The sequence below is a fragment of the Erpetoichthys calabaricus genome, chromosome 12 (genome assembly GCF_900747795.2).
Source record: "Erpetoichthys calabaricus chromosome 12, fErpCal1.3, whole genome shotgun sequence".
Classification (NCBI taxonomy): Eukaryota; Metazoa; Chordata; class Cladistia; order Polypteriformes; family Polypteridae; genus Erpetoichthys; species Erpetoichthys calabaricus.
This window is the reverse complement of record NC_041405.2, coordinates 36036204-36180382: the sequence shown is the minus strand read 5'-3', so window position 1 is coordinate 36180382 and position 144179 is coordinate 36036204. Positions and strand designations below refer to the sequence as shown.

The 144179-nt window shown below is 38.4% G+C and overlaps 2 protein-coding genes and 1 long non-coding RNA gene across 4 annotated transcripts; 1 reads left to right on the top strand and 2 right to left on the bottom strand.

The window, feature by feature from the left end:
- Positions 1 to 5503: 5503 nt before the first annotated feature.
- Positions 5504 to 18008, bottom strand: rps4x (ribosomal protein S4 X-linked). Its single transcript, XM_028815408.2, has 6 exons — positions 17843 to 18008; positions 15462 to 15642; positions 15253 to 15350; positions 14902 to 15073; positions 8481 to 8638; positions 5504 to 5667 (listed from the first exon to the last, which is right to left on the bottom strand). Exons 1-6 carry the CDS (start codon positions 17867 to 17869, stop codon positions 5566 to 5568), a joined length of 738 nt encoding a protein of 245 aa, XP_028671241.2. The 5' UTR covers positions 17870 to 18008; the 3' UTR covers positions 5504 to 5565.
- A 5379-nt stretch (positions 18009 to 23387) lies between these two features.
- On the top strand, positions 23388 to 32566 carry LOC127529747 (uncharacterized). The gene is made up of 2 exons (XR_007936338.1): positions 23388 to 23442; positions 32292 to 32566. It is a non-coding gene; the product is annotated as an uncharacterized LOC127529747 (long non-coding RNA).
- A 3480-nt stretch (positions 32567 to 36046) lies between these two features.
- zdhhc15b (zinc finger DHHC-type palmitoyltransferase 15b) lies at positions 36047 to 90760 on the bottom strand. 2 transcript variants are annotated; one of them, XM_028815406.2, is made up of 12 exons: positions 90602 to 90757; positions 87569 to 87595; positions 82638 to 82732; positions 72709 to 72829; positions 69086 to 69155; positions 65233 to 65265; positions 57496 to 57616; positions 51040 to 51172; positions 48812 to 48938; positions 45061 to 45170; positions 43242 to 43326; positions 36047 to 36300 (listed from the first exon to the last, which is right to left on the bottom strand). In XM_028815406.2, exons 1-11 carry the CDS (start codon positions 90717 to 90719, stop codon positions 43280 to 43282), a joined length of 1002 nt encoding a protein of 333 aa, XP_028671239.1. In that variant the 5' UTR covers positions 90720 to 90757; the 3' UTR covers positions 36047 to 36300; positions 43242 to 43279. The 2 variants fall into 2 exon arrangements, 1 of the variants encoding a protein (XP_028671239.1); XR_007936333.1 differs by lacking the exon at positions 36047 to 36300 and adding an exon at positions 47545 to 47578 and having other exon boundaries at positions 43288 to 43326; positions 90602 to 90760.
- Between the last annotated feature and the right edge of the window lie 53419 nt (positions 90761 to 144179).

The window sequence follows — 144179 nt, the reverse complement described above, 5'->3', positions numbered from 1 at the left end:
GACAAAATGTAGAACAGGACACCAACTCTTTGTATCTGCAAATGCAATCGAGTTATGGTTAGTTTGAAAGAAAATCCGATCTACCTGCACTACCTGGACTCTTGGAGGCCTGTGCGGCTCAAGGCATCTCCCCAATCAGTCCCCATGTTTGAGCAAAGTTATGCAAGGTTTCCTCTCAAGGTTTGGCAAAGGCCCTCTAAATGTGGAGTGCAATAAACTGGTACAAATGCCATGCATTACTTACACCACAGTTTAGCACATCAGGAAGCAGTCTTTGCTACTTGTCACAAATGTGAGATGGTTAGCGGACATTCATTACCTTCTGACACAATACAGAGGATTGAGGTGACTGAGGCAACACCCTAGCTAAAGCGAAATTTGAATGTTCACAACCATATCAAACATGTCCCAATTGTGTGCTTCCTTCAGTAATTTATTTACACATGTATACTTCAGAAAATGCATGTTACTATAATACTCATTTGACAGTGATATCAGATGGAAGTCCAGCTCTGGCTACTTTTGTTTTATTAATTTTAAAATATGTATTTTACAGTTACTGTAGTGATACTTTTGAGAGAACAGGCAGGTGACACATCACAGGGGTTGGGAGATGAGGGCAGATCTGTGTGCTGAAGGAGCTTAAAAATAAGTGCAATGAACAGGGCTGCAAGTTGGACCTGGCACAGAAAAGAAAGAAACTGGTGCCACATCAAGACCCGCGAGGACAGCAAACCCCCTTGAAGTGGAAGAACGTCATCTCCCAAGGCAGGAGCTGAAGACAATGAACAGTCCTTTCAAGGACCATTAAACAGCTGCTTGTGTCGGTTCTTCCTGTGCTATCCTCAGGGTGTTATATTTTGTATGATATATGACATCACAAATTTTTTTTATCGTCAAAACTGAAAAATATCAGTTCTTGAAGGTGCCAGTTAACATGATTTCTGCACAATGCTAACATATGCATTTTACAAATGTTAAATGACTGAGCAAAAAAATAATGCAGATACAAAAAAATTAAAACTACAAAACTAAATTACAATTCTGTTCTGCCAACATAAAATAAATTTGTGATGTAATTTAATGTTTTCATGCAAATATTTTCAATATCCCCTCCTCGACCCACCACCTTATCGTGGTGGAGGGGTTTGCATGTCCCAATGATCCTAGGAGCTCTGTTGTCCGGGGCTTTATGCCCCTGGTAGGGTCACCCAAGGCAGACTGGTCCTAGGTGAGGGAAGAGACAAAGAGCGGTTCAAAAGACCTTCTATGATGAATAAAACATTTGGATGGCGTTTTCCCTCGCCCGGACGCGGGTCACCGGGGTCCCCCTCTGGAGCTGGGGCTCGATGGCGAGCGCCTGGTGGCCGTGCTTGCACCCATGGGGCTCGGCCAGGCACAGCCCAAAAAGGCAGTGGCGGGCCGTCAGGGCCTGCAAGGCCTTCTCTGCTGGCCTAAAAAAATATCTGAATAACAAACTGATGTTAAATATATTTTGTCCACGAATACTTATTAAATAATTCCAAATAGTCTGTCCGCTTCCTTTCATAGCTTTTCCGATGGTTGTGCTGCTTCCAGACATGTATTTTCATATTAAAGCATTTAACCAATCACATTTCAGCCATCATTTGTTGCCAGGCAGGGTCAAAGTCAAAGAAGTCTGCCCGGAGGCCTTCACAATCCATTCTGCAGGTCCTCTAACACAAAATAAATGTCGATTAAACTGTTGCTTCAACCAGTCAGATTTTGAGTTGGTTTCACTAGGGCCCTCTAGCAGGCGTATGGCAGCGTCACCGTATTCAGAGCCGTTGATCGGATAGGATGGTGTAAAAGAAAAATCTGAATGAGCGCATCATGGGGCAGCTGTACACATTGGTATGTTTGGCGGTGGCCATTCCCGTGTCCACTGCTTCTGTTGAGCGGACATTTTCAGCCCTAAAGCGAATTAAAACTTATGCCAGAAATACGACAGGGCAGGTTCGACTTTCAGCATTAGCTTCGATGGCGATAGAAAGGGACTTCGTGATGGAACTGAAGCGCACGGATAATCTGTACGACAGAGTAATTGAACTGTTTTTGAGGAAAGAGAGGAGGATGGATTTTGTTTACAAATAATCCGAATTTTTGGTGAGTAAAATATTGCGATTTTCCTAAATAATATTGCAAGTTTATGAGTTATTATTGATGTTTTTTATGTGTGTCACGGGCTGTAGCTGCAGTAGAAAGGAACTTGATCACCCCTGGTTTGTCTATTCAATAAAGGCATTTATTGTGGCTACAGGAGTTATCTATCTGCGATGCAATGGCTCTTTATACTGTATTTCTGCATATTAAGATGGTTTTTATAACCATAAATTAGTTTTTGAGAGGCGGGTTGATTCAGACGGAGCACTACTGAAGGCCTAGGTGTGAAATGCACGGTCCGCCACTGTGAAAAGGCAACGTGGGTCCCCCTTCCCATGGGCTCACCACCTATGGGAGGGGCCAAGGAGGTCGGGTGCAGTATGAGTTGGGTGGTGGCCGAAAGCGGGGACCTCGGCGGTCTGATCCTTGGCTACAGAAGCTGGCTCTTGGGACGTGGAATGTCACCTCTCTGAAGGGGAATGAGCCTGAGCTTGTGTGCAAGGTTGAGAGGTTCCGGCTAGATACAGTCGGACTCACCTCGACGCACAGCTTGGACTCTGGAACCAATCTCCTTGAGAGGGGCTGGACTCTCTACCAATCTGGAGTTGCCCCCGGTGAGAGGCGCCGAGCGGGTGTGGGCATACTTATTGCCCCCCGACTTGGAGCCTGTACATTGGGGTTTACCCCGGTGGACGAGAGGGTAGCCTACCTCCGCCTTCGTATGGGGGGATGGGTCCTGTTGTTTGTGCGTATACGCCGAACAGCAGTTTGGAGTACCCACCCTTTTTGAATTCCCTGGAGGGGGTGCTAGAGGAGATACCTTCTGGGGACTCCCTCATACTGCTGGGAGACTTCAATGCTCACGTGGGCAATGACAGTGAGACCTGGAAGGGCGGTCTGGGAGGATGCCGGTCAGGCCTGGTAGGCCCAAACGTGTTAAGTGTCTGTTAGGAGTGTCTGGCAGAGCCCCCTGTCAGAAGTACCTTCAACTCCCACCTCCAGCAGAACTTCGACCATGTCCCGAGGGAGGTGGGGGACATCGAGTCCGAATGGGCCATATTCCGTGCCTCTATTGTTGAGGCGGCTGACCGGAGTTGTGGCCGTAAGGTGGTCGGTGCCTGTCGTGGCGGCAATCCCCGAACCCGTTGGTGGACACCGGCGGTGAGGGATGCTGTCAAGCTGAAGAAGGAGTCCTACCGGACCGTTTTGTCTTGTGGGACTCTGGAGGCAGCTAATAGGTACCAGCAGGCCAAGTGGAATGCAGCTTCGGTGGTTGCGGAGGCAAAAACTCTGGCGTGGGAGGAGTTTGGGGAGGCCATGGAGAACGACTTTCGGACGGCTTCAAAGAGATTCTGGTCCACCATCCGGCGTCTCAGGAGGGGGAAGCAGTGCAGTGTCAACACTGTATATGGTGCGCTGCTGACCTCGACTCGGGCTGTTGTGGGTCGGTGGGGGAAGTACTTCGAAGACCTCCTCAATCCCACTAACATGCCTTCCAATGAGGAAGCAGAGCCTGGGGACTCGGAGGTGGACTCCCCCATCTCTGGGACTGAGGTGGTCAAAAAACTCCTTGGTGGCAGGGCCCCGGGGGCGGATGAGATATGCCTGGAGTTCAAGGCTCTGGATGCTGTAGGACTGTCTTGGTTGACATGTCTCTGCAACATCGCATTAACATTAGGGACAGTGCCTCTGGATTGGCAGACCGGGGTGGTGGTCCCCCTCTTTAAGAAGGGAGACCGGAGGGTGTGTTCCAGCTACAGAGGAATCGCACTCCTCAGCCTCCCTGGAAAAGTCTATTTCAGGGGTTCTGGAGAGGAGGGTCCGTCGGATAGTTGAACCTCGGATTCAGGAAGAACAGTGTGGTTTTCGTCCTGGTCACAGAACAGTGGGCCAGCTCTACACCCTTAGCAGAGTCCTGGAGGGTGCATGGGATTTCACCCAATCAGTCTACATGTGTTTTGTGGACTTGGAAAAGGCGTTCAACCGTGTCCCTCTGGGAATCCTGTGGGGGGTGCTCTGGGAGTATGAGGTACCGGACCCCCTGATAAGGGCTGTTCGGTCCCTGTACAACCGGTGTCAGAGATTGGTCCGCATTGCTGGCAGTAAGTTGAACCCGTTTCCAGTGAGAGTTGGACTCCGCCAGGGCTGCCCTTTGTCACCAATTCTGTTCATAACTTTTATGGACAGAAGTTCTAGGTGCAGCCAGGGCGTTGAGGGGGTCCGGTTTGGTGGACTCAGGATTGGGTCACTGCTTTTTGCAGATGATGTTGTCCTGTTTGCTTCCTCAGGCCGTGATCTTCAGCTCTCTCTGGATCGGTTCGCAGCGGAGTGTGAAGTGGCTGGGATGGGAATCAGCACCTCCAAATCCATGACCATGGTCCTCAGCCGGAAAAGGGTGGAGTGCCCTCTCAGGGGCGGGAGCGAGATCCTGCCTCAAGTGGAGGAGTTCAAGTATCTCATGGTCTTGTTCATGAGTGAGGGATGAATGGAGCGTGAGATCGACAGGCGGATCGGTGCGGCGTCCGCAGTGATGTGGGCTCTGCATCGGTCTGTTGTGGTGAAAAAGGAGCCGAGCTGTAAGGCAAAGCTCTCAGTTTACCAGTTATTCTATGTTCCTACCCTCACCTATAGTCATGAGCTATGGGTAGTGACCGAAAGAACAAGATCGCAAATACAAGCTGCTGAAATGAGTTTCCTCCGCAGGGTGTCTGGGCTCTCCCTTAAAGATAGGGTGAGAAGCTCAGTCATCCAGGAGAGGCTCAGAGTAGAGCCGCTGCTCCTCCGCATCGAGAGGAGTCGGATGTGGTGGCTTGGGCATCTGATCAGGATGCCTCCTGGACGCTTGCCTGGTGAGGTGTTCCGGGCACGTCCAACCGGGAGGAGGCCCCGGGGAAGACCCAGGACACGCTGGAGGGACTATGTCTCCCGGCTGGCCTGGGAACGCCTCGGGATTCTCCCAGAAGAGCTAGAAGAAGTGGCCGGGGAGAGGGAAGTCTGGGCATCTCTGCTCAAGCTGCTGCCCCCGCGACCCGATCTCGGATAAGCGGAAGAGGATGGATATTCTCAATATTCTATGATAAGGATGCTACAGATTAACCATTGAGCAAAATAAGCACATGCTTAGGGAAAACAAGAGAAAAGTGGCACTAGAGCTTTTACAAAGGTAGGAGAATAAGTAAGCAAGCAACAAATAAGCATTATTTTTAAAACATGATCCATGTATATTGAAATGCTACACATTTTCAAGGTACAAATGCAAGATGTGTTGGTACAAATATCTCATTAGATTATCTTTAAAAAGATGATCTTCAATTTCCCCCCCAAAAATAATTTCTCATTGACATAATTCATTTAACAATGAAATGAAACTCAAACTCAATACAGGTAAACAATATTTTTTATTCTCTCTTAAATCATTGAACAATGTCTTTTGTGGACTAATTAGCTGCTGCTTTGTTTGGCCGCAAGCCTCTTGTCTCTTTCCTCTGCAATGGTGAGCCGGATACCCTTTCCACGAGGCAGGGAAACCCAACCCTTGTTACCCTGAAATAAAATTTCAACACACATTAGACACAGCTTTGATACCACTGGACATGAAAAGCTAAGATGAATCCAGGAACCAAATGAAAACAGCTATTAACTCAATTGCACTTAATCATTTAAAATGTCCACTGACAAATGTTAAGGAAATAGTTATATCCGTCTTTAAAAAATGGAAAACGATACCCAAGACTTTGCAATGTAACAAATTACATTTGCATTCATTCAGTTGAACCGCAATTAAACTTGAGCTTTATGAAATGTTGCAAATTTCACCCAAAGGTTGATAAATCCAAGTAGCTCACAGGCAAACTTAATATTAACATCCAACTATGTTTAAATTTTGTGTGTGTTTTTATATATATATATATATATATATATATATATATATATTATATATATACACATACACACATTATTACAAATAATCAACACTAGAGTTGCAAGTCTTAAATATAACTGATAACATTCACCAAGTTATTTACTGGCAATTTTTCCAAGCATCACTTGGAGAGGTAAAAACAAAAACACACAAAAAAAACAGTAAATCTACAACAAAGAAAATAAAACAACTTTACTAACTAGTCATTTTTAACTATGGCACAATAGCTTACAAAAAATATATATTTTCTGGAAATAGGCTAATTTCTGAACGGATGTGCTTAGTATTAAAAGGAATTAAAAAGAAAACAAAAAGAGCAGTTATCAGATAACCCCAAAAAGGACATGGATTTTTGGGTGGGCCTGCCATTAAGTAGATACCAGCTCTAGGTGTGACATGGACATCTTTTCATTAATGCTGTAAAAGTGCAAGAGAAAAATCTAGGAAAACCAGAACACAGCATTATTGTAATACAAGAAAAAATTTGCTGGTCATAGGCTTTTACTTCCCATACCTCTTTATATTGTTTTGAAGAAAAACAAAAGGCAAAGGGCTTTCAGGCCATAAAATTATGTGCGAGAGCAGTATTCTTAAAATAAAAACTCCCTTTAAAAACCAATTTCAGATCAAAGCCATGAACCACTATTATCCAAATTTCTACCAGATGCTGACAGGTCAAGAGAGGAATTTTAAGTAGAATATATTTTGCTGCAATAAGGCAAACTTAAATGATATTACTAAGGAGCCCACGATTTAGTCAAACCACTCTTTATCCTCAAAATTTGAAAATTAAACTATACACCTCCTCCTCTTTAGTAAGCAAGAAATGAAATCATACTACACATATAACTTTACTTTGAGGTATATACTTAATCACAAGCTTAGTAATGAATTAAAGATACTGCATGTTTCTATTTTCACATATAAACCATAAGCTAAGGAAACATCAGAGCAATGACTACACAATAAACACAAAGCAAGCTTGAGATATGGACCCAATTTCTGAACAAAAAAAAACCCACACAAAACAAAAAAACCCCCACATTTTTCCATGTATTGTCAAGACCTGATGACTGCTTGGCCCTTTTAATGGTATGCTTTACTTGCATTATAAACACAGTGATCCTTATTAAAGTGTATCCTGGAAAATACAGCTTTAATAATCAAAGGGGTGGAGAGGGAACTGAACAATTAAGATAAATCTGCACTTAAAACACTGTAGAAGGCAGTGGTCCTGTATGGAAACCAAAGCATCTAAAATCTGAGGCAGAAAAATATAACTTTATAATGTTTACTTAAGCACAAGGCACATTACATGACTTCGCGTGAGAGGGGGATGTCAAACTTAAAGTTGCTGACAATGTTGAAGTGTTGAAAATGTCAGATTACTATTCTTTGCAAGAAGTTTAATTTACTTGACTAACTACAGACTTTTCAGCTCAGTTTCACTTTTCCAGAATTTTTGAAGGTTGCCAACAGCCAATGGTGTGCTGCTGGTGCTTGTAGGAAGGGTTTCATGTTCATCAGCAATCTCTACCCAATAATGTGTCGTGGTACAACAAACCCAAGAGACCAGGACAGAGAAGCTGCTCTTCAGCTTGTGCAATACAAAAAAGTCTGTTCCTCCTTTCCTTGGGACGAAATTATATTCACTTTACTTCTGGGTGAGCACTCATCGGTTGTCAAGTCTTGCATACACAAGCCTGTTCCTACGGTTTAGATTCTGTTGAGATTCAAACCACCAGTCTGACTGCCGCTGGGAAAGGCAAACTACATGACTGATGGTGAATTGAGTGTGCCACAACCACTTGGACTTGCTGAAATTATGTACATGAAGACTGACTGACAAATCACTTAGAAATGTTGTGGAGGTGGTATAGAGCTACAAGTACTATGGGATTCACATTAATTACAAAATGGGCTAGTCTAACAACAATGAAATTATGTAAGAAAGGGTAGAGCAGACTTTTTTATCCTTTAGGAAACAGTGTTCCTTTAATGTGGATGGTAACATCATTTACATGTTCTACAACATCACAGCCAGGGTGATTTTTATATTTTATGGTGGTGCTGGGCCAGTAGCATGTCCAAAGATGTGCACCAAATCAACAAGCTAATTAGGGTAGCAGGCTCAGCTACATAGAGGGGAGAATAAAGACAAAACTGACAGGCATCACGTACAAATCTGTGCATCCTCTTTATGGCAATATCATCAAGTCCTTTCATGGAGGTGGTGGTGGTGGAGGGAGACTGGCACCCAACAGGTGACATTTATGCCATCTAACAGCAAACCACAGCAACATTTCATATGCTTTAATAGGTCAATTAGTTCAACAAATTAGCTAGTTTGCAGCTATTCCACTCACTAGTTCAGGTAGGCTTATGACTACTCACTCAATGAAATACAGAGAGAACCATTAAACTACCACCTCACCTTGCCAATAACAAAGATGTTGGAGAGTCTGGTAGCAAAGGTGTTGCCTGCAGAATCCTTCACATGGACCACATCAAAGGAACCAGGATGTCTCTCCCGGTTGGTGATGACACCAATACGACCCAAGTTGGCACCACCAATAACCATGCAAAGATTGCCTGTAATAAAAAAAAAAAATCGACCACTTAAACATTAATTCACAAACTCAAAGATCTCAAAACATGGTTCTACAGTAAAGACACTGCTATTATTGCTTCAGTGAATGGGGAGATTGTTATCAACGGAATTAAATTCATTAAAATGTACTGCATTAAATTGTATTACATTATAGGCAAGTGCGGAGATATATAGTCAGTTGAATTAAGGTCACTTACACTTTAACTAACTGGGACAAAGGGCATTATTTTCTCCAGAAAGACAAGGCACAAGTTTCTTTACTTTTACGAAGAGGATTTACCTTACATTTTTATATTGGAACTTGAGCTAAAATTAGTGCAAAACATTACATTTTAATCTATTAACTTGCATCTGTCTATATGAAGATATATGATATTATTTGATATTGTTTTGTTGCATTTCTGAAAATGTCCCCCCTCCCCACCCACAGTATTGTGTAAACAACAAAGAGAAACATTTACATCTGGAACTGTTAGAACACACTTTAGATACTATGTCAATGCTAATACTACTAAAATCATAAAAGCCAAACATGCCTTTCATTTATCAGGTAATCTCACTTATCCTATCACTGGAACCAGTTAAAAGGCTACAGAATCAGAAATATTATAACCAACTAAAAAGTTCCGTATTTTTAAAAATCGATCATTTTTCACAATTAAGGCATGCATTAATATGCCACTAATAATTTAATTCTTCTGAATGAGCATTTATTCAGCAAGTTTAATAAAATATGTTCCAGTCCACAGTAACTACTGTGCGGTCAAGTTTTCATATCCTCCTTTATAAAAGCACAAGTGTCTGTCCGTCAGTGTGTCAATCCAGATGCTATATTTCTGGCAAAGTACAAACATCAGCAATGCTTTTACAAATCCATCAAAAACATTATCACTACTTTTATGAATACTACTAGCAAAATACCCGCGCTTCGCAGCGGAGAAGTAGTGTGTTAAAGAGGTTATGTAAACATATATATACATAAACATATATACTTATATATACATACTAGCAAAATACCCGCGCTTCGCAGCGGAGAAGTAGTGTGTTAAAGAGGTTATGAAAAAAAAGGAAACATTTTAAAAATAACGTAACATGATTGTCAATGTAATCGTGTTGTCATTGTTATGAGTGTTGCTGTGTTTTATATATATAAAATACACACACACACACACATATATATTATATATATATATATATATATATATACATACACATCCACATAACATATATATATATACACATATATACACACACACACGCTTTATGGGTGATGATTGTTTTACTCTTTTTATGTTTATTTTATTTTATTGTAGAATCAACTCCTATCTGCACACAGCAGGGCAGCCGTGGGCGGATGCGTATGGTGTATTCACTCCATGTTATCGTGGATTGCGCTGTCAGTGGTATTTTGATAAAAGAATTTGAACAACATATAAGAAGCGTATAAATTATTAAACAGTAAAACATTAACATTTAAGAAGTAAAGTTACATTAAGTACTACTGCAGTGCCTTCGGGTATACCTCATTTTTTGTTTGCCCATTACATGCTTAAATGTATACATTTTTTGGTGCACCTACCCGAGAACACGCGACATATAACCGAGCGTGGGAGAAGCATGGATTTTAAACACGCATTGAGTTCATCTGCTGGTCTCCCTCGTGGAATAACTGGTAATGTTTGAGTAAAATGTACAGCGAGTAAAACGACATTACCTCCTATTTTTTTTTTTACGATCTCTGAGATCTTGCTTTTTTCGGTTCAAGGCTTCATAAGCTGTTTTATGTTGTATGATGTACTTATCCCAAACCATCATCTTTGAATGTTGCAAGACTTTCGCCTTGTATGTAGATCGGGGTAATTACATTCATTGCATTCCTAGTCTGAATCACAATCTGATTGTATGGGTGGTTACCTGGCACCGTAGGGTTGCCACCCGTCCTTTAAAATACGGAATCGTGGCGCGTTTGAGAATGAAATTGCGCGTCCCGTTTTGAATCAATACTGGACGGGATTTATCCCGTATTTTTTTTATCATTTTTTTTTTTAAAGCAGCGTCTCATGCAAATCATCCCACACGCATTTTATGAAGATGCCTCCTTTCCTACTTTTGATTGGGTAATACTTGATGTCATCGTTAGTTTGATTGGTGTTTTTAACTGTCCAGTGAGGAGGGCGTGTCTTTTAAGTACAGTCTGCAAAGTGTTGGCACTGAGATATGGCGTCAGCGCCATAGTTGAAGCCCCTAACGTTGCGGTCAGCAAGTCGGCTAACATCCGCCATGTGCCGTCTTTCAGTTGCGAGAAGCAGATCATAGAATGGTTGAAACTGTTGCCCCTAACGTTGCGCCACGGCGTGTGGTTCGTTTATACCTCGTGTCTTCTCATTAAACTTTTATCTCGCGAATATGTTATTGCAATCTGCAGCAGGAGCGTTTCTATAAACTTAATTTAAAGTTACGTTTTACACCGTGCTTTGTTTCCCTTATGAACATGCTTGTATGCTTAACTCGCTCCGTTCTCAATTGTTTAATTAATTTTTTGCTCTTCGCTGTTTGCGGCTGTTCCTCCATTTCCCCCTACTTCGTTGTTTTATCTCGCGAATATGTTATTGCAATCCTTAACGGGAGCGTTTCAATAAACTGATTGAAAATAGTTTTGCATTTACCTTTTTAGTAAAAGGCGAGCTTTTAAGCCTGAGAAATCACCGCGTAAATGCACACGTTTAATTGGACATGTGTTAATATGTATGGTTACACAGTATTAAAAGACAGTGAACAACGTCAGTTACCTTTGTTCCCGCGTTTGATAAAAGGTGAGCTTTTAAGCCTGAGAAATCACCCCGTAAATGCACACGTTTAATTGCACATGTGTTAATATGTATGCTTACACAGTATTAAAAGACAGTCAAAAATTAACGTCATTTACCTTCGTTCCCGCGTGTGACTCGTGCTGTAAATCTCTTCCTTGTTTTTAGTTCACGTGATTACGTAGGAGGCGTGATGACGCGATACGTGACTCCGCCTCCTCCATTACAGTGTATGGACAAAAAATATGTTCCAGTTATGACCATTACGCTTTGAATTTCAAAATGAAACCTGCCTAACTTTTGTAAGTAAGCTGTAAGGAATGAGCCTGCCAAATTTCAGCCTTCCACCTACACGGGAAGTTGGAGAATTAGTGATGAGTCAGTCAGTGAGTGAGTGAGTCAGTCAGTCAGTGAGGACTTTGCCTTTTATTATTATAGATACCAAAAAGTATGTGGCAGAGACATAGGAACTGGATGGATATACTGCACTACAAATATTAACATGGAGGTCTACATTGATTGCTTAGATTTAAACTCGTCTGTTAGACGGGTAGCACTGGCAGTAAATAAGTAAAATAACACCAAACTACAAACATCTGAAAGTGTTTACATTGACACTGGTCTTCTACTAAAATGGTTCAGTTCAAAAATGCTGGTATCTGTAATATAAAAATGGTTGAAAAAAAATGTATTCTCAGTTTCCAACTACCTTTATAGTACTCATTTCCTTCTTTTTGTCTCATTTGTACATTCTTGCTTACACTGTTGCATTATGCTCACACTGAGATTGAAGAAGGTGCTATTTAAGTCTAAGTACTGAAGCTTACTTGGAAGTATGTTTTTATTTCTAAAATTGAATGAGGTGTCAACAGGCAGAACAGGAGAAGAACCTAAATTAGGAACAAGCTAAAAGGTCAGGGTACCCTGTAGAAGTCAAAAGCCCAATGCACTTAAACAAGATTTCCAATATATCAACCAAAAATAAGATTTATTTTAAAAGTAAATTAAATGCATGGATAAAGTCCTTACCAAACAACTTCTAGACTGAGGTGCACGGTGACAGGCCGATCGAAAGGTTAAAAAAAAAAAAAAAAAAAAAATCTTTAAAACACCTTTCACCACATCTTACAGACTAGGCCACACACAGATATGAACAATACTTCATTTGAAAGTGATGGGGGTCTACTACACACACAGTGATCACAAGTATGCACAGTTGACTTAATCTGGCATGAAATCACACGTATGTCATCAAAAATTAAAATCAGTCCAGTAATTAATTCTACACAAGGAATACCCAAGTTTCATAAATCAATCGAAAGGTCTCCAGCAGTAGATTTCAATCAAAACGCAATGATTGTCCGATTTTTCCCCGTTTACACATAACTCCACAAAACAGCAGCATAAATATACAAAAACACACCATTACTTATATCAGGTTGTCGTAAGTAAAATGAGCCAATGCAGGTGTCACTCCATGGATGCAACACAGAGTAATCTGACACAAAGGCATGGCAGATGAGGGGGTTGTTCCTGCTCTGTCGATCATATCATTTCAAACTTCACACCACTGGATAGATGAGACTGTGACGTTTCTGACGACACCCAATATGGCGGTGTTATTTCAAAAGCTGCTGCCCTACCATACAAATCAACCTCAGATGCCAAGCCATTTGGCGGGCATTTCATGTTTTGTCACATATAACGTCACAAACCAACAGCGACTAGGGACATGTGCATCAAAATTTTCACCAGATTCTGCTCAATAAAACTAGCTCAAGCTTGTTATCATTGGATGATGTGTTATCAAGATATTCGTGGCTATGCTTGCCAGCTTAGCACTGGTGAGTGGGCACTTACAGTTTGGTCCCTCTGGTTCATGCCATTGTAAGCTTTATACCTTTGTATAGGTGTGACAGACATTTTCAACAATGTACAACATGTCCACGTTTGAAAAACAGGAATGTGGTAAAGGTGAACAAAATAAATTTTTTTTTTGGACATGTTGAGGCGGAGGTTTGTGTGCACATATGATGAATATGTGTGTGTACATATGGAAAACTGTTATATAAATGTTTTACACACATTATTTATATTTAAAGTTTGGGCATCCCTAACTGTAAACATTCTGGAGGTGGTTGGGTCCCCATGGTGCCAAAAGCTGCAACTATGTCTCTCTTTGTGTTATCAACAAAACTTTGAATAGAAATGACATTTCTGGGAACATCTCAAGGGTGAAAAAACTCACCTGACATTGTATTTTATAACAAAAATTTGGAAAATATCACAGTGTCTGCTTATGTTTGTTTTCTTTACTATTTTGGCCTTGGTTTTTGAGTAAAGGAATGTTTAAATGTGACACAAACAACTTCTATCACATTTGAGAAGTTATACGTCAAGTTTTTGTGGAAAAATCTTTACCAAAATGCTGCCGAACCAAAAAAAACATCAACACAAAATGCTGGTGCCCAATGTAAAACAAACATGGTGATGAAGTGAATACACCATACAGATATAAATACATATACTGAGGGATTCAAAAACTTTCCATATGTTTACAAAACCTGGGAATCCAAAACTCATTACTATAGTACAACAGCAAACTTAATTTAGAATGCCAGAACTTCACAATCTCAAAACATCCTCCCACCAAATGACATGAATTTGAAGCTTTACACACACTGTGTAATCTGTTCAGTTAGCCAATAAAATGTGTCATTTTGCTTTACTTCTCATTGCATCCATAACAGTTAATAGGGCACGACAACATACTATTAATAATCCATGAAAGCAAGTTTGAAGACCTTTGGTTTCATGCTTGGACCACTGTCCCTTGTACCACATTTTACACCTCACAGCCAGGTATACCCCCCCCCCCCCCCATATAAAAGCCCCTTCACTCAAGAATAAGCCAAATAAATGCTTACTAGGATTGTGAAAAACCCTTCGACTTGAGAAACTCAACCGCTAATTTATTCATGGACTGCATGGCGGCACTGTCGTTGCAGCTGCTGCCTTGGCATCAGTTGACTGGATCTAATTGCATGTGTGGTGCTGATATGTTTGCAACATCCGTTTTTCTTCTCCACTTTCCAATCCGTAACTTAAAAGATGCTGTAATTATCACACCCATAATAAAGTTATGCAACATTGTGTTCTACAATAGTTGTTTTGTGTTCAAGGTACAGCTACCAAAAAAGTGAACAAGATATAGTGAGGACTGACCACAGATACTCATTCATATGCTGTTTTGCACACAGATCCCACAGGCCATGATTCAGAACTGTGTTTACCTCCGCCCCACCACTGTTATACAACAATGGTCTGGAACTGTGCTGCTCAGGAATGAAGACTTGCCCAAATCAAATTTGTCTGTACTTGTGACTACTGCCTAAACAAAGCAATTTTCTAACAATATATTCAATAAGTTTACATACCTGTGTCAAACTTGATAAATTGTGTTATCTTTCCAGTCTCCAAGTCAATCTGCACTGTATCATTAACCTTGATGAGAGGATCTGGATAGCGGATTGTGCGGGCATCATGAGTTACAAGGTGAGGAATTCCCTTGGTGCCAACAAAGATTTTTCTTACTTTACAAAGCTTGTACTGAAAGAGAGAAAGAGAATTTGACTTAAAGTGGTGCACTGTTCAAATACCAATAGTAGGCCTTAAGTAAGAGAGGGGAAAAAAGTATAATTTTGGTAGACATTTGTACTAGCCACAGATCCTTAAACTACAAACCTAAAAAATTAAATTGGTCACAAGGGAATAAAGCATCTACTGACCTTTGCTTCCTCAGGAGTAATGCGATGCACTGTGAAGCGTCCTTTGATATCATAGATTAGTCGGAAATGCTCACCTGTCTTCTCAATGCTAATCACATCTAAGGAATATAAAGATTACAATCAAATTAATTATATTTTTTTTTAACATCTAATTACAAATGTGGTGTTCCAACCTTATAAAACAGATTAAACAATTCAAGACTACTTACCCATAAACCCAGCAGGATAGGTTATGTCGGTGCGTACTTTGCCATCAATCTTGATGAACCTTTGCATACAAATCTTTTTGACTTCATCTCCAGTTAGGGCATATTTCAGCCGATTCCTTAGGAAAATAATGAGTGGAAGGCATTCCCTTAGCTTGTGTGGACCAGTAGATGGACGAGGAGCCTGGAATATTACAGAAAAATTAAAAACCAAAAATTTGATCAAAACATTGGGCACATATGCAAGCAATTCCATGAATCAAATTTGGAAGTTACAACTTTTTTTTTTTTTTTTTTTTTTTTAATTGTGGGTAACAGTGAAGTTAATCCTGGTATCTAAACTATCTACTTAAATTACATATTTGCTGAATGAGTAACAACTTCTCGTAGTGATAAGCAGGAATGTTATGAAAAAAATGAGCTTGATTTAAACTTTATAGTTTGTGTTTCCAGTAAACAAAAGCACCAGGCATGCAAAACATAAAAAGGCATGTTAGACAATTCCTAAACGCAACTGGATAAAAGTTGCTTGCTGTACTGTGGGGAGAAGAGGTTAACTGTTAACTAACAGGAGTGGAAGTTTCTCAAAAGATATGAAAAAAAGCAGATATTCTGCATCAGGAGCTTATTTCAAGTCAGCTTAAAGCAAACAATTCTGAGTGGTCTCTATTACCATAGCTGAATAACATGGTATTTACATCAATGCCCAAAAGTGTGTATATGATGCCATTATATTCAGTCACAATGAGTACAACATAAAGAAAACTTTTGATTTAGTAACAATTGTTGCGATCCAACACAGAGTCCCGTTTGCTAAACCAAAGAGCTGGTGGTGGATTTTAGGAGGCCCAGACCCCTCATAGACCCAGTGATCATCAAAGGTGACTGTGTGCATATGGTGCAGACCTATAAATATCTGGGAGTGCAGCTGGATGATAAATTAGACTGGACTGCCAATACTGATGCGCTGTGCAAGAAAGGACAGAGCCGGTTATACTACCTTAGAAGGCTGGCGTCCTTCAACATCTGCAATAAGATGCTGCAGATGTTCTATCAGACAGTTGTGGCGAGCGCCCTCTTCTACGCAGTGGTGTGCTGGGGAGGCAGCATTAAGAGGAAAGACGCCTCACGTCTGGACAAACTGGTGAGGAAGGCAAGCTCTATTGTTGGCATGGAGCTGGACAGTTTAACATCTGTGGCAGAGCGAAGGGCGCTCAGCAGGCTCCTATCAATTATGGAGAATCCACTGCATCCACTTAATAGTATCATCTCCAGACAGAAGAGCAGCTTCAGCGACAGACTGCTGTCACTGTCCTGCTCCACTGACAGATTGAAGAGATCGTTTCTCCCCCAAACTATGCGACTCTTTAATTGCACCCAGAGGGGTAAACGTTAACATTCAACATTATACATAGTTATTGTCTGTTTTTCACCTGCATTTAATATTATTTATTGTATCAGTATGCTGCTGCTGAAGAATGTGAATTTCCCATTGGGATTAATAAAGTATCTATCTATCTAAATGGTTGGCTTTACTGGAAGGGGACTCTGTCTTCATTAAGCACTTCTATGCTGTTAATGGTCACCTAGTAAAATATTTCTTCACAGTAATGTCCCAAACTAGTACAAGTAATTCAACAACTGTTAACAAAATATTTCCAAAATGAAACCCGTAAACCTTTGAAGGCAGCATTTAAGTCATTTTCCACAGATTAATCTTCTATACAGACTTTGTTTGCAAACACAAATGCACCAAATTGTCAGCTTTCATAAAGCTATGACTCTACACATGTTCTAATGTCTTGGTTTTGACATTGTGTAAAATGCTGCATTTATAAATTACTACATACATATTAGAGCTAATATTACTGTCTTTTCAGTATTGCAGCTGAAATGCCACCGTTTCAGACTTTTAGCAGCCACTGTTTCCAAGGTCTTCATTAAATAAGTAGTTTTAGCTAGACTCCCGAATTATGAGAAAATGGCTCCAAATATACACAAGTAAAAAAAAAAACATTTATACACGCCGTGATTTATGCAGCCAAACGGTCATTTAAATACTTAAACTTCTGAAGTGCAAACGCTTTAACTTTTACCTATGAATTTGTTTACTCTAATAACATTATTTCTGGTTATATTTACTATATGGAATTGCAAACATTATCAATCCCTTAACACGATATCATAATTTCTGTTCTATCGAATTATAATCTCACAATACATGTCCAAAAAAACCCCCAAAACATTCTTGATGTACACATACATTTACACGAAGCAAAGTAATATCACGTAAAAAAGTTAAATCTAAAAAAATACATATATATATATATAGCAACGCGTGAAACAAATTTCAACATATGAAAAGAGAAACTTTATACACTTACAAACACTCCTGTCAATTTATCAAGCATCCAGTGCTTCGGCGCCGCTACGCGCTTCAGGTGCTTCTTCGGTCCTCTGGCCTGGTGGTAGAAGAAAAAAAAAAAATACTCGGTATAAAAAATCGTCTCACTTTAAAACCAAGCCCGCGGACATTTGTGTTTTCTATAATTGCAAAGCTCGGGTTGCCATTTAAAATCACGTTTCTTCCATACGCAGGTCTTCAAACCATTAATGTAAACCCATCCACATAATGGAGGCCGCCGAAGTGTAAAAAAACACGTATAACTGCATTTTCTTAAAGCAAACAAAACCTAAATGGTGCTAAGTAACACTACAATATTTAGAAAATCATGCTTATGCTTTAGTTTGAAAGGTAACAAATTGTTTTGTGCCACTATTGGCGATTCCCGTTCGATCCAGCCAGGATACTATCAATCGAATATTTTAAAATATATACAAGTCAAAAATGAAAGAAATAAGTATGAAAATAATCTTCACTGATTCAAGATTAAAATTCCGCTTTCAGAGCATGGCATAAGCAGAATTATGAAAAGGATGAATATAGATTATGTGATTGTAGTCAACATAAAGTATGCTCACCATGGCGGTGTCTAAAAGGAAAAGGACCTCCGCCTTCGTCAGAAGCGCAGATAACGAGACACAGCCGGGAGCGCACTAGATTGTCGCTCTCACTATCGTGGATTTTTTTTTTTAAACTGCTGACACCTGCTGGTTGGAGTAAGAACTGAGCATAAAGATAGAAAGCGAATTCTTATTTTTTTCCCAGCTTGCTAAAATCTCTTCTTTTTTCAGTAATATTGTCCCCAGTGCATACTGATACTTACGTTAATTCTTTTATTTTCCTAAACATTCGGTGTATATGTACTTTTCCAATCTGTTTTTATCTTTTTGCCGTTTTCGTTGTACCATATATACCAGTGATATTAGCACGCTGGGAAAAATACATTGAAGAATGTGTACTGGGACCAATGAAAAAATAATACTGAAAATCAAGGAAGGCCCGGACATGAAGAAATAAGACATGCTTTAAATAGAATAAAAAGATTTAAAAGCAATGGAGTGGATAGAGTTGCAGTGGAAATTACAGAGGCTATGGAAGAATATCAAACTAGTAAGTTGACAAAGTTAGCTAAAGATATACAGTATATAACACTTGGTGTATCGCAGATGACAAAAGCAAATCCATTTTTGCATATTGGAACAATTGCATGCACAAAATACAGAACGATTAGCTTATTGAGACATGTGACAAAAATAATTTTACATGTGTTATTATCTATCTATACGTATAAAAGTCAATGTATGTGTGTGTATGTGTGTGTGTATTGTATGTGTGTTCCAGCATCATTTCCGAACGGCTGGAGCGATTTTCATGAAACTTGGTACACATGTTTCTCAATGGTCGACTAAAAATACTGTATGGTGAAATCAACCCTAACCCACCCCCTTCTGGGTAGGGTGGGGGGTGATCTTGCGGTCTTGTATGCATGTTATCATCCAGTGGACACCCGGAACGACCACCAGAGGGCGAACTGGAGGTGACTGCCAGCATTCTTTATGTGTGCGCTCCACTGCACCCCTGTTGCTTTTCAAATTAAATAGAGCTGGCCTGTTCCGAGCATCAACTGGATAATAACATGCATACAAGACCGCAAGACAAGCACATTAGTGAGTCTTCATTGTTTGTTAATTTATTTTTAAAGTTGTGTTTTTGAAATTATATTTTTCTCAAACAATTACAAAAAAACACATTTTAACTTCCTCCTGGGCAACGCCGGGTATTTCAGCTATGTTAGCTAGTTTACAATAAGAATGAAAGTGAGGGGTAGAGTTAACAGAAGAACAGTATGGTTTTGTGGAAAGAAAATGCTATATTTGTATTTAGGATGCTGAGTGAACATTGAATAGAAATACAGAAGAACTTGTTTGTTTGCCATATCGACTATCAGAAAGCTGCTGACAATGGCAAACATAATGAGCATTTTGTAACGCTGAATGATTTGGACACTGATGGAGAATCTGTAATGGAAACAAACATCAGCAATCAAAACAGGTGAATCGAGATCCTTAAAAGAAATACAGAGATAAATGCTGTCACCAGAGTTGTTTAACAATTATACAGAAAAGATTTTTAATACATTTACAGAGCTGCTTGGCATTAAGGTAGGAGGATGAAATATCAAGAGTGTAAGATTTGCAGTTGATACCACATTGATTGAAGATACACAACGACTGCCTGAATGCATAGTGGAAGAGAGTCAAAGGGACTAAGGGACAACATCAAAACGTCATAGATAGATAGATAGATAGATAGATAGATAGATAGATAGATAGATAGATAGATAGATAGATAGATAGATAGATACTTTATTAATCCCAATGGGAAATTGTCATGGCAATAACAAAAAAATCATCAAGTCCCAAATACACCTGCCTCCGCATTTTATTTTTAATGTGGGCCTACATGCACAAATCACCTCAAAAGCATCCATCCATTTATTCAGTTTCAAACCTATATAATCCACTTCAGGATCACAAGACCAGAGCCATTATTCCTGACAGTACTGAGCATAAGGCAGGAAGCCAGCTCATCACACAGCAAACTCAGGCACATGAACACTAAATCAGAAAGAGACTTTCATTCTTGGTCTTGACTAACTTATCCAGTCTGCATATTTCTGGGATGTAAGATAAAACCCTTTAGAGAGAATGTGCCAGTTCCACCCAGACACTGGTGATTGAGCCAGTATTCAAAGCTGTAGCTGGAACAGTGTTAACCATTGTTTCACCAAAATCACCTTAACTGTCTCCTCTAAATCTGTAGCAACCATGGCACTGCTCTGAGGTCTTCCTTCATTGTCCTCGCTTTGTCTCCACTCCACAGCCCTGTAGATAACCTCCATCAACCTTTTATGCTGGATAGCTTATTGTTTTGGTCATTGGCTACAGCTCAGGATCACACTGTTGGATAGATAGATAGATAGATAGATAGATAGATAGATAGATAGATAGATAGATAGATAGATAGATAGATAGATAGACTAAAAAGAAAGAAAACTTCTGACTTGGCAGTTACAGTCACAGTGAGACACTATACTGGCATTTTGTCTTTGGTATAGAAGAGTCCGAGTAGTTTTTTGACACACTTCTGCTGAATAATTTGTTGGCTGAAAGTCCTCAGTGTTAGAGTGAGGATGTGCAGAATTGTTCATAATGGCACTCAGTTTTGGTTTCATTCTTTCTTTCACTACTACCTTTAGATGGTTAAGAGTGTGTCCCATAATTGAGCCTGTGTTTTTAGTCAGCTTGTAGATGTGATGGGTTTCTCTTGCACAGCCCAGCACAGCACAGCATATAAAATCACACCGCCATCACAGTTATAGTACAAGTGAAGGATATCACAGTAAAAGTGTGCAGTCGGCCAAGAAAAACAAAGCCTGCTTTGCCCTTTCTTATACAGTTCCTCTAAATTATGAGACCAGTCCAGCTTGTCATTGATGTGGACCCCCAAGTACTTGTAGCAATGCACCACTTTTGCATCCACTCCCTTTATAGTGATCAAGCATAGAGGCTCTTTGGAGTGGCAAAAGTCAATATTATCAGTTCCTCGGTTTTGCTGATGTTAACAGCAACACCATTTATTTCTATAGCACATTTGCATATAATGAAAAAGGCTCAAAGTGCTTTACAAGATGTCAAAGAAATATTTGTGAACAAAAAAAAAAGCAAATTAAAATTACATTAGAATATCAAAGAATAACATACATGAAAATAATACACACTACATAAGATAGATATTTAATTAACAGATAATTAGTGTTGGTATATATAATTGTATGCGGTGGGTTGGCACCCTGCCCAGGATTGGTTCCTGCCTTGTGCCCTGTGTTGGCTGGGATTGGCTCCGGCAGACCCCCGTGACCCTGTGTTCGGATTCAGCAGGTTGGATAATGGATGGATGGATATATAATTGTTTTTTAAATGTCTAATGATAAGTCCAATTATAAGGTCAAATGGCCACAAGGCCAGCAAAAACAAATAAAAAAAAAATACTCCAGTTAAATAGGAATAAAAAATAAAACCTGCACGGCTTCCAAGACCAAAAGATCACTTATCCCCCATTTGGGCATTCTGCCTAACATAAATGCTCTTAAGTAGCTCTTTTTTGGGTTTTTTTCAGGCTTCGTCTTTATTAATTTTGATATCACAGATTTTGAAATTTGATATCAGGTTTGTGAAATTTTATATCACACTTTTAAAATTTGATATCAAGCTTTTGAAATTTGACATTGTGCTTTTAAAATCTGATGTAAAGTTTAAGGATGTTGATATGAAATTTCAAAAGCTCAATATCAGATTTTAAAAGCGTGATATCAAATTGTGTAAGCTTGATTTCAAATTTCATAATCAAAATGACAAAATGTGATATGAGAGTTTAGAATCAGCATGAGTTCTCTTTTTTGATATCAAGTTTCAAAAAGCTGATATCAAAATTGGAAAGACGAATATCATATTTTAAATGAGTGATATCAAATTTCCAAGTGTTAATGTTAAATTTTTTAAAGTAGATGTCAGATATTTAACTCTTGATATCATATTTAAAACTGAAAATATCAGTTTTGTAACTGCTGATATCAAAGAAAATCGATGAAATGTTAAAACGGCCTGCCATACAGCTGCAGCTGTCTCAGTTTGCACAGCGCACACCCCTCTGGTGTTTATATCACCACTGAAAAACGCAGACTTCTGCACAAAGTTATCAGCCAAGCCACATGAATTCTTGGCAATCAATATTCTGTAGTGGACCTATCCTACATTTGGTTAGTTAAAGTTGTGATTTGTAACTTTACAATTGCATACTCTGCTGGTCTAGCACACGCACCAAGACAAAAAATACTGGACCTGGAGGCGTGACTTGTGCATGTTGAGCATCAGCACCAATCAGTGGTGAATCCAGATTGTAACGACCCAATTAGAATTAAATTCTATTCTTCTTCAAGAGCAGAGTTTGACATTCACAGAACACTTGAAAAATGCCACACAGTTGGTGCAAAGCCTAGTAAATTAAAATGAATAAAGCTATCTTCTGTCTCAAGTAGCTCTTCATCTTCAAGCAATGATGAACAAAAAATTCCATTAACTTAAAAGATATCAGTCTTTTCCAAGCAAAATTAATGATAATACGGATCTTATTGGTACGTTAAAAAATCAACTTTGATAATGTCAGTGACAGTTTTGCCAACAAAAGCAAGAAAAGTAGTATTGTAGATTTATCGTTCGAATATTTTGCCACACACGTGTGCATGAGAGAAGGTTGATAAGCTCAAATAATGGGGTTGTTCAACCAGACCAAATGTTAGCGCTGTTACCTAACCATCTCTCCTTTTGTCCCTATGCGGAAGAATCATCCAAACAGTGACATCACCATAAACCCACTCTCTGATGATGTTATTTCCGGCCTTTTCTGATAATGACTTCTCTTCAGAACCTACCTACCAAAGACGTCATTTCCTCTTCCAGCCACCCTGGACCATCCCCTTCTTACAAACCATGGTGGAAGATAACCACGCTGGTTATGCTGGTAAATAACATAAATCCTTGCAAGCCTGAGAATTAACTGTTTATTTTAGTTTACCACTAAGCTGTGTGTAATTTACATGACATGCTGTTGTTGTTTGAGAATCACACTGTTACAACTACAATTCTACCAACTCGGCATCACGTACTTTGTACTGGCTGAATGTATTTATTTTTTTGTTTGTGCCTGCAAAAGCATTAAGAAAGATTTACAGGCAGAAAGCTGTTTAAATATCTGGGCACTGGTGACAGCCACGGGTACCTTGCACAGGCTGTATGCCCTGTAGAAACCAAACTTGTTCACACTAGTGCTCCAATGACACAAAATCTGGCCAAGTGACTTGAATTTATCTCAGGTAAATTTGCAGCTTTTATCTATAGCATCATGTTTTAACAAGGAAACGTGAAAATGTCTTTAATGTAAGAAATTCAGGGGTATGCTGTTAAAAGAAAGTTAATTGTGTAAATACAGGGATGAATAAAAAAAGTACAAGGCAGGGCTAGTTTCTAGTGTGGACCTTGGAAAGGATGCAAAACACTTCTCAGAAAATTAACTAATTTTTTCTTGCTAACCAGACATGAAAATTAATGTTGAAAAACATTAAATGTAAGGTTTATTGTTAACCAAACCCAAATATACTGTATAATCTTCAAAAAAAAAGCGAGTTTTTTACAAGTTCAATCCTGAATTTCAAGTTTATATTTTTTGTGTAACACTTACTCCACACTTTGTAGTGATGGCCAGGAAAAATATTTAACCTCATGTTTTTGTGTAGAACAATGAAAACAAAGTTTTTGATAAAATAGTTGTCTATGGTGACCAACTATAGACAATAGTGAACAATATAAAAAAAGTTCATTAAAAATGTCATGTTACTCATGTTGCCTAATCCATATGTCAAGTCATCCGGTTGTGTGCTCCCAACGTACGAAACACATGCATTTTTACTAAAATATTGTTAAATAAACCACCTCTGGTGAATGATCTTATGAAGAAAAATAGGACATGCTCAAAAGCAATGGAGTATTTAAACTATAGAGCTGCCTCCTGTCATTACATTTATGTTCATAGTGGTGAAGCACAACCAGAGTACTTTGGGATTATTTAACTGCAGATGTTTTTGGTTGTTGAAGCATCTCAGATACACACATGTATGAGGCATACGCTCTCCCAGTTAATGATTTCACTCACTTCACTTTTATCTTTAGCCAGGAGGGGGAGTGTTGTGTGTCATACTATAACAACATTTATTACGGTACCTTAGAAAAATAAAGCTCTATCTATCTAACTATCTATCTATCTATCTATCTATCTATCTATCTATCTATCTATCTATCTATCTATCTATCTATCTATCTATCTATCTATCTATCTATCTATCTATAAGAAAAAAGCTCAAAAAGCAAGACTTCTGATAAAAATATGATTAATAAAAGCCTTGCTGAAAGTCAACATGTATAACATGCCTACAGTAAGTGACTGAGCGGTGCGGCATCTCATACACTGGGCCTATACATTGTGGTGGGCGGCCGGGTCCCATGCCCGACCGGGACGCCCCTTCTACATATGTTACAGGGGAGCACCCATAGGCGTCTCAGTACCTCCCCCGGGACACTTGGTGGCAGCCTCCCTGGCTGATGATGGTGCCTCAGTTTCCCGAAAAAAAGTGAAACTAATGAAATAGCAAAAATTCAAAGAAAAAAAAATCTTTTTTTTTTAAAAATTTTATTAATTTTATTGTAATCATTCCATACAAATAGATCAATTTATACAAAAAAGAATTGAAGACAAATCAAACCCCACCCTTGAGAAAGAGAGCATGGCCAAAGGAGAATTGCTTAGGGCTTTTTAATAGGGCAAAAATAAACAAAAGAAAGGAAAAAATATATATAGGTAAATAAAAAATGGAGAAGGGAAAGAAATGCGGAAATAATTATTTCTTCTTATTCTAAAATATTATTGATTAGATCCTGCCAGGTTTTGAAAAAATTTTGTACAGATCCTTTAACTGAGAATTTGATTTTTTCCAATTTCAAATAATATAAAACATTGGTTTCCCACTGACTTATCAGAGGAGAGTTAGGATTCTTCCAATTTAACAGAATAAGTCTGCGTGCCAAAAGTGTAGTGAATGCAATCACAGTTTGCTTGTCCTTCTCCACTTCAAGTCCATGTGGAAGAACACCGAACACAACTGTTAATGGGTTAGGAGGGATTGTGACACCAAGGCTGTCTGAAAGGCACTTAAAAATTTTGGTCCAAAATGATGTTAGTTTGGTGCAGGCCCAGAACATGTGACCCAGTGAGGCAGGAGCCTGGTTGCAATGTTTGCAGGTTGGATCTTGCCCTGGAAACATTTTGGACAGTTTTAAGCGAGACAGATGAGCTCGATATAAAATTTTTAGTTGAAAAATTCTATGCTTTGCGCATATGGAGCTCGAGTGAATTCTCTGCTTTGCTACCTTTCACTCCTTTTCTGATATATTGATTAAGAGATCTTTTTCCCAATGTCCTCTTGGATCTTTGAAAGGAAGGGACTCTAATAAGATATTATATAATGCGGAAATGGTGTCTAAGTCATCAAAATTGAGCAGTACTTTTTCCAGCATGGTAGAGGGTACGAGATGAGGAAAATCGCGCAGTTTCTGTTTAACAAAGTTTCTAATTTGAAGATAGCGAAAGAAATGTGTAGCTGGGAGGTTGAATTTGGAACATAATTGTTCAAAGGATGCAAAGATATTGTCTATATAAAGATCTCTGAGCAATTTAATCCCAAATCTTTTCCAGGTATTAAAAACTGGATATGTTTGCAAGGGTTGAAAGAGGTGGTTCTCTTGCAGAGGTGCCACAGATAAAAGATTTTCCATCTTAAAATGCTTTCTAATTTGGTTCCATATTCTGAGTGAGTAAAGCACAATTGGGTTATTAGTATATTTGCGATAACTTGCATTTATTGGAGCGCAGAGCAGGGAATATAAAGAAGTACTACAGGATTTTACTTCTATTGCGGACCAAGCCTGTGTATGTTCATTTTTTTGTGTCCAGGTTTTTATGGCTTGTAAGTTTGCTGCCCAGTAATAAAGCTGAAAATTAGGTAAAGGCTAATTGCTTAAAAAACGATTTATTGATATATATTGGAATGAATTGAAATAAAAAAAGAAGTTTAGGAAGGATATTCATCTTAACAACGTTAATTCTTCCGGCTAGGGTGAGATGAAGGGTTGACCATCTATGCAAGTCTTGCTTAATTTTTTCCATACAGACGGCAAAGTTTTGTTGATAAAGAGCTTTATGTTTACTTGTGATATTTACCCCTAGGTATTTAAACTGATCTGCTATGGTAAAAGGTAGGGTGTCCAATCTAATATTATATGCTTGTGAATTCACTGGATAGAGTATACTTTTATTCAGATTAATTCTAAGACCAGATATCTTTTGAAATTCTGTGAGTGCTGTTAAAACTGCAGGCACAGTATTTTCTGGGTCTGATATATATAAAACCATATCATCTGCATATAGAGAAATTTTCTGTTCCAGTCCTTCTCTGATAATCCCCTTTATCTGATAAGAATTTCAGCAGTGAACCGCCAGTGGTTCAATGGTGATTGCAAACAACAGTGGTGACAAGGGGCATCCTTGTCTGGTGCCACGTTCTAGCTTAAAGTAGTCTGAACAAATGTTGTTAATACAAACTGAAGCTTCTGGATTGGTATACAGTAGTTTGATCCATGCACAAATATTCGGTCCAAACCCAAATTTCTCCAATGCAGTGAAAAGGTAGTTCCATTCAATCATATCAAATGCTTTTTCTGTGTCTAATGATAGTAATTATCTCTGGGGTGTTTGATATTGCTGGTGAATATATAACATTAAACAAGCATCGGAGATTGGAAGATAGATGTCGGCCTTTAATAAATCCAGTATGATCCTGTGATATTACCGAAGGCAGCACTTTCTCAATCCTTCTAGCTAGAATTTTTGAGAGTATCTTAACATCATTATTCAGGAGTGAAATTGGTCTGTATGATGCACATTGTAACAAGTCTTTATTTTGTTTAGGAAAGACGGTGATTAATGCTTGACGAAATGTTTGAGGTAGTATTTGGTTGTCTCTAGCTTCTGTAAATGTTGCCAATAAGAGGGGAGCTAGCTGAGTGGAGAATTTCTTATAAAATTCTACGGGGTAACCATCAGGGCCTGCTGATTTCCCGCTTTGAAGTGACTTTATAGCATCTAGTAATCCTGATAAGGTCAGAGGTTTATCCAGTTCCTCAGCACTTAAAGCATCTATTTGTGGTGTCTGTAATGTATCCAGAAATGCATTAGATTGTGTGTTGTCTTCTTTGAACTCAGTAGAATATAAGGATTTATAATAATCTCTAAATGTGTGCATTATATTTTTATGGTCAATGATTTCTTCTCCATTCGTGTTGGTGATTACTGGGATTGCATTGCAAACTTTTTGTTTGTGAATTTGTTGAGCTAAAAGCTTATTAGCTTTCTCTCCATGTTCATAGTAATGATGTCTTGACTTATAAATAAGTTGTTCAGTTTCTTTAGTTGTCAAGATGTTGAGTTCTGTATGCAGCGCCTGCCTTTTCCTATGAAGAGCTTCACTTGCCTGGCTTGTTCTTCATCTATTCTAGTAATTTCGCTTCTTAGCTCTGACGCTTTCTTGGTTTCTAATTTATTTCTGTGGGAAAGATATGAAATAATCTGACCTCTTAAGAAGGCCTTTAGAGTATCCCAGAGTGTTCCTGCAGAAACCTCTGAGGGTGTGTTTGTCTCTAGGAAGAAGCTGATTTGTTTGGATATAAATTCTGTGCAGTTCTCGTCTGCCAATAGAAGAGGGTTAAGATGCCATCTGCGAGGTGAGTGTGAGGGGCTTAATGATTTTAGCTCCAAGACTAGAGGGGCATGGTCGGAGATAACAATTTTGTCGTATTTGCACGATTTAATCATAGGCAAGAAATTATTATCTATAAAAAAATAATCAATTCTTGAGTAGCTATGATGCACTGGTGAGTAGAACGAATATGTTCTTGAGTTTGGGTTAAGAAACCTCCAGGGGTCTGATAAATTGTGGTCAGTTACAAACTGTGTAATTGTCTTTGCAGTATTAGATGTCATCCCCCCTGTCACAGGAGTCCTATTTAAGAGTGGATTTAAAACACAATTAAAGTCCCCAGCCATTATAATTTTATGAGTGTTCACATTGGGAATGGATGTAGATAGATTTTGCATGAATTCCTTATCATCGACATTGGATGCATAAACATTTATCATAATCATTTTACTGTTAAGTAAGTTGCCCATGACCATCACATATCTCCCTTCAGGGTCCGATACTACATCTGATGCTACAAATGGAACTGTTCTGTGTATGAGAATTCCCACCCTTCTAGTTTTCTTTATAAAGCTAGAATGGAACATTTGGCCAGTCCAGTCTTTTTGTAGTCTGAACTGATCCTTGCTTAATAAGTGGGTCTCCTGTAAAAACACTATTTTAGCATTTAAGCCTGTTAGGTGAGAGCATACTTTCTTTCTCTTTAATTTGTGATTCAGGCCATTAACATTCCAGCTCACAAAGTTAACTGTCCCATCATGGAGACATTGATTCTGAGTTTTTAATGTCATTTTATAGTCTTAATTGGTAGTGAGGCAGTTTTAATCTTAATTTCAAAATTCCCCATGAGTTATTGCATTTTAGCCTATTGTTGCATTGATATTTATAGTTACAAGGATTAGAAGAATAGATTAGATATAGCCTGCTCTCCTTCTCTCCCCACCTTTATCCCCCCACCCCACCCCATTTTGCCTCCCCGCATGAGGCTTGATCCCACTTCGCAATGTCTCAGTCCTCTGACATACAAAGAGACAGAGCACGTCCAAAACACAACAAAACCCCTCCGCAGTGGCGTTAGAGAATTAAAACAAAGTAGAGATATCTATTGCAGCTGAAGTCTAAATACTATCTGTCAAAAATATAATCATTAACAGTCTTTAAGCTTAAAATTAAGATAATAAAATAATGAACCCTGGGAATGATTTTAAAAAGTGGTCTAGGATAAACATAGTAGATCCTAATGCAATAGTAGAAATAGCAATAAACCAAGGGTATGATATTAAACAGTCTACTTTCAGGTAGTAAAAAAAAAGCAAAAAAAACCAAACCCTAATTTAATTACTTCCACACTTCCACACACTCATGCCTATAACTGTAATTAAGACATAAACATATAGAGTCCAAGTAAAGAAAAGGATGTATAATTATAATACCAGTCTCTTTAAAAGTGGATCTGACAGCAGATGATAGGTCCTTCCCATGCCATGACAGAATACGGCTCCTTATTAACTTTCAAAAGAGTGTCGGAAACAGCTTCTTTAATTCCTTTTCAGCTTCCTCCTTGCTTGAAAATACATAATATTGGTCTTGAATTTCCACTTTCAGTTTTGTGGGATACAAGAGGCTGTATTTGATATCGGCTTTCTGTAGCAGCTTTTTAATATTAAAGTAGGCTGCGCGTTTTGCAGCTGTTAATGGTGAGAAGTTGGGGAAAATACGAATAAGATTATTTTCAAATATAATCTCCTGCTTGTGTCTGAGAAGTGCCATCACATCAAGCTTACATCGTAATCGCTCGAAGCGGACAATAAAAGACCTAGGTTTAAAGGTGCTTGATCTGAGTATGCAATAAGCTGCTGCTATCTCTGTATCTAATTTAAAGTCATCTCCAATTATTTTAGAGAGTAATTCTACTGCAAATTTCACTGGGTTTGAGCTTTCTCATTTCTCAGGTATACCTTCAATTCTTATATTATTTCTTCTGCACCCATCTTAGTCTGTCTCCGAGTTTTTTGCATTCAGAATTCGAAGCTGTAGCTTTTTCATCGGCTTTAGATGCCATTTGTTCTGCTGTTTCAACTTGAGCCGTGAATGCCTGCTTAACGTCCTCCAGCTGATCTTAAACGTCATTCATCTGGTCAGCAAGTTTTTTCAGTTTGGATCTATTTTCTTTAATGTGTTCCTCTAATTTCTCCAAGATGCCTTTAAAGGTCACGTCAAAACGTTTAAATAGACGCATTTCCCGGTCTTTGTTATCCTTCTTAAGCTCTTTCTTAAACTCACTTATGGCCGTAGCCGTGGCAGTGGCCAGTGTAGAGATCATCTATTTCATCATCTCTCTCAGTTCAGACAGTTCGCTTCGGCTGTCGTGCTCCGCGAGTGGGATTGCAGCTCCTGTTACAGCAGATGCTGCAGGCTCGCGATGAGTAGATGAGAGCACGTACTGCAGGACCTTTTCTAGTCTCAAATGATCCTCAGAAACCGGCGATCCATCATCACCTGTATCACTTGCACCTTCGCTCCCATTTTCACTCTCGACTGGAGATGATACAGTAGAGCGGGGTCCTAGGAAATCTGCGCATTCGTCTGCCTGTTCCAGGTCAGTCTCCAAGAGGCCATACCTCGCACTCGGGCCAGATGTCTGTCCAGACTTTGATGCAGCTTTAAGTTTCTTTCTGACTTCTCTTCTTGTTACTCATGCTTATATATTGTAGTGGAAGTTCCTTGGGTTGGGTTAAATACAGGATACCTCTAAATAATATGAAATACGTGGGAAAATAAAGCCACTGCTAGCGGAGCTCTGCTTCAGACGTCCATCTCCAGATAAAAAAAATCTTAAAAGTGTGTATCCGGAAAACCAAACACGGGGGTTGGTGAGCGAAGTGAGGAGGGGGCAAAGCCCCCTAATTTTTGATAAATTCCAGACAGTGTCTCACAATTTTCATCAATACTTATGTAGTGCTTGAGATGGACTCATTCATTTAAAAGATCATTATGATCAAGATCTTGGTGATATATATTAGTTTTTGTTCAGCTCATTCGAGTCAATTATTTTCAATTCACCAAAGAGGAAAAATCGATTTCCAATCAATGAATAAGCTTCTGCACATTTTATTAATTCAGAAATTAAAGAATCCAGAACAGGAAGAAATGTTTCTACCTTAAATTTTTGAAGAGTATCTCCTCTTCTGCTCCATCATATCTAGTAAGACGCACACTTTGCTTTTGTTCACGTTTTTTTATATAGCTATAATCTAAAGCTGGACACCTACTCCTGGTTTTTAATTCATAGTCCCTAAATTTATCGATAATTTCCTGAAGACAGATTTTGAGAGACTCTAAAAGATTCATGGCAGTAAGTATATTCACATTCTCAGACTGTACAACATTACTTCTTTTGTTAATTCTTTCAATAATGTCATTCCAAAAGATTGCCATATAGATCATTTCTAGGCTCTCCATTTTCTTGCTTAGTCCTTCTGCCTCTCCACTTGCATTCATTTCCTATTCAGTTTCAGCTGATATAGAAGCAAGTACATGCTTGTTGTGGTGTGAAATTTTGCATATAAGTTGATAAATATTTTGTATGTCTTTATAGGTAACTTGTAACACTAATGTCTATCACTGGTAAGAACAGCAATGGTTAGATGGTTAAGAACCCCTTCCCCCCTTTTAAGAACCAGTCCTTTGTAATTTTACGACAGGGTTGGGGGAAGTGCTTGAAACAAGTATGGCAAATGTCTCTCTGCAGGGTTCTCTCAGTCAACCCCCACAGGAAAGCCAGACTGCCCAGCTGGCAAGCGTCACCTTAACATATGGTTTGGAGGGCAGGTGTGAAGGTGTTCTCTGCCCCATTGGTCTGAAGTATGGTTGTGTGGAATTGGCTTGTATCAGAAGCCTTTAAGTACCATGACACCCTATTGGCTGTAGGGGTTGGACAGAAAACCTATAAAATTGCTTGCTTTACCCCTCCCTATCTCTCTTTCTCTTACAAACATCAATGAAGAAGCATCTCTCTGTCACACCATGAACTGAAAAGGACAACACAATGAAGAGCACAGCTTGGCAACCATATTGAGACAGGCATGCGGCCTGTTCTGAAGAAAGCTGACCACAAATGATGCCTTAACTAAGAGACATTTTAAGTAACTAACAAGTCTGTGTGCCACTTGAAACTACACATCAACATTTATCAGGTTGTATGGTTGCCAATATTCAAATGTACAATGCATATTGTTATTATTTATGAATATTATCAACAATACATTGTTTAAATTGTAACGCAACTCCTGCTTGTCTTTTACTACACCTAACTGCCTGAGGTTATAATTGTGGAAGGGAAGGTGGGGAGAAGTTATATGGTACAATACGTTACAAACAGTGGTAAGTCTGGGAGATTTGAGGCATTCTGACAAAGACTACATATTAATAATACAAAAGGGGAAAGTAGAGTACTCTACTAAGACAAAACAATGCTTAATTTTTTCAAACCCTACACATAGAGCATGAACAGCATCAAAATGTGATGACCATCTTGTGTGTGACAGGTTCTTGACCACCATATGTTTTCCTCAAGATGAAACTAGAATATTCCATCGATGTGTTGAAACAGAGAAAAAGGAATGCAGATGCGGAATGAAGTCAAAAAATTTCACAGATTGTAGAGGACTCTCTACTGCTTTCACTCCCACCAAGTTCAGACTGTGTCCCGCACAAGAGACATACTGTAAATAGCAAACTCATTCAGTTCTCGATTCTGTGCTTGCAATCCAGTCTAGTGTCCAGACATGTGAGATGCATTGTCATATGATTGACCATGGCAGTTTTAGAGGGGAATTGACAGTGTCTGCTAGAGTCTTTGCTCCATGAGAAAATATTGGTATAAATTTGGTATACACTGTATATTGGTATAAAACTTTCCACAGGCTCACATCCTTGAATATACTGAACAGTAAATGCTACATGTATATTGAGCAACAGAGGTGTCAGAATGCGCTATTCGAACACTCCGACAACACAGACCTCTAGTTAGTGGGACAACTTTGAGAACAAAGTTGTTGCTGACGAGAATTTTCGATTGTCAAGGACATCGCTGTTATCTTTATGTGAGTTCCTTTGCCCGCACATCGAAGGAAAGGCAACTGTAATGAAATCAACCTGTCAGTGTTGTCAAAAATGTTGTCTGCACACTCCACTATTTAGTAGATGAGAGTACGCAAGAGGGCAGTCATCTTTGGGTGGTCACGGCAGGTGGTTTCTAAAAGAGTAAGGCAAGTGTGTGCGAAGCAAGTGCAGTGCACTTGGGCCCTGTGTATATACAATTAAGTCACTGAGTCGAAAATAGAGGAATTGTAACAGGGTGTCACCGGGACTCATGTAGAAATAAAGCAGCCATCCACAAATTCCATGGATTATTTGAACAACGAGGGGAGGTTTTCTCTTAACATACAAGTCACCTGTGATTACAAGTGTTCATTTATTGACATTGTAGTGAAATAGCCCAGTAGCGTTCATGATGCCCATATTTTCATAAATTCCATGTTGAACACATATTTGAAAAAAATAAAGGGTGATTAACATTAATCTAATTGACATTCACTTTGTTATCTAGGTCTGTTTGATGCTCTTGATAGCAGATTTTTCATGTGGATGGAGATTTTGTTTTTTAAAAATGATGCATGTATGGATGGGATTTTGTTTTTAAATGAAGGAAGAAAACTCCCGTTTTAAAAAAATACCTGAATACATGTGAACGAAGGCTCAAATCTATGTGGTGGTGTCCTATTGCTTGATTCAAGTACCACCATGCTGGAATTGGACACCACAATGTAGAGTTTGCGAACTCTTAATCTATTTCTGCTGATTTATTTCTTGACTCTTTCTCTTCGCAGATGGTGCGTGGTTTGAATTCATATGTAATGCAAGATTATGATGGGATGGGCCCATGTGTGCTCCTGCATTAAGATGGCACTGCTGGAACCCCGACCAGGGATTGTTCCTGCTTCATGCCTGATGCTTGCTGGGGTGGGTGTGACCTTGGATGGATGGATGGAATAATTAAACATATATAACAGCTGTATCAAACCGTGCAATAAACGCCTTCATGAAAGTAAAATCTGCAATTACCTTGGACCACCAAGTGTTCAAAAAAATGTAAGGAATGTTGAAAAGTCTTCGTTAGGCAAACACTCATTTGATTATTCTTGTAATCATTATTAATTTAATGGTGAAGTTAGGCCTTTATGTTTGGGTACATGCTGGGCAGAAAGAAAGAAGGTAGGGGAGGAAGGCAGGCAGAGCAGAGCAGGAGAGAGAAAAGCAAGGAGAGCCGAGAAGGAGAAGATCCCAAAGAAACTGAGAAGAACCTCTGTGGACTGAACATGGATCTAAAGCAACTCTGCACCAGACATGAAAAGATTCCTCTTCCATCAACTTCATTTTTTGCCTAAGTGTTTTCAATAAGACGTTTTTTCAAATACATTTCTTAACCTTTAAAGTCTCTTTTCAAATACATTTCCACTTTTGCTCCCATAGATTTTACTGTATATTTACTAATGTTGCTTTATAATATTCATTTTATACTGTTTGACTGGGTTAAGGTACACAGGGGTTAGCAGTTGAGAAGAGACGAATTCAATAGAAAGCAGAGTGGTGAGTGGGCACCTGGCACAGGTGTAGCTCAGGTCTGAAGACAACCGTTTGGTCCGCTTGTGCAGAGCTTGCACGTGTCTTTGCTTGAAGCAGCTGCCCACGTGGGGTGCTATAAAGCAGGCATCTAACACTCCTATAAACAATATGGTTAACAGTAACTATAGCATAGGCAAATCAAAATAACGGAAACCTTTATGAAAATATATTCAAGGTATAGTGTTAAGAGCACCTGGTGTACAGGGGTTTGCAGCTGAGGAAAAGACGTTTTCCAACAGTGGCAGCATGGTGCGTGGACGCCTGCCTTGGTGGCTGGCACAGGTGTAGCTTATGCTTATGGAAGTCTCTTTGCTTAAAGCAGGTGTCCATGTGCAGATAAAACTGTACACAGGACTATATTAAGGTGAAATTCCATGATAATACAGTGGTGCCTAAGAATGTACATTATACAAAATAGAGTGCCAAGCCAGGAAGTGGAAGTGAAGTCATGATGGTATAGCAGACAAAGTTTTTACAAAATAGCTAGTCAACTCATCACACTAAAAGGCTTAGGAAACATTTGGCAGGCATTACTGGGGGGTTAGGCCATTGTGCTGCCAGACAGCACAGCTCTGATCCAAGTTCCAGAAGAAGACAAGTGCACACTGAGGACTTAGCAGTACACCGTGAAGTACTGGATGATTTTAGAAGCCTTAGACTTTGGGCAATAAGATCAGCAATGGCAGTTGTCAAACTTGACATCCCCTCCGTGTAGAAGTTGTGTAATGTGCCACTGGCTTTAGTTGAATCTCTCACTATATGAATCGTCCGTTTTGAAGATACTCATGAAAAATATACCATTAACCTTAATACTTATAACTATGGCTTCCTCAGTGAGCATAAAAACATTCTACCACATTTATGGGTAAAATGTAATGTTTTTATTTGAAGGTAAAGGCCTGATCACCATAGTGCAAAATAATGAATTCAATATTCAAACCCTTAATTTAGCATGAATAATTAGGATAGTTTGTAATATTTATTACTAGGTTTTTGATAATCAGTGTGCAATCAATGAAGAAAGAAGGAAGTCAACTAAATTGGCTGAAAGGAAAGAACAAAAGTAGAACAATATGATAAAATGGAGTCTTTATTGTAAACAAAAAGGTAACAAAGATAAAATACAAATAAAATACAATGGAGGACAAACCAATCATACAAGGGAAATTAGCAAATATAAAAACCCCAGAAAACAGGGGAAAAGAAAATGTAACCAGCTTCTTTTGGCTGCTTTCTATTTCTTGCTTCATTCACCCTCCAAAGTGAATCCTGCCTTCTTCACGTGGTCTTCCTCTTTTCTCCCACTTCAATACTCCAGGACTCTTTTCCTACAAATAAAACACCACCATGAGATTTACAGTTTAAAAATGACACAGGCCCATTTTCTGATTTCTATCCAAAGCACAGCTTAGTCACCTTCTTATCTAAAATTCTTCTTTAGAAATCTGTAGCCTTTAATTGTCTCTATTTGTATATAAACACTGAGTGCTCAACATTTTTGTTAACAGAACTCCTTTTGGCGTCTACATCGTCATGCAGCTCCCAGAACAAGTCAATTTCACTGACTGCAGGCCCATAATGCTAACACATATTCAAGTTCAAGTTCAAGTTCAAGTTCAAGTAGGCTTTATTGTCACTTCAACCATATACAGTTAGTACACAGTGAAACGAAACAACGTTCCTCCAGGACCAAGGTGCTACATGCAACATAAATTACAACATAAATTAACAGAAAAAACTAAACTAGCTAACTAAGAAATGTGCAAACAAAAGCAACAAAGTGACAGTGTGACAAAAACACAAACGTAACATAATAATAAGGTGTTGTGGTGATGAGTTGAGGTAGTGGAGAAACAGTAAACATTCCTTAGTGTAGCAGCCAAAATTAGGAAGTAAAGAAGTTAGTGCAAAAAGTTGTCCAGTAATGGATATTGTGCAAAAAAAGCATTGACAGGTTGGTGTATACGATAGTTTGGTAGTGTAGGTCAGTGTGTTTGCGCTTGTGTTGATTAGTCAGTCCAATCTCAATGTTTTGAGGTAGTTGAGTTAAGCTAAGTGATAATGTTTGTGTGTGTGTGTGTGTGCATGCGTGTGTGTGTGTTTATCAGTCCAGTCCCTTTTTGTTGAGGAGACGGATGGCTTGTGGAAAAAAGCTGTTGCACAGTCTGGATGTGTGTGCCCGAATGCTTCGGTACCTTTTTCCAGATGGCAGGAGGGTAAAGTGTGTGTGAGAGGGATGTGTCCGATCAGCCACAATGCTGGTGGCTTTGCGGATGCAGCGTGTGGTGTAGATGTCTTCAATAGAGGGGAGAGAGACCCCGATGATCTTCTCTGCTGTCCTCACTATCCGCTGTAGGGTCTTACGGTCCGATATGGCACAATTCCCAAACCAGACAGTGATGCAGCCGCTCAGGATGCTCTCGATAGTTCCTCTATAGAAGGTGGTCAGGATCGGTGGTGGGAGCTGGGCCTTTCTCAGTCTTCTCAGAAAGAAGAGACGCTGTTGGGCTTTCTTGTGTAGGGAGCTGGTGTTGAGGGACCAGCTGAGGTCCTTCTCCAGGTGGACGCCCAGGAATTTGGTGCTGTCGACGATCTCCACAGAGGAGCCGTTGATGCTCAGCGGAGAATGGTCGCCTCGTGTCCTCCTAAAGTCAACAATCATCTCCTTTGTCTTGTCAACATTCAGAGAGAGGTTGTTGTCTTTACACCAGTCCGTTAGCCCCTGCACTTCCTCTCTGTACGCTGACTCGTCGTTCTTGCTAATGAGACCCACCACGGTCGTGTCATCAGCGAACTTAATGATGTGATTTGAACTGTGTGTTGCTACACAGTCGTGAGTCAGCAGTGTGAACAGCAGGGGACTGAGCACACAGCCTTGTGGGGCACCTGTGCTCAGTGTGGTGGTGCTGGAGGTGCAGTTCCCGATCCGTACTGACTGAGGCCTTCCGGTCAGAAAGTCCAGGATCCAGTTGCAGAGGGAGGTGTTCAGGCCCAACAGGCTCAGCTTCCCGATCAGTTGTTGGGGGATGATCGTGTTGAATGCTGAGCTGAAATCTATGTACAGCATTCGAACGTATGTGTCCTTCTTGTCCAAGTGTGTGAGGGCAAGATGGAGTGCAGTGGAGATGGCGTCGTCCGTTGAGCGGTTAGGACGGTACGCAAATTGCAGTGGGTCCAGTGAGGGGGGCAGCAGGGTCTTGATGTGTCTCATGACGAGCCGCTCGAAGCACTTCATGATGGTGGGTGTAAGTGCAACAGGACGGTAGTCATTGAGACAGGACACAGAAGACTTCTTGGGCACGGGTACGATGGTGGTGGCCTTGAAGCACGTGGGAACGACGGCGCTGCTCAGAGAGATGTTGAAGATGTCGGTAAGAACATCTGCCAGCTGTTCTGCACATTCTCTGAGCACTCTGCCTGGGATGTTGTCTGGTCCAGCAGCTTTACGTGGGTTGACTCTGCGTAGAGTTTTCCTCACATCCGCTGTAGTGAGACACAGCACCTGGTCGTTCAGAGGAGGGGTGGTCTTCCTCGCCGCCACATCGTTCTGTCTGTCGAACCGAGCGTAGAAGTTGTTCAGCGCATCTGGGAGGGAGCCGTCACCGTCACAGGCAGGTGATGTCGTCCTGTAGTGTGTGATGGCTTGTAAGCCCTGCCACATGCGCCGTGTGTCGCCGCTGTCTATGAAGTGATTGTGGATTCTCTGGGCGTGTGCGCGCTTCGCCTCTCTGATGGCCTGAGAGAGTTTGGCCCTTGCTCTTCTAAGGGCAACTACAACTACAATGCATTAAAATTATACCTTTAAACTATACAGCATCTATATACAGTATGTAAGCCTATAAATTATGTTTAACACCCAGCAAAGCAATGAATCTGCATGATCAACATAAACAAATCATGACAATATAATGTTTCACTATCGTAAGAGATAAGGCAAGTGAACAACAGAAAAACTAAAAGAAACACATCATATAATACTTGTTAGTATCATATAATACTTGTTTGTCTCAATACTGATGCACTATTGGCACTCACACTGCCGCTACCAAACATAAACCAGTGCCCGAAATCAAGTTAGAAACACAGAATGCAATCCATTTAATTATGTGAATGCTGTTGAGTGTAATCTGGATTAAAATTCACTATCATACATACAGAAACTCATTTGGTTCACCAGGAGTACAATCTCTCTTGAGTGTTGCCATTGTTAAGTCAATGGTACTTATCTCTCTATTATATAAAGAAATCTTGCGAAGCGATGAGATTTTTTCAAGTCCCGGGAGACAAGACTTTGGCCAAGAGATTTTTTCAAGTCACGCCCTCCTCTCAACCATTTTCAATTACGCACACGGTAATCTCACCTCTCATTCGTGTAAATGCTTTTGACAGACACAGTTCCTGTGCTCTAAGCTCTTAAAGATTTTAACATTTTCCTCGCTTTAAGTTCCCAATTAAAGAAGACATATTATGTCCAAATCTTATTGAAGAATTTCATCACAAAGGGCTATCAACAGAAAAAATGACTGCACGGGCAATCCTAGCACCAAGAAACGATGAAGTTAAACAAGTTAACGGCAAAAATGGCAATCGTTTACACGGCAAATTGGTTAAATGCATATCAATAGACTATGTTGAAACAGTTGGTGGTGATCATGTGGAAGATGAAAACATCAACTTACAATATCACAAAGAATATCTTCCATCGCACGAATTACTGTGGACAGAAGGAAGTATCCAAGAAAGGTAATGTAATACATCTTCAGGGGATAACATTAGACAACAAAGGAGATCTTGATATGCCATTCGTATTAAAACGTTTACAGTTTCCGAATAACTCTAAAGCAACATGAAACATAATTTACTTTAAAATGATTACGTTTTACTCTTTTTTACAATGGTTAATTACTTGCTGTAATGTAAAATTGTTAGCTCTATTATGCATATGTAACAATTCCCATGAAAATAAAAATTTGTTTAAATTGTACATCCGCATCCACATATGTGAGAGACAGAACCGCAACGAAACTACTGCATAGTGCAGGCACGGGGATTGGCGAGTGAAGCGAGTCTCTCAGAAGTCAAATTGTAAGCTGTCTATATGTCTGTCTGTTTGTTTGTTCGCCAATTGCATAACAATGGCTGAATCGATTTTCATGAAATTTTGCATGTGTGTTGCTGAGGATTCAACTTGCGAAGACTACAGTTCCCACAAGGTATGTTGAAGATCATGGGAGAACATCATCATGGTATGAGGAGTATGCTGAGGAAGATTGAAGAACATGGCATCACATCAGTAAACACAGTTTCCTAATGGCCAAAGCAGGATTTTATCTAAGACCACATATATAGTGTTTTCTTGTTAACCAATTTTGTGTATCGGCTTCATTGCCTTGATAGATTACAGATTTTGTCTCATTTTCTTTTCTTCATTATGTAAAGCACTTTGAGCTACTTTTTGTATGAAAATGTGCTATATAAATAAATGTTGTTGTTGTTGTTGTTATTGTGGGTTGCGTTTAGCCATGTTGGGTTTTCAAAGGAGAGTTGTCCATGTTTCTTTTCACTTGTGTACTTTGGCTAATTTCTCAGAGGTTTCTGGAGCTCGTCCATGGTGTAATCCAACTTATACAGCCTCTGGTAAGATAAAGGTATGCAGAAGCAAGTGAAATACTGCACAACTTTTTCTGGGTGAATATATTTCTGTAAGTATGTAGTTAAAAGAAACAATCCTAAATTTAAAAAAAATAAATAAAAAAAAATGTAAAATGTAAATGTAAAGCCAACAAAAAAAAAAAAAAAAAAACGTAGAGCAAAATTAAGTCATTAAAGGGAAATCAGACACGTTAATAATGTTACACCAATACATGGTAGGGATCACAGTAATCACTGGTTATATGCTTGAGACATATGACTGTTCCTAACAAGTTATTTAGCAAATGATCTAAAATTCTGTTGCAGATTTCATACTAATTATTTGCAAAAACCTCAAGTAAACTTTTTTCACGTTGTCATTATGGGGTGTTGTGTGTAGAATTCTGAGGAAAAAAATGAATTTAATCCATTTTGGAATAAGGCTGTAACATAACAAAGTGTGGAAAAAGTGATGCGCTGTGAATACTTTCCGGATGCACTGTAGATGTTCACCAGTTTATGAATCTCTTTTATAAATTGTGCAGATCTCATCATACTGTATTTCTGGTGTCTTAGCTTAAAAGCGAAACAAAGATCCCTCATTCGACCTACATTAACTTGGCATCCCTTTTGAGACATCTTATTAATTATTTACCAAGATTTCAGGGATCTGTGGTATCCAGGGTGAACTTCTCCAGGTTGGTGGTAAGTCTGTCCTCCTGGCATTGCAAGCAATCTTTGTTTCTATTTGGGAGACTGGCATCATCCCAGCTGACTGGAAAATAGGATTTGTCGTCCATATCTGGAAAGGGAAGGGTGATTGCCTGGATTGCAGCAACTACAGGGGGATAACACTGCTCTTGGTGCTGGGTAAGGTCCTTGCTAGGGTCGTCCTCAATAGGAACTGTGATCACTTCTCTGGTTTTATGCCTAAGATGTCTACCATCGACCACATCCTGGCACTGAGGGTTCTCATGAAGTGTAAATGTAAATATCGGCAGAGTTTCTTTGTAGCCTTTGTCAATTTTCATAAAGCGTTCGACTCGGTTGATCAAGCTGCCCTATGGGACATCCTGAGGGTTCGCGGGATACCCTCAAGGCTGCTGGATATCATGGCCTGCCTGTACACTGCTACTGTGAGTGCTGTGCAGAGTGGAGGCAGTACCTCTGCGTTTTTCCCAGTTGATTCTGGGGTTCGTCAGGGGTGTGTTCTTGCACCTACTCTGTTCAATGCTTGTGTGGACTGGTTGTTGGGCAAGGTCATGGAGGCCAGTGGTTGTGGGGCATCTGTTGGTGAAGAAAGATTCACGGATCTTGACTTTGCTGACGATGCTGTGATCTTCGCGGAGTCAATGGAGGCTCTGATCAGGGTGCTTGAGAGACTGAACGAGGAGTCTGAGTGTCTGGGCTTGTGAGTGTCCTGGATAAAAACCAAGATCCAGGCCTTTAATGACCTCCTGGGCACAGCCATCAGCAGTGTGTCTGTTTGCGGAGAGAGTATTGACCTTGTTGAGAGGTTTACTTACCTTGGCAGTGACATTCATGTCTCTGGTGACTCTTCCTATGAAGTCAGTAGACGGATTGGGAGAGCATGGGGGGTCATGAGGCTGCTGAAAAGGGGTGTGTTGCACTTCCGATATCTATGCAAAAGGACGAAGGTTCAAGTCTTTAGAGTCCTGGTGCGTCCTCTCTTGCTATATAGTTGCGAGACATGAACGCTATCCATTGACCTGAGATGAAGACTGGACTCCTTTGGTACTGTGTCTCTCTGGAAAATCCTTGGGTACCGTTGGTTTGACTTTGTGTCGAATGAGCGGTTGCTCATGGAGTCCAGAATGAGACACATAACCTGCATTGTGAGGGAGTGTCAGTTACGGCACTACGGCCATGTGGTGCGTTTCCCTGAGGGTGATCCAGCTTGTAAGATCCTCATTGTTGGGGACCCGAGTGGCTGGACCAGGCCAAGTGGTCGCCCACGTAACACCTGGCTGCGGCAGATAGAGGATCATTTACGGAGGGTGAGACTGGACCACGTGTCTGCCTGGGGGGTTGCGAAGCCGAGTTGTTTCGTCATGTACTGGGTGCGGCAACATACTGTACCAGTGCATGCTCCCCAACTTGCTTGAGTTGATTGCCAAAGGCAATACAGATAATTAATTAAATAAGTGACCAACTCCTTCTTCCCTACATTACTGTGTCGCTTCCAGGTGGGCAAGTTAAAATCATTTTCCTGCAGCAGAACAGAAGGCGTGCCTGTTCACCATGCCTCAAGACACCCTAAAAAGATTTAAGTGTTCTGCAATGAAATGTCAACACACTACAGCAAAGAACAATTAAATTACTTTTGTTTCTGTGGAAGCCAATCAATTATTGATTGCTGGACATCTTAGTTAACAGTAAGATGATAGCCCTACCCAATAAAAACCAGTGTAACACTGGCCCTTATCATCACAGTGAATTTGTCAGCACACAGGTTCTATAAGCATGTCATGTCACAATCAAATTATTAACAAAAACATTTCTAATGCTGTGGGACTCCACAAAAGAATTGTTGCACAACGTACCTTAAGTTAACAACGTAGAAGTCTCACAAGCACCCATTTAAATCTGTTACAAAATTAGCTCTGAGGAAGCTTACCTGTAAATAAAGAGAGGTCCAGCAAATTCAACAGTACATTAGGTCTCCATTTCTATTCTGACTGCCTGATCTTCAATTTGCAGGGCTGAAAAAGACCATATAGGATATAAACCATACTCCTCATGAGAAAATACAGTTGTAACCAATGAACAAATCTTTATAAAAATTAATTTTGGGCACTGCGTTAGCAAACAAAAGAACTACATACTGAGCATGCAGAAGAGACTATTTGAGAGGATGACACTCATTACTCAAAAGAAGTAATAAGAACTAAGATTGTATAAACTGTACTGTGCTTTGCATTAAATATTCTACTTTTACTGAACAAAAGAATATTGCAGTTCTTTGTTATATAGTTTAAGGCTGTGAAACTCAAGATTTTTTGTAAAGTGACACTGTTATGTAAAAAAAAAAAAACAAATACACTGCACTGTTTATATTCCTTTGCATTAATACTTTGTAGAATCACCTTTTGCATTAAGAATAGTTTTAAATCTTTTGGGGTATGTACTGTATTTGTCAGCATTGTACATTATTGGTGAGTGAATTTGATCCGTTCTTCCAGACATCTAGGTTTGCAATGGATAAAAGCTTAATATTTATGCACCACAATTTTTAAGTAGTGTTACAGATTCTCCATTGTACCAAGATAAGGGTTTTTCAAGGAAAATTCAAGGGTAGACATTTTTGTCCTTGTGCAGCACCAAGCTTAGTTTGGCCCGGTATTTGTGATGATAGCCTTGTTGAAACATTAGGTTTCACCAAAGCTCTGTTTTTTTACAGACCTGAAAAGGTTTTATTGTAGTATTTGTATTTTCAGTCATCCTCTCTACTATTTGTCTAAACAAAACATCCAGTAGTCCCCTCCTGACAAAAAAGCAGCTTCATGGCATAACACTACTACTACAATACTTATTTTCAGTATGGTGTTTTTTCAGATGTGTGCAGTGTTACAACTGTACCACACACCTCTCTTCGGACTTTGGCCAAAAAATTACACTTTAGTCTCATCTAAACCTTTTCCACATTGCACCTGGGTAAATTTTGTGTTTTTTTGGCAGACTCCAGACATAGTTTTACATTGTTCTTTTTGAGTAATGGTTTCTTTTGTGACACTATCATGCAGGCCTACTCTATAAAGAGATCTTGATACGGCTGACTGGAGCGCCTTTAGTCCAGTCTGAGCTACTGAACTCTTTACTGCCTTCAAAGAGATTGTTGGCCTGTTGGCTACTCTCATGCTTACTCGTTTGTGCAGAGTATATTCAGGGCTGACCTTTTCTAGGCAGTGTCTGAGCAGTGTGATGGAGCTTCCAGTACTTGATATTTGAAAAAACAGTGCCCACAGTGCATATTTTAAACCTTTTAGATAATTTATGCATTTATATTACTTAACTCTATTCATCACTTTTTCTAAATGTCATTTAGTCTTCATTTACACAGCTGTCTTACAGAATCACAACCTGAATAATGCTCCTTTAACTTTATTAATTTAAAGATTCACCAGTCAAGGCCAACTGGATAGTAAACTGTGTCCTTGTTAGGAAACTGTTTTTCACTACAAACACAGAGCTTCCACAACACAGGGACAACACACTTTTGCAAAACCAATTCTTTATGTTTTTTAAAATAAACACTGTCACAAATAAAAAAAAAAATCTAATCTTCAGTTTTTAGTGCTTTGAAACAAAAGTGGGTTTTGGGTGGGGCTGGGGAGCAATGATTCAAACAGAGAAATACATTTTCATGGCACTGCATATGTGAAGATAACAGAATTTTACTTTAAAAATCACAATTCATATTAATTAGTTCAACTTACGATTGGTCTCTTCATCCGATCGTCCATCCTCCCACTGGTGTTCAGTAGACAACAATGGACTGCTGGATTCACTTTGTGTCCTCATAGGGAAAAAATGTCCATCACCGAGGCTACAAGATCAAATATATATCAAATAAAGAAGACTGGCTTCAAACATGACAAATACAGGTTTCAAAAAGTATGATTTTTGTTCATTTTTCCTTATGGCGTTTTTGCTTTTTGTGATTAACTTTAAAAAAAGCAAAACTAAATGGTGTTATTGTAACCAACTAGAACAGAATTTATAGAAAATCTCTTTAAAGGCTGTATTTTGTAAAAACCTGAATAACACAAATCTAAAAAAGTGAGTGACTATGATTAGTAGGATGCCTCAAATCTATAACAGACAACAAAAATACATCTGAGGTCATGTCAATATCCGTCCATCCATCCATTTTCCAACCTGCTATATTCAAACACAGCGTCGCGAGGGTCTGCTGGAGCCAATCCCAGCAAGCACAGGGTGCAAGGCAGGAACCAATCCCAGGCAGAGTGCCAACCCACCGCAGGTCATGTCAATATACAGACAAGAAACAAATACCTGTATCTTTTAAAATTCATTACTCAACATTTTAAATTAAATACATATAGATGTTACCAGGATATAAAGGACATTTTAATAATTTATGCAATTTGAAATTAAACACATATACATAAATATTATTTGGTTTTGTTTTTAAAATATTTTTTCTTTAATCTTATAACAAAACACAGATCATTTAAATATATTCAAGAAAAAAAAGTTAGGAAATAAAGTAGTCAGACTGTAAACCTTATCATTTCAATTTTATAGGTTATGTAAAATATATAGTATTTCTGTGTCAGTTAAATTTGTTCTTCGTGAACAATTAGACATGGATATTTCCCTGCAAATTGGGTGCTTAAGATGAAGCATCATTGTATTCAACATTTCAAAGAGAAACACGCTTTTTAATTCAAAGAGCAAAAAATTCCAAATTTCATAACTGAGGTTGAAACTTGTATACAAACCTATTACCCAGAGTTCAAACAACAATCAAGGTGTTGGAAGCACCCAGCACCAAGGATACTCAGGGCAAAAGCCAGTACTTCCAAAGTTTTGTTTTTTTTTAATGTTGAAAATATAGTTAAGACTGATTTCATGCTTAAAGAAAACCACATTATTGTTTTGTTGGTTTTTGTTCTCAGATTCTTTGTTTTTTAAATTCTGTTTTTTTATATTGATTTTGAAGCTATTTCCTCCATATGTACTGCAAATTTTATTTCCTTCATTTTACACTGTTACTTTCTTGAAACAAACAAATAAAAGGCTGCTCTGCAAGTCTGTGGATTCAGTAAGATTCTACACAAACTTTATTCCCTAGGTGTGACCTTAGTGTAACTGTTCTCCAAGTTGACTACCTTCAAGATGCACACTATGCCTAAGATGAAAATGTCAACTAAAATACAGAAGAGTGATTGCGCAAGAAGAAAAAATATTTAAAAGTTGTAAAGGAATGCAATGGCTTCAGTAGTATGTTCGTGTATGACAGCGAAAGAATTTGATTTATAAATATAGATAAGGAAACTATATGTTAGGACATGTTATTGTCTAACAACTTGTTTATCTATTTAAAGAGTTTTCATTCAGGGGTGTGTCCTATGTGACAATATAATTTAACTATTAGGAAAACATCTGTTAGGATGTGTCATCGTTGAATAGATAAACAGGATGTTAAAAGATTTCCTCTTGATACATTATAAATATGATTGTTTGGGAAAGGAATTTTGTTCTCTCCTTCAAGTAAAAGCTTGATCTGAGTAGATATGCATTGATCTACAGGAAGTTTGTCTACATTCTGGCATTTAGGTCACTGAAGTATGCAAATCAGCTATTACATAAAAATATGCATCCAGCAGAGATTTTCAAATATGGCCGGTTCTTCCCATCAGCATGAGATCTGAACAGGAGGTTCACATTGATGTGAATCACATATTCAAATGAAAGAATGTACAATAGAAGTTAAAAAGAAGTGGATGGAGTATATAACTTTGAGGGCATCTCACAGAAAGGCAAACAATATTCACTATGGAAAACAACAGACTTCACAGAGTTGGAGAGATATTCTAACATAAAAAGTCAGTAAATATATTTGCCTTCAGCTCTTTCAGGAAGACAATATGGGGAACAATAAAAACACAAAAATGAGATCAAGAAGCAGCAATTTAGAAGGAGACCACTGTCACTAGAAAAATTTAAATGAGGAGTTATTAGTCATATTACAAGTAAGTTCAGAGTAAACTATGAATCCAAGAATTGTAGACAGGGGAGTAGGATTTGTAACTGGAAGTAAAGAAAAGAATAATTCAGGACTTTTTTGGCACACGAAGAACTCTTGCAAGCTTGAGGATAAGGAGGAAATGAGCCAGACTAAAGAGACAGAGTGGCAGTGGTTAATGGTTAACAAGCCATCAAAACAGACATACTGTAGCTGGAGGATCCAGGATGCAGTTTGTAGACCTAGAATAAGAAAGGAGATCAGGGTCATCTGAAAGAGAGACAGAAGTAAAGGTTTCAAAGGATGGAGGAGAAGTAAAGAGAATTTTCAATTTAAAGCAGATCCTCTTTAGTCTTCATCTTTACTTTAGTTTCCCTACTTTACCAAAGACTCTTAAAGAGACTAGGGTATTATCCAGAAGTGTTTGGGAAATGGTACAATAAGGCAGATACATAATTTTTTGAGCAGTTTCATTCACATGTGAAAGCTTACAGTTACAAGTACACAGAATTCTAACTAGTTATTGCATACTGTAGTTAATGACTTAAGATGTCAGCAGTTTTTTTCTTTAAAATTATTTTTCTTGAGCATGTGAGCTGCATTAAAATTACACACAGATCTAAATAAAACAATGAAGTATCAATTGTAATTTTACATCACTTAAAACACATCAAAATATTCTTAAGCATTTCAGAAGGCATTTTTGTAGACAATGATTTTGCATTCCATGGATAACAATTGAGGAACACATCAATAGTGTCTGGGGGCCATGTGTTCAAGTACTGAACACTGGAAAAAATTAATCACATGTGGACCTAGCTGTAATCAGAAATAAACCAAAAGTGAAGACTGCTTTTGTTTCAGAACATTTGAACAATCTAGACGAGAACAGACCATTCAGCCAAACAAAGCTCACCTGTCCTTCCAAAACAACACCAATGATATCTAGTTTTGAAAATCCCTAAAGTTTTATTGTCTACCAAGTTACTTGGTAACTTATTCCTTACACCTATGGTTCTTTGTAAGTAAAGAAGTAAAGAAAAACCTCCTAATGTTTGTGTGAAATTTAGCCTTAGCAAGTTTCCAACTGTGTCCCTGTGTTCTTGATTAACTCATTTTAAAGTAACAGTCTCGATTCACTGTGTAAATCCCTTTATAATTTTAAACACTTCAATAATGTCTTCAGATAGATAGATAGATAGATAGATAGATAGATACTTTATTAATCCCAAGGGGAAATTCACATCTCTTGACCTTCTTTTGGTTAAACTGAAATGGCTCAGCTGTGAAAGCTTACTCTGATTCAACTTTTATTTAAAAATAACTGGTAAATATATACAATTTGTCAATTAGGCTATTCCTAACCCTAAATTCACTTAGTGCATTTATAACATACATTAGATTGGACAATTCTTATTCCGCAGCACTGTAATTTTGCAAAAAAAAAAAAAAGGTAAATAAACTTTACATCATACCTGGTAAAAATGGGTAAAAACCAATACTTTTTTTCCTTTCCAAACACCTGTTCCAGATTTTTCAATGCACCCAGATCAAAGCCATTTCTATCTGGGCCTCTCAGAAATACTGGGGAAGTGAATGCCTCTAGAATATTAAGGGAAATTTTAGGAAAGATTTCAGTGCAGGTTATTGTATCATAGAGACAGTATACAACATTAATCTATTGCGTATGAAATTAAGATCAGTAATGAAAGTAGAAACCTGCAAGTAAACTTGACAAGGAGTTTCTCAGTTTAAAATAAAGTATATCATTGGCATATGATGAATAATTAAATGCATAAATAAATTACATGAAAACAAATAAATGCATTTAAAGAAACAGCTGGATCACATTTCACACTGCAAACTTACAATAAACATTAAATTAAACAAAATGTATATTTATTTCTCCTATTTTACAAAATATTCTTAGCAACTCTTCTCATCTTAAAGCATCCTTTCATTAATTTTCAAATCTACCTATTTCAGTTCAGGGATCTGGAGCCTATCTTAGCTACAATGGGTGTAAGACAGGAACCAAGCCAGGAGGGAAAAGCAATCTACTGCAGAGCATAGTAATGAACATATCCACACAGGACCCATTTAGACATGCAACATATCCATGGCCTGTGAGGAAAACCAGACTATCCACAGAACAGACAGAAATTCCACAAAGACAATGAGTGACTTAGAATGTAAACTCAGTCTTCTGGAGCTGAGAAGTAATAGCACTGACCACAATGCTACTATAACATCCCCCTTTCAGTGTAATGCACCCTTCAGAAAATGTAGAAAGCAATTGTCTTCTAGAACAATGACTGACAAAACCACATGTAGTGAAGACAAAGTTAAACAGTGAAGTAAACAGATTTCTAACAACATAATTCTACTCTGTTACTTCAATATACAGGATGCATTTAGATTTTTTCATTTTTTCCTTTATTTTATACACATGCATTGCCCTTGACATTATTTTGTATTGAGTATGGATCAATTGATCCATCCATTGACTGAACCACTCTATTCCATTACAGAGCCAGAGAAGTCTATCCAGCTAGCCCAGTGGTTCTCAAACTGTGGGGTGGGCCCCCCTTGGGAGGCGCGAAGTAACAAAAAGGGGGGCGCAAAGATGTGAAAAAAAGAAAACAAGAATCGAAAATATGAAAAATACATCTATTGAAACCAAAACAAATTAACTTAAACTACATTCTGATACTAGAAAAATAAATATAGAGTTATAAAATATGCATCTATGATATATCATTAATTAAAAAAGAACAAATTGGTATTAGTGGGCTCTTTTCAAAAAAATGTTAGGGGGCGCAATTAAAATTGTTATGAAAACTCGGGTCGCAAATACTTAAAGGTTGAGAAACGCTGAGCTAGCCAAACCTGAATAAAATGAAGGCCCAATGCACAACATTGTGTATGTGACATATATCTCAAAAACAGCTCTGGCTGTCCGTGTAGCAGAAACAATAGTAGCAAATTTTGCGACTGTTTTTACTATTGATCAGTGTGGAGTTTCCAAGTGTCTAACTGCAAAAACATAACTAAAAAACACTAAAAATGCAGTCTTGACCTTTTTATAGTGTCTGTCTTGCATACTACAGTTACCTTTAAAATGCGGTCAGTTAAACAAAAATCTGTTGTGTGGTGTTAATTCTTAAAACGAATGCTTGTTTATGCAAATGTGCTTAGTATTTCTAGATTCAAAGCATCTTTTTATATGTTAGATGAAATTCTGACATGCCATTTAGATAATGCAAATAAAAAGCTTTAAAAAAATAAAATTATAAAAAGGAACAAAAAATGATGACAAGTGAAAAACAAACAAGTGCACTTGCATTCACTAAATTATAAACTTTTAAAGTATGACAGTGCAACATGTCTAATAGTTAGACATGCAGATTTAAAAAAAGAATCAAATATAAAGCAAACCTGGGGAATTCAATTTTAATTCAACAAATATCATCAAGTTTCACCAAAATACAAAATGGAGATGCAAACATTTTTCAATTGAATTAAAATGGAATGACCCACCCGTAAAATATTGTTTAATGATATTTTTAAAGCATTATATAAAAAGGTGATGACACGGATACCTTAAAAAAACAAAAACAATCAGTGCATTAAGAGGAAAAACACTTGCATTAATTCAACTTATGAAAACCATATTATCAAAGAACTTCAAAACTCTTCTTACCTAAAGTGGATCGATTTTTTGACACAAGCCAGCAGTGGTAACCAAAAAGAAACATGAGACTTACAAAGAACATAAGTGCAACAAACAACAGAAAGAGTACATGGAACTTGGCACGATCATTGTGAATTTCACCCTGCAATTAAAAAATGATGATCTTAGAAAAAAATAGTAAGTTTTATAAATGTACATGGTGTGTAAGTGAAGATATACAGTTATTTCCTTTTCAGTGCAATACTGTGCATTTTTTCTTGAAGTGGCCTGCTAAAAACACAATACTGGCACAAATTTTGATTAACATTTTCCTAATGGTTTTCATCACTTAATACATAGCTTCCCATCAGTTGTTCAGATATTAAGTAAAAATTAACCAAGCATATCTCTAGTACTTCTTATCTTTCTTGTGATCTAAAACAAATTTTAATAGCAATGTCAACATCAATTCTAAATAGACAACTCAGAACTGATAATTAACTTACAGTAGCACACATGTTTTGTGGACATGGGAGAATAGTTAAGGAATAAACATGCAGACATGTGGAAGATGTGTACATTCTTCACAGGCAGCATGGAAGCTGGTGTTCAAACCTTGGACTTATGAGGTTGAACAGCTCTAACCACTGTGGCATCATTACTTATCAATTCATCTCTTGATCCGTTAAATCAACATGTTTACTTTCATACTACTATCACAGTCCTCTCAGTCACCTGTGAAATCAAGCACGACAGATTTTAAGACTAAAACAAAAATCTGCAAATATTTTGTTTCATTGTTTTAAATATGTGTATGTTGACATTGCCTTTTCATCACATTTTTGAAAACATGAAGAAATTCTCACAATACATAGAGCAGTAATGGAGCAAGTGGTTAACAATCAGCAAAGTCAATGTAAAAGATCCCTTGGATCAATTACTTAGGAAGGAAAGTGGCTGGAATTCCAAACTAACTTGAACTAGCTTTGAACAAATGCCTAGAAAAATCACTCTGAATATGGGATTACTGACTATTGGGAAACTAAGTTAATCAGTTTACTGTTTCATTTTATTTACTTGCCAATGCAACCATTTAAATGCATTCTATGAGCTGCTGCAAGCATCTCTTTACATCAAAGGATGCTGTTCATTCTGCCTTTTCCCCCATATAGCTTAACTTTGGCACACACACCGAAACACACACACACACACCAAAAAACAAAACATGTTGGTTGTTATCAGTAGAAGTTGAAGACAAAAGTTCACTTATACATGAAATACAATGTAGTTTTTATTGTTGTATGTGTATTGTCACATGATAATAAAATCATAAAGGAGTGTACATTACATCATTATGACAATAATAAGAATCACACCACACTGAAATTGTGATAGAGTAACACTGTTATTGGCTGTAATATGGCAAAATGTCAGACAACTATGATTTGTGGTTCCTTTGACAACCAATCTTGTTTAGTAGAATTGCTTAATGCAGCAAGTTATTGGTGTTTGTAAAGCATCTATGTGCTGAATGTGGTAGCCTTTTTCTAGGGGCAAACATACCCAGATATTGGCTGATGCCACATTCCACAGGTAATCAAAAGGGCTCTAGTTTGTCTCCACCAGGCAGAACTACATGGAGACGTAACAGAAATTGTGATAGTAGTATCTGTATGCAAGGCTAAGTACAGTAAAGAATTGTGGGAAGGTTTAGTTATAAAATAGTACTATTGGTAAGAGTTGCTTCTCGTCTCCACCCATCACGAGAGTGTGCAAACACCCTTGGTTGAATAAATCATAGATAAGTTTCCAAACTAAAAGACATCTGACCAAACATTCAGCCCATCATGGTTATGTGGCTACTTAATAAATACAGTAGCACGCAAAAGTATTCAACCCCCTTTGTGCACATACAGTGCATCCGGAAAGTATTCACAGCGCATCACTTTTTCCACATTTTGTTATGTTACAGCCTTATTCCAAAATGAATAAAATTCATTTTTTTCATCAGAATTCTACACACAACACCTCATAATGACAACATGAAAAAAGTTTACTTGAGATTTTTTCAAATTTATTAAAAATAAAAAAATTGAGAAAGCACATGTACATAAGTATTCACAGCCTTTGCCATGAAGCTCAAAATTGAGCTCAGGTGCATCCTGTTTCCTCTGATCATCCTTGAGATGTTTCTGCAGCTTAATTGGAGTCCACCTGTGGTAAATTCAGTTGATTGGACATGATTTGGAAAGGCACACACCTGTCTATATAAGGTCCCACAGTTGACAGTTCATGTCAGAGCACAAACCAAGCATGAAGTCAAAGGAATTGTCTGTAGACCTCCGAGACAGGATTGTCTCAAGGCACAAATCTGGGGAAGGTTACAGAAAAATTTCTGCTGCTTTGAAGGTCCCAATGAGCACAGTGGCCTCCATCATCCGTAAGTGGAAGAAGTTCGAAACCACCAGGACTCTTCCTAGAGCTGGCCGGCCATCTAAACTGAGCGCTGGGGGGAGAAGGGCCTTAGTCAGGGAGGTGACCAAGAACCCGATGGTCACTCTGTCAGAGCTCCAGAGGTCCTCTGTGGAGAGAGGAGGACCTTCCAGAAGGACAACAATCTCTGCAGCAATCCACCAATCAGGCCTGTATGGTAGAGTGGCCAGACGGAAGCCACTCCTTAGTAAAAGGCACATGGCAGCCTGCCTGAAGTTTGCTAAAAGGCACCTGAAGGACTCTCAGACCATGAGAAAGAAAATTCTCTGGTCTGATGAGACAAAGATTGAACTCTTTGGTGTGAATGCCAGGCGTCACATTTGGAGGAAACCAGGCACTGCTCATCACCAGGCCAATACCTTCCCTACAGTGAAGCATGGTGGTGGCAGCATCATGCTGTGGGAATGTTTTTCAGCAGCAGGGACTGGGAGACTAGTCAGGATAAAGGGAAAGATGACTGCAGCAATGTACAGAGACATCCTGGATGAAAACCTGCTCCAGAGCGCTCTTGACCTCAGACTGAGGCGACGGTTCATCTTTCAGCAGGACAACGACCCTAAGCACACAGCCAAGATATCAAAAGAGTGGCTTCAGGACAACTCTGTGAATGTCCTTGAGTGGCCCAGCCAGAGCCCAGACTTGAATCTGATTGAACATCTCTGGAGAGATCTTAAAATGGCTGTGCACCGACGCTTCCCATCCAACCTGATGGAGCTTGAGAGGTGTTGCAAAGAGGAATGGGTGAAACTGGCCAAGAATAGGTGTGCCAAGCTTGTGGCATCATATTCAAAAAGACTTGAGGCTGTAATTGCTGCCAAAGGTGCATGGACAAAGTATTAAGCAAAGGCTGTGAATACTTATGTACATGTGATTTCTCAGTTTTTTTATTTTTAATAAATTTGCAAAAACCTCAAGTAAACTTTTATCACGTTGTCATTATGGGGTGTTGTGTGTAGAATTCTGAGGGAAAAAATGAATTTAATCAATTTTGGAATAAGGCTGTAACATAACAAAATATGGAAAAAGTGATGCGCTGTGAATACTTTCCGGATGCACTGTACTTATCCATTGAGTATTTTAATGTGAATTCTTATGCTGTAACAATACTTAAATAAACTACTAGGAGCAGTTCTGAGTGGTTGGGAACAGCACAGAGTTGAGAGTCCAGACAGTCAAGGGGTAGAAGCTGTTGTAGAATTTGTTTGGATGCCGCACAACCTTCTGCCATTTAGGGGTGATACAGGCTTTGAGGATGTAATGGTTGATAAAGATGACTGCATAAGGGAAATATTGAAGAAGTCTGTAAAGCTACCTCCTCTCAGTTGAGCTTGCACATCCTCTGTGTACTCAGCCAGGTATGTTTGTCTGGTCCAGCAGTTCTGCGTGGGTTTACATTCCAACAAATGTATTCTAATATCAGCTTTGGATAATCAATATACCTGTTCCTCCTGAGGAAGGATTGAATTTCCAGCAGGTATGTTGTTTAGGGCATCAAACAGTGTGTCTAAGTTATTTAGAACATCTAAAAGAGAGGCATAGCCACTGCAGACAGGTGGTGTGGTCTTATACTCTGTGATGACTTGGATTCCCTGCCACTTCATAAGCCCCAAATTGTTAAGCAAATCCCCCAACACACTGGTTCCCACATGCAGACATGAAGGTTATGAAATAAGGGAGTGAGAGGGTGCATTTTCCAGAGAGCACAAATAACTGTTTCACATGGTGCTACATATTGATGGCAAATGACAAGATAGGCCCCAAAGAAAGTCTGGAGGGCTTAGTCTTTAAGAAGTCAACCAGATTCTATTATGAGCTGCAGAGGAGGATAAGGAGGAGGAGGAGGATGCAATGCAGCCAGTAACGATGGGCTCCACTATAGACTTGTACAAGTTAGTGAGAACAGAGGGAGAAATCAAACTTTGCCAGGTTTATACTGTAAAGCAGTAAAGGCATTGGTGAGCCTTCTTAACAATAGCCGAAATGTGTTTTATTGTCATTGTATACCAAAGATATGCCAGATTATGAAGACAAGGATACATTCAGCATCCCCACTGAGCCACACTGCTCTAGAAGATTTTTCCCAGTTACTATTTTTTTTTAATGTTTTCATAGATTTATTAAATGTTTACACTCCCCTCAATATATTAGATCTTTATTAAAAGCATGTCATTATGACATTATCTTATTGCTTGTTTTTCTTGGGGACACTACTATTTTATTATGGTCATCGCCATGTTGATTATGCCAACAATGCTTCATACTAGTGTTGCAATCGGACCTGACTATTATTCATTTCTTTATCATGAACTTGTTATTTGAAATTGTGGCATGACAAGTACTGTATCTGAAGATTCAGAAAATAAATCAGACTCCTTTTGTAGTTTAGTTTGGGGGAAAAACAAAGGTAGATAGTGCAAGGGCTTTTTTTCTGTTAATTGAACTTTTGATGATCAGTATGTTAGATTTCTCTCTGCTTATCCCTGATCTTGTCTTTGCTATGCTATGCATTTTGGCACCTCCCTTAGTGTTAGAATAAGCTAACATGCAATTTCAATAAGATTTTGGTGTTGATTCGTTTAATTGATCCATTTATTATGACTTTGGTACTTTTTCTGGATATTCCACTCATGTGCTCCAATATAAGACCCCTGCTTGATTCAGTCATATTTGGTGCGGTCTGCTCATTGCACCACCTCCTTCGATCTCCATTAGATCACAGCACTTATCTACAAAATCAAAAATCAAAATGAACTGCTCCAACAGACAAAAAATAAGAGAAAAACAGAATTCAACAGACTAAAGTAAGGAAATATGCACCTTGAAGCTATGCAAAGGCTTCTGATAACTGGTAAGTTATCCTCAAATTATAGCAATTACTATAAGGAAGTGAAAGAATACTGCAGAGACTTTTATTTATTTATTTTCACATACTGGATATGCACATTTTCAAAGTATTTTGGGGAAAAAAGGAAGTGTTGTGATAAGGTGGCTTTACATACGTGCTGTCATTTCTTTGTCTGCATAAATAAAATTTTATGCTGCTTGCAGTTGCACATCTTTTTGTTTGTTCGGTAAACATGCAAAAAAGATTGAACCAATTTTCATGAAAGTTTGCATGTGCCTTACCATTGGTCCGACTTAACTGTATGCTATATGTCATATCAGGGACAGGGGTCATAACAGAAGGTGTAACCCAAAAATAATCACCAACGTGGGGAATACAATTCCCATTAGGCAGCAGTAGTTCACTACAGCTGATGGAGGATGTCCTCATCAGCATAAACAATGATTCTACTGGCCAAAGAGTGCTCTCAAAGACCACAGGTACATATATTGTTTTCTTCTCAACTAATATGGATAATAGTTTAATTGTCTTGCTGGATTACTGCTTTTGTCTAAGAGCTGTGAGTTGTGTTTAGCCAGGTTTTATTTCCAAATGAATGTTAACTTACACTAGCAATGATGGGCACTTCGACTAGTTTATATAAAAACCTCAGCCATGTTGGTCACCTTTAAACAGACAGGCAGAGTGTAATACTACCTCTGGGAAAAACAGTGCCATGAATGTGTGATAAAATATACCATTTTCAATACTCATTTATTGTCATAAACATATCTCAGAGATGGCATATTTTTGGTCTATGTTTGGACTCCATTTTAAATGTCAAACAAAGGCACCATTTTCTTTTTTTAAATATATATAAAAAAAGTTTCACCAAATATATTCTTTAAAATTAGAAATGCAAAGTTTTTACAACAGAGTGTTAAAAAATGTAGCAATTATCAGTGGTCATGCTGTGTAAATAAGATCTATTTTTAATCCAACTGCACACACTCTTCGAAAACAAAAAAAAAACAATTTCACCAGAAACGCAAGAAGTCAAACGGTTGTTTAAGAAACAACATGGCATTATTAGCTAGGAACATTGCCTGTCAAAAATATTTGTTTTAAAACAAAGATGGTAAAACATTTAAAAAAACTCTGGTACTTACCACCCAATACTTAATGAAATACTGCAAAACAGTGGAAGCAACATAGATGCAATATAACATGGAATATGCAAGGAAAAGTAGGAAAAACTTGTAGTTTGAGAAGCCAATGCAGTTATTTACCCTATTATGAGATAGAAAAAACCCTCATTATGTATATGTTATAAAGGAACACATATTAAGCCTAAGAAAATTATTAAAATATTAAGCAACTGAGCATTTATGTTTGATATAATACAAAATTATTAATGAGAACTAGAGCTGATGTTTGATTAAAAAATGTAATTTCACGATTAAACTTTTTAATCAAAATGCACTGCTTATTAATTGAAATTTTATTTGTATTTCCTTTAAGCATATTCATATTTTTCTAAAAAGCAGAAAAAACTAATTACATTCTAATACAAAACAGTTTTAAAAAACACTTTCCTAAGCATATTAATTTTATATTGACTAATTCTAGTTTGTTTACTAAACTTTTTTTTTATAGCAGAAACATTTCAATAAACAGCAAAGCACTACTCAGTAATTTTTTTTAAGTAAAGTTTTTTTTTTAAGCCTCATCACAAAACAAACTAGTCTAGCCAGTTTGGTTGTTTCTGTAAATAATGGTGTTTTGAAAATAATATGAAGAGTGAAAAATAACACATTATTGATTTTCTGACTATTTATTTCAGCCAGCTGCATATGCACAACACCAGTTTATTTACATTTGTCATTCAAAGAATGCTCTTTTTTATTAAAAATTATCCAGAAACAGAAAGCAAACATCCTCAAAGGATCAGGAAATGCTCCTTGTAAGAGTAACTTGGTTACATTACTCAGTACTTACAAAAAAAGTACCTAAATATGTAATAAAGTTACTTATTATTAAATGTAATGCTGTATTTAATTTTGCCTTTAAACTTTTCCCTTTAATAGAGATTTGAAAATCACATTTGTAATGAAAATAAATCTATATTCACTGAAGAAAGAGAAAACAAATTATTCATTACTACTTCATTCCAGGACAGGAAGATAACATAAAGCAGGATTCAATGCATATATTTTATTATGCAGCTTCAAGTGGTCCTTACTTTAAGCCTTTGTTATTTCGTTGGGTATAGCAGAACAAAAGCGTATTTTAAATTAAAATGTAGAGATCAACTACTTCTCAATTAAAAAATATGTTGTTTAGTCCTTCATATGCTGTTAAAAGAATATCATCCACACCCTTTATCCATCCTCAGTGCAAGCTCTGAGGATATGCTGTATGACCATTACCCCATGTGTCACCAGATCACAGTGTTTCAGAATATATATAGCAAAAAACTGGATTACAACTAAACAGATAGTTTATCTAATAGTTTCTTTTCTAATTTACTGTGCGATTGAGCCCTGCATAGGACAATAGTTTGCTTCTTGCCTTACACCTAACTGCTGCTGCAACGATCACTTACACTGTAAAAAATAAATCTTGAATGTGTGAAAAATAATAACAAAAAATAGTTAACTATACACAAAATAATCATTACTTTAATTAATAAAAATGGGGTTTACCCTTTTTATTGATTATTTAATTGTAATTCAATAAAAAAATTAAGAATAATGTTAACTTATTATTTTTCTTAAAATGTAAACATTTTTTATAACTTATTCTAAGTAAAAAAACTATACTGTGAATTGAACACATTTAAGTTAAGTTAAATTTAATGACATGGCACTTCCTCTCACATCGATTTCTTGGTCTTTACAACAACACATTCAGCTGTAATGTTTATCCATAATAAGAGCTATTTTACTATGAATGTGTAAGTATAAAGCATATTAATTCCATAATGAATAACTAGTATTTCATTTTGTTAAGTTACAGACGTAAGCAGTTGTTGTTTTCACAAAACCTTTCCCTTCTAAGTGGGAAACATGGTGAGCAAGGTAGCGTCTTTTTAACAGTCTCCCTTGTTGGTATGCTTTAAAAAGCAAGCACATTTCTCGGATAGTTACGTATGTTCATATTTTTTTATTTATCGTTTAAAACTTTTATTTTACACAGAAAAAGAAAATGACACTTTGAGATAAATTTGAGAACGATATGGCGTTTGTCCTAAACTATGTCTTGTAAACAACATAAAAAGATATTTGCCTATCACAATATTATTTGACCTCTTATTTAATTAGTGTTCTGCATAGGTAATGTATTTTCTGGTTAATTCTTAACACTGTGATGTATTTAGCGATGCAAAAAAAATTGTTGTGATTTCCTACGTTCCATTTTATTTCAGGATTTTGGCTATCGCATACTGAAAAGTAGTGGAAAAGGCGGCCATTCATTTAACCGGATATGTTGGTGTAAATGCAGGAAGTGTTTGAAGAGCTACATCTGCCTCAGGATTTCACTCTTTCACTCTCTATGTTTCCTTCCCGTTTACCTCTCATTCCTGGGACATTATTTGATTGAGATATACTTTTTGTGTAAGTTTAAAAAAAAAAAAAAGAAAATTTGCATTGACATTTGAATGTCAGTAATTCAGTAAAAATTATCTTCAAACATTTGATTTAATTTTCCTTTGAAAATATAACTCCGTTGTTGTGACTATCTGTATATGTTCAAATAAATAAAGATATATGGAATTTTAGCATTTATTTGTTATACAGTCATTACTGTCCAGCATTGCATTATTACTCTTTTTTTTGAGTAATTCAAATGAAAATCGGAGTAAAATAAAACCATTTTTGCCACTACTTATATTTAATCAAACTCATTTATTTTAGGTAAATTTGTGTAAATTAATAAATAAAGTTTACTCAATAGTGCAGTATTAAATCTACTCAAAAATATTACTTGTAATTTGTTGCCTTATTTTTTTATTTATCTATTTATTTTTTAAGTACTTTTAATGCATGATTTTTTACAGTGTACTCCATGTGAGGGTATCCGTCAATAAGGGCGCGCACATAAAGGCGACCTTCAAAAGGGCGATCTCAATTGGGCACGGCGAATAAAAGCGCACATAAATAAAACCGATCTTCAAAAGGGCGACCTCAATTGAGCGCTGAATAAAGGCGCGCGCAAATAAAGGCGAGCTTCAAAAGGACGACCTCAATTGAGCGCCGAATAAATGCGCGCGCAAATAAAGGAGTGCTTCAAAAGGGTGACGTCAATTGGGCGCAGCGAATAAAAGCAAACGCAACAAAATTATTACAGAAAATTTATTAGATAAAGGCAATGCTTGAACGTATGAAAAGGTGAAAGCAAGAATATTAAAACATCCAATTAATGCATGAACTTCTAACGAACTACTTCTAACGAACTATTTCTAAAGCTCTCTATATTTCGTTGTTTTCAAAATTACAGAAAATTAGATTAAGGCAATGACTGAATGTATAAAAAGGTGAAAGCAAGTTACACTTGAAGCTGTAGATTATGTGCAATGCCACGTAGATATTCGAGATGCGGTCTATTAGCATAATCAAAGACAATTAATTTAATTCGCTCCGAAGGTCATCCTTTTGAAGCGCTCCTTTATTTGCGCGCGCATTTATTCAGCGCTCAATTGAGGTCGTCCTTTTGAAGCTCGCCTTTATTTGAGCGCATTTATTCGGCGCTCAATTGAGGTCGTCCTTTTGAAGCTCGCCTTTATTTACGCGCGCCTTTATTCGGCGCTCAATTGAGGTCGCCCTTTTGAAGATCGCTTTTATTTATGTGCACTTTTATTCTCCGCGCCCAATTGAGGTCACCCTTTTGAAGGTCGCCTTTTTGTGCACGCCCTTATTGAATAGAACCCCATGTGAGCCCTAAACAGCGTTGATTGAATGAGACCCTCAGAACATTCAGGCTTAAAGGCAGACCTATAACTTTTGAGCAGTTACTTTAATTTAAAAGCACATTATACATGTACTTAACCTTTTTGTCACTAATTGTCACCAGATGGCCAGAGTACACGCGTGTACAATATTATTGAAGTAAATAGCCAACAATTTTGTGAAAAAAGGCAATACTTCTGTGTGAGGATGCAACAGTTTAGTTTTATAGGAGCTTTATCCATTTAAGTAAAGGTTTCTCTTCATGTCCATTAGTTATGAGCGAACTCCATGGTGTTCGCTTCACCTCAAGTTTGGAGAAATAATTTAAATTTTCACAAACATCGCTGAACTTGGCAAAATGTATTACAGTCAATGGGGAAGGACTAACTGAAGTAGATTTGACTGGATTATAATGGTGAAATCATGTTTAAAGTCTCCCTGAGGGCTAGGGAAACTTCTGCCAATTATACTGGACCGATTGTTATGGCCAAAATGGTGACCTGAGCTGTGTGGGGGCAACGCCAACCTCTGCATCACCATGCTTCTATGAGATCAAACAAGAAAGAAAGCAGTCAGAGACGTGCAATCATATATTTAATCAAAACCAAGCAAAAATGCTGAAATTGTAGCCAAAAGTCAAAATATGTAGGTCTTTTAAAGGCAGCAAATTAAAAGTGATTTGTCATGATTGAAGCCCTGGGTTGTTGCATTTTTTGAAGTTGCACCGAAGGCTCTCCATACTGTCTGTGCTGATGCTTTGCACTTTTTCTTCTATCAAAAAAGACAGAAACATCTTGTAAATAGTAATAAATATTTTGTTATTATTATTATTTCACAGTGTCTCCTGTGTTGGGAGGGCACCTTCAAGGTTTGTTTTTTATCTCCACATGGCTAATTATGCATGCACAGCACATGCGCCTCTTCCTCTTATACTGATGTGGAACTCGAAGATCGACCTGCACATTTGGCGACAAGCAGAAATAACTTATGTATGCTGTATTTGTTTCATAAAAATAAAATTCTGAAAACCTGCATTATTTACTTATCTGTTCTACCACTAACTAAGTCCCAAAGAGTCTGTAATGCAAATGATCAGCATTATATACATCGGGGGCGGTCCCATCAAATACTGGCTGTTACATCTTTGGGGGATGATGCTCTGCCCTTGCAAAGCATTATGGGGCGCAGGAGAAGAAAGTTCTCCTAAACAGGCCTAATTATCAATAAATAATCTGACGAAACAAGGCCAAATGAAGCAAATTCGTTGTGAATAACGCTTTGACGAGATTCACTGATCAACACTAGTGTCAACCTTAACATAATTTATACATGCTCAGCAGGTTTTCTGCTTTTAAAATAAAAATCAATGAAATGGAACATACCTGCATCCTTTCAGGTGCACATGAAGGGGTGGCAGGGTGATATCAGCGGCAGAGAGATGGAGAGTTCTTGGAGTTGAGGGGACAGCATTGAGGTGTTCTCACCCTGAAGGGCCCTTAAGGAGATGGGTTGTCCATCATCTGTCCACCTCCTAGCTTGCTGGCACTAGATTAAAAACTCCATTAAAGGGAAAAGCGGGCACATTTTTGAAAGGTGTGGTTTTGTGGCTTTATTGAAGCATGTTGGCTGGGGATTACAAAAGGCGCACTGATGAGCATGGGAGGAAGACCCAAGAGTCAGGAGACTTTTGTGGGAACGCACTGCTGAAGTCTTATGAGAAAGTGAACAGGTGTGCAAGAGGTTAGCTTGCTTCTATAAAGGAATGTGTGCACACGTGACAGGGGATATGTGAATAGGTTCCTTATTATCCGACAGTGGGAGAAGTGTGAGGATTCAATAAAAGGTCAGTCAAAGGTTTGAAAAGCAGATGCAGTTCAGGTGATCAGTGAGTATTATGGATGTGAGTATGCTTTGCTGGACAACACTGGCTGAAAGTCCTTGGTAGTCATGACTAAAAGTAACGCATTTTGGAGTTGTGTTAAAAAAAATCATAGAAATTTTTAACACATTAATCGTACGGATTAACAGTGAATAATCAGCAGCTCTAATATGTCATTTGAAAACACTCATGCATTTTTTTATTGTTTACATTTTCAATTTCATGACTATATTTCTTCTACCGGTGTGGCTCAGACTTTAAACACCATTCTTGAATGTTTGTACAAATGTCCTAATACTCTATGTTTGCTTTGTGTTTCTTTTGCTTTTATTAAATCATACAGTGGTGTGAAAAACTATTTGCCCCCTTCCTGATTTCTTATTCTTTTGCATGTTTGTCACACAAAATGTTTCTGATCATCAAACACATGTAACCATTAGTCAAATATAACACAAGTAAACACAAAATGCAGTTTTTAAATGATGGTTTTTATTATTTAGGGAGAAAAAAAATCCAAACCTACATGGCCCTGTGTGAAAAAGTAATTGCCCCCTTGTTAAAAAATAACCTAACTGTGGTGTATCACACCTGAGTTCAATTTCCGTAGCCACCCCCAGGCCTGATTACCGCCACACCTGTTTCAATCAAGAAATCACTTAAATAGGAGCTGCCTGACACAGAGAAGTAGACCAAAAGCACCTCAAAAGCTAGACATCATGCCAAGATCCAAAGAAATTCAGGAACAAATGAGAACAGAAGTAATTGAGATCTATCAGTCTGGTAAAGGTTATAAAGCCATTTCTAAAGCTTTGGGACTCCAGCGAACCACAGTGAGAGCCATTATCCACAAATGGCAAAAACATGGAACAGTGGTGAACCTTCCCAGGAGTGGCTGGCCGACCAAAATTACCCCAAGAGCGCAGAGACGACTCATCCGAGAGGTCACAAAAGACCCCAGGACAACGTCTAAAGAACTGCAGGCCTCACTTGCCTCAATTAAGGTCAGTGTTCACGACTCCACCATAAGAAAGAGACTGGGCAAAAATGGCCTGCATGGCAGATTTCCAAGACGCAAACCACTGTTAAGCAAAAAGAACATTAGGGCTCGTCTCAATTTTGCTAAGAAACATCTCAATGATTGCCAAGACTTTTGGGAAAATACCTTGTGGACTGATGAGTCAAAAGTTGAACTTTTTGGAAGGCAAATGTCCCATTACATCTGGCGTAAAAGGAACACAGTATTTCAGAAAAAGAACATCATACCAACAGTAAAATATGGTGGTGGTAGTGTGATGGTCTGGGGTTGTTTTGCTGCTTCAGGACCTGGAAGGCTTGCTGTGATAGATGGAACCATGAATTCTACGGTCTACCAAAAAATCCTGAAGGAGAATGTCCGGCCATCTGTTCGTCAACTCAAGCTGAAGCGATCTTGGGTGCTGCAACGGGACAATGACCCAAAACACACCAGCAAATCCACCTCTGAATGGCTGAAGAAAAACAAAATGAAGACTTTGGAGTGGCCTAGTCAAAGTCCTGACCTGAATCCAATTGAGATGCTATGGCATGACCTTAAAAAGGCGGTTCATGCTAGAAAACCCTCAAATAAAGCTGAATTACAACAATTTTGCAAAGATGAGTGGGCCAAAATTCCTCCAGAGCGCTGTAAAAGACTCATTGCAAGTTATCGCAAACGCTTGATTGCAGTTATTGCTGCTAAGGGTGGCCCAACCAGTTATTAGGTTCAGGGGGCAATTACTTTTTCACACAGGGCCATGTAGGTTTGGATTTTTTTTTCCTCCCTAAATAATAAAAACCACCATTTACAAACTGCATTTTGTGTTTACTTGTGTTATATTTGACTAATGGTTAAATGTGTTTGATGATCAGAAACATTTTGTGTGACAAACATGAAAAAGAATAAGAAATCAGGAAGGGGGCAAATAGTTTTTCACACCACTGTAAGTCAATAAAATAACGGATTAACATTTTTCATTGAATCATCTCTTAGATAATAACAACTACAAAATAATTTCACAAATAAATGTACATCATTATAGTACTTTGTTACATATACATACCATGGACAATGATGGTCCATTTTTAAAACACACCTATAAATAATTAAAAGAATACAGGTAAAAGTATGTATTACTAAGAGAAACAACATGGGAAAGAAATGGGTATATATAAAAAAAACAGCTAAAAGCAGGTGTTTTATAAAGAAGTATAACGAGAAATTGTAAACATTATGAGTGATAAACATTATTTAGAATAGTCCAACTACTAAAAAGCAAGTTTACACACCTGTACAAAAAGTGTCTAACACTGGAGTGTACCTTTAGTCAGCTGCACTTTCTAGCTCTCAAAGACTTCACATAAGATGCATAACACAGGTACATAACATATCGTTTGCCTTATCACATTTCATAATTCTATTTGTAGTCTACCCCTTCACTTTATGCTTCACTAATGCAACATTCTTTATGTTCTAAAAAACAGTTCAACAATAGCTATAATGTAGGCAAGGTGCAAAATTTGTGATAATTATAGCCTGCAGCTTGTAAATTACCTGTGGTATTAGTAATTTTTCCAATGTTAATAGTCTGATGGGCTATAAAAGTTTTCATTCAAATGACTTCAATGTAAATGTTTTCTCTATTATTAACACTTCATGAAATGTTTGTCGATTGGGTAAGTAACATGACAAAAGAGTTTGGTGACAAAAGCATAAAGGACATGCTTGTGGTTTGCTTGTGCAGATGCACAAAGTTGGCTATGTGATGTGGGTGTGTTAATTTTATTCTGACAATTAAGTTCAGAATATTCTTCTTTGGCATCTGCTTTTTAACAAATTAAAGTTGTTGCAGTTGGCAGTTCTCTCTTGTTGTGCCTGCAATTATTTTTGCAAGTTCTGACTGTTTCTCTTCTAAATTCAAATATAAGAACAGTGGGTGAGCTTTGGTGGTTATGCTATAATCAAAGCTTGAGAGTTTCGAGAAGGCTGACTTAGCATGTTCATATATGGGAAGCAAAACAATGTTCCAAGTATGTTGTTTTGATTCATTTTTTTCAGTACTTACAGTTGTTCAGTAATTTTTTAAATTTCAGTAATGTATTAATTAATTCAGTAATTATATATATATATAGACACTCGGGTGAAGAGAGGGGCGGAGCTGTCAACTGATCACCACCTGGTGGTGAGTTGGCTTCGATGGTGGGGGAGGATGCCGGTCAGGCGTGGTAGGCCCAAACGTGTTGTGAGGGTCTGCTGGGAACGTCTGGCAGAGCCCCCTGTCAGAAGTAGCTTCAACTCCCACCTCCGGCAGAACTTCGACCACATCCCGAGGGAGGTGGGGGACATTGAGTCCGAATGGGCCATGTTCCGTGCCTCTATTGTTGAGGCAGCTGACTGGAGCTGTGGCCGTAAGGTGGTCGGTGCCTGTCGTGGCGGCAATCCCCGAACCCGTTGGTGGACACCGGCAGTGAAGGATGCCGTCAAGCTGAAGAAGGAGTCCTACAGGACCCTTTTGTCCTGTGGGACCCTGGAAGCAGCTGATAGGTACCGGCAGGCCAAGCGGAATGGTGGTTGCTGAGGCAAAAACTCGGGCGTGGGAGGAGTTTGGGGAGGCCATGGAGAACGACTTTCGGACGGCTTCGAGGAGATTCTGGTCCACCATCCGCCGTCTCAGGAAGGGGAAGCAGTGCAGTGTCAACACTGTATATGGTGGGGATGGTGCGCTGCTGACCTCGACTCGGGACGTTGTGGGTCGGTGGGGGGAGTACTTCGAAGACCTCCTCAATCCCATTAACATGCCTTCCAATGAGGAAGCAGAGCCTGGGGACTCAGAGGTGGGCTCCCCCATCTCTGGGACTGAGGTCACCGAGGTGGTCAAAAAACTCCTTGGTGGCAGGGCCCCGGGGGTGGATGAGATACGCCCGGAGTTCCTCAAGGCTCTGGATGTTGTAGGACTGTCTTGGCTGACACGCCTCTGCAACATCGCATGGACATCAGGGACAGTGCCGCTGGATTGGCAGACCGGGGTGGTGGTCCCCCTCTTTAAGAAGGGGGATCGGAGGGTGTGTTCCAACTACAGAGGGATCACACTCCTCAGCCTCCCTGGAAAAGTCTATTCAGGGGTCCTGGAGAGGAGGGTCCGTCGGATAGTCGAGCCTCGGATTCAGGAGGAACAGTGTGGTTTTCGTCCTGGTCGCGGAACAGTGGACCAGCTCTGTACCCTTAGCAGGGTCCTGGAGGGTGCATGGGAGTTAGCCCAACCAGTCTACATGTGTTTTGTGGACTTGGAAAAGGCATTCGACCGTGTCCCTCGGGGAATCCTGTGGGGGGTACTCCGAGAGTATGGGGTACCGGCCCCCCTGATAAGGGCTGTTCGGTCCCTGTACGATCGGTGCCAGAGCTTGGTCCGCATTGCCGGCAGTAAGTCGAACCCGTTTCCAGTGAGAGTTGGACTCTGCCAGGGCTGCCCTTTGTCACCGATTCTGTTCATAACTTTTATGGACAGAATTTCTAGGCACAGCCAGGGCGTTGAGGGGGTCCGGTTTGGTGGGCTCAGGATTGGGTCACTACTTTTTGCAGATGATGTTGTCCTGTTTGCTTCATCAGGCCGTGATCTTCAGCTCTCTCTGGATCGGTTCGCAGCTGAGTGTGAAGCGGCTGGGATGAGAATCAGCACCTCCAAATCTGAGACCATGGTCCTCAGCCGGAAAAGGGTGGAGTGCCCTCTCAGGGTTGGTAGCGAGATCCTGCCCCAAGTGGAGGAGTTCAAGTATCTCGGGGTCTTGTTCACGAGTGAGGGAAGAATGGAGCGTGAGATCGACAGGCGGATCGGTGCGGCATCCGCAGTAATGCGGGCGCTGCATCGGTCTGTCGTGGTGAAAAAGGAGCTGAGCCGCAAGGCGAAGCTCTCAATTTACCAGTCGATCTATGTTCCTACCCTCACCTATGGTCATGAGCTATGGGTAGTGACCGAAAGAACGAGATCGCGAATACAAGCGGATGAAATGAGTTTCCTCCGCAGGGTGTCTGGGCTTTCCCTTAAAGATAGGGTGAGAAGCTCAGTCATCCGGGAGGGGCTCAGAGTAGAGCCGCTGCTTCTCCGCATCGAGAGGAGTCAGATGAGGTGGCTCGGGCATCTGATCAGGATGCCTCCTGGATGCCTCCCTGGTGAGGTGTTCCGGGCACGTCTAACCGGGAGGAGGCCCCGGGGAAGACCCAGGACACGCTGGAGGGACTATGTCTCTCGACTGGCCTGGGAACGCCTTGGGATTCTCCCGGAAGAGCTAGAAGAAGTGGCCGGGGAGAGGGAAGTCTGGGCATCTCTGCTCAAGCTGCTGCCCCCGCGACCCGACCTCGGATAAGTGGGAGACAATGGATGGATGGATGGATGGATGGATATATATATATATATATATATATACACAAATACTTTGAAAACATCTAATTCTAATATTGATATAATGTAATCTTAGATATCTCTAGTTAAAAACAGTCTGTATATGGATCCAACATTTGGATTCAAATTCCATACTTATAGTTCTATAGTTTCAATGTTCTTCCTTTATTAGTATGGATTTTCCTTTAACATGCTTAAAGATGTGCATGTTAATTTGAATGGTAATTTTAAAGTGACTCTGTGCAAGTACGACTATAGGCATGGACGTGTACAAGAGTGGATTCTGGGATGGACTGACCTTCTGTCAAGAACTGCTCCCTGCTTTGAGACAATTGACTAAATTGGACCAAGTCAGCTTAAGAATGTTACATTACTTTAGACTCTAAATGCAACTGGTATATTTGAATATTTATTGAACACTAGAGGTTCAGATGATCATAATAAAGAACAACAGGTAAATAAAGAATATAACTCAAACATTTACAGTAGTGTGATTAAATGTAATAAATATCTGACTTACATTTCACAAACAGAACAATGATGGCAACGATCAGGTTTTATTACCTGACACCAATCACAGAATCGAACAGCTGAAAAACAACAAAAATCATTTCGATTTTCTGATGTATACCATTTGCACATGATCATAGGTCTAACTAATTACAAGTTTAGTCAACTACACTCAGTGGCCACATTATTATATACATCTGCACATTAATACAATTACCCACTCTTCAATCACATGGCCACAACTTAATACATTGTATATAGCATATAGATGCAGATATGGTCAAGAGATTAACTTGTTTGAGCAACAATTAGAATGGGCAAGAGGCATGATGTACTTGAAATCGGCCATGGTATGATTACAGGCACCAGACATAGTTGTTCTATCATTTCAGAAGAAGCGACTCTTGTTGGAATTTCAAATACAGTACTTCCTATTCTAGAGTTTACAGAAACTTGTACAGTAAGCAGAAACATCCAGGTCCTGTGAGAGAAAACACCCTGTTGATGAAAGAGGTCAGAAAAGAATAAGCACATTCATTCAAGCTAATAGGAAGGCCCCCATTACTCAAATAATAGACCATTATAACAGAATAATAGACCACTATAACAGAGTTACAGACGCAGAAGACCACTGAAGGATTATTCCTTTCAGGTAAGGATATGATGATGGCACTACAACAGGCGCAATGATCACTACAACTAAATGATATAATGCTGGAAAACTGCATCCACAGATCCGTTCTGCCTTGTACAGACTAGCAGTGATAGCGTAAAGGTCTGTAGATTCTGTTTTCTTTGCACAAATTAGACATTTTAATAACAATTGAACTTCATTTGAATATCACAGCACACAAAAGCTTTGAAGATGATAATGTGCTCTACAGTGAACAACTACTATTTTCAGAGCGGTATTATCCATCTAGCAGGATGATACACAAGACCTCAAAATGTAATTCATCTCAAGTGGGTTTCATGAACATGAAAGTGACTTCAATTTACTACAATGCCCTGCACAGACCTCAGTGAAACTGAGCATCTTTGGAATGAGTTAGAACTAGAGGTTCGCAGTTGAATGTGTGACCAAAAAATGGACAGGAATTGGGGAATGCTAATGATTTAGCAAAGACCCAAATCTATAGGAATGATCTCAGCTTCTTGCTGAATCCAGCCTTGAAGACAATGGCAAAAGGAGTCCAATCTGGTACTGGAAAGGTATACTCAATAAAATGAATACAGAGTTTATGTGTTGCTTGTTGTACTAACCACTACAGTTGTAACAAAAGGTAATAGCCTGCCTGTATTTTTCTTCTAATGTTACTGATTTTGCAAATATTCATTGAGGTTACAGGATACCTTTAGCCAAAATGATGAGGTTGAGTACAACAGCCCAGGTGGGACTTTAGGTGGGCTACAATCAGTGAACCCTATCTCTTTTACAATGAAAACTGAAACAGGAATGTCTTTTTGACAAGGAGAGTGAATTTGAGCAGAGGACAGTATAAGGATATAATTAAACAGCTGTTCAAGATGATGAAAATGCAATTTCTCCATTCTAGGTAATACCAGTGTTAGTTCTTATATTGAGAAAACTTGCCTGTCCAACTTAATTACATATTGAACTACTGATTCAATATAAAATATGCTGTGTAATTTTCAATATAGTGCATCTTTTGATCAATGCAGTACACAGTAATTCCTCCTCCATCGTGGGGGTTGCGTTCCAGAACCCCCCGCGAAAGGTGAAAATCCACGAAGTAGAAACCATATGTTTATATGGTTATTTTTATATTGTCATGCTTGGGTCACAGATTTGCACAGAAACACGGGAAGTTGTAGAGAGACAGGAACTTTATTCAAACACTGCAAACAAACATTTGTCTCTTTTTCAAAAGTTTAAACTGTGCTCCATGACAAGACAGAGATGACAGTTCCGTCTCACAATTAAAAGAATGCAAACATATCTTCCTCTTCAAAGGAGTGCGCGTCAGGAGCAGATAATGTCAGACAGATAGAGAGAAGAAAGCAAACAAATCAATAGGGCTGTTTGGCTTTTAAGTATGCGAAGCACTGCGGCACAAAGCTGTTGAAGGCGGCAGCTCACACCCCCTCCGTCAGGAGCAGACAAAGAGAGAGAGAGAGAGAGAGACAGAGACAGAGAAAAACAAACAAGCAAAAATCAATACGTGCCCTGCGTGCTTTTAAGTATGCGAAGCACCCTGCAGCATGTCGCTTCACGAAGCAGCTGCACAGAAGGGAGCAACGTGAAGATAATCTTTCAGCATTTTTAGACAAGCGTCCGTATCGTCTAGGTGTGCGAACAGCCCCCCTGCTCAATCCCCCTAGTCAGGATCAGAGAATGTCAGCGCAAGAGAGAGAGAGAGAAAAGTAAGTTGGGTAGCTTCTCAGCCATCTACCAATAGCGTCCCTTGTATGAAATCAACTGGGCAAACCAACTGAGGAAGCGTGTACCAGAAATTAAAAGACCCATTGTCCGCAGAAATCCGCGAACCAGCAAAAAATCCGTGATATATATTTAAACATGCTTACATATAAAATCCGCGATAGAGTGAAACCGCGAAAGGCGAATCGCAATATAGCGAGGGATTACTGTAATTTTATATATGGTAATATCCCCAATCAGCTAATTTGTATTTTATGGAGTACATTACACTGTAAATATTATCTAAGAATGAGAAGACCAACGAGGCTACAAGATTACTACTTGATCACTGCCAGGAAAGAACATAATTTCATGCTTGCATATTTGCACAGTTTGAGCTTGAGATGAGCTGTGGATCCTTAAAGTCTAAAAGGCACAATAAGCAGGGCTGGTAAAACTAATTAAATCAAAATTCAAACCAAATAAGGAAAATTTAAAAATGAAGCAGTGAATGATTTCTTGCACTTGTTAGCCTTGTTGTCAATGAAACCACAAAGATGAAAAAATGTACTTGCTGTGTGCTTACTTTTTTAAAATAGCAGCTTAAACATTAAATCTGTTCTACTTTCAAAGATCAGTGGGGGGGGGGGGGGGTTAACCTTTGGGTTTTACTAAAGGGTAAGCAGGTTATTACGGGCAATCATGTAACCCCCTTATCACTTCGTACTATGTCAAGTAATATGTATATACAAAGCAGGCCTTAATGACTCCAATGTTGCTCTGTTTCACAAACTGAACACAAACTGAAAATCTATTGTTTATGTACATCTGTTTTATATATTTGCTAATACAATCTAGACTATATTAAACTCAAGTACATTAACCCAAAACAATGAAATTCGGTACTTCTAATCATATTCAAATAATTAACAAACAGGAATATTTGTTGAATTAATCCAAGTAAATATTGTTAAGAAAAAAAGATACGTTTAAGTCAGTGTATGTCCTGTGAAGAATTTTTTTAATTGACAAAGGTTTTTAAGAATACCTGTTGAATTATTCTAATTAAATATTAATGACAAAGGTGAATATTTAAATTAGAAACTTGTTTTGTGTACAGTACATAAAGATCAAAAATACAATTAAATGCGAATTACTGATTTTGATTTTTTCCCCCAAAGAACTTTACAGAATGTCCCATCACTAAAACTTGAGACAATTGATAAAACATAACAAAATAAAACATTGCTGACCTTTAGATGCTGCTCGAGTGTACACAGGTAACTTCTTAGCAATATCGTTAAGAATTTGTTTTTGTGCTTCAGGTCTTTCTTCATTTTCATATTTCTCTTTGTCAGTGTATGAAAGATGAAACTAGAAAAAAAGATCAACTGTCACACTCAATAAACAGATGAATGATGAAACTATTAAAAAAACAATACATTTTATCACCTGAAAGATCATTTAATTGTTAAACTGATATTCTAGCTGGCGAAGAAGATACACTTTGAATTATTTCTCAGAAAAAACACTCTTTGCTCTTACTAACCATATCCAGTTACACTTACATTTGTCAGTGAAACACACATGCAGTATTTACATAATACGTAACTAGATAGATAGATAGATAGATAGATAGATAGATAGATAGATAGATAGATAGATAGATAGATAGATAGATAGATAGATAGATAGATAGATAGATAGATAGATAGATAGATACTTTATTAATCCCGATGGGAAATTCACATTCTTCAGCAGCAGCATACTGATACAATAAATAATATTAAATTAAAGAATGATAATAATACAGGTGAAAAAAAACAGTATAAAAAAAAACTATAACTGTTTTATAAGAACTTCACAAAATCACAATGATTTAAATACTTGCAAACAAAATAAAAGTTAAATATAAAGCACAACAGAATATGAACCATAAAAACAACATACCCCAAACAAACACAGTTAAACTGCAATAATTTTATAACCACAAAATGATAGCCAAGAAGTACTGAAAGAATCCCACACATTCACACTGTTAATGTATGGGATCTTCAGAGAGGTCTTGTGTGTGTTGCCGACACTGGATTTTTGCACAATTTCTTAATGTGACTCTTTTTTCAGTTTGTAATATGTTTTTCATAAACGTTCCTTGTGTCATTAAATTATGAAGCTTTCATTTCATACTAGCTGGTGTTCATTTGAAAAAGGAGTCTTGCTCACCGATGAAACAAGTGTCTGGGATCCATTTGGATGGAAAGAAAGCAAGTGCCTAGCACTTTTTAAAATATATTTTATCACAAAACCAGTGATGGATTTTTGTGCGTCACTGATTTGAGATCTCCCAACTCCAGGTTTCTCGGTTCAAATCTTGGCATGGACACTGTTTGTGTGGAGTTTCTACCCCATGTCCCAGAGGTTTACTCCAGGTTGTCCAATTATCTTCCACATGTCTAACATGACAACTTTAGTTTGACAAGTGAATCTAAATTGGCCCTGTATCAGTGGGGTGCCCTACAACAAAATTGTTTCTCTTCCACAGCAGTTTCGTTAATTGATTCCAGGGTGTCAGTTTACAAAATAAATAAATGAAGAAAGGCGAAAAGGTGTTATAGTCTCTGTTAGTTTTCTAAGACTTTATTTTTTAATTTACCAGATAGTCTGTGGATAAACAAATAAATAAATGTAAATATTAACATTTTATGTAAGCACAAATATCTATGCTTTACTTAGTAAAAAAAAATCTGTTTTTTTTATCTGTCAATTTGAAAAATCACAATATTATTGCCAATTTTATTTAAATGTTAATATGTTATGTGGCCTTTCTACTTTTGTATATAGCTTAGGCCACAGCAAAGATCTAATTGTAAATTATTTTACTTTGTTTCATTTGCTCATCTGGAGCAATGGATAGAACTCAGAAACCAGACCAAAACTTTGGGTCATCAATCATAGATCTTATACATACTGTCACATTTTTGCTAATCCATGTAGTAGTATGGGTTTAGACCCGCACAAACAAAAAGACAACCGTTTCCCAATACAGTGATCCCTCGCTATATCGCGCTTCGCCTTTCGCGGCTTCACTCCATCGCGGATTTTATATGTAAGCATATTTAAATATATATCGCAGATTTTTTGCTGGTTCGCGGATTTCTGAGGACAATGGGTCTTTTAATTTCTGGTACATGCTTCCTCAGTTGGTTTGCCCAGTTGATTTCATACAAGGGACGCTATTGGCAGATGGCTGAGAAGCTACCCAACTTACTTTTCTTTCTCTCTCTCTTGCGCTGACTATCTGTGATCCTGACGTAGGGGGATTGAGCAGGGCGGCTGTTCGCACACCTAGACGATACGGACGCTCATCTAAAAATGCTGAAAGATTATCTTCACGTTGCTACCTTCTGTGTGTAGCTTTTAAGTATGCTGCACGGTGCTTCGCATACTTAAAAGCTCAAAGGGCACGTATTGATTTTTGACTTTGTTTTTCTCTGTCTCTCTCTCTCTCTCCCTGCTCCTGACGGAGGGGGTGTGAGCTGCCACTACAGCTACAGCTTTGTGCCGTGGTGCTTCGCATACTTAAAAACAAACAGCCCTATTTATTTGTTTGCTTTCCTCTCTGTTTCCTTTGAAGAGGAAGATATGTTTGCATTCTTTTAATTGTGAGACAGAACTGTCATCTCTGTCTTGTCATGGAGCACAGTTTAAACTTTTGAAAAAGAGACAAATGTTTGTTTGCAGTGTTTGAATAACGTTCCTGTCTCTCTACAACCTCCTGTGTTTCGGCGCAAATCTGTGACCCAAGCATGACAATATAAAAATAACCATATAAACATATGGTTTCTACTTCGCGGATTTTCTTATTTCGCGGGTGGCTCTGGAACGCAACCCCCGCGATGGAGGAGGGATTACTGTACATTTTTAGCACCAGTGAAATTGATATACAGCGGAACCTCGGTTTGCGAGTAACTTGGTTTATGAGCGTTTTGCAAGACAAGCAAAAATTTTTAATAAATTTTGACTTGATAAACGAGCGAGGTCTTGCAGTACGAGTAGTATGTATACGCTTTGTCTGCTGAGCGTCATGTGATCACAACTGAGCTGATGGTTCTCTCTCTCTCGCTGCGGGATTGTGGGCAATCGTATCCTATTCTCCGTCTGAGTCGGCGTGCCTCACTCATATAGTCAACATCCGTACGAGCGTATACTGTTTACTACAGCATTAGCATTGTGACTGTGTGTGTGCGCGTGTGTGTGTGTGCTCATTCGCGCTCATGTGTGTGTGTGCTCGTGCGCGCGTGTGTGCTGTGATATGCAAGTTCCCGTTTTGCACCCTAAAACACGAAGCTGAGTCTCAGTACTTTAGCAACAGCGCGGTTATTTATTGTAGCGGGATCTGCCGCTCTCCTATACACAGACACAGCAGTCAGGCAGGGCCCTGCGCATTTATAATGTTCCTTGTATCACCCATCGACGGCAGGTGCTTATAGCATGTCCGCAATCTTTTCGGATTCGCTTTTACGGCAAACTGATACAGCGCTGGGAGAACGTGATTGCTTTTGGACGCTCTTCCGTGTGTCGTCCCGTTGGGTGCAATCCCACAAGAGTTTAGAAACTCACTCACACCAGCCATGATTCTTTTCAAAGGTAAAGTGCAGGTTAATTTGTTTTATGTATTTTTACTTTATATTTTGTATTAACCATTTTTATGAGAATAGTTTTGGGTTGTGGAACAAATCATCTGAGTTTCCATTATTTCTTATGGGGAAATTCACTTTGATAAACGAGTGCTTTGGACTATGAGCAAGTTTCCAGAACGAATTATGCTCGCAAACCGAGGTTCCACTGTACATCCTTCACCTATCATATCACTTGTGTGTTAAATAAAGCTTCAGAGGTTGTGTTAAAGTGGCACTAATAAAGAAGGATTCATCTTAATAATATGCCTAATTGACATGTAATTTAATCTAAAATATAATCTACATGAACATTTTGAAGATATATTTGTTCATTTCTAATTAATTTAATATATTTTCCAAATAGTCTAATTCATCCAATTGTTTGAAACCTACTTTTCTCATTACAGAAACTTTTTTGTTTTTTTTAATGTTTCAAAGTGTTTTTCTTTAATTGTTATTTTACATCTCTGCTGTAGAAAATGAAGCACAGAAGCAATCTGTGTAAAGCTATAAATGACAAAGCATGTGGAAATGGGAAATGACAGGGCACATTTTGAATCACATGGCACATACCTCTCCATTCTAATTTCTGTACTGTGACTGGACTGTGTGTCTGCCTTGCGGGTTGCCAAACAGGATCCTGAGCTGTTTTGTTGTGTGGTGGGTGCGACAACGCACTGTACCAGTGCATGCTCCCTACCTCTCCTCTCTGTAATACATTGTAGTTTGACCAGGGACATTCTCAAATAGTGATTACTGGTATTGTTATGAATCTGAATACACTGAATGGAGTGGTGGCTCCAATGCTAGGGATCTGTAAATGCCAGAAGTGATTCCACTCCATTGGGTCCTTGAGCAAGGCCCCTAACCTGTAATTGCTCCATCTTGGGTATCATGTTAACCTGCATCCAGCCCTGCTAAAAGGTGCTCCAACTTGCTGAGAGAACTCAGAGGTTGATGGCATGACTGGCACTCCAGTCCCTGTTCCATTCCATTCGAACTAGTGTAGCGCTGAGGTGTCACTCGTTGCACAGCTGCGCTAGGTTCCTAATTTGGGATCCTGAGGTGGTTCATTGTGTGCTCGGTGCATGCTCCCAACCTCACTTCTCTCTAATATATTGCAATTTAACCAGGGACCTTCTTAAACAATAATTACTGGTATTGTTATGCATCATTGTGTATCTATAATACATGCAGGTAGGTGATTTGGCATTATTAAATTGGCCTGTGTGTGTATGTTCACCCTATAATTTCTAGTTTAGGGTCCAGCTGCCCTGCCATGGATAAGTGGGTTGGGAAAATGACTGGATCAATAGATATATAAAGAAGTGTACAGTGAAAAGTTATTTATCAAAAAACTTTTTTACAAACATGCAGATACTTGCTGTTGTCTCTATGTTGTTAAAGGGCTTTGTGTGACTTATCAGATTGAAATACCTTTTAAAACCTCATACTGAAGTGTCAAAAATCCTCTGCATATTCTATTACAGGATTCCCTGAATCACAAACAATTGCTTATGTAAATTTGTTTACATACAGAGATATTTTAATAAGTTTTTTCTTCTTACAAACCAAAAAGAAGCTGAGCTTATTTTGAAGACTAAATCTGAAAAGTGTGTACTGCTAGCACCAACACCTCATCATCTTCGTGGTCATTCAAGTACACTTTGCTTCACCCTGCATAACGAAGTGCAGCTGGATGTTTGAGGCAAGACTAGACGTTGGCTACATGCAATCATAAGTCTCATTTATTCTTACAGCTTATGCTGCCTTCAGGGACCGTCCTTGCAGCAGCCTACAGCTACAGTGAGGTGTAGTTGTGCATTCATGTTTTAGAATTCACTCAGCTTTTCAGATGTGCTGCTAATGCATCCTCTTGCATGATTGTTAGCAATACGATTCCAAAAATATAGTAAAATAGTTGAAAAAGCCCAAGAAAGATCGAGAGGCCATTCCCCTGAATGCAAAAAACTTTTAAGTAATAAAGAGTTAACAAACGGCTTTATTAAATAATATTTACTGAAGGGGAATGTGTTATTAGTGTTTGTTTTGATGATTAATGTTATTATTAAACTAATTATTTCAGTTTATGTGCTTTTTGAACAAAAATGGGGATAACTTTTTAGTACCTGGAAATGCTTAAAATATGTTCAGTTGAAAACAATGGTACACACAGGGCTCAAATATGTTTTGTTCTTGAAGGTGTTCATAATCCAATTTTGTATGTAAATAAAAACTTGCACTGAAAATGTTAGTTCAGGAAAAAAAATGGCAAAAGTACAGATGGGACACAACCTTAGGCTGCTGAGAATTTCAAACAGTAGCATCATTAATTTTCATAATTTAATTACATTATCAAAAAGTCTCTCAGAGGGTAGAGGGAATGATATTTAACAACAGCAATATATTTAAGTGAGCAACACACAGATTAGATATTAATTGAAAGAACATGCACTAACTGGTGATCACACTTCCTATATTTTTGAGGGTTGAGAGCAATATGCTTTTGAATACACAGGTTTAGCCATATTTCTGTATAGAAGAAAAAACTACCACCTTTCCTACCACTATTTCTGAGGTTATCATATCAGCTTCTTTGGAGATAATGGTTTCTTTGGAGAAAAAACTTTTGTTGATTTCATTGCTAAAAAAATAAAATAGTTCTAAGGCTCTGGATCATAAATTAAGCAACATTTAGTGATTATATTTGAGTTGCATGCACTTTTCATCACTATATACAATGGTTAACACTGAAGAAACAACATAAAAATGACTGAAAAACTTAACACTCACATTTAATGAGCACCCAAAATGAAAGCTATGCAAATATGGATTCACTGTGTCAAGAAAACAAACCACCCTGGCCCATCTGCAACACCTTAGCCTAGGGGTGTCGAACTCCAGGCCTGGAGGGCCGCAGTGGCTACAGGATTTCATTCTAACCCTTTTCCTACTCAGTGAGTAGTTTTCACTGCAAATTAATTCCTTTTCCCCTCATTTCAATAGCCCTGTTTTTAAGGAGTCAGTCCTCTGAATTGATTTGTTTCTTCATTAAATGGCAGCCAAACAGAAATGAGATGTGAAACGAGCCAACAGATGACCAGCTAAACTGGGATTTCAAACTCCAACCAATTTCACTCCAAACAGTCTCTTAATGAGAAGTTGATTCTTGATGTTAATTAAGCCCGTTATTTAATTCAATGGCTTGTTGCTGCTCTCATTCTGCCACAGCAGATATTTCCAAATTTGTTGATTTTTCTGTTTTTTCTATGAACACCATCAAAATGTTTTGGTGACCTCAGAGACCAACCTTACTGAGACCTTCACCTTTCTTTATTTTCAGATACTGTGTGATGGGCACAGGTGAGCTGGTCATATGGTGGCTTGTTTGTCTCATTATTGTTTGGCTACTAATTAAGGAAAAAGAGACAACCAAGGGGCCTGAGACAAGTTAATTAAAACAAAAGCAAAAGAAGTTAATTAGCAGTAAAAACGGCTCACTAATGAAGAAGATGGTTAAAATTAAAACCTGCAGCCACTGCGGCCCTCGAGGACCGGAGTTCGACACCTGTGCTTAGCCTAAGAAACAATTTGGGCAAGACATGGAATGGAGGAAATCAGCTATCAGAAAATGTAAACTAACATATCAATACATGACTGTTAACATGGAAAAGTAAATAGTGAGCTGAACATGAGGGGAAGAGTATCAGTTAAGTATTAAAAAAACAATTCCTCTTTTCAGTGCTGCACAGAAAACCCAACTTATAATTTAGAGGTTTCTTTTACTGAAGTATTCTGTACGGAGCCCCTTAAAAAAACTGACCTTTTGAACTGTTATACTTTGAAACAATTAACTATTTACTTATAATAGTGTGTTTAAATAATATTAAGTATGCTGTTTGTGACAAATTAAAGTGAAAATACAATTAGAAACAAGAAAATATTACAAAGAAATGTAGATTTTAATCATGTGTTAAGGATTATTTTGTCATAAAAAGCAAACTGTCAGTGTCAGAAGAAGTATCGCACCATATTAACAGGGAAGTCCCTGGGACAACAAAAAGTAAGAAGTAGGAGTTTCAACACAGTTGAGCAAAAATTCTAAATACAAACCAAATGAGATCTGAAAGAAACAGAGATCATCTTGATGATAGAGAGGAAGGTTTGAACCTGTGTCATTATGGCAGAGTTTTCATTATAGTGTTATTTTCTGTTATTATATTTTATACTGTATTGTAGAAGCTAATAATTAAAGTAGACAATAGGCTAAAATGATTATATTAGATATCATTTGTACTGAATCTTTTATATTTGCATTTTACTTTTGTGCTTTAATGAATATCATAATCCCTTTTAATATTAATTTGTTCTAAATTTGTTTAAATGGTGTTAACCTAGGGATTTCGTTGATGGGTTAAGAAGGGTTAGAGATGTTAAATACAGGTTTGCGACACAATGGACTACAACAGGTACAGAAAACCTGTTAAAGCTCCAACACCAGGTGCTAGGACTAGAGATCTGGAAATGATGATCAATCTTAAGAGCACCAAGGTCACTATCATCTCCAAAACAGAGATGGATAACTGGGTGTCCCTCCAGGCCAAGATCAACACAACTGTCACACTTTGATGACATGAAGAAAAGTACAACAGATAAGGATAACATAACCAAGCCAACATCATCTCCTGGACGTAATTTATGAGGCTTAGACCTTGACTAATTCATGGATTTGCTCGTTCAGTGGTCCACAACAGTACATGTTCTGTTTACTACTTCTCTCTATTTTACTTTCTTTTAGCTTCACTTCTGAATAAACAGAGGTTTTTTGTTAAAGATACAGTATACTGGCCTATGGGACAACTTTAAATCCTAAAAAGGAATCACTTCCGAGTTCAGGAGTAGTTTCTTGTCTATTCCAGGGATAGATGACTAGATTAATCATGTGAGGCACCTAGGAGAGCTGCAGCCCAAATCCTGTTGTGTGCCTAAGAGGCCAAGATCCTCCAGATATTTTGTTCACTAACATAAAATGGCAGCATGGACTAAGACATTTCTGCATGGGTTTGTGAGCTTTCTGTCATCTCTTGCTAACCAACTCCACTGTCAAGAAGGAAGCTCAAGCATTTCTGTAAGATATAAAACTCCTATTTTCTACTGTCTGGGAGCAGCACTGGTCCATTCTTACCCAGACTGCACTGCATCTGCCTTAGTTTTTGATGACCAACTAACACAGCAACAAACTGTTATACCCCCTGGTGAAGCACTTGTTTCCACAATGGCAACACCTCCACTCCTAAGGCACTGAGGTGCACTACAAATGGCTTGCATTATTATGCTCTGTTGCCGGCAATTATCCTGGTTATCTACACATACACTAAACTATTCTGAAGTCTCAGCTGTTGACAAACATTACATTGAATTTGGACAGAAGAATGTGATTAGTGGAGGCTGAAAATAAATAGTAAACAACCTTAATGGTGAAGACAGAAAAAGCAACTGGCTATGAATAAATGTATTTGTTACAAACCTTATGGAATTCACCAATCCATTCAGACCATAATCCTTAATGAAATAAGTGTAATATGATAAAGCACTGAATTTAAACTAGAAAAGCATCTGCCAATAATGTCAAGAAAATCATAAACAACCAAACAAATGCTACATTAATAGCATATACATTCCATGTTTAAATAAAACTACATAATTATTGAAATACATACATAAAAATGTAATAACACCACAGTCAAGATAACTTTGCTTGCTTTATAACTAGAAAGTTCACTTAGTAGTTAAGAGTTAGTACTGTTAATAAATAGATTATGGTTCAGTTACATATATTAATTTAATGCATCGCCTGTGGCATCTGCAGAATTCCTTGAAATGATGTTGACTATTAAAAAGTACTATAAACCTCAGACCTTTTTCTTCAGAATTAAATTAAAAATCATAAATACCATAACATAAACATCAAAATCAGGTGGAATTTGTATTTTAAGAAATACTCAGATACATTAAATTTTGTACAATAGTTTTAAAACTATATTATGTTAGCATAGTATACAGAAATCAATATTCTCATATGTTACACAAGCACCGTATCAGTTTCTGCATTTTAGGTGTAATTTTTAGTAATCAATTTTAAAAGTACAGGAAACTGAGTTTTACAGCACCTTTTGAAAATGTGATATAAATCAAACAACAGAATATCCTCAACAAAGTAATAATTCATTTATATTCTGTATACCTTCCTCATGCACAGCATGGATGGGAAACTATCCCAATAGAAATGACTAAGTCTGCAACACAGCAGCAGTACAGCGAGAGACAGCAGATAAAGTTTAATTGTGTGCTTCAGTTCAGCAATTATATAAAAAAAATGTAAATATTTGCATTCACTGCTTCACTGTTGTAAGTGAAAAAAAACATAAAAAAATAGAATGTTAAGAATTCTTTTCCATTGCAGCTAAGAATTATTTTCATAATTTTCATATAATAGATTTTACCTTTTTTGATGGCTGAGAAGGCAATGTAAAAATGGATTTCCAATAAGTCCAAATGAACATGGCAAAGCAGACATGGAAAGCAAAGAGGTAGCAAACTGTGAAAGAAAAAAAGAGGGGAGAAAGTTGCTAACCAGCAAGTAAATACATAATGCATACACAAATGCATCTGAGATTTAATGTACTGTTTCAAGTGGAGCCTGAGCAAAATGCCTCTTCTCTTCTCTTCTGAAGCAAGGCTCTGGAACTGAAAAAAAATCCGGTTTTGGAGTTTAAAAAAAGAAGACTGAAAACTGTGTTTTGGTGGGAATGCAGCCAATAATTTTTATACCAGGATTTTTATACTAAGGATCTGCGCTGGTATCCCGAAGGTTGCCGGTTTGAATCCCCGTCACTGCCAAAAGGCCACTGCTCTGCTGGGCCCTTGAGCAAGGCCCTTAACCTGTAATTGCTCCAGGGGCGCTGTACAATGGCTGACCCTGCGCTCTGACCCCAAGGGGTATGCGAAAACTACCAAATTCCTAATACAAGAAATTGTATAAGGCGAAATAAATAAAGAACAAAAAAAAAAAAAACTAAAATTATTTAACTAATAATTTTCCTTAGGGCGGCACGGTGGCGCAGTGGGTAGCGCTGCTGCCTCGCAGTTGGGAGACCTGGGGACCTGGGTTCGCTTCCCGTGTCCTCCCTGCGTGGAGTTTGCATGTTCTCCCCGTGTCTGCGTGGGTTTCCTCCAGGGGCTCCGGTTTCCTACCACAGTCCAAAGACATGCAGGTTAGGTGGATTGGTGATTCTAAATTGGCCCTAGTATGTGCTTGGTGTGTCCTGCGGTGGGTTGGCACCCTGCCCGGGATTGGTTCCTGCCTTGTGCCCTGTGTTGGCTCGAATTGGCTCCAGCAGACCCCCGTGACCCTGTCTTCGGATTCAGCGGTTGGAAAATGGATGGATGGATAGATAGAAGCTCATGTTGTGATCGGTTTACCTATAATTGTACTCCAATAGCTATCTACTGGGCTTGAACGTTTATGTGACATAAACAAATGTGTGAAGACCCGGGGGCGCACAGCTCCCCAAACACCCGACACGACAGTCACAGGCACAAATCTCCTCAACACAGATGTTCATTATTTAGGTGGGGAAGCAATTTCCCTCGGTCCCCTTCTTCTCCTTGTCGCTCTCTGTTTCTCTCTGTTGGGTCAGTGCCTCCTCCACTCCTTCTCGCAAGCATTGTTGTTGTCCTTCTCCTTCTCCTCAAATGAGGTGAGGTGGCTCCTTTCATATTACACTTGGGAGCACTTCAGGTGTCTCATCAGCATTACCTGTAATTACTCCCTGGTGTACTGGAAACTCATAGTAGGGATCTGCAGCTCCCCCTGGTAGCCCCCATGGAATACAACTTCCATGGAGCCCTGTGGGAAACCAAGGTACTGCTGTAAGCCAGGGGAGCTGCAATCTAGAATTCTGGATGAGGCATTGTGCTAGAGAAGCTGCCTTCCCCCATCCTTCCATTGCTTGGGCTGCTGGCTATCCCTTACACATGACATCTTTACAAGGTGCAATCATGCTTCATATACCTATTCAATGAGATGTGATGCTAATTTACTATATATTACATGAAGATATATGTATTAGGAGTCTAATTCAGTCACTACCGTCCAACAAATTTCTTTGTTGTAAAATTCAGTATAAGACGACTTACTCCTCATTACTTTTCACTCCTCCTTTACGTTTTGCAAATGAAAGGTTTTTAATAGCAGTGCTACATTAGGATGTGTGTGTTTAAAGTGAGATTTTTATTATATGTCATATTTGGATAAATAAAAACACATGGGTAATATCCAGGCTGTGAATTTGGAAGATCATTAGAAATGTTCTCAGACAAATACGCAACTGGATTAATCTAATTCTTCTCAAAGAGTGTTAAAATCAATTGGCTATAATTTTTTGGAAGTGTTTAAGGCTTATGGTGGTCTTTTGTAACTGATGGTTACATATATTCTTGATTATCCATACTTCACTTCTGACCTGACACTATTCTTTATTTATTCGTGTATAAGAATAATAAAAAAAAAATCAATCATTGAGTTGATCCACGTAATACAGTGTGCATATAGATGACATTTAAATAATATAGATGTTACTTATTTAAAAGATTGGGTGTAAAGCATTTTCAACTGATTTAGTTATATAACAATACCCACAAAACTCACTTTTTGTTTCTAACAACACAGTAAACACTTATCCAGAACTAACATATATTTAATAGCAGAGACATAATGATGCCCAACCTATATATTAATAATGATGGACATAAATCAATCATAATCATTTGAAATTATTAATTTAAATATTACAATGTCAATGAAAATCGGTACCTTTAATCAGTTAAACAAAAAACTGGCACTTTAATGACAAACCATATTTTTTAAACTCAAGTTATATCTGAACAACTTACATGGGACCTAATGACCTAACGCAATAGTGCACAAAAGTAATGAATTCCTCAATAGTATTGAATTAACAACCAAAATATTTTTACTTTGTTGAAAAAATAACAATATTTAATTACACATACTGTATAGACCAGGGTGTCATTATGAAGTAATGGTTAGTACCGCTGCTTTATTATTAACATTAGAATTACCAAAGCCTATGAAAAAACTCGTAAACGCGGCCCACCTTAAATCCCTTCACACCTCTCTGTCAGCGTCTTTTGTCTTGTAAATGAGTTGATAAGCTCAAGCAGCAAGCAGCCTGCTAGACCATCCCCCCACCGCAGTAGAACGGGCAAGAAGTTTTCCCAGTTCAAGCCTTGATTATCTGGGAGTGAGCTACCTAGAATTGTATATAGAGTAAATAATTTCTTGTGTGTTCCGTGTCTACAACAATCTATGTAAACACAAATGTTTTTTATGTTTTACTAATAAAATGACAAAATGTAGACATGAACTGTATAATGTGTGAAAGCTGATGGCCAAATATGAAATAAATACTTTCACAAAAGGTGCAAGTACAATATGACAGCTTCCGTGGTGCAGCAGTAAGAACTGCTGAGTTATAATCCAGAGGTTGAGAGTTCGAAACTAGCTTCCCCGCAAGTTTACCATATTGAGTACTGAGCTGCTCTTAATTTTTAATATTATACAATAAAAACATACATTTGATTTGTGTCTGTAACAGCCGGTGTAAATTTATAGTACTTGTAAAAGTTAGTGTTTGTTTTTTTTTTTTTTTTTAATTTTATTCTCTCAGTCACAATAATGATACAACACCCACCCCCCCCCACCCCAGATCTGACGCTGTTAGTTTTTATCTGAAACAGGGAATAACTGTAGATGTGAGTGGTGTTTTGAGACAATGGAACTGGAAATTCTCTGATCTGGAGGGATAAAATCTGACACACAAACGCTGGTGAATCTGCCTTCTTCGTATCTCACCGTCACTTTAATTTTTTTTAATTCAGTTTTATTGAGTGTTCCTGCTCACGCTGAAAAAGTATGCACCTTATGGTCCATGATGTCAAAGCCACACTGATAAAGAAAAACAGAGACATATGTATATGTGATATTTGGAATAACTCATTTTATGACCTGTATAGTACATTTTGGAAAACACTGTTGCATGGAGTACAAAAGTGAACATTTGCAAGATCAAAAAAAAACCAAAAAAAACACGGTCACTGATTACAAGTGCAAGAAGGCGTGCGAATGAATATAAATAATATGAATAACGTTGCATCAGTGCCACAATGTTTTCCGAAATGTACTATTCAAGTCATAAAATTAATTATTCCAAATATCATATATTCCTAAGTCTCTGTTTTTGCCAGTGCAGCTTTGACATCATGGACCATAAGGTGCATACTAATTCAGTGTGAGCAGGAACACTCAATAAAACTGAATAAAAAAATTCAAGTGACAATGAGACAGGAAGAAGGCAGATTCACCAGCATTTGTGTGTCAGCTGTTATCCCTCCAGATCAGAGAATTTCCAGATCCATTGTCTCAAAACACCACTCATACCTACAGTTATTCCCAGTTTCAAATAAAAACTAACAGCGTCAGATCTAGGGTGGTGTGGATGGATGTTGTATCGTGATCATAACTGAAGGAATAAAAGTAAAAAAAACACTAACTTTTACAAGTACTATAAATTTATACTGGCTGTTTCAGACACAAATCAAATGTATGATTTTATTGTATAATATTAACAATAAGAGCAGCTCACTATTCAAAATGGTAAATTTGCGGGGAAGCTGGTTTCAAACTCAAAACATCTGGATTATAACTCAGCAGTTCTTACCGCTGCACCACAGAAGCTGTCGTATTGCAATTGTAGCTTTGTGAAAGTGTTTATTTGATATTTGGCCATCTGCCTTCACACATTATACAGTTCATGTCTACATTTTGTCATTTATTACTAAAACATGAAAAACATTTGTGTTTAAACAATGTGTTTACATAGATTGTTGTAGACACGGAACACACATCAAATTATTTCTCCTTACAATTCTAGGTAGCTCACTCCCAGATAATCAAGGCTTGAACTGAGAGAACTTCTTGCCCGTTTTGCTGCGGCGGGGGGATGGTATAGCAGGCTGCTTGCGCTTATCGACACATTTACAAGACAAAAGACGCTGACGGAGGGGTGCGAACGGATTTAAGGTGGGCCAGGTTTATGAGTTTTTTCGTAGGCTTTGGTAATTCTAGTGTTAAACCTATTTTCATGCTGAACAATATATCAGAAATTAAAAGTTTTTTCATTTGAATAAGTGAGAAATACTGATTATATATTATGTACATGTATAATGTAAAATTATGTAAATGTATAATTACATTTTAGACTTATAAGTCCAGGTTTCCAATTCAGGGTTACAGGGTATCTATAATTATTTGTAATCAGCATACAAATCAATACTAAACATTAAATCTTACCTTTTTCCAAAGGGTTGCTCAAAGTAACTATAAAAAAGTGAGGAAAGATGAACGTTACTTATTGTTTTTTTTTCCAAAACTTAAAATTTATTTTCTTTATTATGCTAAAAGCATTACTTTTTTGTTTAGGCTAGACTACAGTTGATAAATAGATCATATGTCCTTAACAGTCCAGAAGAAAGTCTCTGGTTTTTACCTTTAGCTTGGTGTTCACTTTCTCAGCCATTAAAATGCTAAGAGTCATGGAGACAAATAACTAAATCTACTGAGTGTTGTTAAAAGATGAAAGCTATTAAACTAAATATTATTTAACCACTATCTATGCAACGCAATTAACTAGTTATAAACTAATAAGTTTATAATTGGTGTTAACTGGTGATACTAAATAAAGAAAACAAAAAGTAATATAAACTAATCTAGACCATAAGAAGAAATTGCTTAATACATTTTTTACTAATAGATAAAATAACATCCAGCCATCCATCCATTATCCAAACCACTATATCCTAACTACAGGTTCATGGGGGTCTGCTGGAGCCAATCCCAACCAACACAGGTGGCAAGGCAGGAAACAAACCCCGGGCAGGGCACCAACCCACCGCAGATAAAATAACATAGGATGAATTAATTCTAGATTTATTTAAGAAACAATTAAATGCTTATGAAAAAAAATCAATTAATAGTTGCTCTTTTAGCCTCAGGGAAATTATCTGCTCTGGTACCCCCATCGGAGGCTGGTAACCTGTGATAGGTTGTCAACCCATTCAGGGTTCATTCATGCCTTGTACCTCATGGGGCAAGGAAAAAAGCCAGCACTCCGTGACACTGGATTGCAATAAACAAGCTCAGGCAATGAACAAATATATGAACTTTACAGATCACAGTGTACTCTCATGTGAAATGTTTAATTACATATCTGACCAACATGCAACACTTTCTGGCACCATCATAAACAAGAATAATAAACATATATAACCATGTTTCATTGAATTGAAAACACCAGCACTTTAATTGTACAAAAGCTAAAAAATGTAAAACTTTGTTTTTTGCCTAAGGCTTGGACTGCAATTGTTAAAAAAAGCAAAACAGTCAGAATAGTTATTGGGATATAATTCTTTATATGATTCTTACGATTCTTTGTTGATCAAAAACTGATGTACTGTACTTTAATAAACTACACAAATGTACTTAATAGGTAAATCATAATGTAAAAATATCCCTTTGTACTGTATTTGAAAAAAGTAATAATAATTTCAACAAATTCCCTTTACTGTTTGTAAAGGCTTCTCATATTGTTTCTAAAATTTAACATGCAGACAACTATGGAAATTGGACAGCCTGAGCAGTCACACACACTCTGACACTCCTACACCTTCCCACCCATTTTAGGAGGGGTTGATCTCTTTTAGTCTCTAAAATACAACTAACAACTGATCGTTTAATAAAGTGTAATTAAGAAAAAGAACATGAAGCGGCTTCACTTTTAATATACAAAACAGTATAACTGCAGAATTTTGGCATAATATGTCTGGAACTGCCAAACAATTCTAGTAGGTATGATCAACTTAAGTGTCGTTCTGTACGAAACGTTAGCTTTACAATTTAACTTAATTTTTAATTTCATTATTGATTAAAATAGAATAAGTTATTTCAGTCTAATTCCTAAGGAAACAGAAATGAAGCAAAACAAATTGACTTTACAAAGCACCTTTCTAAAATAAATAAACACCATAAAATGTTGGGCGGAGTGGTGGCTCTGAGGCTAAGGATCTGTGCTGGTATCCAGAAGGTTGCCAGTTCGAATCCCCGCCAAAACAGATCCTACTCTGCTGGGCCCTTGAGCAAGACCCTTAACCTGTAATTGCTCCAGGGGCGCTGTACAATGGCTGACCCTGCTCTCTGACCCCAAGGGGTATGCAAAAACTAACAAACTCCTAATACAAGAAACGGTATAAGGTGAAATAAAAGAACCAAAATAACAAAAAAAAAATGTTAATCGAAATTATTTTATTTATTTATTTTGCTGAGACAGGTTAAGTGAGTCAGTGGTGAGTCTGAATCATCAGCCTTTTGATCTACAGTCTAAGTACTTAGCTACTATGCCTAAAACTATCACAAAAATGCATTTTCATGGAGAGTGTAGCAATTTTTGAAAATAAACATAAAACAAATATTATTACAAGATAATCTGGGATGGATTGGTATTTCATTCACAAGTCTTTGGGATGTGGGAGGAAAACAGAGAAAAACTGTTAACTTCACGAGAGACAGTCACCAAGTGGAAATCCAAACCCAGGATCCCAGGGCTAATTACTGCACCAATGTGCCACCCATAAATGTTTTACTATGCACATACAGTATACATCTTGCATTTTAACACAATGGTAAATAAGCCCTGATTTAAGATATGAAATGTCACACACTCAGATATATATATATATCACGCAATCAGGGTAAATTCGTTAACTCAAAAAGTGTAAAGATCTTGCAATAACAATAACCATCTAACTTAAATCAGCTTACTTCTTAAAAAACGATTGTTGTAAATACGCTCAGAATGGTAACAACTGTAACGTCAACACAAAAACAATAAAGGGTGTAAGGCTGCACCACCTTTGATTGAAGTGCATGACTTGCAAAAACAATTGAATACGTCACAGCGATCACTTGCAATAATTAAGTTATTCTACTCGATTTTTATTCGTGATAACTAACAAATTAAAAAGATGCATCGACGTACTAAAATAAAAACTACTGCGTTGCTTAAAACAAAGACAACACACTGATCACCAGAATCAGGAAAAATATCTGAAGAGGGATACTACGTTTTAAAAACTATTAGACCAATTTGGAATATTCTATCGATTGTTGTACGATATATGAAATGGTAGTACTTAAATGAAATTAAGGCCAATACGTGCTTGCTTTATGACAATTCTCGACTATTACACACTTCCTGATAGCATATCCTGTCAAACTGCACACAGCATCCTCCTTACTAATACTAATTATGCAAATTAAAAACACACTTACAAAGGCACAGCTCAAAGACGTAAGCGTAATAAGACCAGAGCACCACAGCGGTGATGATGACAACAGGAACCCAGGAGAAAATACGCTGACACCACCTGAGCCCTCTGGAGAGAGCCATTCTGAGCGCAATGAACTACAAAATGCCTAGGAAGACGGCGACGGTAATGTCAATAAAAGAACTACTTCCTGTTGTAGCGAGAGACAATTATGTCAAAATAAAAGTCCTCACAAAATAAATCACAGTGAGGTCTTTCGTTTTAAAATCGCCTAGTACTGCAACAGAACGATTGATGTAAATTATAAGCTATCATCACAAACCATTTCAACAATAAGTATTCATGTTTATGTATTATTTCATACCCTTATTGAACTGAATTGCTCAAACATGTTTATATACATTTCCCATTCATTATTTATCTAAATTACTACATTATAATAACATTTAAAAGTTGTATTCCGTTGTATCGCAAAAGAACTGCGTTATTTTGCAAAAGAATAGCGTTAATTAGCAATTGTTATTGCGTTATTTCGTAAAAATATTACGTTATTACGCCAAAGATATCAGCTGGTGTGCTCAGCAGTGATGCCGTAATAAATGTACTAAATTCTTATTTGAATAGAATGAATTGTATGCCTATATTTTTATTCAGTTGGTGTCCCGGGGGACTGAATTGGATACAACCCCCGCAGCGGTCGCTATTTCTTCTTGCGTAAGGGCAACTGCGATAATTACTGGCTTTCTTTGACAGACTGTGCGGATTAAATTTCAGCACATGCAGAATTAAATGTATCCACATGCCTTTTGTTCAGTTATTGTCACTTGATTGTACGTATGCACATCCTTAAACTATCCTAGCATGCGCGTCTATCTATCTATCTATCTATCTATCTATCTATCTATCTATCTATCTATCTATCATATAGCGCCTTTCATATCTATCTATCTATCTATCTATCTATCTATCTATCTATCTATCTATCTATCTATCATATAGCGCCTTTCATATCTATCTATCTATCTATCTATCTATCTATCTATCTATCTATCTATCTATCTATCTATCTATCTATCTATTCAAAGGACGATTAAATTACCTGCATGTCAAATAAACATGAATATTTCAAAATACATAACTCCATTTTATTTAACAGAAAACATAAATCAGCTTACCTGCTGTACTCCTTACCTTTTTTTTTCCTATACCACTTGTTCAGTGACGCTCTCAGCGCCTTAAATCTTGTGGGAAAAACAGATAAACTCCAGTATGTTTAGCACTACCAGCTGGGGCAATAATAACTCTAACTATAGCCCGGGATGGGACGCCAATCCACCACAGTGCACAGTCATGCATCCAATGGCACACATGATATATTAGGGTACGAGTTTTAATATCTTTTATTATTTAGAAATGATCTTTTGGGTAGGTAGTAGGCAGACCTTATTATCCCAGAGGGAAATATGTTTGCAGCAGGAAAGTAAAAAACATAAGGCATTGTTACACATGTATAAGAAAATAAGCAAAAGACACAACTGATAGCTAATGTTATCATTAGTACACACATTCAAGATTCTTGTAAAGAAGAATAATTACCTTAAACAGTACATAAAATATTAAATTAGAATTCAGCGGTTTCTGTACAAGTAACAGAATTCTATATATTTGTAGCTCTGGGAATAAAAGAGATCTTAAATCTGTTGCTGTTTACCCTTGGAAACCTAAATATGCAGCCAGATGGCAACAGCTGAAACTTAGAGAAGAGAGGATGGCAGCTGTCTGATGGTACTGAGCTGCTGTTACTTGGAATCTGTTTGAGATATAGCTCAGTGATGGAGGTCTGCTGCAAACTGATAATATTACTGCTAATTTTTGCAATGTTGTTAGGATAGTTTATATTCTAAACATTGAGACACCAATCCATTAAAGGGCTTACTTATGAACACACCCACCACACACACACTTACGAAGATCCAGTTTAGAATAACCCATTCATCTGAATATGGCAGCGAGAAACGATGAAGTCAAATGAATTAACGTGAAAATTGTCGATCGGTTACACTGCAAATCAGTTAAATGCGTATCAATAGACCATGCTGAAACAGTTGGTGGTGATAGTGCGGAAGAGGAAAACATCAACTTACAATATCCCGAAGAATATCTACAACCGTTAACACCTACCGTTCTTCCACCAGCTGAATTACTGTTGAAAGAAGGATGTATCTAAATGTTATTGTGTAATTTATGTATGAGTGATGGACTATGCAATGGAACAAGATTAGTTGTATTAAAAATTGGTTGAACAATTCTAACATGTAAAATTTTAACAGGCGACAAGAAAGGTAATGTAGTACATGTTCTGTGAATAACATTAGACACGAAAGGAGATCTTGATATGCCATTCGTATTAAAACGTTTACAGTTTCCCATGAGAATAGCATTTGCTATGACAATTAACAAATCACGGGGACAAACATTCAAAAAAGTCGGTTTAATTATTAGAGAGAAAGAAACAATATTCACTCACGGGCAGTTATATGTTGCGTTGTCACAATTTGAATCCAAACACGGGATCAAAATTCAATGCAATCTTGAAGAAAAGTTAATTCCAAATATTGTTTTAACTAAAGTTTTGAAGTAAAAGTGAAACTAATGCATATGTAAAAATTCCCATGAAAATAACAATCTCTTTAAATTCTATATCTGGTTAACCAAACCTGGGGGTTGGCAAGCGAAGCGAGCAGGGGGCTGAGCCCCTTAGTTATTAATGAAAATTAAATGAAAACCTGCAAAAATGTACAAAACTATACATTCCCAATAAAAACACAGGGTTTGGGGTTTTGGAATTGGTTCAATGTAAAATTTTCATCTTGTAATGGTTAAACACAGTGTCTCTACCTGCTTAAAACAGGTTCTGTGTTGCATATATTTTTTCCACAATGTATGTGTGTATGTTCACCCTGCGATGGGCTGGCGTGCTCTCCACTGATTGTTCCTGTGCCTGATGCTTGCCAGGAAAGGCTCCATCTTCCCTTTGACCCTGCTCAGGATAAGCAGGTTTGAAAGAGGAATGAATGGATCAAGGTATAAAAAATGGAACAACCGGTCATTTAATAATGCCATGCATCAAATTACAGCAATATTGTGCACTTTCATTCATCAGTTACTTGGGATGAAACTGTAACAACACATCAGAACTAAAGCAGGTCACGATATATCAGGATTTAAATTTGTTTCACAATTGTAGGACAACAGCAGAATGGCTAGCATGGGAGTCTCAGAGTCCCAGAGACGAGAATTCTGTCCTGCCCACTAGTTGTTGGGTGTTTGCCTTTTTTTTCTTGTATCTGCCTGAATTTTCCTTGAAGTACTGCATTTTCATTCCACTCCCTAAGCACACACAAGTCGTTTTACATCATCTAGAGGCACTTGCTCCCATTATGATTAAATGTTTCGCAAGAATGTTGAAGAGACACAATAAATGTAATATTCCATATAGTCTGCACTATTCTTTGGGTGCTTATCATCTGAACAAATCGTCAAAGGATTCTAAGTCCTTCTCACTTTGTACTATTTTTGTGTATCTAGATAATACAAACTGCGATACTAGAGTAAAGCTCAGGATTTATTGCCATTATTCCATTAAGACTCACTATATTCCTAAACCTGAGTCCTAGTACCACCCTCTGCAACTGGAGTTTAGATTTCTAAACTGATCAGGACCATCTTAATATATGGGCACAATGGGCACTGGCCCCAGGAGCATAGGGGCCCACAATATTTCTGATGCCTATGTTTCTCTTTTGCTATCAAAACAGGGGCCCCAGCACACTACTTTGCCCAGGGTCCTATGATGCAGGTAAGACGGCCCTGTGTCAGACTCCTGAAAGTGAAAATTGGCAGGATGACTTCCTCAGTGTTGATTCTCAACAAAGGCACTCCGCAGGCTAAAGTGCTGAGCCCTGTTCTGTACTCCTTGGTCACCAATGGATTTGTGGCCAAACACAGCTCAGACCTCTTTAATGAATTTGCAGACACCACCATTATAGGCCTCATCACTAGCAGTGATGAGATGGCTTACAGAGAGATATATGTGCCTTCAGATACAGTGGTGCCATGACAACCATCTACCCTTTAATGTCAGCAAAACAAGGAGCCAGTCAAAGATTTTATCACACAGGAATCAGACCACACTCTAATTGGAAGGGATGCTGTGAACAGGTTCATTAGTTTTAAATTTCTTGGAATCATCATCACGAATGATCTGAAGTGGTCACAGAACATATGAGGTTATGTCAAGACTTATGAAAGCCTTTATTTCCTCAGATGTCTGAGGAATGCCTGAATGTTTACGTACATCTATGCTCACCAGCTTCAATAGGTGCACAGGGAAATCCATCGTCAATTGCTGCACAAAACCTTGGTACAGCGCCTGTTCAGATTAGGGCTGCAAAGCATTGCATACTAGGTTTATGAAGTCAATGCAGATGTTACTGTTTAACAGTTCCCTTCTGCCTGTAAAACTTATAACACATGCTGCCTTAGACAGACTTTGAAAGACAAGATTATTAAAGAGAGTTTTTTTTCTCTACCCTGCATTCTGCACTACCATTAGGATTCACACCAGAAGATTCAGAGACCGTTATTAGGCTGCTTAACTCATACTGACCAATACATCAATGTTTTTTGTATATACCGTATCTTCTTATATAATATGCTACCATGGCTGTCCGTTTGTCTCTCCAGGATGTTAAATCACCTGTAGCTCGCAAACCGTTTGAACTATTGACCTGTAATTTGGTACACATATCCTGTGTGACATCTACTTTTGGGGTGATGATTGACCTCCAAGGTTATTCCTCTTTTTATTTTTATTTTATTTTATTGTAGAATCAACTCTAGGCAGCAGCCAGCAGGGCGGCTGTGCGGCGCATGTGTACGGGTGCCGTTCTCATTCCTACCACCTTCTCCATCACTTCCCCTACCTCTTCATATCTTAAATCATTCTTGAGGCAGATTGAAGACTTTAGTGCCAGCTTAAGTGAAAAATTAAAGAAAATGTACCAAGTAATTGCAACACAAACACTGCCTTAATCAGTTTTAATGTGAAATGATGCTGACGAAAGAAGAGAAGAAGTGGGCTGCTAGGTTGGAGAAAAGAAGAGCTGCTGTGGAAGCAGCAAGCGCATCAACCTTTGAGTAAACGAATGCTAAACGTACAGAGAAAGAGGATGAAAACTATGAATGCTCAAGTCAAGTGTACTCACTGCACGTTATCATGCGGTGTGCCGTTACTGGAATTGTATAATATATTGTATTCATTGCCTTTTTTTGTCTATTGTTGGTATTATACTACTATTACTAGTCAGTGAGGGATGTACATGAAAGAATTCCTTTGTGCCGTGCACCTATGACAATAAACTTGAATTAAACTGAATGAAATTGTTGGAATTTCAATACCAGAAAAAAATATTGTTCTGAAAGTACCGGGTCTATCACTGGTATTTTGCTGTTTGAAGGGTGACAGAGAGGCTTAGTAAGAAGACATAATGCTTTAGATCCTGGTGACAACTGGTAAAAAATTGAACAAAATGATTGGCACATGTTGAAATCTTGACATGAGTATCCACCTGTGCAAGTAGATCATAGTGAGCATTAAAAAAACATGACTACTTTCAAATACGTGAACCAAAAGCCATCATGTAAAGAGGAGTAACTGAGAAAGGAATAAGATGATCATAAAAAACTCTACAAATTGTATAAGCAAAGAAAGCAAATACAGACAAAAGCTATCTCTTTAATGAACATCACAAAAAGTGATGATTTATTTGTATTTCTGAACCTCATTTAAAGAGACAATAGCAGTTGTGACATCACATATGTATGCTCGTACTTGTTGTGTGCATCAGCGAGGCGATTATCCAGGTCACAACCCAAAAAAAACAACAGAGCACAAGTGAATGTATCAGTAAAGTAGTATAATGTAACTAATGTCAAAAATTTACAAAAATATTGTGAAAATGTATTCTGCCTACAGTGTAGTTTCATTTCAGGATTCCTTAAGAAACGTGGACTCAATGGGAACTCGGGCCTCACACAGTTTTAGAAATTTTGTTGGGTTCACTCTTGATGTAGCAGTTGCTGACCTTTGTTACATGTGAGTGCAGCTAAGATCTCTTCTACTTCTGATATATTCCTACTCATGAGCAACCAGTGGCCATGAAATGATTAAGTAACCCTGGTAGATTCCATGCTGCCTATTGTACTTCTTGAGCATCAGAGTCTCAAATGGTTGTAATTGTTAGCTGTCTGCTACCACCTGTCACCCGACAACTTCCTGACCACAAGCTACAAGCCCTCCATGACCTCACTCTGTCCTGCTGTTTATAGTATTCAATATCAATAGCATTAGCTGTGCCACCTGACCAATAGCATTGCAGGAAAGAATTGATTGCTTCCTCCTAGGGCACCTCTCCTTTTCCTTTTCTGGTGTCTCTGAAGGTTTCATTATCTGGGGAGATATATGCAACACATATCACAGCAAACTCCCATCTTACTCCACTGGTGTTCAGAGATGCTTCCTCACTGCCATTTGCAGCGTAGCCAATGTTTAAAGTATGTCACTTTGATATGTAAACTTTATTTCATTGTATCTGAGTTTATTCATATTTAGGTAAGATAACTGATAGGAAAAAAGATATGTTTCTCTCTTATAACATATGAGGCAGGGGGACAGTGGCGGCTCGTAGCTAAAATTAGTGGGGGTGCTGCTCCAGAAAATTTTTAGCCTTTGTTTTAAAATTGTGTAAAAGGAAACAAACATGTATAAAAAGAAAATTTATTCAGAAACTTGATAAAATCCTAAAAGAACAAAATCAAACATTTTTTCTTACTATAACCTAAATTGTTACAGTTCAAGCTTGATCTATTCATTTAAAAATGAATTCCATTCTTCTTGTTTTAATTTGCGCGAAAAGATCAATAATTTTCTCCTTGATCTCGGGATGACAACTGAGGAAATGTTTCTCCATTGAATGCAGTGGTCGGCACTGCGGGAGCGACAGTGCTCTCTCTCCCTCGCAGCCTCGCGTGCTGCTTCCTATGTGCGCATGCGCACAACAGCCAAACACCATGCCGCTGGAACTGTGAAGCACACAGTTCCATACAAAGATTTTTGTATCTTTTTCATAAACTGGGGGATGGCTACTGACATTAAGCTTAAGGATTATATATTGTACATGTATAAAGAAAGAATTAAAGAAAAAAGGACTCATTATATTAAATGTTATCGATAATATCAAGTGGAAATAGGGGGTGCTGCAGTTCCACAGTGCCTATACGCGAGCCGCCACTGCAGGGGGATGAGATGAGTCAAGTGTGGCACAATGTAGAAGTGCTGATGTGCCCTATTTGGCTAGGGTCGTCAGGGTTGACAGCTATTCCAATACTTCCCAAGCAAACAACCGCTGCAGTCAGCAAACCAATTGTGCCTATGATTGGAGGTATAAAATTTGAACAACTGCATAAAACTCCAGAGCTCACCTACGGACAGATAGAAGAGGTTGTTCCTGCCCGTGCCTAGGACACAATGCTTTCCCACGCTCTCTGTCAGAGACTGGACAAGCACCAATCTCAGGAAACCTCAACTGCATCATGCTTTGGTCAAGTATAGCTCTCCTTCAACTATTGTTTTATTGTGAGTGTTAAGCAGATATTAAACTGAAGCTAAAATATAATCTTCCTTTTAGAATCACCACCATACCACTATGGAATGATACAATACTTTATTTTATATATCTTTATATAGATTAGTGGTAAAGGCTGTAATCTCTAACAAACCTCTTCCCTGGGAGTATGCGCCTCCTGCTGAATACACAACTGTGCTTTCATTTTGTTTTGGGGTTCTTGGCAGGATGTTATTTTGACCTGTGCCACCCTAGTACTGGCATCATCTCTCTAAATCCCTTGCCAGAATATCACCTTTAACTATGTTGTTATATCCATCCATCCATCTCTCCATCCATTTTCCTAACCAGGTTGTTGGGCAGCTAGAGACTATCCCAGCAGTCACTGGGTGTAAGGAAGGAACAGCGCCTAGACAGGGTGTCATACCATCACAGTGCTTTATTTGTATATTTCTTTGTAAATAGTAGGATTTTGGGCTGTGTTAACCATAATGGATGCAATGAGAAGTCAGGCAAAATGACACCTTTTATTGGTAAGCTGAACAGATTACAACATGAAAGCTTTTGATTTGCCTGAAGAAGGGGCCAAAACTGTCTTGAAAGCTTTCATATTGTAACTGATTTCTCATTGCATTTATGTAAATATAACTTTGTTTTGTTATTGCATGATTGCTTATATTTCAAAATCATCTCTCTATTATAAAAAAAAATCTTGGAAGGTTTGGAAGACTTGGAAGGAGACAATACGTGATTTTCTCTGAGACACTTTAACGTCCCATGAGACAAGGTAGTGAGACAAAAAGACAGCTGCTGTACAGGCCTTTAAATGATCGACGCTCAGCGCAACAAGCAGAACACGTAGCTCAGCAGCAGCAACAAGCCAGCAGATGATCCGACTGCATCTCCTTAGCGTGCGTTCAGCCCTCCCCACCTTCACAACGTGAGTGGCAGAGACGTGAAGTGGCAAAAGGACAGCTGCTGTACAGGTTTTTAAATGATCAATGCGCAGCACAGCAAGCAGAACACACAGCTCGCCAGCGGCAGCAGAAAGACAGACCTGATCCGACGGCATCTTCTTAGCACGCGTTGAGCACCCCCCCCCCCTTCACAACGCGAGCAGCGCTATACGTCCCACGAGAAAGAGATTTAACCATGCCCGGGGCAGGAAATAAAGGACAAAGAGTAGATGACAAAGTAGAACGTCGTAAAAAATTCAAAAATGTTGGTGCGGTAAACATGCACAGCAGGTTAGAGGTAATGGAAGAATGAAAAAACCAAAGTCTCAAAAAAAAGATAGGAAAGATCGCATCAGCAGAAACAAATGGAAATTATTACTTGGTGAAATAACGGAACAGCGAAAAGAAAATATATTGTTCGATTTAAACTTGTAGATCGTCTAATTCGTGTTGCCAGCAAGAATTAAAAGATTCCAAAAATGTTGTTGCGGTATGAAGTCCCGCGAGACGGAGACTTTTAACATGAGATTCTTTCAAGTCACGTCCTACTTACAACTATTTTTAAACAAGACCAAGGCCATCTAACCTCAGCCATGTGAATGCTTTTGTCAGACACACTTCCTGCGCTTTCAGCTCTTATAAATTTTAACAGGACAATAATTTTATACTTTCTAGATGACACGTCAACAACAAAGCGAAGAAGAAAGAGCATGGACAAACATTTGAAAAAGTCATTTTATTTATTAGAGAGAAAGAAATGATATTCACTCACAGGCAGTTATACATTGCGTTGTCATGATGCAAGTCCAAACACAATCAAAATTCAGTTCGATCTTCAAGAAAAGTTAATTCCAAATATTGTTTTTAGAAAAGTTTTAACGTAAAAGTGTAAATAATGCATATGTAATAATTCCCATGAAAATAACAATCTCCTTAAATTGTATATCCGGTAAACTAAACCTGGGGGTGTGTGAGCAAACCGAGCAGGGTGCGGAGCCCCACAGTTTTAATAAAGATTACAGATTAATTCCAAATCGTGCTGCTCAATTGAATGCAAAAAAGCGGAAAATGACAGTCATCAGGCCTTAAACTGTAACCGGATTATGAGTTTCCTATGCAGTGATATTCAATGCAATTTCAGAACCCACAATTTCAGAGACATACTGTCCCATAAATCTGTTTGTCTCATTTCATTCATATTTTTCAGTCCAAACTCAAATGCCAAAAATTAGAAGATTTTTGGTTTTCCTATGTAAAGTCAATCCTACAGGTCTGCACTGAATTTGAATCTTGCATCTAGTTTTCATATGTATGGAGTTTGCCTGTTTTTCCTATGATTTTTTCCTTTAACATTCACTGATGACATGCATGTTAGGATGGGTTGAAATCTAAATAATCAACACAGACCTCTGCATTAACCTTTTGCAATTCATGTTGTGATGGATGGCCGGCGAGAGTTTCCAGCCCTCACCCCCAGGCCGCCAGAAGGAGCTCTCCTGACATCATGGACGGGCCCCGAATTCCAGCAGGGCCTCATGGACTATGTAGTTTTTATGCACAGCCCTGCTGGATACCTTGGGGACCACCGGGAGTCACTGTAGGGAGGCTCTTGGACTCTTATATGCCCTATAACCCGGAAGTGCATCATAATCCCATGACAGGAAGAAACGACGTGCTCCCAGGTTGAAGATAAGGACTGTTTACCCTGACCCGGAAGGAATAAAGACTTGTGGGTAATGGAACAGAAACACCTCCGGGTCAGGGGGTATAAAGGATTCTGGGAAAGCCCAGACATTGAGCTGAGCTGGGAGGTAGGGTGGCGAAGTGTCTGGGAGAGGAGGATTGGTGTTTGTATTTGGAAAACTGATTTATATGAGTAGTGTGGAGTGGAGGGTGCTTTGTGCACGTGATTATTGCAAAATAAAAGAGTCTTGGACTTTTACCTGGTGTTTGGAGTAGTACCTGAGGGTTCAAGAGGTGGATTGGAACCTCTACTGCTACAATGTTTTTGTTACGTATATGCCATTTGGTATGGGATTCATAAAAGCAGTGTTAATGTGTGTAATGTGGCATCTGTTGGAATGACAAATGCAATGCGTTTTATTACTACAGATGTTTGTGGTGTGTTATCTTTTGGAATGACTTAGCAACCAGACGGAAACACACAGAGATACTTATCCTTTTCTTAAGATGGACTATAAATTTTGCCCAGATATGATGCTTATGAAGGACTGGCTCCTGTCCAGGGTTGTTTTCCATCTTGTGACCGGTGCTGCTGGGATTGGATCCACTCCCCTGTGACCCTAAATTGGATTAAATGAGCTTCAAAATGTATGTTGATAGTTCTAATGACGAGAGCACTTTTATATAATTAAGACTAGGACATTCAATTTTATTATTAGAACACAGAACAATTGTGATGACAACAGGCAATTACATACATCAAGCTCATCCATCTTATTCACCCAAGTTGTCCAAAATAGTCAAGACTCAAAGATCCCTATAGTCCTACTCTCCACCAACAGCCTGGATCCACGGCACTCTTAATGTCCATTTGGTTACACTGAAAATGTTCAGCTTATTTAGTCTTTCCTCATAGCTTATGCGTCTCAGTCCTGAAATCAGCCTAGTTGCTCTTCTCTGGACTATCACTAGGGCTGCTACATCTTTGTTGTAATATGGAGACCAAATATACTTGAATATGACAAACTGATATTTTAGCAATAAATGTAAATCTGACATCAAAAAGTTAGTGTGGCATAGTATTGCGGTGGTTGGTACTACCACCTTGGCATTGAAATATAGCTTGTTTGCCACCTTTGTGGATTTTGCTAATTCTTCTTGTGTCATCTTGGCCTATTGCTTGGTATTTTTGTTCCTTTCCACATCTTCAAGACAGAGAATTATTGACTGTATGAGGTGTGAGAATTTAATTCCTGGAATGAATGTGTAGAAAAAAATGCGTATCTGTGCACTAGCGACTACTATCACCTTAAAAGCAATCTCTTTCCTCAGTTCTACATTTATTTAATTGACATTGACAATGCAGGAAACATACCTGAAACTATGTTTCTGGAACATCCTTGAGTTCCCTTATCACGTTATGCTGGATGTCAGACATGTCCGAAAATCTTTGTCCTTTCATGTCAGTCAAGATCCAGAAATGTCAAGGGGCTCTTCACAATTCAGGTGAACAGCATGGATGATCCAATTTGGTAATTGATTTCTTAGCCAGGAAGTCACGGACACAGTGCATCTTGTCTTGATGGACTGTCATGATGGACGATCCGTTTCTAGCTTTGTGGTTCACATTTTTCTTGTCCTTCCTTGAATCTCTTGTGTTACACAAACATACTTGACTTTTTCATAGCATCCTTCCTCCCCATACACACTACACGGCCATTTTGGGAATTAACTTGCCACACTTTGTAAATTCAATTGGGGGGAATGGAGATATAGATGTGAGTTTTGTATTTTTGTGTTCTGTGCTATAGATTGTTTTTTATATACTACTATTGTTGTCTGTCTTATGCCCTATACTGCTGTGCATCCAAGTATGTTGTAATTGAATAAGCAAATTTGGAAAATGGATGACTGCATCATAAGAAAGACAAATGGTGTGCGCAAAGACATCAGAACTGTTGCCTCTTACTCTGAGGCTAGGGGGGTATTTTTCATATGTCGCTTAAATCATCCGAGATCAGGTGCCTCATCTTGGATAAGTTAATGCTGGTGACACTCATCCAGATAAGTCGGTTTTTCAAACGCAGCCGTGTATTAGATTAGTCTACCTGGATCTAATCATCCAAGATGAATGCACGCGCCCGCGCTGATTGAAAAGGCCATATATATTGAGTCTAGAAAACATGATCAGCAAGTCTTTGATAGGCTGTAACAAAATGACGAAAAAAAGGGCGCATTTTTTTTTTCACACACGCGGCGCAAGACCTTTTATTCGAAGGACATGAAGAATTTCAAGATTTAATATGCACAATGGGTAATACTGCAAAAACAGCCCAGTCCAGAAAAGACAGCTGGCAAAAAGTGGCCGACAAATTAAACGCTAAGTAGTATGCATTGTACTTACTGAATGCAGCGTTTCATTTCCTATGTGTCAGATTAATTATTATTTAATATGTCATAATTCCAGATCAAACGTGAGCACAAGGAGAACATGGGAACAAGTTAAAGTGAAGTACAAGAATATACTTCAAACTGGTAAATATTGGTATATAACTATTTAAAGAATTGTTGACATAAATAATCATATATAATATAAAAAACTTTCATTTTAAAGCTAATAAGAAGGCAGACAAGCAAAAAACAGCTGGCGGTCCACACGGTCCAGACCTAACCCCTGCAGAAGAGTTGGCTCTCCAGCAAAATGCCCATTGCCCTGTTTCTGAGGGCATTCCAGGGGGAAGCTCCTCCTCAGAACCAGTGACAGGATGCAGTGGTCACTTCATTTCAGGTAAAGGATGGTCATTGCATATATTGGTCCTCGATGTGTGCCATAGGTATGTTCCATATAGCCTTCTTTTTTGTTGGGTCAGTTGCAGGGAATGTCATATCCCTTGAACCTGTGTCTGACCAACAAGATATTGATGAAGGTCAAATATTTCATGAAGACACTGTGTCTGATTATTCATCAGGAGGAGAGGTACATTTTCCAAATAATGTTTCATCAAACTCCACTCTGATCAGTCCCATGTGCCCCAATCACATTTGGAAATCCTGGTAATGAGAATGTTAGGCTGATTGAGATTCTTCATGGAACTGTGGGTGTTTTAGCCTCTGTATTACCTACCTGCAATGGCATGAAACGCCTCTTTTATTGTCTGCACACGCAGGTGTCCAGGAAACACTATGAAAACCCGAAGTAAATATTTCAGAGCCAAACAGACTTTACGAATTGCCTGGCAAACTACACTTTTAGTTAGATTTTCCGCATCGCCTACAGTATATAAAAAAGTGCCGCTTGTAAAAAACCTCAAAGCAATGCATACTGTCTGTGTGGGTGTGAGAGCCCGACTTCGCCGAGTTTGACTTTGAATATAAGGTCCTAATAAATCTTTGAGGTACAATATTCCCCCTCGGCTAAAGCGGTATCTTTCGAAAAGAATTTCCTCCGGGAGCAATAAAGGATCTTGCCAATCGCGCAAAACCCTCTCTATATGAAATTCTCGTCCTATAATTTGTGCATCAATATCAATTGGTCGCTCATTCATGAACGGCGAAGCCATGACTGGATGACTTCCACGAACCGTCACTGATCACATGTGTAAACTAATCCTTGTTTACGTAGAACAAACCTGCTCCGAGCAGGTTTGAGGATTAGGATGTGTTGCTATCACAACACTTCCAGCAAGAGTTTCGAAAAACCGACAGATCCAGGATCAGGCCAAATCGTCAACAATTACACGACTAATCCACATACGAAAAATACCCCCAAGGATACAAAACATAAAAAAAGAAAACAAATCACAAAATGCTGACACAAAGGCTCATTAAAAACATATATTTTTCAGATTTAAAGTCCTTTACATGCCATGTGAACTACAGGTAACACATCCGGGGCCTGTTCCATTAGTCAACAGACAAAATGTTTTTGGACCAAAATAGCTAATTTTCCCCAACATTGACCCCCTGGACATGAATATGACTGTGAACATTAATGTTTAGCTCTAGTTTTTGAGATACAGAGAACATCATATGAGAGAGGACAGGGTTTTTTACTACCAACAAGAAAGGTTTCCAAGGTTGAGTGAGGTCAAACTTAAGCAGGGGATTTTCATTGGAACACAGATACAAGAACTTCACAGGGGTGATCGCTTTGATGAAATTCTCTATGGTGAGAAAAAGTGTGTCTGGGACTCTTTTAAACAAGTTTGTGCAAATCTTCTGGTAAAGCAAGAGAGCTGAAAACTACAAAGACTTTGATGAGAAGCTGCTTTCATCCTATCACAAAGATGGGCTGCTGCACATCTCTGAAAATTCACTTTCTTCACTCCCATTTGGACTTTTTTTCCTAAAAACTTTGGTGCAGTGAGTGATTAGCATGGGAAACATTTCCACCAAGAAATCTCAGCAGTGGTGAGGGGGTACCAAAGGAAATCCATCCATTAGCCAACCCGCTATAGCCTAACTACAGGGTCACGGGGGTCTGCTGGAGCCAAACCCAGCCAACACAGGGCGCCAGCCCACCGCAGGGGTACCAAAGGAAATGTAGTACTGTAATGTTTGCCGACTACTACTGGACCATGGCAAGGAATGCCCCTGAAGCTGACTACAAATGGCAGGTGTTATGAAAGTATTACATTTTTCCCCTTGTTTACCAAAAATGCCACACCAACATAGTATTCATTTTTTAGATAATAGTCACCGAACATAAGCATTGTTTTAAAATGTATGTATATGAATCTACTAACTACCTAGAACAAAGTATTTTTTTCTGGGTATATATCTGGGTTCACTATATGTGATATGATATGAAAAAAAGAATTTCAGAAAAGTAACTAAATGATTTTGAAAATGTGTTAATGGAGAGCATAGAGTCCAGTACTTTATGGTATTTCTCAAAACTGCGTGATGAAACAATTAAAGTCACTGCAAACCATTTTCTGTGGTTTGAAAATCATCATCATAGAAGATAAATGTAAACATGCAGTCACTAACATAAGAGTTTTTCTCGTCTGATGTTATAGTTAAAAAAAGTGTGCTATTCAAGAGTAAACTGAACTGATTTGAAGTTATAGCATGTAGTAGGTTAAAATGTAGGTAGTGTTGTATATATTGTATTTATGGATTTTTTTATTATTAAAACTTAATTTGTGCAGTTTGGAACTATTTGATTAATAAACTCATTAAATATATGGGGCCCAGTAAAGAAATGGACTTTTGTAATGGAAAGATTATATTATTGATGGGCTTATTGACATTCTGACATTAAGAAGTTGCACTTTATGTATAACTGACAGAAAAACTAAAATATCATCCTAATGAAACCTTAAAGTCACTTTTACATACAGTGAGGTCTTTCACTGAGAACACCAACACAGAACGTCCACATTGGGTTCTGCCTACTTTCCTCTCTCATGTGTCTGTTTTCTGTTAAGGATGTCAAGATCTGTAATGTGCATTTATTTGTCACATTACTTTGATATTGTCCTTATATTTTCCTTGCTTGTAATGATATTCTGGGTCATGTTGGTACAGCCATTTTTTTTCTTTCTATCTGCTTAAAAGAGTCTCCTTTATGAACCATTCCCAAACAAGTACTGGTTTCTTTCTTCTTTAAATAATTTCTTCCAGTATTTTCCAAAAATTCACAATTTGAGTGTCATATTAGGAAGTTCTATAAATTTCAAAACAGTAAGGCAAATCCAGCATTTGAATGAAAAAGCTGGGAATCTCAACTCTTCCCGAGCATGAGTTTTATTATTTGCTTTTTAATCAATAGGATGACTTTAAATAATTTCTTATGGTTCTTTTCATCCGTTCCATTTTCCAGAAGCACCTTTGTTGTATTAGATGGCTTTTCCAACAAATATTTGGCAATGTTTTCTAGGAGCTTTAATGAGTTTGCTTTGCTTTTGCTTGTCAAGCCTAAATTATCTTGTTCCTTGCTATCTGAGTCCTCGTCACTTGGAGCTGAACGTATATCATCACTCAACTCATCTTCCATATTGGATGCATTTTCAGCTGTTTTGATATCTTGGTCTAAAACTGTAATGTTCAAAGCTGGCTCTTCTGTTTTGCTTCTGTTTGTGTCATTCACATTTTCATCACAATCTGTCTCATTTACTTTTGAATCTGATATTCCCTGTGGCTCAGGTGGTTTGGAGGGTTTTAGCAAATTTGGGGTGGTTCTTATGCCATTATCTGTTTCAACCAAAGATGGAACTGCTTCTGTGTGATTCACATAGTCCTGAGATGTGAAGCTTCTCTTTTTCCTAAAGAGGCTGTACACTCCTGCAATATTAAAGTGGTTGTATGTATTAGTGGAATAAATGATCAGCACCACAATATAAAGTACAACTAACTTCAGTAACCACAAAACAGCTCACTGGTTTCAGTAATCATAAAACAATTAAAGAAATAAAAAGCAAGGCAGATTTTCAGTAACCATAAAGCAGTCAGTGTGGTAAGATGGCACCATGGTTGGCTTTACAGGGCCACACACTGGTGGTCAATACTTTCCTTTGATCACTAGGTATGGAGTGTACTTGTTTTCCATTTCTTTCCACAGTTATTTTACTTTTCCTCCCACTTACCAAAGATATGCATACTGGTACAACTTGCCAGTGAATGTGCGCTGATGTAACACACAACCAGCCAGGCTAGATTTGCCATGTCAATGGGATGTGGGAAGGAAACCAGAGGAAAAACTCCCATGATACATGAAATATATATGCTTATTGTCTTGCTTTATTCATCTATAATACAGTGCATCCGGAAAGTATTCACAGCGCATCACTTTTTCCACATTTTGTTATGTTACAGCCTTATTCCAAAATGGATTAAATTCATTTTTTTCCTCAGAATTCTACACACAACACCCCATAATGACAACGTGAAAAAAGTTTACTTGAGGTTTTTGCAAATGTATCAAATAGCAGCAATTACAGCCCCAAGTCTTTTTGAATATGATGCCACAAGCTTGGCACACCTATCCTTGGCCAGTTTCGCCCATTCCTCTTTGCAGCACCTCTCAAGCTCCATCAGGTTGGATGGGAAGCGTCGGTTCACAGCCATTTTAAGATCTTTCCAGAGATGATCAATCGGATTCAAGTCTGGGCTCTGGCTGGGCCACTCAAGGACATTCACAGAGTTGTCCTGAAGCCACTCCTTTGATATCTTGGCTGTGTGCTTAGGGTTGTTGTCCTGCTGAAAGATGAACCGTCGCCCCAGTCCGAGGTCAAGAGCGCTCTGGAGCAGGTTTTCATCCAAGATGTCTCTGTACATTGCTGCAGTCATCTTTCCCTTTATCCTGACTAGTCTCCCAGTCCCTGCCGCTGAAAAACATCCCCACAGCATGATGCTACCACCACCATACTTAACTGTAGGGATGGTATTGGCCTGGTGATGAGCGGTGCCTGGTTTCCTCCAAGCATGACGCCTGGCATTCACACCAAAGAGTTCAATCTTTGTCTCATCAGACCAGAGAATTTTCTTTCTCGTGGTCTGAGAGTCCTTCAGGTGCCTTTTGGCAAACTCCAGGTGGGCTGCCATGTGCCTTTTACTAAGGAGTGGCTTCCATCTGGCCACTCTACCATACAGGCCTGATTGGTGGATTGCTGCAGAGATGGTTGTCCTTCTGGAAGGTTCTCCTCTCTCCACAGAGGACCTATGGAGCTCTGACAGAGTGACCATCGGGTTCTTGGTCACCTCCCTGACTAAGGCCCTTCTCCCTCGATCGCTCAGTTTAGATGACCGGCCAGCTCTAGGAAGAGTCCTGGTGGTTTCAAACTTCTTCCATTTACGGATGATGGAGGTTACTGTGCTCATTGGGACCTTCAAAGCAGCAGAAATTTTTCTGTAACCTTCCCCAGATTTGTGCCTCAAGACAATCCTGTCTCAGAGGTCTACAGACAATTCCTTTGACTTCATGCTTGGTTTGTGCTCTGATATGAACTGTCAACTGTGGGACCTTACATAGACAGGTGTGTGCCTTTACAAATCATGTCCAATCAACTGAATTTACCACAGGTGGACTCCAATTAAGCTGCAGAAACATCTCAAGGATGATCAGGGGAAACAGGATGCACCTGAGCTCAGTTTTGAGCTTCATGGCAAAGGCTGTGAATACTTATGTACATGTGCTTTCTCAATTTTTTTATTTTTAATAAATTTGCAAAAATCCCAAGTAAACTTTTTTCACGTTGATATTATGGGGTGTTGTGTGTAGAATTCTGAGGAAAAAATGAATTTAATCCATTTTGGAATAAGGCTGAAACATAACAATATGTGGAAAAAGTGATGTGCTGTGAATACTTTCCAGATGCACTGTATATATTTCCCACCATACAATTTCTGAATTACTTTGAATCACAACATCTAATACTGCTTAAGGCCAAACAATAATTAAGCTCTACATATGTCACTCAACCTTATTTATGATTTTAATAGAATTTGTTTTTGCCCTTGGCTTTCCTCTATTTTGGGACATAAACAGAACTAACTGCTACAGAAAATGAGTCCATATTTATCTGTAACACATCTTGACAAGGTGTAACCAAAAGTAACATCCATCCATCCATTTTCCAACCCGCTGAATCCGAACACAGGGTCACGGGGGTCTGCTGGAGCCAATCCCAGCCAACACAGGGCACAAGGCAGGAACCAATTCTGGGCAGGGTGCCAACCCACCGCAGGACACACACAAACACACCAAGCACACACTAGGGCCAATTTAGAATCGCCAGTCCACCTAACCTGCATGTCTTTGGACTGTGGGAGGAAACCGGAGCGCCCGGAGGAAACCCACGCAGACACGGGGAGAACATGCAAACTCTACGCAGGGAGGACCCGGGAAGCGAACCCAGGTCCCCAGATCACCCAACTGCGAGGCAGCAGCGCTACCCACTGCGCCACCGTGCCGCCCAAAAGTAACAAGTAAAGCTATTAAATTTAATTGCATGGAGGTAAAATTACATGAGAAATTGGACGTCAAAGCATAGGTGTTTATTCTTTCACACATGTCCCTGTCAAATCCCATCCACAAGTTTATTAATTACTGGAAAGGTACATACATAGAAGCACCAGTAAATCCACATAATATAATTCAAGGTCACAGTGGTCATGCCCTATCTTGGCAGCTCAGGATGAAAAACATAAAACATCCATGGACAGAACATCAACTCATCGCATGGCAAATGCACACTGTGGCCAATTCAGACCTACTACTAACATCTTTGGTCACATGGATTCTTAGCCAATAATTCGTAACCTTTTTTGAGTCACGGACCCCTTAAAGAGTCTGATGAAAGCTATGGACACCCTTCCCCAGACATATTCACATAAATACAACTTTGCATTCAATGAATATAATGTACTTTATTCATCGAGATTTGATTGTCTCATACATATATGACAGACACAAAGTACTATTAAACTTTAAAATACAAAATGTGAAAAAACCATTATGCAATAAGTAATGGCCACACATTCTAATTATGAAATACAATCATCTTGTGCAAATTAAAACAGATCTACTACTACTACTATGTTTTCTACTTTCTCTTTGAGGCAGCAACCTTGACTACTGCATCACCATGCCAGCCTATAAACCACACATTGTAAACATACTTCAATTGTCGACGTCCTTCCTAGCCAGCCCTTAATTTCTACATGAGAATGTGACTATTCATTCACAGTTTTAACATCTACATCAGGAAAAAATTACTTACCTGGCAACAGACGTTTTTTGTTATTTTCTTGGAGATTCTGATATGTTGAATGATCCTGAAAAATATATCTCAGGTATTATCACATACTAATTTTATGATCTGTACCAGAGAGAGCATACCTGACGCAAATAAAGAAGTAAATTAATAAATAGTGCAGTTCAGAATGCTCATGCTTGAAAAAATTATATAAAAATTTGAAAAAACAGGAACGTTCATCATTCTAGGACATCTACTTATATCATCTGCGTATCCTGAAGGAGATCAACACATTTGTTACCAATGTACTATATAATAAAACACTAAGGTGTGTGTGTCCAGTCCCTCAGAGCAATCTGACTGGTCGGTTTGTCTTTGGTGTGATTGGTCAGTTTGGCTTTGGGGATGCAACGAAGGAGGAAATATGAGTGTGAGGTGCAGGAGGAAGAGTAAAAGTGCACACTGACAGAGTCGCCTTTGAAGACAGAAACTATAAAATTGGACCAGAGACAAAAAAAGGTCCCTCAAAAATGCTGACGGTCTGAGAAGCAGGCATTACGGGAACACACTCCAGAAAGGGAGCATCAGTGAAGAGAGGCTCTGACGCAGGTGAATACAGAGGAAAGGTGCTGAAAGTACACATAAAGCAAGAGATTGCAAATATTTTTTAATTATTCTATTATCTGTCTTTGACAGGTACCACAGCTAGTGGTAATTACAATTGTATTACTTATGTTGATCTCAGTTTTTTCATTATAAACATTTTACCATCTGTTAAAAATCTTCTGTACATGTACATCATGACGGATTCAATTGTTTTCACTAAAGAGGTTAGTTTTTGAAGGTCAAAGTGAGAGTAATCTAGATCAACATTGTATACCAAAAACTATTAAATTTAAAGTACAAATGGACTCACAGTAAAGGACAAAAGAACAGTCAAGAAGCAAAAAACATAAAAACAAGTTACCTGAGAAACTCATTGTTATGAAGATAATTTTTATTTTTATTGTTTCTGAGTTTTTCATTGTGTTTGTCTTAATATTAACTGTTCTTGTTTGTGATTTGAACAGTGGACAATTCAAACTTTGTAACAGTATTTGTCTTGAACACGTATTTAATGATGATTACAACATTTGATTAGGTTTTGGCTTCTAAACCCGATTCTCTGACTTCCTGTTTTTGATCCTCACTTTGTGTTCTTGGTTAACATCTTGCCTCCTGATCATTTTTTCTTTTACTGCTAATAGCCTATTGGTAGCAAAACACTGTTTTTTAGAAAAGGGTACTTTTCTTTATTAGAAACACTAGGGGGCTTTGTCCTCCCCCTTACCTCATGGTGCACGCTACGTGCCAGCCACTTCGTGTCTCTGCCTCTCGTGTTGTGAAGAGGGGGCTGAACGCACACTAAGGAGATGTGGTTGCTCCTCCGAAACCCCCTCTTAAACGGTGATACAATGGGAAACAAATAAATTTTTTTACCTCCTCTATGCTCGATCAGCTGGCTTGCTGCTGCTGCTGCTTGTGCAGTGCTGCGTGATCTGCATGTCACACAACGCTTTGAACATTTAAAAGCCTGTACAGCAGCTATCCTCCTTGTCTCACGGGACGTTAAAGTGTCTCAGAGAAAATCACATATAATAGAGAGATATTGACAGCCATTTCATTGCTCACACTTAAATATATTTACCACCAAACCTATGTGACCATACTACATGATGTCACATACATACATGAACATAGGAGACACTCCATGGCACCCAAATGTACTATGAGGATACATTTTTTCATTACCAATAAATTAACATGATGTGGGAAAAATAATAACACCGACAAGAACCTCTTGTTTCCACTTATTTCCTGAGAATACAGAAGCATATTATGATCAGCAAACTGAAAGAGGCTCTACTTTTCTCTTAAATTCTATCAGTATGGAGGCTTATTATACTTCAGCCAGAGGATACAAAATTGATACTCAAAAATTACTTGCTGCATTGGTATAGGTGAACAAGAAATTGCTGAATAAGCTAATCATTAGAAAACATTTAAAGCTACAGGCTTTTATTTGAATAAAGTTATTTCAGATGAAATGTGGACACATAAGTAACAATAATTATAATAATAATAATAATTCCTTGCATTTATATAGTGCTTTTCTCAGTACTCAAAGCACTCAGCAATTGCAGGTTAAGGGCCTCGCTCAAGGGCCCAACAGAGCAGAGTCCCTATTGGTATTTACGGGATTCGAACCGGCAACCTTCCGATTGCCAGTGCAGATCCCTAGCCTCAGAGCCACTACTACGCCTAAAATAATAATAATAATAATAATAAATAATTATTTCTTCAAAACATAAGCGTATTTTAAGATTGCATCCTATATGTTGTAGCATGCGGCTGGGGCTCTTGCCTGACTGGGATGCCACCACACTGGGAAGACTGGGGGAGCAAGTGTGGCCAGAGCATTACCTCCACCAGGACGCTAGATGGAAAACCCCCTGGGTTGCAGTGGTGCCTCAGACTTCCGCAGGGCTTCAAGAGAATAGTAGTGTGGTGCAGCCCTGTTGGGGTCCGCAGGTGCTGCTAGGGGGTGCTGCTGCAGGAGCTGCTGAGCCCTTTTGGGCACTTCTTCCGCCACCCCAGAAGTACTGCCGGTAACGAGTAATCAAGCACCTGGAGCACTCTGGGTGCGTTATAAAAGGAGCCATCAGCCACTACTCGGGGAGCCAGAGGATTGGAGTGGCCATTAGGTGGAGTGGTGGCTCTGAGGCTAGAGATCTGCACTGGCAATCGGAAGGTTGCCGGTTCGAATCCCATAAATACCAAAAGGGACTCAGCTCTGGGGCGGCACGGTGGCGCAGTGGGTAGCGCTGCTGCCTCGCAGTTGGGAGACCTGGGGATCTGGGTTCAATTCCCGGGTCCTCCCTGCGTGGAGTTTGCATGTTCTCCCCGTGTCTGCGTGGGTTTCCTCCGGGCGCTCTGGTTTCCTCCCACAGTCCAAAGACATGCAGGTTAGGTGGATTGGCAATTCTAAATTGGCCCTAGTGTGTGCTTGGTGTGTGGGTGTGTTTGTGTGTGTCCTGCGGTGGGTTGGCACCCTGCCCAGGATTGGTTCCTGCCTTGTGCCCTGTGTTGGCTGGGATTGGCTCCAGCAGACCCCCGTGACCCTGTGTTCGGATTCAGCGGGTTGGAAAATGGATGGATGGATGGACTCAGCTCTGTTGGGCCCTTGAGCAAGGCCTTTAACCTGCAATTGCTGAGCGCTTTGAGTAGTGAGAAAAGCGCTATATAAATGCAAAGAATTATTATTATTAGTATTATTATGTTCACAGACCTACCTGCAACCAAATGGTAGCTTTCTGGTAGAGGTTGTATTTGACTTTATTTTAAAGGTGGTAGAATTTCAACATGTTTTTGAAAAAAAAAAAAAAAAAAAGAATGTATTCAAATAATTGAAGTAGATTCAGAGCTGGTAGATTTCAAAATTTGTTTGGAAGGTGGGGGCATAAATTAAAAACAAAAAAATCCCCAACCTGCCTGATCCAATTTAGGGTAAAGTGGATACATGAAAATGACCCTAGACAAGGCACCAGTGCATTTTAGTGCCCAACTGTGTACACCCCCACACTAGACCAACTTATAAGCCATAATTAACTTATCCAGCACACTTGGAAGGAAAGCATATACAGACACTGGGAGAAAATGCAAAACCTCAGTTCTGCCCTGCCACCTGGAATGAATATAGCTTATATACTTTTTACAGTTTACATAGTTGTTTTTTTGTTAATCTTTATCAATTACATCAATAATTTGTGAGCTTACTGTATAAAAAGTTTTGTTAAATATAAAATTAAGTTAGTAGTTCTTAGCATTGCTCATTCAGTGAACCTTGGCCTTAGTTGAATTCCTAACTAAAGTCCCATTTGTCTCGGGTTGGCATATTTGTCCCATTTTCACTTCTTTTATCTGTGGAATTTGCTCTCAAGCCACACTGCAAAGACATGATATCTGGTAAATTGATACCTCTAAACTAGTCAAATATTAGTAAGTGTAGAGGGACCGTAAGTGTGCCTAATACTATTTGGCATTCTTTTTCAGGAAATGTTACTGATTTAGAGAATTTCTTCCAGATCAGTCTCTTGTTACTTTAGATGCTCATAAGGAGTTTATGGATTGCCAGCCAAAGAGAAGGAATTCTCCTCACTCATGTAACTGAGGAAAGAGTTAATTAGATGATTGATGGATGAAAGGATGAAGAAGGAGTAGTTTTATATAGTTGTCATGATGCAGTAAATAAGATATCAGATGAAGCTTTTAATTTCTCTACATCACTATCCTGAGTTCAGAATAGTAACTGAGATGTTGAGTACAAGGTACAGAAATGAGGTTTTGGTGCAGCTAACTGAGCTCACTTTCTATGACATAAAAAATTACTGGGTAGAAGTGCTGTTTCCTGAGACAGAAAGGAGCCAGTCGAAGTGGTTTGCATGTAGCTTGGCTCCTGTCTTATTAAGTATATATTACAGTCTGGCCTTGCGGGGGGCTGGGATGGTTCTCAAGCTGACATTGCTCCCTATAGGGCTGTGCTTGCAGCTCATGACCTGTCATATCCACTAGAGATGGCAAATTTCCCACAACGCTCAGCTTGATGAGCTGCTGTTAACACTCGTCTGCAACCTGAAGGATACTGTTTTGTATCTCAGGAGAGGAGTTTGCTAGCTGCACCACAGAGTGAATTGTCAACAGGAAACAATTTGCTATGCATGGCCCAGGGAGAAAGAACTCGCAGGCATTATGGAGTGGTTATGTGTCACAGCTGGCCTGGGAGCATCTGGCAATTCCCCATAAATACCTGGACAGTGTATCTGAGCATTACGTGTGCCTGGTCTGTGCAGCACAACTTGTTGCCACTGTATACCTAACCAAGAAAAGCAGAGTAATGGTGAAGTGAAGCCTTTAGTTAAAACAACAAGTAAACCAAAGTAAAACTGATAAAAAAGTGAAACATCCATAACAAAAAGGAAAAAGTAATACCTGATGATAAATGGTGCCTTATAAAATGGCCACAATAACCATAAAGCAACATTACACTAATAAATAATTTAGAAGTCAAAAAAAGAATGGTTTTCAAAAGTAAGGTTTTCGAGGAGGATGTGTCCCAATTGAGCAGTCATTAAGTAAAGCTGACAATTGTGAAGAAAGCCCTGAATATGAGAAATGTTCAGTTCTTTAAAGCAAAATGCACGCTGTCGTACGAGGCTGGGGGTCAGACCCGGCTGGGACGCCTGGAAGGACCGGGTTGTGGCGTATTCATCCTCCGGGCCACGAGGGGGCAACTACCCTGGATTAGAAGAGGCCCACTGAAGGGGAGCAGGGAGGCTCAGGCCCATTGGGGCCAGTATCCACCACCAGGGGGCGCCCTGAACCTCATGGAGCCTGGGACATATTTACTTCCGCCACACTCATGGACGTTGATCCTTCCAGGGACACCCGGAGTGCTTCCGGGTGCTCTCCTGACGCATCCGCCACACCCGGAAGTGACATCAGGCAGAGCACCTGGAGCTCATCCAGGTAAAGATAAAAGGGGCCACCTCCCTCCAGTCAGAGAGCTGGAGTCGGGAGCAGGAGCAGGACGAAGCTCCTGGAGAGAGAGAGGACAGGTGGCCCATGGACAGAGAGAGAGAGGCCCAGAGTAACGGTGATTGGGGCAAGAAGCACAGTGTTGTGTGTGGGACTGAGTTGAGTTGTGTGGAGAAGAGCAGAAAATAAAACATGTCTTTTATAAAGATGCGGTGTCCATCTGGTGGTGTCCGGGCAAGTCTCACAACGCAAAAATGACCTGTGAATGTCTGGTAAAACAGCAGAACATAATACGTTAATGCTGACTCACATCAGAGGTGTTGGGGCTTCTGTATGCCAAGTTTAGTAACGTTATTAATGTCATCATGTCCTTCTGTCACAAAACAAGGTTTGGGGAAAAGTTACAGTACTTATTGCGATTTAAAGAAAACTAGCTTTAAGTATCTAATATTGCTCAGGATTATTATAATAATAGTTTGTAGTGTCCATGCTGGAGTAAACAGCTGTCTATGGGAACAGCATAGATTTTTTAAGTTGATGCCTACTACTTTAAATGACTACCTTAATTACTAAATCATAACAATTCAAATTGTTAGAATAAATGAAGTTGAATCCTTAAGAAAACATACTTAACTTTTAAATTACAGCAGATGCCTGACTGATTTGTGTGCAGCATTTATCATTTTTGAAATTCTGACATCGTAGCAAAACCTAAAATTGCTAGTGTGTAGAGGAGACATTTCATTTAAAACCACAAACAAATGTAAAGTGATTTTTCAGCTGTTTTTGAAAAACAAAACATGAATCTCAGATCAGGTAACCCACCTGAAGCTAAGCACGTGCAGGCCAGGCCAGTACTTGGATAGGAGACCAACCAGGAAATAGCTTAGGTTGCTGCTGGAAGAGGTGTTGGTGAAGCCATTTGGGCAGGGGCGCTTACGCTGTGGTCTGAATGTGGATCTCAATGCCCCAGTGCAGTGACGGGGACACCGTGCTGTAAAAATGGCACCATCCTTCAGATGACATGTAAAAGTGAGGTCCTGACTCTCTGTATTCATTAAAGAAACCTGGGAATCCTTCATACAGAGCAGGGTATATTCCGATGTCCTGACTAAATTACCCACCACAGCCTAGTCATTATGACCTCCTAATCATTCCCTGTTTCTAATTGGCTAACTATCTCTCACCCCGTCACCACTTAACAGCTAATGTGTGTAATAATGGCTGCTGTCGCATCATCCAGGTGGGCGCTGCACATTAATGGTGGTTGAAGTGGCTCCCTACTTTTGAGTAGTGAGTAATGCACAATATAAATGTAAAAATATATTATTATTAGCTTAATACAACACCTCATAACATGATTGATCTCTACATACATTTCTCTCTATTATATAAAAAAATCCTGGGACGAGACGTGACTTTTTCAGAGAGATACTTTCATGTCCCACGAGACGAGACTTTCTGCCAAGAGGTTTAACCACGTCTGGGGCTGGAAATAAAAGATAAAGAGTAGATGACAAAGTAGAACGTGGTAAAGAGTTTTCAAAACGTTGGTGCAATACACATGCAGAGCAGGTCAGAGATAATGAAAGTAATAAACTTCGAAAGTCTTAAAAAAATGATAGTAAAGATCGTATTAGCGCAAACAAATTAAAATTATTACTCGGTGAAATAACAGAACAGCGAAAAGAGATTGAATATATTGTTCGGATTTAAACTTTAAGTCGGAGACTTATAGATCGTCTAATTCATGTTGCCACCAGGGAAAAGTAGTGTTTCTTCCCAATGAAGAGGTGTATCCACAAGAATTAAAAGATTTGTTGTTTGGTGAAAGTGAAATCCACATACACGAGCGGCAGAGACGTGGAGTGGCTGGTGCATAGCTCAGGTTGGAGAGTTGGCAAGTGAAGTGAGCAATTCTAAAGAAAACAAATTGATATGAGGACTAGCTGTGCATTCCTAAATAAAGAATGCTAGCCTTTGGATTACAGCAAATTCCTGGTAGATCGGTTTGTGACGTGTGTGTGTTATTTTACAAAAAGTGACATCAGTCACTTTCTGGTGAAATGTTGCCATCCTAGAAAAAAATTCTCCTTAAACTGTGTTTTTCTATTAGATATTATTTTACAACCACAAACTTATGTTGGATAACTCTGTCTATTGTATGTGCCAAAAAATCAAAGATAAATTCCAAATAGTTTCTGAAATTACAACACACTTCATGAACATGAATATATCTTCTATAACTGTACTGTGAAGAAAACAAATTGACATATCATGTAGATTTGTAGGTCAGTTTGTGCAGGGTTGTTGTGAAGATTTACATGTACTCTGTGTTACTTGTATAGCCACAGCAGTCACATTTCAAAGTTTGATCTCGATAGCTGAGAAGGTGTGGGAATATTTAGGATGCTGAGAACCGTTTCACTATCTATCTATCTATCTATCTATCTATCTATCTATCTATCTATCTATCTATCTATCTATCTATCTATCTATCTATCTATCTATCTATCTATCTATCTATCTATCTATCTATCTATCTATCTATCTATCTATCTATCTATCTATCTATCTATCTATCTATCTATCTAAGGCCATATGATTCAAAGGAAAGATTAATGCTTGAATGAACCTAGGAAGACACATGGCCTACAGCTTATTGCCTTCACAATTTATACAAATGCAATACCCCAATAAACAATAATTAGGAAATGATCATAGGTGAAATATGGATACTGTATAGTGCACTTGTTGAATTATCTTTGTCTCCAGAAAGTAGCCCTGTTTTGTTGTCTCTTCTTTCACCTGAAGTGTGGCCCTCTGCCGAAATTTGTAATGGAGCTCACAGTTCCATCTTGTATTGCCCTCTTCTGTTTCATGAATACAATGCATTGTTTATTCGATACTGCAATCATCTTAATGTTTGTTTTGGAAAGCACATTATGTTGGTCCACATTTTTCAAGGTGTCCTTAACCTTTGATTGTTCCTGCTTCCCCATTTATAATTTATGTGTGCTTTGTTCAATTACTCCCTCTGTGTGTGTGTGTGTGTGTGTGTGTGTGTGTGTGTGTGTGTGTGTGTGTGTGTGTGTGTGTGTATGCTGTATGCTATTTGGATAACAAGCACAAAAATCCCTTGAACCTTGGATCGTTAGCCACTTTTGGTCATGGACACGGGGTTTGGAGTTCATGAGGTATCCTGGAAGCAAGGATGCAGAGCAAGGACATCATTAATCCATTAACACACACGAATACTCAACTCAAGTCAATTTAGAGTAACCTGTCAACTTAACAGTAAGCCCTGTGGCTGTGAGAGGAGATGCCTAGGATGTGTCAGATTCAGGTAGAAGAACCTCCACCCAGGACTCTCTATGCCATCTTGCAACCATCTTGTGTCTACCTGAATATTGATTTAAGTATACCATACATACTTGTTCATAGTGTACTACATATTCTGGCAATGCAAACATGTTTTTATCAAGATTGAAGGTGAATTTATTAAGAAGCTTGCTGAATCGTGGTCAACAAACATGCATTTTAACCCAAAACAAATGCAGGAATCTTAAGTTGAAGTCTTTCACCAAAACTAACAAAGCAAAATCCCTAACCAAAGCAATAAAGATAACAGTGTTTTCTTTGAATGTCCAATGAGAGCCCAGAGTGCTGTCATCTTTTATAGGAGAGAAACGACAACAATGTGACTATCAACAAACATAGCAATCATAATCAGCATGAATGCAGTCATGCAAAGGTTATCATAAAATAAGGTTGACCAACAGAACACAAAATGAAGTTGCCAGATAATAAACTATAAAAAATAAACACTAGGGCGTCTGTAGCATATCCTAGAAGCAGTGGGCATCAGGAAACGTCCATCGGAGGGGTCACTTAAGCACACTCCCACATGCACATTCTCACAGGGGCAGTTGAAATGGCCAAACAGCACAACCAGCCAGTTTTTTGGAAAAGTTGGAGACAAAATTGGTTAGTATGATAGTTTGATATTTATACATATGCTATACATAAAAACTTAATAAATTTCCTAACATTTACGTACATGTAGCCATATCAGAAAAAGGCCAGATAATTATGAATTCCTTGTTAATTTTATAGGAAGTCTATTTCATCCTTGCCTATACTTTTAACCTGCTCAGATTTCTCACTTCATCCATGCATGATTACTTACCTCCTCAATTTTGTCAAAAAGTTGTCTTATGGACCCCTCAGGTTCCATCTGCATATTTCTTTCATTCTTGGAAGGAACAGATTGTGCAGGTCTGGCTAAACGGGGCAAAACAAAATGTATCAGAAGCATTCAATAAATGTAAGTACATGATAGTGATAGCATGTTGCTGCAAAAAAACACCAGTTTGTGATGAGTTATTAAGAATACAAAGTGATCCTTTTAAAAATAAAAAAAGGTACCAGGTGAGATAAAAACAAGTTTTACTCATGTTTTATGATTTTTAAGGTTTATTCAGCAGACAAATTAAAACAACATCTCAAACACAAGCACTTTTACTAAACTATTGCTCTAGTGAGCAAAAATTGAATATATATAATTTATATTTGTGTACCTGCCTCCTGTCATAAGAAGTGGGGCAGAGCGGGAGCACTTCAGGATTTTTTAGCAGCATTGCTGAACTGCCACATTGAAATATCTAAGAGATACACAAGTCCGAGGCATATTCTCTTCCTGATAATGATTTCACTTACTTATCTTTAACTTAATCTTTAAGTTTACATTTCTCTCAGTGCACAGTATTTGTTAATATCACAAGAAGTGCAATGATAGCCAATGAATAATTTGTTACTGACCTGAACTCATGAGGTGGAGTGACGGAACTTCAATTCAAATGCTTGGGCATGTCTGAGTGTGTTCCATTTTCAATCATGAGTGTGTTTTCTGGAAGCAGTTTATTTAACAATGTTTTCATAAAAATATACGTGTTTAGAATGTTGTGATCATGTGATACAAGTAACATGCGATTTTGGACTTTTTGACATTGTTAGATGTTTTCCAACATTGGTCAGCATATACCCCTATTATAACAGAAATTATTCCTATCTCCATTCTGCATTAAAGCGTGAGATTAAAAATCATTTTTCTCACCCCTCTTTACAGTTTTGGGAGGAATATTCCATTAAGTAGACTCAAGCTATACACTCTCTTGTTTTTTCTTCATTTGTGGTACTTTAGTTCACAGATGTTCTTGTCTATTATTATTATTATAATGTGTAGCTCATTTACTCTTTTCCTTTTGCTTTTATGTCTACTACTTTTTACTACTTTTGTTGATCAATATCTTCATATTGATCTTTTCCTGTTAACCTCTTTCTCCAATCATAGCCTGGTCGTCTTTCAGTGTGTATTTCTTCCTCGACAAACTTCATCAATCTCAATCTTCCTTAGTTTCTTGAATATATCAACTAAAGCAAATATCCTTCTCCCATTCTGACTACTACTGTCGGTACAGTAACATGCAGATCTTGATATGGAGTCCCCCCATTCTTCACTGGGCTCTTCAATATTTTTTCCAAGGATCTTTTACTTTTTCAAAAATCTTCTTGAAAAACATATAAATGGCCCCTCCATGGTTTCTACACTTTTTTATTTTATACTTTTATATTTGTTCTTAATCTGAATTAGATTTTACTGACAGAATGGCTTATTTCTGTCTCTACGCTTTTGAACAGTATAATTAGCGGAGACTGACTAGTTTGATCTATTAATGCCAAATTTTGATTTATTTGCTTGTATGTACTGTTTGAGCATTATTGATAACAATTGGTAATATAACATTTTCAGTTACAGAGAGAGAGTCTCATTCAGAGTGACTACCATGTCCAAACCCCCAGCTTACCTGATGCAGTTGAAGTAAAGCCACTAATCAACAGGAGGAATACAGTCGCAGTCTTCCAAGTCATCATTTTCACTTAACTGAAGACTAAGTGGATGGCATGGGTGCTGTCTGGATGAAGCATTGCCTCTGTGGTATGAAATAAGTAGAATGTGTTTTGTTTCATAGCTCTTCAACTCTGCACTCTACTTCCAAGATGACTATATAATTTGTATCAATTTACTAATTCTAAAATGAGAAGACGTCACATGGGCCACCCTGAAACGGTAGGGATACTGCAGTCTTTCCCGAGAACAAGAACTACAACCTCCCAATACAGGAATAATGGATATACAGCCCTCAGTAAAGCTCCATCCAATCTATAATTCCGTTCCCACTCTTTAAAATGGTGTTCATCTATATGAAATAGAGTGTGCAAATGTTCAGTACATCAAAACATCTCATCTCAGCTCATCATATACCAAGAATTTAAAAAAAATGACATATTCCTACATCAGCTAATATGCAACATCACTTGTTACATACCACCTTTAAACAAAGTGAAGTTTTTCCTAGTCTTTTTATGGAGTTTTCTCCTGAAAATACAACTTTCCCACCATTTTTCCAAGACCTGTACACTATCTTATTTGGGGATTATAATTTGACTCTACGTGGATGTACATGTGAGTATAGCCTATGATGAAAATCCAGGGTTGGATAATGTCTTTAGCCAATGTGTGTCAATTTCAGACTGAGTAAGGTGGCTATGGAAATGATCTGTTTCAGGATGTTCTGTAGCAAGACAGAACCCAGCAATCTGCATTGGGTTTTAAAAGAACAGTAAATGTTTACAATACCATTGTAAATGTAAAGAGCAGGCAGCGTTTGAGAGTCTGCCCCTAAATTTAATAATAATAATAATAATAATAATAATAATGTAGGTCCCTTGCCAAATACACATATGCAGTACATATACTGTACATATGCAAGTGAATTGTATGTGCAGAAGTAAGGCTTTAATCAGATTATAAATGGTTTAGTTTAAAATGACTGTGACCATCAGAAATGAAGTACGACCAGTTCAAGCAACACTTACGGAAACCTTTGTCCTTTACCACATTTTGTGCTCACTGATTCTGTCCTTATCCCTGCCTTTCACTTCTGATTTATCATATAATATCTATATACGTCAGACTGATCAAACAGGTTATACTGTTATACAAAAATACACCCCTTGGTATTCACACAGACACATACTGAGGATATTAGAAAACTTGGCTGAGTATTTTGAAACCTTGGAAGCTACCAATTATTAATCTTTATAGGGGGAAAGCACATAGCTGCTTGTTACAAACTCTTAAAAAGGAAAACCAGAAAGTTGATGTTTTTCTTTTTATTCTAAATGGTTTTACAAGTTGACTCATTTCTATTTATCCAACATTCATCCAGGTCTCAGCCTGAAGAAAGATATCGCCCACTTGAATGCATGCGGTGGCCTCCTGCTCACTTTTTCACTCTGAAAGGTTCTCAGCTCTGTTATCAAATTAAACTGATTTAGTGAATGATGGTAAACGTATCTGATTCAGTTTAAATGTTTCAAACCCAAATCAGCCAATATCTTGGGGAATATGCACATTTTTCCCAGTGTTTGTTTGACTTGCGGACAGTGGTGTTATAGGATGTCAGTTTTGGATGGGCTTTTGTGATATGTCAGGCGATCAAATAAATGCCAAAATAAGTTAAATATGAGATCTGACAGAGTTTATATTATTTTTTTTTAATTGGGTGGCCAGGCAGCCCTTTTAAGTGGGCACTGAAGCCATGGCAATCCTTGAAGATTTAAATTATAGATTGGCTGTAAATAAGCAAGTGTGGGTATGAATGTGCCCTGAAATGGCTTGGCACCTTGTCCAGAGTTTCCTGCCTTAAATCCAGTGCTTCCAGGACAGGCTTTGGGGGCCTTACAGCCCTCTTTCTTTGTGTGTCTTATTTTTTTTCTTTCTTGGACATTCCACTTCCATTTTGGATGATGGATGTCATATTTCCCAGATGCACTAGACGGTTAACTATCTTTTGACAGCTGCTTGCCTTTGTTCATTGGACATTCCCGCTCTTTTGTAGATGCCGGATGATATTATGCCTGGGCATGGACACTGAACAGACAGACATTTATTTTATTACATATGTAGAGAGATAAACCACTCCTAGAAAATGAATTTGTTCGTGAAAAATGGAACTCGCTCAAGAGTGAGCAATCATTTGAATTAGAGATACACCTCCCATCATTACACTTCTATTCATATCCACAACCGGAGTATCTTAGAATTATTTATTGGCAGTCTGTGAAACTGCGTAAGTGAACTGACTTTCTACTTGTTGAAGTATCTTGGATATGCACAAGTACAAGGCAAATCCTCTTCCTGATCATTTTTTGACTCACTTTTCTTTGCCTTTTAATCTTTCCTTGTACTCATCTCTCATTGCCCCTTCCATTGATGATATCTCATGAAGTGTAATGTTAGTCAATGAATAAGTAATTACTGGGCTGGGCTCGTGACCAATGAATGATGGTGGAGGGGGTGGTCCTCAATTCAAATGTTCGATCATGTTTCAGCATGTTCCATTGTCATTCATGACAGCATTTTCTGATTTATTTAACAATGTTATAGTAAAGGTGACTTTGGGACAGGGTGGCACGGTGGCTCAGTGGGTAGTGCTGCTGCCTCGCAGTTAGGAGACCCGGGTTTGCTTTCCGGGTCCTCCCTCTGTGGAGTTTGCATGTTCTCCCCGTGTCTGTGTGGGTTTCCTCCAGGTACGCCGGTTTCCTCCTACAGTCCAAAGACATGCAGATTAGGTGCATTGTCCCTAGTGTGGGTGTGCGTGTGTGTGTGTGTTTGTGTGTGTCCTGCAGTGGGCTGGCACCCTGCCCAGGGTTTGTTTCCTGCCTTGCACCCTGTGTTGGCTGGGATTGGCTCCGGCAGACCCCCGTGACCCTGTGTTAGGATATAGCGGGTTGGATAATGGATGGACTTTGGGACATTGTGGGCATATGACTGGATGACTTGCCATGTGGATTTTGCGAAACAAGTAATGTGAGATTTCTCACCTACATTTTTTAAATTATTGTTTGCTGTTGTACAGCACTGATCACCTTTGGTATTAAAATGACAATTGCATTTGAATGGCTCCATTTTAAATGAAAATCTGAGATTAAATTTTTATCTTGGCCATCACTACAAACTATGAAGTAAGAATAATACAAAAAGCATAATTTTTGGGTGGAGTATTTCTTTAAGTGTTTATTCTGTGGTACTTTTTGGACTATATTTCACCCTGTTTTTTATTGAATTTTGTAATATAGTCAATCTGAGCACAACATAATGAAAACATCCACAGTGATGTAAAAATAGGAAATGCACTACTGTATATAAAAATGAATTGAATTAGAGTTGAACTTGCTCTTGGATTCGAAGTGGACATCTTCTCTCATTACCGCAATATCTTTCTAATCTTCTTAAATTTAGTACCATATTGTTTTACAGATATCTGTCCATCCATTTCCAAATTCTGGTTATTTCAATTCTGGGTCAGAGAGAGTCAGCTTCGGGCACCAGTCCATCAAAGGGTATACTTGCATACCAACAGTACACCATTGAAATGAATTAATTTAGAATTACTTATTAAACTAACATTTGGGATTAATGTTGGTGAACCCAGATAGAAATAATCTGAGCATGGAGAAAATATACCGACAGTCATGTTGCCAAAATGAATACAGCACAATGGTTAGCATGTGAGTCATTCCTTCGTTCAACACAGTATCACTACACCTAAAAAAATGTGCGCTTCCCAAGGCAAGAACAAACTTGCATAAAACATGGCACTGCCCCAAGACAAGGGAGATACAACAATTACAACAATCACACCCTGCCTCAAAAAAGAAACTTCCATTCCCTCCCCAGAAGCAATCATAAAAATGAAAAACAAGAACACGACAACAAGAAAAGGGCATTTTCTAAATAGCAAGGTGTTATTAATCTTGTTATGACATTTTAAAGTTAGTGATATAGCCCCTGAGTTGCCTGGGTAAGACTGAGCTCTAACAGGTTGAAGAATAGGTGCAGATGAGCGCTCAGGCTGGGGATCCTGCAGGGCTAAAGGGGGAATTCAAACTTCTTCTAGGCAATCCATGGCTACACTGGTCTCAGTATCAGCACTGACTGGTGGTGCCATCTTGAGGATGAAGGTTGCTTGCCACCATTATCCATCAGAGGGATGGGAAGTAGCAGGCCCAGGCTTCCTAATAACCTATAGTGGTGTTTTATCATGTGATTTATGAGACTTACCAGGTTAGCTATTTGGTTTAGTCTTCTCCCACACCTCAGTGTTAAGAGTAGCACACACACAGACACACATACACAGAGGGATCCTATTCAAACAAAGACTTGGGCAATGCCAATTGCCAGTTACCCCACAATATTCCTCATTATTAACTAACTGAAATACCTGGCGTTGCCCAGGAGGAAAATAAATTTGTTTTTTTTTTAATCATTTGAAAAAAATATAATTAAAAAAAACACAACTTTAAAAATAAATTAACAAACAATGAAGACTCACTAATGTGCTTGTCCTGCAGTCTTGTATGTATGTTATCATCCAGTTGATGCTCAGAACCGGCCAACTCTATTTAATTTGAAAAGCAACAGGCGAGCGGTGGAGCTCAAACATAAAGAATGCTGGCAGCCACCTCCAGTTCGCCCCCTGGTGGTCATTCCGAGTGTCTACTGGATGATAGCAGGCACACAAGACTGCAAGATCACCCCCCACCCTACCCAGTAGGGGGTGCGTTAGGGCTGATTTCACCCTACAGTATTTTAAGTCAACCAATGAGAAATGTGTACCAAATGTCATGAAAATCGCTCCAGCCAATCGGAAGTGATGCTGGAACACACATACAATACACACATTGACTTTTATATAGATAGATTAATACCTCTTTTTTTAATTTTTTTTTAATTTTATTGTAATCATTCCATACAAATAGATCAATTTTTACAAAAAATAGGATTGAAAACAAATCAACCCCCACCCCTGAGAAAGAGAGCTTGGCCAAAGGAGTAAAACCTAAAGCTAGTAAAAATAAATAAATTGATGAGTTTAATAGGCAGATAAAGATAAATGGAGAAGAAAAAGAAATGGGGAGAGAATCTGCTTCCTCTGTGCTTTAAGAGCTTATTCTAAAATGTTATTGATTAGATCCTGCCAGGTTTTGAAAAAGTTCTGCACAGATTCTTTAAGTGAGAATTTGATTTTTTCCAATTTCAAATAATATACAACATCAGTTACCCACTGACTTAAAAGAGGAGAGTTAGGATTCTTCCAGTTTAGCAAAATAAGTCTGCATGCTTTGGCACACGTGGGGGTGGTACCCAACCGGGACGCCCAAAAGGACCGGAGGAGCGCTTATGCCTCCTCCAGACCACGAGGGGGCGACCGCCCTGGTGGCTTTGGGGACCACAGGTATAGAGCTTTGAAGCTCAACCCTGTAGGGGCCCGTGGTCACCGCCAGGGGGCGCCCCAATGCCGGAGGAGCCCTGGCCCTCAGCACTTCCGCCACACCCAGAAGTGCTGGGGGGAAGAAGACCAGGGACACCCGGAGTGCTTCCGGGTGCACAGCCGGCACTTCCGCCACACTGTGCAGTGCCGGCGGAAGATTGTTATAAATGGTTGGATGGTTATGGATGGTTATAAAAGGGGCCGCCTCCCTCAATTCGATGGCTGGAGTCGGGAGTGAAGGAAGACAAGGTCTTGGAGGAGGAAAGGAGGCGGCCTGAAGAGTGAGGCATTTGGCTAGGCCTGGACTTTGGGGGAGTTTTGAGTGGTTGTATGTGCACTACTGTACATAATAGTTGGTAATAAACGTGTTGTGAGTGAATTAACGATGCCTACCTGTCTGTGTCCGGGCTGCTTTCCACAGTGCCAATAGTGTAGTAAAGGCAATTACAATTTGTTTGTCCTTCTCCATTTTAAGCCCATCTGGAAGAACACCAAACACAGCTGTTAGTGGGTTAGGAGGGATTGTGACACCAAGGCTGTCTGAAAGGCACTTAAAGATTTTGGTCCAGAATGATGTTAATTTGGCGCAGGCCCAAAACATGTGACCCAGTGAGGCTGGAACTTGATTGCAACATTCACAGGCTGGTATCTTGCCCTGGAAACATTTTGGACAGTTTGAAGAGAGACAGATGTGCTCGATATATAATTTTGAGTTCAATAATTGTATGCTATGCACAAATGGAGCTCAAGTGAATTCTCTGCATTGCTACCTTCCACTCCTTTTCTGAGATATTGAGTGAGAGATCCTTTTCCCATTGTCCTCTTGGATCTTTGAAAGGGAGGGACTGTAAAATTGTTTTATATATTGCAGAAATGCTGTCTGAGTACTCGAAAACTGAGCAATATTTTTTCCAGCATAGAGGAAGGTGGGAGATGAGGAAAATTGGGAAGGTTCTGTTTAACAAAGTTTCTAATTTGAAGATAGTGAAAGAAATGTGTTGCTGGAAAGTTACATTTGGAATGTAATTGCTCATAGGATACAAAGATGTTGTCTATATAAAGATCTCAAAGAAATTTATTCCCAAATGTTTTTCAGATATTAAAAACTGCCTATGTTTGCATGTCTGAGTGAATGAAGCACAATTGGGTTATTAGTATATCGGCGATAACTTGCATTAATAGGGGTAAAAAGCAGGGAATATAGAGAAGTACTGTAGGATTTTATTTCTATTGCTGACCAAGCCTGTGTATGTTCATCTATTTGTGTCCAGGTTTTTATAGCTTATATGTTTGCTGCCCAGTAATAAAACTGAATGTTGGGTAGAGCCATGCCACCTTCTGCCTTAGGTCTTTGTAGGGTTGCTATTTGAATATGTGGATGTTTTAAGTTCCAAATAAATTAGGTTATGGTTGAATCTAATTGCTTAAAAAATTATTTATTGATGTATATTGGAATTCTTTGAAATAAAAGAGAAGCGTAGGAAGGATACTCATCTTAACGTTAATTCTTCCAGCTAGAGGGAGAGGGAGGTCATGTTTTACTAACATGCTAGAATTCTATGAGGAGGCAACAAAAGAATACGATCAAAGCGGAGCATATGATATTATTTATCTGGACTTTCAGAAAGCATTTGATAAGGTGCCACATGAAAGGTTGGGCATCAAATTAAAAGATGTGGGAGTTCAGGGTGATGTTTTTAGATGGGTGCAGAATTGGCTCAGACACAGGAAGCAGAGGGTGATGGTGCGAGGAACTTCATCAAAACTGGCCGATGATAAGAGTGGTGTTCCACAGGGGTCAGTGCTAGGGCCGCTGCTATGTTTAATATATATAAATAATTTAGATAGGAATATAAGTAACAAGCTGGTTAAGTTTGCAGATGATACCAAGATAGGTGGATTAGCTGATAATTTGGAATCCGTTATATCATTACAGAAGGACTTGAATAGCATACAGGCAGATTTGTGGCAGATGAAATTTAATGTCAGTAAATGTAAAGTATTACACATAGGAAGTAAAAATGTTAGGTTTGAATACACAAAGGGCGGTCGGAAAATCGAGAGTACACCTTATGAAAAGGATTTAGGAGTCATAGTGGACTCTAAGCTATTGACTTCCCGAAAGTGTTCAGAAGCCATTAAGAAGGCTAACAGAATGTGAGGTTATATAGCGCCTTGATGTGTGGAGTACAAGTCACAGGAGATTATGCTCAATCTTTCTAATGCACTGGTGAGGCCTCATCTTGAGTACTGTGTGCAGTGTTGGTCTCCAGGCTACAAAAAGGACATAGCAGCACTAGAAAAGTTCCAGAGAAGAACGACTAGGCTGATTCCAGGGCTACAGGGGTTGAATTACGAGGAAAGATTAAAAGAGCTGAGCCTATACAGTTTAAGCAAAAGAAGATTAAGAGGTGACATGACTGAAGTGTTTAAAATTATGAAGGAAATTAGTACAGTGGATTGAGAGTGTTATTTTAAAATGAGTTCATCAGGAACATGGGGACACAGTTGGAAACTTGTTAAGGGTAAATTTAGCACAAACATTAGGAAGTTTTTCTTTACACAAAGAACGATAGACACTTGGAATAAGCTTCCAAGTAGTGTGGTAGACAGTAAGACTTTAAGGACTTTCAAAACTCAACTTGATGTTTTTTTGGAAGAAATAAGTGGATAGGACTGGTGAGCTTTGTTGGGCTGAATGGTCTGTTCTTGTCTAGAGTGTTCTAATGTTCTAATGTTCAAGAGTGAGATGAAGGGTTGACCATCTATGCAAGTCTTGCTTATTTTTTTCCATAGAGACAGTGAACTTTTGTTGATAAAGAGCTTTATGTTTACTTATGACATTTACCCCTAGGTATTTAAACTGATCTGCAATCATAAAAGGGAAGGTGTCCAATCTAATATTGTATGCTTGAGAATTCACTGGAAAGAGCACACTTTTATTCAAATTAATTCTGAGACCAGAGATCTTTTGAAATTCTACAAGTGCTGTTAAGACTGCTGGCACAGTATTTTGTGGGTCTGATATATACAAAACCATATCAACTGCATATAGAGAAATTTTCTGTTCTAGTCCTTCTCTGATAATCCCCTTTATCTGATAAGCATTTCGAAAGTGAACTGCCAGAGGTTTAATGGCGATTGCAAATAGCAGAGGTGACAAGGGGCATCCTTGTCTGGTACCACGTTCTAGTTTAAAGTAGTCTGAACAAATGTGTTACAGTAATACAAACTGAAGCTTCTGGATTGGTATACAGTAGTTTGATCCATTCACAAATGTCAAACCCAAATTTCTCTAATGCAGTGAAAAGGTAGGTCCATTCAATCATATCAAATGCTTTTTCTCCATCCAACGATAATATCATCTCTGGGGTGTTTGACTTTGCTGGTGAATATATTACATTAAACAGGTGTTGAAGATTGGAAGCTAAGTGTCAGCCTTTAATAAATTCAGTTTGATCTTGTGATATTACCGAAGGCAGCACTTTCTCCATCCTTCTAGCTAGGACTTTGGAGAGTATGTTAACATCATTATTCAGAAGTGAAATTGGTCTGTATGATGCACATTGTAATAAGTCCTTATTTTGTTTAGGAAAGACGGTGATTAATGCTTGGCGAAAAATTTGATTGTCTCCAGCTTCTGTTAATTTTGCTAATAAGAGAGGCGCTAGCTGAGTGGAGAATTTCTTATAAAATTCGACAGGGTAGCCATCAGGGCCTGCTGCTTTCCCACTCTGAAGTGACATTATAGCATCTAGTAATTATGATAGTGCCAGAGGTTTATTCAATTCCTCTGCACTAAGAGTATCTATTTGTTGTATCTGTAATGCATCCAGAAATGCATTACATTGTGTGTTGTCTTCTTTAAACTCAGTAGAATATGAGGATTTATAGTAGTTACTAAATGTGTGCATTACATTTTTATGGTCAATGATTTTATCTCCATTCGTGTTGGTGATTGCTGGGATTGCATTGCGAAATTCTTTCTTGTGGATTTGTTGAGCTAAGAGCTTATTAGCTTTCTCTCCGTGTTCATTGTAATGATGTATTGATTTACAAATGAGTTTTTCAGTTTCTTAAGTTGTTAAGAGGTTAAGCTCTGAATGCAGAGCCTGCCTTTTCCTAGGAAGAGCCTCACTTGGACACCTGGCATGTTCTTGATCGATTCTAGTAATTTCGCTGGTTAGCTCTGATACCTTCTTGGTTTCTAATTTATTTCTGTGGGAAAAATATGAAATAATCTGTCCTCTTAAGAAGGCCTTTAGAGTTTCCCAGAGTATTCCTGCAGAAACCTCTGAGGGTGTGTTTGTCTCTAGGAAGAAGCAGATTTGTTTGGATATAAATTCTGTGCAGTTCTCGTCTGCCAATAGAAGAGGGTTAAGACGCCATCTGCGAGGTGAGTGTGAGTGGCTTAATGATTTTAGCTCCAAGACTAGAGGGGCATGGTCGGAAATAACAATAGTGTCGTATTTGCAAGATTTAATCGTAAGCAAGAAATTATTATCTATAAAGTAATAATAAATTCTTGAGTAGCAATGATGCACTGGTGAGTAGAAGGAATATGTTCTTGAGTTTGTGTTTAGAAACCTCCAGGGGTCTGATAAGTTGTGGTCAGTTAAAAACTGTGTAATTGTCTTTGCAGTGTTAGATGTCATCACCCCTGTGACAGGAGACCTATCTACGAGTGGATTTAAAACACAATTAAAGTCCCCAGCCATTATAATGTTATGTGTGGTCACATTGGGAATGGATGTAAATACATTTTTCATGAAATCCCTATCATCGACATTGGGTGCATAAACATTTATCAAAATCACTTTACAATTAAATAAATTGCCCATGACAATCACATATCTCCCTTCAGGATCAGATACTACTTCTGATGCTACAAATGAGACTGTTCTATGTATGAGAATTCCCACCCTTCTAGTTTTCTTTGTAAAGCTGAAATGGAACATTTGGCCACTCCAGTCTTTTTGCAGCCAGAACTGATCCTTACTTAGTAAGTGGGTCTCCTGTAAAAAAACTATTTTAGCGTTTAGACCTGTTAGGTGAGAGAATACTTTCTTTCTCTTTAATTCGTGATACAGGCCTTTAACTTTCCAGCTCACAAAGTTAACTGCCCCATCATGGAGACATTGATTCTGAATTTTTGATGTCATTTTGTAGTCTTAACTGGAAGTGAGACAGCTTTAACCTTAATTTTCAATTTTCCCACGAGTTATTGCCATGCAGCCTATTGTTACGTTGGTAATAATAATTATAAGGATTAAAAGGATAGATTAGATATAGCTTGCTCTTTTTCTCTCCCCCCCTTATCCCCCCACCCCCCATTTTGCCTCCCCACGTGAGGCTGGACTCCACTTCACAAAGTCCCAGTCCTCTGACATACCTAGAGACAGAGCATGTCCAAAACGAAACAAGCCCCCCAGCAGCAGTCATTTGAGGATTAAAAAGTAGAGATATCTATTGCCGATAAAGTCTAAATGCTATATGCATAAAATATAATCTTCAACAGTCTTGAAATATTAAGATAATAAACCCAGGGAATGGTGTTAAAAAGTGGCCCTGGATTAATACCTCTAATAGTGAGATGGTTAACTTATGGAGTCAAATTGATGTGTTGAAAACAGAATATACTAATATTTTATATATTACCAATTATAATTCAATATTGGATGATTGTAAAAAATATATTCCATTTTTTGAAATGGATTTGAAGTTTTATAAACAAAAGAAATTTGACAGAGAATGATTACACTGTGGGCTTTATGTACAGTATAACTGGTGGCCCCGGGCAACACATATAGGTAGTGTTCAAAATCCAAGAAACAATTGTATTCTTCACCTGATTTTTCATCTCTACTGATTCTAATGCAGATCCAGCACCTACTTCTTTGACTTTTTTAGACCCACATACCCTAAGGTCGGACCTTATCGAACATCCGCTTATCAGTTTTTTGAGAATTGTACAAGGACGAAACAGTTCAGATTCCGACAATTAACATTTCTTCCAAGTCTTGGACCACACATCAGATGTCTGTTTTATCTAAGGGTCTCTCTTTTGTACCCTCATTTAAATACCAACCTTTCTGCAAACATGTTGAATTATCTACACATTATAGAAAGATCTGCCTTCAGGCGTTTTTTTAAAGATCAAGTAGTTACACAACTATTCATACCCCCAGGGCCTGTCAGTCCAAAAATTAATACGTTTTATCGTGTTGTTATGAGGGATATAGAAAAAATTGAGAATACTGTATACAAACCATTCAGTAATATCTCTAGAGAGGAATACATTGCATTAAATTAATTAAAAGATGATCCCAATGTTATTATACTACCAACTGATAAAGGGGGTGCAATTGTGGTGATGGATACATCCCTTTATGTATAAGAATTGATTCCTTTTGCTATTCCTCATAAGTTCTTAAGAGAAACCCTACTCCTCACATTTCTTCTCTTATTAACTCAGTGACCTATCAAGGTAAGTTTTGTAATACTATCACACAAAAGCATGCTAACTTCTTACTGAATCCATATCCGTGAATTCCTGTTTTTTATTTGTTACCTAAGATTCATAAAAATCTTGGGAATCCTCCTGGCAGACCTAATGTTTCCATTGTGAATTTTATCTTACAACTGCTCACTCAATTCAATGACTTTTACAATTTACCATAATTAAAGATTCTGCTCATTTTATTTGTCTTTTACAGGACCATGTATGTAAGAATGGCTGCATTATGGCTACATTGGATATATTATAGAAATATTCATCATAGGGTTCCTTTCATATACATATATATAGAAATCTTAGCCAGACAAAGTCTTGGGTGGGGCCAATTTCCAGTCAGGTCAGGTCAGGACAGGGTGGAGAGCATGTCCTGATACAGAACATTGGTGCACCCACCACACGACATAACAGCTCAGGATCCAGGTTGGCAACCCCCCAGGCAGACACGTGGTCCATTCCCACCCTCCGGAAATGACCATCCATCTGCCATTGCCAGGTGTTACATGGGCGTCCCTTTGGCCTGGTCCAGCCACTCAGGTCCTAAACAATGGCACAAAGTCAAACTAGTGGTACCAAAGAATTCTCCAAAAAGACACAGTACCAAAGGAGTTTAGTCTTCGTCTCAGGTCACTGGTTAGCATCCATGTCTCTAAACCATATAGCAAAACAGGAAGCACCAGGACTCTAAAGACTTGGACCTTCGTCCTTTTGCAAAGATATCAGGAGGACCACACACCCCTTTCCAGCGACCTCATGATCCCCCATGCTCTCCCAGTCTGTCTACTGGCTTCATAGGAAGAGTAACCAGAGACATGAATGTTGCTGTTGAGGTAAGTAAACCTCTTGACAAGGTCAACACTCTCTCAGCAGACAGACACACTGCTGACGGCTATGGCCAAGAGGTCATTAAACTGTCAGTCACACTACAATATTCTGAATTAGATTCTCTATATAGGGATTCGCTATCAACAGCTCTAACAAACCTCGGGTATCATTGTGACATACATAAAAGTGAAACTCTTTTGGTTATATGCTAGTTACTAACCAAACTATGTCTTACTTTTACTTCAGATGTTCTAATTATTAAGGAGTGACTTCAGTAGCCTTGATAAATCCTGTGAATAGGACAGTAGCTATCTACAGTATCTCATGTTTGGTACCCTATTATTATTTCAATAATTCTATATAAAACACAACATATAGAAAATATAAAAATAATGTGGTATTTGTGCCCTGTGCTGGCTGGGACTGGCTATGACAGACCCCGGCGACCCTGTAGTTAGGATATAGCGGGTTGGAAAATGGATGAATGGATGTGGCATTTATTAACGTATAACAATACCAATCTGGAGAAAATATAATGGAAACAAAATAGTTAGCAAATTCTGGATAGTCTTAGAATAAGCTTACTGAAAAATCAGACATGTCAAATTTGAATGTCCTGGGTGGCATTTTGATTTAGTGATTGTGTTCTTCATAGATTATGTTCTCTGATGTCAAGATGAAATGGTCAAACATGCCTTGATCCCTTGCTTTTCTTTCTCTGTTTTTATTCTGTCATTTTTTTTTTGGTCATCTGGACTAGCCAAATTTATCTTAAAATGCACAATTGGGGTTTCGGGGCATGTGACAATTGCACATATTTGATTGGCTATCTTGTCCTGATGACGAATGACTCTAATCAAAGTGTTTGATCTTTTAAGCAGCTCCTCACTCCTTCCTTTCTCAATTAATTCTGCAATTCCAACTCCTATGGCATCCATTCTTCCTTATGTAATAAATTAATTAAAACAGGTTCTATGCCATCTGTACTTTTTACCTATTCCAAGGACATAAACTAATTGGAAAAGAAACTGTCAAACAAGAGAGGAATCTGTAGGTACCCCCGGTGAAGGTCCAGTTTAGTAAATATTTCAGACCCATAGAACTGGGTGGTGAGCTTCTCAGTCATTGTCGGTGGGTATTTACCTGTTATTACTGCTTTGCTTACAGCCCTGTGGTCAATACAGAAGTGTCTTTATTTTCTTACAATCACAAGCTTTGAGACTCATGGTGTGGCAGTAACTGACTCAATGATGCCATCTTCCAACAGGTTGTTTAGTTCTGCAGTCAAATCTTCATGGAGGGTCATGGGAAATCAACAGAGGGGTTGGATGACAGAGCACATTGAAGAATCAACCATTGATTGACAGTTAATATATGAGAAGCTATCCAAACCCATGAAGAGGGCTGGCAATTGCTCGAGCCAAGACATGGTTATTGTGCTGGATATTATGTTGACGGTCATGATAGCTAACCCAGTAGTGTCTAGTAGGGTAAATACCAGGACAGCAAGTAAAGCCAGGCTTAATGAGTTTAAATCAAGGTAGGCAACATGGAATGTGAAGCCAGGCAAGTACCTTTGGTGGAAGCATACAGGCAGGGAACGTGCTTACTATTTCAATATCGGCACTGCCATAACTGCATAGAAGAGCACAGGGGACAGTGAGAGCTAAACTAGAGAAAAACTCTTCATTAATAGCCAAATTAAACAAAGACACCATTGCTTCAGTGTCCAACAGCAGGGGAAGACAAAAATCATCCAGTTCTACAGTTATTGAAGGTAGTGTTTTATTTAAAAAAAATGATGTTTCATTTTTTAATTTTTTTTTCTGTGGTTATTTTGTTATTGTGACTATAATAAAGTGTTTTATAAGGTTCATCCATTTTTAGTTTCAGTTTCATTTTGAAGGTGTTAAAATATTTTCATATCTTATTGCAACACCATTCCGCATTTCTGAGGGCACCACCATTTACTGGATATTTTGCTAGTGGTTGCTGATGGGTTTTTAGGGTAAAATAACTGAAAGTGTACAGTCACCCTACTGCATGACATAATGCGTGCAACAGTATTGTACTGACTAGCAGCTAGTCAGTATTATTTTTTATGAAACGACAGGGAGGCAACTATAGCCAGGAAAGCAAAGCAAGGTTGATACTAGAAGATCAAAAAAAACTGATAACCAAAACGCAAACTGAAAGGACAGTATTATTTACCCTGCAACTCTTTTTTGACTAAAGTCAGAATTGGCAACATCTATTAATGAAATGGAAATGGGTCAATAGTGACTGTAAAAAATGATTTACTTTTAAATAAGGCAGTAACTCAAAAAAAAAACTAATACCAGAATTGGATTGCTTGGGTGTGAAAAACCCCAAAACAACATGGCTTTGACTTTACCTATAAATAAAAATACATAAAAAAGGGACATTGCAAATCATTACTTTACATGTGTCTCTATTATAAAAAAAAAATCTTGAGATGAGACGAGACAAGACTATTTCTAAGAGATTTTTTCAAGCCCCGTAACACAAGATTATTGGCAAGAGATTTTTTCAAGTCCCACCCTCCTCTCAACCATTAACCAACGGTCCTCTCACCTCTCATTTGTGTGAATGCTTTTGTCAGACACAGTTCCTGTGCTCTCGACTTATAAATTTTTACGTTTTCCTCACTTTAACTTCCCAATAAAAGAAGATTTATTATGTCCAAATCTTAATGAAGAATTTCATCCAGAAGGGTTATCAACAGAAGAAATGAGAACAAGGGCAATCCTAGCACCGAGAAACAATGAAGTCAAACAAATTTACGTGAAAATTGTTGATCGGTTACATGGCAAATTGGTTAAATGTGTATCAATAGACTATGCTGAAACAGTTGGTGGTGATTGTGCAGAAGATGAAAACATCAACTTACAATATCACATAGAATATCTACAACCGTTAACACTGTCTGGTCTTCCACTGGCTGAATTACTGTTGAAAGAACAATGTATCGTAATGTTATTGCGTAATTTATGTATGAGTGATGGGCTATGCAATAGGACAAAATTATTTGAATGCAAAAACTGGTCGAACAATTCTGACATGTAAAATTTTAACAGGCGACAAGAAAGGTAATGTAGTACATCTTTCACGGATAACATTAGACACCAAAGGAGATCTTGATATGCCATTGGTATTAAAACGTTTACAGTTTCCCATTAGAATAGCACATATTCGAAAAAGTCGGTTTATTCATTAGAGAAAAAGAAACAATATTCACTCACGGGCAGTTATACGTTGCGTTGTCTAATAACTCGCTGTAATGTAAAATAATTAGGTCTATTATGCATATGTAACAACTCCCATGAAAATAACAATTTGTTTAAATTGTACATCCGCTTCCCCATATGCGAGTGGCACATTCATGAAGTGGCTAGCGAATAGCACCCACAGAGGGGTTGGCGAGCAAAGCGAGCAGGGGGAAGAGCCCCATAGTACAGAATAAAGTTCAACATCCTACAATTTCATGTTGTCCAAGATTGCAGATACTTCCAAATCAAGGAGAGCATTTGTAATGGTGATCATTGATGCTAGATTTAGGTTTGAAATTCTTGACTTTGGGTTTTGAAGAAGTACTGGGTTTTGAGGCTAGGTTTTCTTGCTTTGCTAAAAATGACTTTGGCCTAATTTTTTGACCAATGCGTATCTTCTGGTCCCTTCTAAAATTACCCTTGTGGCCTGTCCAATTTTCCTGCCTTCAGCAGATCGTACGAGGCGAGGGTTGTGGAGTTCACTGAATGAATATTTTTCGATGTAGTTTGAATGTCTAGTCCACTGCCACACATAAAGTGGGGGCCAAATGACAGTCTTGAGCGTAGTGCAGTTCTAGCACTTGTGTCCCTATGCAGGGCAGCTCTAACTAGGCATATGGCAGACAGAGCCATAGTTGCCGCAGCACTCTTTGGAAACAAGCTTGCTGCCACCATGTGTAGTGAACATTGGAGCTCTTGAAGAGAAGGCGTGTCTATGCCAGCAGAACAGGAGGCATCAATTAATGTTTGTATGGTGGACTGGTGCTGAAATGAGAACATGGCAAGATTGGATTCAGTTTCAAATGCCATATCAAATGCCATCATGTGTGCTAACAGTAATGCCTTTCTAACTCTAGGGTTATTGGCACATTTTGTGAGTTGTTCTCAAATTGTTATGCCTTTAGTAGTAATGGCAAAAGTATTTATAATTAGGGATGAAACATAAGTCTAAACAAAGTGAAAATTTAAAACCAAAAATAAGTTTTATATTTTACTAAAGTCCAATCAGAAATATAAAATTTGTAGTTGAGAAGGCAAAAGTGAGAAGTCTGTATTTCGGAAAATCAAACTGGCATAAAGCAAAATGCACAACACAGAAAGAATCTTTTTACTGTCTTGGATGAGCCGAGAGTGCATAGTGCTAACTCTTTATATCACTGTAATGAGGATAAATCTTACCTTTTTTCAGTTTATTAAATAAGACTCATAATATTTAATAAGGCTCACAAGGGAAATTGTGATTCTGTGTTTTTAAACAGGAGTTTAGCAAAAAGGGTTTGGAGAAAAGCAAATGCAAACACATAATAAGTAGTCATGATATGCAGGCAATTCTCACTGATCTGCTGTCCTCTTTAGTTAATGAATTTTAAATCTTGGCTGATACAAACCGATTAACACAACTATACAAAGTTAGTGAACTGTAGTAAGCGCTCTGCCAAATACAGCCTGTTAGTAAATAAATGGAAAGTTAATACGTCAGATGTATGAGCATGAAGGACTTAAAAAGATGTGTAATAGTGTCTACGTCTGTGTATTGGATTTGCTTATTCAATGTACAGCATTATTATCAGTATAAAAATCAATAACAAGTCTGTCCATACCAGAGATGTTTATTATGTACTTAGTTCTCTTTAATTTGCTTTGGTCTTTTTCATTGTTGGTTAAAAAATAATTTTAGAGCGTCGGAGGTAGCTGGCGGCAGAGCCCCATGAAGGCCATTTGTCTATGCTGACGTACCCTTCAACTCACTTGAACTAGACAGCAACTCACCTGACAAGGTTTGATTTTGTCTTTAGTCATAGTGGCAGGCTCTGTGTGCATGAGAGCTGACCACCAAAGAACGCACATCTGAAAATACAATGCGTACAGCGTAATGGAGCGATGAAGAATAAGGAACGTGGGTGTTTGGGATCTCACAAACTGAAGAGAAGCTCATCTGTCTGTTGTCTTGTGTTTCGTGCACCACAACAGCAAAATAAGAAATACAAAGGCTGAGATTGTGGCTAAATGTGTTGTATCTGCCCTTTTGTACTTAGCATGGGCTCAGTCCGGCAACATCATATTGGCTGCCACAAAAAATAGGGCAAATATGACTGAACTGAAAGACTGGCACACAATGACTTATTGGGACATGCTCTGTGATTTTCAGTCATTTAAACTGACATGGCCTGGCAACTCGATCAGCAACTAACGTCAGCAAATCTGACATACCCCACAACTAGAAGTCATGTAATGTGACTTGAGCTTAAACAAAAAGCAGAGGAGCTTCATGACTACAAATCCTTATTTACAGGCTCACCCAAGTCACACATAACATATTGTAAATACACTAATGTGATCCAAGGATGTCCTCTCTTCTGCTTGCTAACCATTCTCCTAAATAAACAGTCAATCTCAAATACTTTCCCTGCAAGCACACTTAAATATAATAATAATAATTAATAATAAATACAAGGATTTGGAAATCGAGATTAGCAGGATGTGGAAGTATAAAACTAGAACTGTGCCAGTTACAGTTGGAGCATTAGGTACATTAAAGAAAGATCATGATGAAAACTTGAAGATGCTCCCAGGCCATCCATCAGCTAGTGAAGTGCAAAAGATTGCACTTATGGTCACTGCACACATCCTTAGAAAGGTGTTAGGGTAAATCACTTTGGCTTCTTGTTGTAGCCTGGATTTACCAGCTAAAACCGCAAAGAAATCTTGTGAGAAGAAACAAACACTGAATAATAATTATAATAATAATGATATTCCTACTGTGATTACCAAAATATAAAACAACACAGACATTGACTGAAAATGTTTTAAATACAAAAGGCTAAATCAAGACCACCAACCAGTTGTCATTGGCATAGTATACAGGTATGTTTGTCAAAGGAGGCAAATAAAAAAATACTCATCTGCTGTTTTGTTGTCCTGTCTGATGGGTAAAAAAATGTAAAATGATGTACCAAAAAGATGTTAAAAGGTCTGAAATTTCTCATTATTTATTGATTTTTTGCCCTTTGAATAATTCGATTGCAGGCTTTACTGCTTTATTACTTCATGTCTGAAATTAAATCAGGTGCAAAATACAGCATGGATTTCTTCTTGGACACATCCAGTGTCTGATAAGCTGCTTTCTGCATTCAAAGCCAGTCTTGTATATTTAAAGAAGCAGTTGCATTGTCAAAGGTCTTCAGCATCTGTTAGTAAAAAGTTGCTATTACCTAAAATCTTTATGTCCATAAACTTATTACTTATTATTTACTTCAGCTAGTTGCTATTAATAGAGTTAATTGCATTATCAGGAGTGAGATATTTCTTTTTAGGTGTCACATTTCTGTTGTTTCTTGGTTTCCCATTTCTTTTTTGTTGTGATGTTCTCCATTTTCAATCCCAATTTATCACCTTGCACTTACTCTAATTGATTAGGCACTAAACATTGTAATGCAGCAACCATGCCTGTTAAGGAATTTAGATCATAAAATATTGTCAGTGGTCATGTGTGAATTTTTAAAACAACATCAACAACAACAACAATAATAATAATAACCACAAAAAAGCAAGATTCATAGATATAATTAATTTACATAATACACAGATTAATAACATAAGAAAATTCTTCCCCACAAAACAGCATACATCAACACTATACAAAGCAATAGTTCATGCAGACACAAACTACACAGCACTTAACCTATACACCACAGACAACATCATAACTGACTTAACAACAACATTACTTAAAACACAAGCATGGACCCAAAAACATTGCATGGCAGACATCATCATGAAGTTGATCAATGTTGTGTTAATAAGACTGCGTCAAATGGCTACCTAAGCCGTGGTGATATATTTGGCAAGACAAAAAGGTTTATGCTAGCCACACAAATTCAAGTTAATAACATGAAAAACTAGAGAAGATATATTCTTTAGGATATTAATATAAATGTTAATAACAAGGAACAGGAAACAATCCCACACATCACATCAGGCTGTAAACTACTGGCACAGACAGACTATGTGCACAGACACAACCAGATGGCAAACATTAGACATCAAGAACTGGCACTACAACACAAACTAGCAGACACATACAAACCAGATTATAAGTTCATCTTCATCCCGGTACCAGAAAATGCCACACATAAACTATACTGGGATAGACTGAGAGACAAAAATATCCACCATAACAGACCAGAAATAGCACAGGTAGACAAACAATACAAACTACATAAATTATTGACATTGCCATTCTAAACACACACAACTTACATAATGCACACACAAAACAAATGAAGAAGTACACAGAACTCACAGAAGAAATACGCCACTTATGGAGAATGAACAAGGTGGCCATTGTGCCCATTGTTGTATTCACAGCTGATGTCATTCCACATACAGTACACAAAAGCTTATAGACATTACATATAAACCAATACACATACTTACTACAGAAAGCCGCCATTTTAAATTCATGTCACATTGTAGGGATATTCCTTAAGACAAACACAACCGCCTAAAACATATACACGTATGCAGTACGTAAGCCTGCCCTATGTCGTAGCCTAGGCCTGATGTAGGTGGTAGCAACAGGACTATCCAAGAAAATAATTCTGAACAATACTACAACTGCAACTACTCCTCTTCCTCCTCCTCTTACTACTACTAATAATAATGTTTTATTTATATAATGCCTTATTTAAAACCCAAGGTCACATTCCAAACATTAATTTACAATTGGAGATGCAAAATGTCAAAGTAAAAACAAAATATTTAAGATGATACAAACACTACAACTTAAAATAACACAAGAAAATAATAAAGGCCTTTATTTTTATAACTGTATATATGTTTATATCTATATGTTTTTTGCTATTACTGTTCAGGATCTCAAATGGCAATTAAAGTCTGTGCCATGGCAGAAGAATGAAGTCTGTAAATCAGACCGGCTCCTCACCACACTTGCTTCTTTCTGTAGTGAACAGTCAGTTCAGTGCTTCAAAGTGATTGACTTAAGAGGGTCATAATAACTTCTGTTTTGATTGTAAATCAGATTAATTATTGTACATTTATGAGATTGTTTGTGAAAGGAAGTTGCCAAGACAAAATGATTATATCTGCTGCATATGTGTAAAGTGTTAGTATGGTTTATTTACTTATAGTTTAAGAATAAGAGAATAATAGGACTAAAAAGATTAAAAGAATTACCCTGGGTAAGGACCCAGTTGTACAAATTCCGACTTGGGGTGTCAGTAGATGAGACCGAGCAACCAATCGATATGGAGTAAGAGAGACTCGGACTAAAAGAAACTATTCAAAATCAGGAATCTGTTTTATTCCAGCAATGTCCATTCTATTTTACAAAGAAATGACTTGCAAAAAAATATATATATACTAGCCGACGCCCGCCGTAGCGTACGGCGGTGTAAGAATAGGAACGGAAAACAGTGAGAAAGGAATTCAGAAATCAAGAAGAAATAAATACTTCTTGAAAGACGCAGTGTGCATGTAGAATTTCCGGCCAAGCAGGATTACATATAAAAGTGATAAATAAATCAGGCTTTCCGAATTTACGTACTATGGCCATGGCATCCTGATAGTTTTGTTGCATGTATCTTGGACTTCCTGGAAATGTGGACGGTAATATGATCATTTTGCCTACACGTACATTGTTATTTTCAGCGTTTGCTTGCAGTGCGTCTGATAGTTCCACGCGCAGATCTTGTTGATGTAATCTGAGACGCACGCCCTCTGTTTTAACATACGCATCTACGACATACTGTTGGAATAGTTTGCCGCTGGAGTGCAAAACACTAAACGTATTCCTCATTGCTAATCTGTACACGTAAAATTGGCATTGAGTAAGCCTTATTCACTTGGCGGTTGAGTTATCTGTACATCCATGGAAGCAAACGCTAGAGAAGGGTTGTATTCTCGAATGTGTTCCCGATACTTTTTAGCTTCAAA

Coding starts and splice junctions, on each gene's coding strand:
- rps4x (XM_028815408.2), bottom strand. CDS start 17,869: ATGCTTGATAAATTGACAGGAGTGTTT. Junction 15,643..17,842: donor ATAAATTGACAGGAGTGTTT/GTAAGTGTATAA, acceptor GTAATATTCCAG/GCTCCTCGTCCATCTACTGG. Junction 8,639..14,901: donor ATTTATCAAGTTTGACACAG/GTATGTAAACTT, acceptor TTTTTATTACAG/GCAATCTTTGCATGGTTATT.
- zdhhc15b (XM_028815406.2), bottom strand. CDS start 90,719: ATGGCTCTCTCCAGAGGGCTCAGGTGGTGTCAGCGTATTTTCTCCTGG. Junction 72,830..82,637: donor CTTCTCAGCCATCAAAAAAG/GTAAAATCTATT, acceptor CTTTTTTTCTAG/TTTCATCTTTCATACACTGA. Junction 57,617..65,232: donor ATGGACCATCATTGTCCATG/GTATGTATATGT, acceptor ATCTCATAATAG/GGTAAATAACTGCATTGGCT.